The sequence below is a fragment of the Cataglyphis hispanica genome, chromosome 2 (assembly GCF_021464435.1).
Source record: "Cataglyphis hispanica isolate Lineage 1 chromosome 2, ULB_Chis1_1.0, whole genome shotgun sequence".
Classification (NCBI taxonomy): domain Eukaryota; kingdom Metazoa; phylum Arthropoda; class Insecta; order Hymenoptera; family Formicidae; genus Cataglyphis; species Cataglyphis hispanica.
In genome coordinates, this window is record NC_065955.1 from 15,192,771 (window position 1) to 15,307,699 (window position 114,929).

The window sequence follows — 114,929 nt, forward strand, 5'->3', positions numbered from 1 at the left end:
GTACAAATTTTCCGTCGTACTTTTCAAGCCATACTAATCTATCGGCGCTACTATCGACGATATTTAAGGCAGATTGCGAACAAAATGTCGCCAAATATGCATACATTAAGATCGTTCCAGTTTCATACAATAATGTATAAGCAAGACGGATCAAGCTCTGATAACGTATCGTTGAAATGGGTCGCGGTAAAAGAGCTCGTCAACCATCAATTACACACACACACACACACACTTACGGACATCGTGTAGATTCTGTTACTGATTTTTCAAGTTTACTGTCGTCACGTCGGTCGTCAATCTGAATAAAAACATATACGCCCACTTCTCTATCGACCATACAATTTTTACACATCTATTCTGCCCGAGAATAAATGTGTTAATGAGAATTTGAGTCCTACTTTTAGTAATCCTTAGACGTTTAACATTTCTTCGTATGTGCATAAAATCTATTATTTAATACACCTTTTAAAAATATCGGACATCTTTAATAAACCGTGATAAGTCATTCATCGAGCTTACAAGTTAAATTTTTTAATACAGAAATATACTTTCAACCACAACTGTACTGCAAAATATATTTACGATTTAATTATGCAAGTAGCTTGCTACTCTCTATTCATGGTTAAATCCAATTGCATCATGCATGCTTTACGATCGGTGCAACATGTTGCAAAAGCACAGAATATAGGATATAAATGAGTTAACGCTCCCACAGCATGCACAATTTCGGGAATTAAAATTTCAACTGCAAAGCGTCTAATCCATCATAAATCTCATTATATCCTTCAGCCCGTGTACGTTAGCGGACGTATCTCTTTACTGATTTATATACTGTGGCGTTTGAGTTACAATGTTTTTTCCAAGCTGACGAAGTAATCTCACTAAGTCACGCCTGAGGGCCTTCATTGAGCGCCTCGTGCGAGATGCGTTAATTCGATCGCGAAATATTTTCGCGTCGCACGATGACGACGACGAGATGCCGTGCTCCACTTAACAAAGTATCCGCGTGAAGGCGTCCGTCTGACAACACGTAATAAAATTCGTGTCGCTTATATCCGCCGTCCGTTGACAGATACCGGAGCTAAGACCGATTCTGAATTAATGCGGCGATAAATCACGCCAACTTTAAGAGGGAACGCGTTTAGAGAAGCTGCACGCGCTCAGTGCCCGCCTAAATTTATCGGCGTACCGTATTTACCGAACGCCCGCATCCCTCTGTCTCTCGCTTCATATCACGTCGGCAACGAGACGACGACGACGACGGAAGCTTTATCTCTCTTACCCGCAAACTGCCACATGGAATTCGCATATATCATCGGTAATAATGTCTCCGCCAGTGGAGCTCCGTCTGGCCTTCCTACGTTGCGACACCCTCGCTCGGTGAGGCGCCAACTCCTCGAGAACGTTGTTATTCTCGAGGAGAACACGCGGGGAGAGTCATATTATTACAGACACGCGCCGTCGAACAAACCTATTTAAGCATCGACCTCGCCGATGGTGACATCCTTTCAGATATACCTACCGACGAATATCTACCGTGTGAGTGAATTTTTACGATTTTCTCTCCCTTTCCCCTCCCGGTAAAATCCAGACCGCGTTTCTCGAACGATCGGTTTCCTTCCTGTCAGCTCGTTGCTACTTTTACAAAATCTATGTCACCCACCGTTTTTATACTATTGAAAAATTCACCCTTCTTTTTGACACTATTCCAAGTCGTATTTCACTGTCTTATTGTTATATGTAGCTACGTTTTCCTCGGTTCGTTGCGATCAACAAATTATACGTAAAGATAGGTCAGGTCCTGCAGTGAGAAGTAGATAGGACACAATATTATCTCAAAGACGATTTTATTGAATTTTAAAATGTTATTTATAAATATATAACTTTAAACTAAAATATATAATTTAATATATAATATAATTTAAAATATATAATTTTTCAAATCACTTAACTATAAATATATAAACATTTTTAAAAAATAGTAAAACACACATAAAATATTTTTATAAAAGATCTAAGAATATTAAGAGTAAAAATATTATATAAAATAAATTGGTTAATGCTCAATCTTAAAAAAAATCAAATGTTTAAATTATAATTAATTAATATTATTATAGTTTAATAAAATTAAGAAAAACATAAAAGTGTTTATTCGAAATTTTCGAGCTGCGGAATTATATTTTTTATTTTACACCGCGTTTATTTACTCAACTATCATTCCTCCAGAATTATTTATACTTAAGTTACAATCATATCATGTTACTCCTTCGTTATCCATTTTATTCTCGACAAAAAGTTTAAAAAAATCTTTTGCGTGAGCAACGCTTGACGTAAAATACAGATATTAAGAGCTCGATCAAGACCTAAATCTACAAATGCGCAGTAAGTATTCTACTAAATTATACGCGCGCCATAAACTTTAATAAGAACATATGAGCACGCGACATGAATGCTTACATTGTAACACAAAAAAAAAAAAAAGAACTGAGAAACGCAGCTTTTGTGATTCGTTGGATATCTGCAAGCATGCGCCTGCCATCCGCGAAAACGAGAGGGAGAGAGAAAGAGAGAGAGAGAAAATACAGAGAGAGGGTTGATCGCGAATAAGCAGCACGTGCGTAGCAGTCATCCTGGCGCATTCGCCAGGACCGCTTGCACCACGGAAGTTATCTCTCCATCATCGGATGTTACAGATCATTATCTCGTGCAATTTACAATCACACATCGACACTCTCATACTCACGCCACTCGCGAAAACTTTTAATCAACGGCTATATTACTTCATTATATTTTTCGTCGCAAACATTAAATTTAAAAAAAAATTGAATTCTTGTCTTAATGAAATAAAAATAGCTGAAACAAATATTCAAAAGATCTTAAAAGAATTTATCTGCTATCGCGCACAATTACTTTGGTCTATTATTAAGCGCATCGTAGTGGACGTATATAGTGAACGTCGTAAACGTCAGTGACATTTATAAAACATGCACTACGAAGAATATACGTGTGTGCGCGCTCTGCGCGTATATTGCATCGAGAATGCAATTCACTCGCAAATTATATTTAAATATTCACGACGGATCTTTTTATCGATTATACTTCCTGTTGTTCTTGCACGAATACAAACTTTAACAGCCACTTTAACAAGGCGGATCGCCGTATCCTCATCATACTCGAGAATAAGAATTATTTGTCCGCTAGAGAATTACATTGGAAAGAATTACACTGGATGCAACGCGCTCGTCTGAGTGACCTAAATAGAAGCTGCAAAAATTTCTGGCGTAGCCAGAATGATGATAAGCAGACGGAACAAAATGATGCATAGCAGTTCCTGGCCCGATCGAGCACCGCAAACAGTAAAGGTGCGCATCGATCCTTTATCTCGTGCCTTCACTATTATCCCAACGAGTCGCGAAACGGTATATCGATTGGAACAAACTGCGCCGCGATCCGATTGCCTGGAAGAAGTCATCCTCTTAGATCGATGCGATCCTAAAGGAATCGCATCCGTGATGATAAAGCGAAGGTTAATCGACGGGAGGCCGTCTATAAATAAAAAACCCACGAGTACTACTGAAAATTTATCAGACGTAAATAACGAGACGAGGAGCAGAAAAAATTCCAATCAATATTTCATGCCGCGCAGTCTTTCGTCGATCGAGACCACTGCAACTCACCAAAACGCTGTCATTGTGTTAGAAGAAAATGTTTTCCGAGATCAATCGAGATGTAAATCAGATTTTTTCGCAAGAATTGATAAAACGAAGAAAATACAAGACATTGCAAAAACATCTTCATTAAGAACGACGTCGGATTCGACGGATACGGATTTTGCAAAGTTATTTCCGAAAAATTCACACGCCGAAGAGGAAACCGTAAATGCAGCCGCACTAACAAACAAATCTCCCTCATTCGCGGAAAATAACGCCTTTGATGTAATAGTAAACATTGCAGATGAAAGATTGCACGCAGTCAGCATCGTGCAAATAGATAATTCACAAAGGCGAGAAATGGATGGGGTGAGAAAGGAATGTCAGATTGCCATTTCGCCCGCATCTTCGCCGAGGCACGCTACGTCATCACCGCCGCACATCAAGGTGGACGACTACGACGATTATGCGACATCCGTTTCATTCTCGTCGAAAGGGAACCATCACGCCTGTCTAAAGTGCACGTCCGAACGTCTCTTTCGCTCGCAAATCGATCCTTTCCGTTCCTCATCGCGTTGCAAAAAAAACGACCTGCTAACGGCGGTGAAAGCGCACGGTTTTCGACGCGATGATTCGATCAAACGCGAAAAAAAGGAAGCGCGCGACAACCGTCAGGATAAAGATATCTGGTACGCGGGATGCTTAATCGGAGAGACGAAAAATGTGAACGGTAAAAAATTGGATCGGCAAAGCAAAGACGATGGTTTATTGCCGGAACGTCCGCCTATAGACTTTAGAAAGGAGGCTACTCTCGGGCGACATTATTATCCCGAGGGAGGTTGGGGATACGTCATTGTCACGTGTTCGGTGCTGGTGCATTTTATCGGGGTGGGTCTGCAACTCGCCGCGCCCGGATGCTTGCATTTCACCGCCCAGCAAAAGTTTCGGCATCCTCCGCTACATAGCGCAGGTAAGAGGTCAAATATTCTTAACGCATTACATATTGTTTAATTTCATAAAAGCCCCAAGATTTGCAATAATATGATAAATCCCTATTCAAGTTTATTTATATGCCTCTGCGTCAATATAATCAGCAAACATCATGACAAACATATGCATACATACATTTAATGTATTAATTGTGAACTATAAATGCAATTATATTATAATAAATATATTATGATAAACATATATATATATATCTTTTATTATATATAATTTCCAATAAAATTAATAAAAAAATATTCTTTCTGAATACAAATTTTTATAGAATACCATTTATAAAAGAGTAAAATTTTTTTCTCTAATTTTTGTTAAAATCATCTAAATAAACAAATCCACTCGGCCAAAAAGGCGTATAAATCGATATTTGCAAATATTGTCGTTTCTCTTTCGCGATGCTGATTGATTATCTTAACACTGTACTGTTCATTATTTCATATCAATAAAGACCTGTCATGACTGACAATGACAGTTCAAATATTAAATACCTATGTATAATTTTAATTCAATTGATTTTGAAAAAACAAATAACTAAAATTAAAGTGTAAGTAATTTTATAAATATATACGTGTGTATGTAAAAAAATTAATTAATATTGTTATAATTAAAACTTTAAAAAAAATAAAATATTACTACTAAATCTATAGAAAAATTATAATATGACAGACTTCTGTTTCTCAAAAATCGATTTTTTGTATGTCGTATCAAGATATATCTAACTTCCGAGGAGGATATAAAAATATTTTGAAGCCCCTTTTTTCTATCTTTTTTTGCGTTTATTTTATTCAAAAATATTAATAAATATATATATATATATATATATATATATATATATATATATAATTTTGATATCTCTCTCTGACTCTTCCCCTTCGATCTTTCCGACATGGGTGACCTCGGTAGCTACTAACGTTTTTAAATGAAGCAGGTTTAATCGCTTTGAGAGCGATTAAATTCAATTTGCCATGAGTAATTTGCTTAACCAAAAATAGATTTTGAGAAAATCTAATATAAATATGTAATACATTAATATAAATAATATAAGATACACGTGTCTCGTTTCTATTTTGGTTTTAAAATACAAGATTTTTTTTAACCTTATTAATCAAACGCTTGCTCAAAATATTTATTGATTAATAATTCAAGTAACCCAAGACGGAGTATGTGACGTCATTAATCGAGCTTAAAACTATCAAACTTGCCTTATTCGAAAACGCTACATGCTTCTGCCGGCATAGTCCTCAAGTTCATTAGAATACTCAACCCTCCTCACCTGGCAAAATGCCTTCGTTAAGGTGAAGATATCATCGACAAAGAAAAATTATTATTTCCATTTTTTTCAATATAAGTTTTACAAATTTATCAAATAAAATATATAATACACAAGAATTATATTATATAAAATGTATATAATGTATAATTACAAAATGTATAATTACAAAACATATTATAAAAAATTAAAAAATATATTATATATAAATATATATATTAATTAATTCTATATATCTAATATAAAGGGTTAATTATATTACAAATATATAAAAGTTTACTATCAAATATAATTTAAAATGTAATATATCAGAATTTTTATTACACAGAATTAAACATAAATATCCAAAATATTCATATAATGCAGAATTCATTAAAAAAATTAAATCAGATATAGCTGATAAGCAACGATTAATACGATATTTATAAATTAATAATTAATATGCAATTATAAAACTTATTAAGCTTTATATAATTTAAATAATTATGATTAAAAAAATCGTTAATAAAGTTATCGATCTTTTTTCAATTATAAAAAATAATATATGAACTATTAACGTCTAGATTTTCAAAAAAAAAATAACCAAGAAAAGATAGACGAAGCTTCGATGTAAATTAATGATTAAATTAAAAGATAAGCCGTGATTTTCACTTTGCAAAAAGAACGCGACAAATAAATAAATCGACGATAGCCGTAATACTCGACTCCAATATACATGTAATTTTTGGAATACATCGGAGGAATAATATAATTACTACATATTTATATAAAAATGTTGCAACGGACATTTTAGAACATTTGTGAATATAGAACCTAATGCCCGATAAAATAAAAATAAAATAAAATAATATCAAACATAAATAATTATAAACTATAATTAATGTTTTTTGTTTAAATAAATCAATTTACCATTTCCTTCACTGATATTGGAATACTCATTCGATTTGTCTTGAAGTTTTAAAGTATACGCACATTTTACATGTTACATTCATATATAATATTTTGTAACATAATATTTAAAAATCGTTCAACAGTTTTTTAAAAATAATATATTAACTTGTGCATGTATTTTATTATATATATATATATATATATATATATATATATATATATATATATATAGAATGATAGTCTAAAAACTGTCCAGAACGCTCCTAGAATAATGGGATGTCCAATACCTATAAATGATTTTTTAAAAGAAACTAAAAAATAATTTTAATATTCTCAATACCTAGAAATATTTTCTTAAAAAAGATCAATGATTGAAAATTAAAAATTAATTACTAAAATATATTCGTTCGTAACCAAACTAGTCGTCGCGGATAGATCTTACAAGAATCGATAAGAAATAATTCTCCACGATGAAGATTATTTCGACTCCTCGCCGGCACGAAACTTTACTAACGTTTATCTGACGAGAGGGACAACGACAAGATCTCTTAGTTAAGACAGCGATCGCGTCCAAGAACATGGAAAGAACGCGATGTTTTTGCAACGTAGCTAATTAATTAATTTAGCAAATATTTAATTCCGACACAAAATTCATAAATATCAATCAAGTCAAAATTATATCATGAAATTCGAAGTAATTTTGCGATTCTGCAATGTCGAAAACAATCGTCAAATTTCGTGAACGAAAAACTAATATTTAATCGTTAACTTAACATCGAATCTTTACTTTTATTCAATAATTTTTCTATTAAATACTAGAAGAATTAACAATATTTATAAAATTTGAAATATTATTTTCCGGATTAACAATTGTTTAGCATAAAAACACAAAGCTCTTATGTTTATAAATATTTTTAAAATAAATAATATTAAAACTAATATTTAACAAATATGTTAATTTAAAAATTTAATTAAAATTTTAATTATATACATGTTCTTTTGATAACTTTTCGTGTAATTTCCAAAAAGGAGAAAATTATAATTTATATAATATTAATAATATAATTATATATACTATATATACAGTTATAATATGTATACAATAATTATATAAATTACAATCATAACATAATTATAATTACAATTAAATATTGTACAATTATAGCAAGAGAATAGAATTTACAATTAATGCTATCAGTATCAGATATCTGATATACCCTATACACTGATGCAGATACTTTGATACTGATAGCATTTATTTTAATATTATAAATGTGAATAACAATATAATAAATATATATATATATATATATATATATATATATATAAGTTTAAATTTATATAAAATAAAATGTAATATACATGTATACTTTATTTTGTACATAATAAATATATTTACGCAATTTATGATTTATTAAAAGAAGTATAGATGCCATTTTTTACATTTTTTATTATTAATTTTCACTCTTTTAATTTTTTTAAAAATAAATTTTATTTTATTATCCCTAAAAGTAATTTCAATTTTATTTTTAAAATTTATCTGATATACAAATAAATTTAAATTTAATATTATTTATATTTTATTTTTTTTTTTGCTTATATGTCTAATATTTTAATAGTTTTAATATTCTTTTAATTCCTAGCAAGCATTTAACCCTAATACCTCCAACGTTTTTTTCTCAACTTAATCCCTCCAACCATGCCCTTTCGTGTCCCACGCGTTTTTCAGTATAGTATTTAATAGCTTTAAAAAATTCCACAAAAATTATTATAATATCTTTATACCTTCGACTAAAAATCAATGTAAAGAAAATTTGGAAATTATTTATTTAAATATTATTTTACAACAATTATATGTTGAAAAACGCACGTTACAACTTGTTTTATTTAAAACGCGTGGAAGGATTAGGGTTAATTCGACAAGAATTTTAAGGAATTAAATTCTTAAGAAATTCAATAACTAATATAATAATATTTTATAAAATTAAAATAGTTCTAATAATCTCAACAACCCTACTTTTGCTGTCTAAGCCAGCGAGAATCCAGGATCAACAAAATTTTGGGAAGCGTGTGCTTTAACCGCGTGTCCTAATTGCGTATCCTAAACTTACTTTATGTACTTCTTGCTACGCATTTTAGACAGTATTGCCGCCTATTTTGCGTAATCTATATCCATTTTTCGGGTCAGTTGGACCTACCTTTCGTTGCTCCTGACCATTTTTTGAATTGATCTCTGACTAGAGATCAACAAAGGAGATATATACTCCTTTTATCGCTGGCTATTTATTAGCCGGCAAATAACTGCAAGATTTTTCTTGCGTTTGTAAGGAGATAAACTCCTTTTGGCGGCTAGCAGATAATTGTCGCCGCCAGATAAGCGCAAATATTTTACGCTCGTTGACGATCGTATGATTTTACAATCGTTCGTTGAATATTTATTTTAATATAACTTTATTTTAACTGAGACAAAGCCAAATTATCAATCAAAATTTTGATTAAAAAATTATAATAAATTATAAATATATAAATAGAATTAAAATTTATATATTGATATAAAACTTATATAATAATAATTTATAATGTATAAAATGTAATATATAAAATTAACTTATATAATAATATATAATTTATAATAAAATAAGATTAATTTACACAACATTTATGCTATTTATTATTATATTACAAGTAATTTAATTGAGTAAGCATTTGGCTTTGGTCAATTAAAACAAAATTTAAGAACAAACTACAAGTAAATTCTACGCTATGGATGAGTTATAAGAAATTAGGATAAGAGCGCATTATAAGAATAAGTTATGTATATAATTGATAAAATTATTAGCGCTCTTTATTAAATAAATTAGATATAATGTGACAAATTGATAAAAAAATCCTCTAGTTTTTCTTTTTTAATTTTGACTTTAATTAACTTTTGCAATAGCTGTAATGTATATTAAAAGAACTTATTAAAAGTTATTCAACTTAACCCGTTTTAGCTCATCCATTTAAAAGCAACGGATTTATCTATCTGTAATCTATAATGTACATCTACAATTTTTACAAATCCGTTACTTAAAAATTAAATAAAAATTTGTCACTCACTGGCACTGATGCGCAACAGCGGAGATTTGGTCTTGAGGCTACGTTGTCTGCAACACACAAATATAAAATCCAAATTATAGCAACGCTTAAAATAATTAATATTTTAAGAAATTATTATTGTACGCACCAAATTTTATATCTGATGCGTAATAATAAGAAGGTATATAAATATGGAATAATTTTATAAATTCTAAAAAAAACTATTCTTTTAAATAAAAACTTTTATAGTATGAGTCTCTCTTGTTTAAACTATTCAAATAATGATCAAATTGATTTAATGTATGTACGGAATTTATAATAATTAATATAGAAATAATAATACTTACCCTTGGGTTGCTCCGCTGGTGCAGGATACCTCTCCTAGGCCTCCTCCTCCTCTCAGGATGTTAGGGACGCCACGTTGATCTATAACATAAATAAGAAATGCAAATTGTAGTGACGCTTAAAATAATTAATATGTCAAAAAATTTATTGTAAGCATTGAATTTTATATTCGATGCATAATAATAAACAGATTAATAAAACAATTTTATAAATTTTGAAAAAAGACACTAATAAATAATAATTTCATATAAAAACTATAATTTAAAAATGGAAACTTTTACAAGATTATAGCTTTTATATAACAATCTTTTTCTCTTTAATTCTCTCTTGTTTCAATCATATAAATAAAAAATTAAATTATGTAATTAATTGCTCAATTTAAATTGCGCATAATTATATAATTAATATGCAAATAACAATTTATTTACCACAGGGTTGCTCCACCGACGCCCGATGCCTCTCCTAAGCTTCCTCCTCTTCTCAGATTGATTCACACGCGCGATACTTTAAACGACACTTCCGCACTTTTATTAAAAGATATTTCCGCACTTGTACGCGCGATACTTTCAACGACACTCCCGTACTTTCCCGAATTTCGCGACGCGAAAACCGTCCGCGGCACGATGACAGCATTAATGATACGACGAGCCATCCGCGGCACGATGACAGCAACGACGGCGTTGGGTGCTTGGTTTTCCCCTTTTCAGTAAACCTTTAGAGACCTTAAGGCCCTTAAGGCACCGTTCAGGTACTAAGCCCTCCCACCACGCCAAGGTTACACCCTAGGAGGGTATTATATGTATATAATTTTGTAATATGATATAGCATATTACAAAATTATATACATATAACGTGAGATTATATTTGAGAATAAGAAATGTAGATAAAAATCATTAAAAAAATTTTGTTAATAATTTTCAACTTCTATCGTTTGATTTCGAATAAATAAATTGCGTGAAATATTTACTTTGATATGTGTTGTTAGAAAAATAATTGTTAATTCAAAATAAATTACAAGACATATAAATTGTAAAATTGTACAATATAAATATAAATATTCATATACATGAAATGATAAGGAGGGTTATATATAATTTTGTATTATAAATTAAAAAAGAAGTTAGGGAGAGAAAAGATGGGAAGAGAAATGAACAGAAAAAGATGTAGATATGTTTTTAAAAAACAAACAATATATACGTTATATTACACGATAATTTAGATTGGATCTCATACATTATTGAAGAAACCAAAAAAAGACAAGCAATGTGCATATTTTAAAATTGATGGTAAATAGAAATAAATTATTTACCGCACATACCTTTGCTCCGTCCATCATCAGATGCTTATCCGAAGTTCTTTTTCCTCTTTCGTTCCTTTACTGTATCCACGTAGCACTTACACTTACTTGCGAAAATACATTAATTAGTCGAATACATGATGATCGCGAGACACTTTGCACGATTCTCCCAACCGCGAAACAATCACATGCACAGCTCTTCGATAAAGATTTATTATCACGATTTATTATCACAATTTTGTGTTGTTTACCAAAAGTTAATTGATCGTTAATTTTGTAATAATTGTAGCGAATTATGCTTCAATATTAGTCATGATCGCGTTTAGAGGAAGAATTCGATACTATATGAAGCGTTTCACATCACTTTTTCTGTGTTCAAGTGTCGTTGTGCGAATGATAACAAGACCATAACATGTAAACAATAACACACTACACGTCGCCAAAGCTGAACACTTTGTTATTGATAATACATTACTGAAATATTTTATGTGCTATATTATACGAGATATATTATATATGTACGCGGAATGTTAATTTATATAAGTATTTTAAATTATAGATTAATTATTTATTAATCGATAGATGTGTATTTCAAAGCCTTTCATTAAGTTAATTACTCGATCTTCGATTATTTAATTACGCGTTCCCAAAGTGAATTATATTTAGATCGTCCAAGAGTCGAACAATAAAGTACTAAAAAATAATAATTTAGCTTTATAATATTTAATTTAAATCTAATTTAAATTTAAATTACAAATAAATAAATATTATTAAAAAAATAATTATTGCTCACAAAGAGAGGTAGTAACAAAACGATAACTTAGTATTTTGGATTTTTATTATAACGTTTTTCTCATTTAAATAAATAAAATAAAATTTAATTAAAAAAATAAATTATGCGAAATACACGTTTCGAATATTAATCATCACGATATAATTAACGTATGATATCACGAATATAAAGGATAATTAATTATTAATCATTAATTATTAATCCTATCAAATTATTCTCCGCTAATTGACGCGATCGCATTTGAAAAACGAATTTAACAGAGTGTCTCTCATCACTTTTCTGTTCGAGTGTCGTCGCGTGAATGATAATAATTATAAGTGTTGTAAGAAAGGAATTGACGACGTAACGTCTCCCACCATTACAATATTATTCAAGACGCCGTGAGAATGATAACAAAGCTGTAAAATGTAAAAAATAGCGCGCTAATGTTTACCAAGGCCGCATACCATGTTATTGATAATTCGCAGCCAAAATTATTTTACGTATTATGATGTATATGTAGAAGCCGAATATTAAATTATACAAGTATTTTAAAATTACAAGTATTTATAGATCACTTATTTAATAAATGATTAATATCACGGAACTTACTATGATGTTAATTACTCGGATCTGCGATTCGATTATTTTATTGCGCTCAATTTGAATCATATTTAAATCGTCGAAAAAGAAACAATAAAGCATTGGACGAAATATAATTGCACTTTAAATATTTTTAAAGAAATAATTTTCGCTGATAAAAGGAGAGAAAAATCGCGACAAACTAATAATTTACAATTTTGATTTTTGTCATTTTAATTTTTGATTATATATATATATATATATATATATATATATATATATATATATATATATCACGTGTGAAATATGCGCCTCGAGATTTATGGTTGCGATATTATTTAAGATAAACGATAATTAATTATTTATCGTATTAAATTACTTCTCGATATATATCGCGATCACGTTTAAAAATAGAATTTGACGGAGTGTCTTATGCTCTACTACTTTACTCGAGGATCGCAACGCGAATGATAAGCCATAAGTAATACGTTAACAATACCGCGCCAATGTTTACCTCGCCAAGACCGAAAACCATGTTATTCAAATTTTGTTGTTGAAACATTTTACATACGATACACACATACACACACACACACGTGTCTATATATATATAAATTATCATTTTTAGATGCTGCGTTTTAAGAAAGCATTTTTCGACTCATATTTATAGGAAACTTTTTATTGAAAATTAAATTTTCTATAAAATCTCAAAGTCTATCCGGAAGGTTTTAAAAAGTTAGCACCTAAAAGCCTTTAAAATCATTTTACATATTTTTACAAATATCAGGAAAAATATGCATTTTATAACAAGAAGTATTGAAACAAAAGATGTAGAAAAAATATAATTATCTTTCAAATAAGATCAAAATCATAGTAGTATGTTTCATTAGATTTTCAGATAACCAGTTTCAAATGTAAATTTTTTCATATTTTCGATTTTTTATTTGGAATTCTGGGTAGCACAAGATATAAAAGAAACTTTTAACATTTTTATCAAACAAATATTGCAAAAGATATCGCGATTTTTGTATTATTTTTGTCTATTATTATTTATAAAAACTAAATTTTTTAATATTTTATATAACACACACGTACACACACGCGTTCATTCTAATAATGTGTGCAGCCTTTATTGAGATATCCACTTTTAATAATAAATCGATACTGACAGTATTGTTACCTCTTTTTCATGATGCTAATTGGTTATCTCGACGCTGCACTGAACACTACTTTATTCAAAAGCTTGTCATAATTAAACGACACATTTGATAGTTTAAATATTAAGTATGTGTGTGTAATTTTTATTTAATTTATTTTGAAAAATTGGAAAACTAAAATTAATATATAAGTAATTATATACACATACACATAAAATGTATGGCGCGTGCGTAGCGCTCCTTTATAGTAGTCTGGTTGCTTATAAAAAAAGAGAAAAGTTGCAACAAAACAATAATTTACAATTAATTATTAATCTTAAAAAATTATTACTCGATATTTATCGTGATTGCGTTTAGGAATGGAATTTTACGCAGCGTCTCGCGCTGCTACTTTATTACTTGAGTATCGCCGAGCAAATAATAATAGGAAAGGAATTTGAGCACCTCGCCCCACTACAGTTCTATTCAAGTGTCTTCGTATGAATGACAACAAGGGCGTAAACAGATACGTAAACAATGTTTACGCGCGTCAAAGCCAAATATCATGTTAGGTATTGTTCTAATTTACTACCGAAATATTTCACAGTATTATAAAATATATGTAAAATATTAAATTATATAAGTAATATAAGTATTTTAAATTATAGATCAATCATTTATTAAATGATTAATATATCACCAGGATTATCGTTAATAATTATTCGATTTTGCAATTCGATCGTTTTACAGTATATATTCTTAATTCAAGTTATATATAAATCATCGAAAAACGAAATTATATAGCATCGCGGACAAAATATATTTGATTCTGTGTTGCTAAAAAAATAATTATTATTCGTAAAGATGGCAACGAAACGATAATTTAGAATTTAATTTCCCATTACTTTAATTCTTATTTAATTAAATAAATTACGAAATGTGTGATTCGAGATCTATCGTCGTGATATATGTATATATAATTATATATTATTTATAAATGTTAATTATTAATTATATTATAAGAACAATAATTTCCCGATACTAGTCGCGATCGTGTTTAGAAAAGGAATTTGAAGCGTTTTGCATAACTACTTTCCTGCTCGAGTGTTGGCGCACAAATGATAATCAAATGATAATAAAGTCGAGTTGAGATTCGAGATACGTAAATGATAGCTCCAATATTTATGCCGCCAAAGCCGAATATTATGTTATTTATAATTCGCTGCCAAAATGGTTACGTACTATGACACACACATACATACATACATACATACATATATATATTCTATTATAATAATTATATTATAATTATTAAATTTTTCTATAATTTTAACCGTGTTCTTTCGAATTTGAAGGAATTTTAATCTTTAAGAGCTAATTCATTCTTTCACGTTCATATAATCATCAATAATAGACAAAAAATTTATCTTTAAAATATTTAAAATTAATTTAAAACATACTTGTATTTTAAATTATATATAATATATATATATATATATATATATATATATATATATATATATTAAATTTATAATACAAATTATTAAAATTAAATAAAATTTATAATACAAGTATATTTTAAATATTTTAAAGATAAATTTTTTGTCTATTATTGATGATTATACGTAAAAGAATGAATTAGCTATTAAAGATTAAAATTCCTTCAAATTTGAAAGAACACGGTTAAAATTATAGAAAAATTTAATAATTATAATATAATAATTATAATAGATAATTAAAATAAAGACCTCTGCGTTTCGGAAATCACAATTTTTCATAAGTTTATAACATATAAATATATCCAAGTATTAAGAGAAATTTTACGCATTTCCGACTTTTTATTTAAAGTTTTGGGTAGCAGTCCACGAGATATAAAAGAAACTCTAACTAATCAGTTTTTACTGATACACTATAAGTGAGAAACCTAATTAGGATTTAACAGACTTGAAGTGGAAAATATTCTTATAGACTGTCAGATCGTAATTTTAATTGAAACAATATTTAACATACAAATTCCGGATAATTCGATATATGATAAATATATTGTATATAATACACAACTGCAGTGTGTGTATCACACGCTTTTTATAAATAAAATTTATATATTTTATTACACATGCATTGTGTCACACATACATAATACTAATTTATATAATGTTTGCTGAAAAATAATTATGTATACTATTTATCACCATAGAAGAAAAATTTCGATGATAGCATCCTAATTCTGACCTAGATATGTCTTCTTGAAGATTTTGATCACGTTTTATGTAACTACACATACACTCTACCTTTCTCGAATCCGGTCATGTCATAAATAATGTGATGACGGTATCTAGAGATATGGTGGTCGCAGAATCGAAGAGATGAAAAACCGAAAAATCCGGATCTTCAATCAACATGCAGGCTTGGCATTCTATTTATCATATCTGTCATCTGTGTTCCGTAATTTTTAATAAAAGTAAAATAAAATTCCATTAAAATAAAATATCGGTTATTTATTATCTATTATATTTTCCACAAATAAATAATGATAATAATAAAGGACTATTTTAATAATATAATATTTTAATAATATAAGTTCTAAGTAAATTTTATTCTATTAGAATATTTTATATGTTTTCTTTATATTAATAAAAGTTAACATATTAAAAAAGAAAAAATATTGTTATCATTACTCATATACATATACCATATATGTCAACTAATTATTAATTATTTAACATAAACGGATTCTTAGTAAATAAGTATAATAGTCTTCTACGTAAAAATGTTCATTAAAAATGTCTAACGAAAAAAACCATTTTATATAGATAAGTTGTATATACAATACAAATATTTTTCAGAAATTATTCAATAATAATTTTTAAGATAAATTATAAAATAGATGACAATTTTAGATGAATTGTAAAATACAAACTTTTTAAAATACAAGTTTATAAACACTTTATTAGCAATACAATAATGAAAATCTTGTCTTGAATAAAATCTGTTAAGTTACGTCAGAGAGAAATCATGTTTACGATTTCTAAAGCAACTCGACCATTGTAATGAAAATTGGGGTCGAACTTTCAACTTAGTACTTTGAATATACATTGATTTTCTTAATGCTCCCCCAACTTTTTACAAACCAAGTTTTTATAAATTGTAAATTATTTGTTTTGTTATATTTCAAATTTACAGAATTTGTATAATTTTTTATCTTTCTCTTGTTTGATTTGTAATAAACATAAATTTTTTTTTTAATGCAGATTTTATATATATGGAGAGAGAATTGGGTAAATTCAAAATAATAGAAAAGAAGAAAACTGTCACTGTGAATTTCAACTGTCAAGAGTGCATAAGAAATAATTTTTTACATAAGTCGAAAAGCAATATAAGTCTGCAGATAAGGAGATAAACTTCAAAACATCAAAACTTTTGTCGACTAATATTTTTCATTTAATAGCAAAAAAATGTAATAATTGTCCAATAATAGGTTATTTGCATTTTTCCTGCCATTATCAGTTATTCCGAAGAGGTAGAGACACATTTTTCGCGTTCGCCTTCTATTTTAAAAATTAATGCATATGAGCGGTGAATTTTGACCGTGTAACATCGTAGAAACGTACGTGCGAGAAAAATTGGGACAAAGTATCGACAGTCGGGACGCGTCTCGCCACTCACGTTCGGCTTCACGCGTGCGAAGCATCGCGACGTACAACGCAAACAACAATGGATATCACATGATAAACGACAGTCCACGTTGGAAATCCATCGATGTTGTTAGTGTAACTTAATACCTAGTTCAATTTCTGGCTATATGTATTCTCTTGTACATAAAATCCGATAAATTCAATTACAAAAGTAAATGCGCGATTAAATAACAAGTTTAACATGAAAAATGTCGACCTATTGAATTGAAAAAATACTTGTTAGTTCTAATAGTAAAAGTAAGTGTTGTAAGTGACATGTTATCTTATATTGAAGGTATCTATAAATACATGAATTAAATTTAATTCTGGAAACAGATGAGAATAGAAGATATACAACTGCCTATATAGATAACTGGATATTTTGTCATAAAACAAAAACAAATGTAAGTACATGATAAATGTCGCATTGTTCACGATTCTTTTAATTATCGTGATAAATAATACAACAGTGGGTGACTATAAAATGAGTTGGTCGCAAACCTAGTATAAAGATTCGATTCAGCTGAGACATCCGCTTCGATTATACAAGTGTGAGAAACGAACCGCGAAATGGATGAACGAGTTGATTCGACGAGCTTGCCGTACGAGGAAGCTTCTTATCGCAAACGTCGCTGTTCTTATAGCGCGGCTATGAGCGAGGAGAATTCGCTTGACGAAGATGACGACGACGAAGCGGAGGAGGAAGAAGAAGAATCCTACCCTCATCGTGACGGTGCAACGCGAGCGAGCTGCTGCCGGCGACGCGAATGTAGCGCGCGAAAAATATCTAATGCGGAATCCGAGAGCGGCTGGTCGACCGAGAGTTTCGTATCGAAGCGAGAAACGAGGAAATTCTCCGGCGACATGGCGAAATCATGGAGCGAGATGGAGATGCCGGAGTTACTGTTGGCGCATCCGGAGATCCTATCGCGTATGATGCGATGTCGTTGCTTCGTGACACAATTCTCCACGTGTCGTTGCGCTCACTGTCAGTATCAACGCCGAAAGATTTCGTCCACATCGTCCTGCTTCGCCAAGGAGTCCGCTCTTCTCTTTCAGGGAGCTGGCGCGAAGCGGAAGGACTCCGGCAACTCTGTATCCACCTGTCAGACCTTCCTACCGCCGTCCTCCGGCAGGAATTCGGTTGGCAGTCTTTATCACTGCAACGATACCGGGGACAACGGGACGATGACGATGACAACGACGATTCCGCGTCGGCATTCGATTGCCGCTGGTTCGATCCCGTATCGTCGACACTTGGATCAGATGTGCTCGCTTCGCAATTGCAAGATCGACCGCGCGGATAATCGCCAACTCTTTGAGCAATCGCTCGCCCAAGATACGATCAGAAATTGCGAAAGCGTTACCGGTATTGCCACGAGTATTGCGGAACCAATCATCGCGGGCAAGACTCGTTCGCGAGCGTCTCTAAAGACGACAACAGCCCGCGCGACGCAATCATTTGCCACGTTTCACCGCGATAGTTCCGCACCCACCGATGTTAAAGCGCAAAAGGATAAAGAATCTCGAATCGCTGGCAAATCCTCCGCGCGTTTCACTACCAGCGGAAAAAATGCTGAAGCGAACGCTGACGCTGCGTTTACTGCCCGTAAAAACAGTACCGTTCCAATTACGCCTAAGATGATGAGAAGACGATTCTCCGAGCAACTAATCCTCGAGGGAGGCCTCGGTAGCACCGGTGAATCTGAAAATTTAGTCGATCAACCCGAGGACGTCGACGATTCCTTGACCGCTCGAAACGCTCGCAAGAAAATTACACTTAAGAAACATTATTATCCAGAAGGTGGCTGGGGATGCGTCATTATCATAGTAACGATTCTTGTGCATATAATCTCTCATGGCCTGCAATTGGCGTCTAGCTTGCTGATAAGTTCGACGATGACACAGTTTCAACAGACGGTTGAAAACGCAGGTATGACGTACAAAATATTATTCGACCATTTAAAGATTAATTTTTAAGCTGAATATATGACGTAAATGTTTTTTTATAAAATTAATCATTCTTCAAAATTTAAAATCTCCCTTTGTATCGTACGCGACATCTTTTATAAAACTAGACTTTATAATAAAAAGGAATTTACAAAGAGCCTGTGACACATATGTTAGTATATTGTAAAATAACACACATACATATGTATTATTTATAATAATAAGCAAACTTGTAAAGAAACATAGTTTGAAAATCATAGTGTCTATAGTGTGATCGCGCACATTTATCGCTTAATGTACTTGTTTTCCTTTAACCTTCCATGTTGACATTAAACGCATTAAGGAAGCTATCATCAGAATCAGGACGTGCCATACTTATCGTTAGCGTCAAATGCGCCGTGAGAATGTACATCATAAATTATGCATAAGGATTATTTCCTGTCGCGTGCCCCAATCGCAAAAAAATTATTAATGACTATACTTGACATCGGATTTTAACGACGCATCCTAAAAAAAATTCACGCCCGTAAATCATAATATGATAAGACAAGAGTGTCGTCGACGCATTTTTCGTTCCGTCATAATTAGTAAATCTAGTCAAGGTAACGTGCGTTCGCGAGAAGAACTGATCTCTTCCCCACAAAAATTAATCAATCACAATCGAATGAGTAATCGAGATGCGTGATAATACGTCACATTACGATATATTCATTAATATGTAAATATGCGAGATTGGTTACCTGTGTTAATTAATATCCAGTCAAAAGACACATTGTTCGCGTACTGATGGAACTTCGTGAAACTTTCAGCGATCTTTAGAAAAGTTGCCTCAGGCCAAGATATGCGCCGTGTAACTGATTCGATATACTTGCAGCAACTATCTAAGACAATATTCGCCAACTGTAAATTGAATAATATGAAGCACGCGTCTGCACACACGGAAGTAAACATGTCATGAATACAGTTATGTCACTAATTAAATTAGCGATTATTAAAAAAATTTGTTAATATATTTTTATTATTAAAAAAATCTGTTAAATCTGTAAAAATCTGTTTTTATCGTTTTAAAAAAGTATTCATTTTTCTACGTGTAAAGAAATATAAAATGCAACTCATAAAATTATTGATTAATTTAGTCTAGAAATATGTTAATATAATCTATAAACCTTCTTCTAAACTTCAAATACATTGTAGTACAATTTACTACAAATGCATTGTAGTAAATTATGACACAATTGTTAATGCTTCAAATTCATCAATAATAAATGCATGATTCATAATTAATCAAAAATAAAATATTTGTTGAAAGAAACATTAAATTATATGAAAATTTGAATATTATAATGAAGAGCGAATTTTAATTTAATCGAATAATAAATTATTGGAAAACATTTCATCAAAATAAATATTCATCAAAAATTCATCTAGAAGGAAATTATTTAAAGGGAGAAATTAAATAGAAAATTTGACTTTTTACCTGATCTATCCTAATTTGACTTGTTTTGCCGTAAATAGGTCATTATTTTTCTTTCGACGAGTTTTTTATAAAATCAAAAAAAAAACATAGATTTTTTTGTTCTATTAATTTCTTTCAATACATTTTTTGTTTGAGAGAAAATGCTTGTTTAATTTTTATTTAAATTGATTTGTGTGTTTGAATTTGTATTTCAATAAATCATTGATGATTATCTTTTCATAGAACAATAAATATATCTTCAATAAATTCTCATTTGATAACTTGACATTTCGTTGTATTTCGCTTTCTCAAAAATTTTATACGCCAACTATAATGTGGTAAATAATTACAAGCATAAGAGACGATAAATATTTCGCTACATACGAAGATCCACTACGAAAAAACTGGCAAGTTTGGTCGTACATAAAAACTCTTGCAGGATCCTGAGAATATATCGTGCTTAATGCATGCTCGATCGACTGTGATAAATCTAGCGGCATAAAATAAATGGTAGTGAATTAATTTTAGCTTCCTGAATTAATTCTGACAATCCAAAACTTTTAATCCGCCTTCATACAAATACAATCGTTTGCGCTCCAATAATGTTTACGCTCCAATAATATTTGCAGAAATACAATTCTGAATGAACAATTCGCAACTAGTTGTATTATACAGTAAATATCCAAATACACATAATCTTATCAGTTTGATATTTAATTATTCCTTTAGATTAATATTTATAAAACATAAATGTACAATAATTTATTGCTAAATAATAAATTATACCGCAAATTTGCTTTATGAAAATCAGATTTTATGTACACAATATTGAAGAGAAAGATAATCCTGATATTGTATCAATAATTTTTTAATAAAGTAGATAAGATTTATGCTTGATCATGTAAATCAGACCGTTTTACCAGCTTATACTAACTTACCGACAACTCGATGCTTATGTGTGTTTACCAAAAGCTGATTTATTTTCTGCGAAAAATTTTACTTTGTACAAGTATTTGCAAAAAAAAAAACAAATTGTATATCAGCTATTCTCTCTCTTTTTCTATCACTTGTCTAAACTTTTTTTTGAATAAAATATAAATTTATTTATATATGCATATATAAAATTAAATCATTTTATACGATTATTCAATATTACCACATCTTATGCAATTTATCACATCCTGATTGAATAAGTTATATTCTCGATGATAGTTTATGATATTATATGCATAAAATGCATATTAAAATTTTAATCATTACAAAAAAGATTAAATAACTTTATGAAAGTTAATAAATATTCATATTAGTAGCATCTCTTTCTCTCTCTCTCTCTCTCTCTCTATCTTTCTCTCTCTCTCTCCTAATAACAATATTTATAAAATTATTAAATAAAAAAATAATACAATATCCAAATAAATATAATAGTAGTTTGAAAAAAATCTGATCGTTACAAAAATTATCGAAAAATATAATTAAGTATATGCAATTTGACTTTTTGCTAATCAATCAATAAATTTTATTGTTATTTGTTAAGCATCATAAAATGATAAAATGCAGGAAATCTATACCAAATTTATATATATTATAATTTTATTATTTATTAAGTCATATGATCAATATTACTTTGGAAGAGGATATTTTTATTTTACTCAAGTTTGATTTATTTATAAAATTTTACATCATGTTAGAGACTTTGACATTGTGTGCGCTGTAATTTAAACGAGCAATAAAAGAGATACCAGTGGTTTCATTATGATCTCCATTCTGCTTTTAAATCTGTCTGGGGAGCAAAGATAATTTCACGTAAGAACGAAAGTCTCTCGTATGGGCACGAAACATACTTGTTTTTCATGTTAGTACGCAGTAATGCTACATAGATTCTCAAATGATTATAGTCTCTATACTGACAGTAAAATACTTTGTTTTTAAGCTATATAAAGATAAGGATAATGATTAAGATAATGATAATGCTTTTAAAATTAATAATCTAAATTTCTATCATAACAGACAGTTGCATTCACAAGAATTATTTTAATGTTTATAATAGGTGTATAGTGTATATATATATATATATATATATTTGGATCAATAAAAATATTACTGATTGCAGCAGTAACAAGATTTTACTGAAGATCAGCAAATATTCTACTGATCTTTATTTTCATTGAAGATAAACACATTTTATTCCTCCATCTTATATTTCACCAATTATGGTAATAAGATTTCAAAAAACAACTATTACCTGATTCTTTTTGGCGAGATTTCAGTCAGTTTAAAGTGTTACAACTGATGCGTCACTATTTGTCAGTAATAATACACTGATTCCATTCAAGAAAAAATAAAATAAAAATATATATATATATATATATATATATATATATATATATATATATATATATATATATTACTTGGGTAGCATCTGTCAAGGCTTTAAATTTATCACGGTTAACGATGTCTGACTCGAATGCTTTTCGACGCACAACGAAAAGAAATTGCGAGAATAAGCGAGAAGCTTGTTGCGAGCGTGACTAATGATCTAAGAGACACAGCCGTCGAACAAATCGATATACATACATCGCTTCACTATGCCGAATCGCGCGAGTGAGCAGTGATAAATGTGTCTCGGCCGTCGTGAATGTAAAGTACTTCAGATTAGCAGATAACAGTAGTTTGCCGTTTCCAATCACACCCACGTCTGTTTTTTAAAATCACTTCGACTGGACTCCGAACGGAAGGGAATTGACATGGTAAAATCTAAGATAAAGATGAAATATTTTCTAGCAACGTAGCAGCTAATTGTACGTGCAAAATGTAAAAATTTACATTTGTAAATGTATATTGTGGAGATCATATAATGCTATTACTATATGATGTTACAGAAATCTCGTGCGTCATGAAATAAATAGCTGCACAAAATTTTTATTAAATATACATTTATTAAAAATAAAATATTAAGTTCACATAGATAAAATAATAGCTCTTTTTAAAATATATGGAAGTTGAGAAAATTGAAACAAAATTTCGTATTTACGTTACATGAAATAATAAAAACTAAAACAAAAAAAGTTTTATATATTGAAATTTTATATATATATATATATTTAAATATTATATTTTTTTATATTTTTATAGATAAATCTCAATAAATTTAATTAATTTTATAATTCTCGTTAAAAAAAAAATTGTTTTTAGAAATAATTTATTGTATACTATTTCTCTCTTTTTATTTATCTAATTATTGCATAATTAAACAGTATTCGCGTTTATTTTCATATTACATGCAAGATGCGTCTAAATATACGCGAAATATAAATCGTAGCCACTTGACACGCATTAAAGGTGATAAATTCATCATAATTAAGTTATTGAATTGCTAATTTCATCGATACATATTTCAGCGGGAGACATTTGCATAATTATGCAACACATAATTATCTGAACCGCACTACGCTGAGCGAGAAAACGGGAGACCTCGAGTAACGTGTCCAAAAATGTTCACAGATGATGCAAGTTAATAAAAAGCATAAAACCGGATGCGTTTGTATCGAGATAAAGTCCACGAGAACGTGCAACCAGCGACTGGAAAATCGTAAATGTAAAAGATGTAAAATAATAAATGTGTAAAAAAACGGGGACAATATGCTTGCAAAAAGCAACGAGTACGAAGAAGCAAAACAGTCAGCTAAAATTAAAATGTCTCTAGTAGTCACGGATGACTATAAACAGACTACAATTCGAGAGAACCAGCTGTTATGTCTATACATTTAACATACATCATGTCTGTTGCTTTATGAAGAGATCGCAAAAATTTAAAAAGCCACGTGAAACAATTTGAAGAATTTCTCAAATATATTCGAATGCAACCCAATGTATTTGTTTTTATTTCTAAAATGTTTCGAATGCAATAACATCGAACGTAATATATTAATTATTTTGTATATAAATATAGATAGCAAAAAATGGATAATTTTTATTCAAAAATATTTTATGAAAGCATGTGTCAAAAGCTGTATTTAAACTATAATATAATGATTAATCCAAACTACACTCTAAGAATTGATTTGAGAAAAGTAAAAGGTTCAGAGACAATAACATTTATATCGACAATAATACATATAAATTACGAGATTATTTTAGATAGATACTAAATCGACAAACTCGCAACCATGTCGCTCAGCTATCGAACAAAAATATACGAAGCAAACGAGCACGCATCGCTTGTCCGTCACAAAAACACGCATATACACATAAATTTGAGCATCTCGCGAAACGGCGATGCAGCTTGTAAGATTGCGAATGCTGTCGATTCATTTCACCACGGATACGTTCCTTCTTCTCGAATACAGTAGTGACTTTTCCCCCCTCGTTCTCGTAAAACTTTATCGGAGCTAGTGACTCTCTTCTACGTAGCAAAGTTTATAGTTCGTGAATATGCCGGCCATACGCGAGACGACAAATGAAATGGAATCGGCGAGGTTGGTTAATGACATCCGAAAGCATGGCCGCGATGACAATCGCCGCAATGCTCGCTCGACCGCGCCTGCCGAATCAAGTTTTACTTTCATTCGGTGAAAGTGGTACCCCCCCGGCTAGTCCCCTTACTCGCAACGAGTTTATCGAATGCGTGCACTTTTTTCCTCGTTCCCTTTTTCCTCTGCCAGTGCCCCTCTTGTAATAAACGTTTCTTTCTCGGTGTCCTCCCGGACAATATCGTCTTTTTCTACGAATGCGAATAACACACTGGTACCATATCAATTCTTTTGCAAATCTCGCAAGCGCGATAATCAATAATAATAATTGTTTATTTTTATGATATCAAATACTTTATGATAAATCTGATCATTTCAACAATTTTCTTTAGTTTAATTAATTTTATCAATTAATTTTATCTTCTCACGTAAAAGAGAATAGAAATTAAATTTTTAATTTACTGTATAAATTTTAAATACCCGGAAATTCAAAAATTAAATTAAAATTTTTAATTACGCTAAGTAAAATATAATTTTTGCAACTACGAAAATAACAGATTATTTAATTGACATTTAATTCACATTTTTATTTAATCCACATTTTTATTGTAGCAACAATAAAACATAAAATAATATATGTATAAATTCTCAATTGTATAACAATTATGATTGACAGGATGTCCTCCGACGCTAGAAAAAACAATGCATCCGACAGAATGTACTCTTTTTTCCATGAACGTAATTGAAATCGTTACAATGAAACGAGGAAGCGGAACGTGAACGATGTAAATCGTGTAAATCGATGATTTTGCAGTATGCACATATAGGTATACACGTAGGATACTATTGTTCTGCGATGCGAACACTTCGTTTAATCCCGGTCTCATTTGATTTTAGATGAACTCTGTCCGAGGAATTCCTCCGAGAGAAATTCCATTCTATTCAACTGCCTCTATATACTTGTCCTACACATACGCACATCGAAAGTATCCGCAGTTCTTGTACGCATTTCCGCTGATCCGGGCTGGAAAAGAAAAAGCCACCGGATCAAAGCTCACTACGAACCTTCCTTCTTCAGATTTGAAACTCGAAAGCTTCACGTTTCAAAAGCGACTATAATAATTGCCAGCAAAAAGATAACTAACAGCAATTGTTTAGCATTAGGATTCTTAAATATTTATTGTACAGTTATTAAATATTTATTATTTTTATATTGTTCATTACCGACTCGTTTAAACTTACCATTTCATATTTTTTAAGAAAAGTATATTAATATATATCATTCAAAAAATAAAAAAAATATTAGAGAAGTATATCTTATTTCTATATTGCATCCGCATAATTAGTTAAATTCTTCTATATGTCCATAGTTATATATATATATAGTCATCTGAAAGTTATTCTTGCAATGAATGCTTCTTTTCAATAATTTTATTTTTGGAGAGCAAAATGTTTTTTTTTATAAAAAAAACCTATATATTTTTAGTTTGTAAAAATAAGCACAAATCTGTATTTTTGCAAAACAGGCGTATCTTTCTTGATGTCGGTTCCTAAATCCTACCTATAAAACAGTATTTATATTTTTAGTATGTCGCTCGAGGATGTCGCGCGATAAGATATGAGAAAATACAACTCGTATATGGATGCTTTAGCAATATCAGTATATCCTCGAGCAATCTGTCTAGGATCGTCGGAATATAAAATTTAACAAAACAAGCATTCCTACATTCCTACATAAAGAAAGTTCCATAAGTCTCTTAAAAATATGCAACTTATATGATATAAACTAGAGATATTATTTTTATCGGTCTTATTTCTTTTAATTTTTGTCTACTTATAGTGATTAAAAAAAATTATGCCGGCAAAATAGAAACAAAACATGTATTGTAAGAATATAAAAATTCTATGATTTTAATTAGGAGCAAAATATTTATTAATTTAATATTAGACTTCCGACAAAAATAACTGACAATGAGTAAAAGTAACAATTCTTTTATTTACGAAATTCAGTTAATTCGTTGCTTCATCTTTGCGCCGTCAAAAATCCAAACATTCGACATAAATTTTATTAATCCAATCGCCAAATTAGTGACGATCGACTCACCGATCGCACGTGCGATCACGGAATCAGTCCATGCCGGTAGCATTTTGAAATTTAATCAGGATATTTTATACGAACACTTATTGGCAGTGATGTACGTTTATACCGAGGGCAAACGGTCTGCTGCAACAACAAAAAACGAACTGACGTACGTCACCTGGTATACAGGCAAAGGTATAATTACGCCTCGTAATTTATGTACACCATTCGTACCGCACGTCCGTGATACACGCGTCAGGCAAAGAAGCCCGCGAGCTGAAAGAAGAACATATGATACACGAATGAAACTTCGGAGGATTCGCTTTTTTCGTCTTTACTTTCGCAAAGTCGTCCCGAGCATCCATAAAACCCCAAATCTTAAGACCTTTACTGCTGCGGAGAAGAGCGGATGTCTCCAGGATTTGTCGACCTAAACTCGCGGACGTACGACGCCGGTGACGCGTGACAGACGCATTTCTTTTATTGTTTTTCGCATTTTTTGCGATTGCCACGTTTTGCTCGACGTCCACCGATTACTGTCAAAGTCATGAAGACGAAAATAGCATAGACGAAGCAGATATGTATGATAAATTAAAAATTGTATGATAATTTAAAAATTCATATAGATTTGCTTCTTAAGATTAAAAATATATTGCTAAATAATTTTATTTCATAATTTATTAAATTATTTATCATTATTTATTTTATTATTTTTATTTTAAAATTTATTTAAATAACTAAAAATTTAATAAGTTTGGTATTTTGCAATGATCTAGTAAAAAATTTATACAATATATTAATCTAATTCAAATTCTTGTTTATATATAATATCGGAAGTTTACTAAATTATCTGAAATTATATAAGTTTTCACCTCTTAATTTTATATAATCTTCAAGTCATGATTATTTGTATCTTTTAAATCGGGTGTGCGTCACAGATCATCGATTTACAATCCGAAAATATCAAATCTAATTAAATCTAAAACTGATTTACACTAAAATTTACGATCTAAATTTTTTGAAAATTTCTTTTTTTTCTTTCTTGATCTTTATTAGCTCGATTATCTTTATTAGCTTGAGTTGTTTTCATTTTCTTCATTTTTATTAGATGCTCCAAAGATACAATTTTACTTAAAGCATCCGGCCTCTTGACAGCGGAAGTCGCGAGTCAGCGAGTCGCTATTACGAGCACGTGTCTCTCGTTTTCGCGTTTCTCGCGGAATGATAGGAATTTCAGAAAAATATTTTAGAGTTGTACATCTTTCATGCTTTCTGTCACATTGTTGCCATCCATATGTTTGTTAGCTGTAAAAATTTTTTTACGCATCTGCTATTTCTTTTTTACGTGATTCGTAAAATTCACCGAAAATCTGTGACAAATTCAATAAATACTTTATACGACAAAAAATAATCAAAGAATCGATCGAAAAAAAATTATAATAAACTTATAAAGATTTAAATAACTTATAAAGAATTAAATTTGAAATGTCACTTTTATCTTCAGTTATTTTTAGAAACCTGTACGCAATGAAATGAATCTGTGCTTGACACAGAAATTCATATATTATGGTCTGAGAGCAAATTTTATTATGCAATGTTATCAATAACAATATCGCCTGCACATATATATTCTTCTAAGGAAATGCAGAAGTGCATATGCAAGGACAGTGAGGATTTGCAAGGCGGTGCAACAACATCAGCAATGACGATGTAGTCTTCGTCAAGTGGTGATGGTGGCGGTGGTAATGGTTTTGATGGTAGTGGTGGTCGCCCGAAAGGCGACGCAGGGGAATACGAACGAGGGTACAGAGGGGATAAGACAGGAGATAGAGGGAAAGAGCCTGTCTCTCGTCGGAGCGCGGCATCAGTCGACGATACCGCGCGAAACTCTACGCTCCACAAATCCGCCGCTCTTATTTCACAACAACAATCATCTTAATATCGCTTAGTCCGTTACTTTATCCCAATCGCAGGGCTATTTCTATTGTAATTGCGATTTGCAAAGCCGATTCGCACGACGTTAATTTTCTCGACGTTTGTTGTTTCTACGATTTTCATACAATCACATTCCATACGTTTAACTCTTTCCGCGTATACTTCAATTTATTTATTTTTTTTTTTTTTTTTCATGTTTGTAATCGATCGATCGAGAAGCTCGCTCTCACTGTGGATTTACGTGATTACATGAGATCGTAATTTAGTCGCGGGAAATAAATCTATTAATTGACTTTGGTAATCATTTTATAGCGCATTCGTTACTCTCGCGCTCGAAATTGAACGCAACCAAGCGTTATCCGATATACGCATAGTCCGTCATCTGACCAGTTATATGTATATTATCTTGGCACAATATTATCTCCGATTACTCTTACAATCGCGTGAAATTTTATACATTTTATTTCCGGTTAGAAACAATTAAGCCCACAATCGGCGCAAGACTTGTTTTTTTAATGATGCTGGTATTATTTTTCTTTTGTTCGTTTGTTCATTGTAATGTCTTTAAAAATTATGTGATTAAAAAATTGACGGTAAACATAAATTCTTTTATCTTATATGAGATATTTATTCAGCGCTTGTCCCCTTCTAAATATTAATGTCTTTTATAAATACACGTGTAAATAAAAATTAAAATTAATTAGAGCTCGATTGACAATAATCGTATATTTTTAAATCTAAACATTTTTTTCGTTAATATTTTCGTAATAAAAATTGTAAAATTTCATATTAATTGTATTGATAAATAAAGAATCGTCACGCATTACGTTTTATATATAAAATTATTGCTTATTATATAAAATAATATTAAAACACTAATTGATATAATTATAATATATTTTAAATTTGCATCTATATATATATATATATATATATATATATATATATATATATATATGATAATTTAATTTAATTTAATTGAATATTTAATTAAATCATGTAAGATCAAATTTTTTAGATCGTGAGATGTCAAATCTCATATTATATGTGTGTATCTATCTGAATTTATCCAATAATATTCCAAATATTTCAAAGATATCATAAATTCTTAAATCATAATAAAATTATAATTTATATTAATATATAAAATTATAATTTATATAATTTATATTAATTTATATTAATTTAATTATATAAAGTTTAATTATATAAAAATACATAAAAATTCAAACTTATTTTAAACCAGATTAAAAAAATTAATCAAATAAAACAGATTTCATATTATTAAAAAAGGCTTTTTTTTAATTGATAACATTGATTTCGCGATTAAAAATTAATTCATTTATCATAAAATAATAATAAATTACAGCATAAAATATGTCTTAAATTTGAAAAAAATTTAATGTATGTTTCAAACATTATTTGCAAAAAATATACATTGCATCTCTATTTTTGCTTATTATATCACTAAATTATAATAAATCATAGAATTATAATTTTTTTTAATCTCTGTTTATTCCATTATTATGATAAATAGGAAAAAAGGGAATGGTTGTTTTTGCGAAAAGTTTAGCACGATAATTCGTTCTCCGTTCGGTAAACGACGAAAGCTTTTAAAGAACGGCGGCGAAACGTGCGCGCGGAGATTGTCGAGCGGTGCATTTATAGACGTAATAAATCGCGATGCTGCACAATGAGAGGAGCCCGCGTGCTGAGAATTTATTAAAATCAAGCGTTTAGAGAGCCCTCGTCGACGCGCATTAATCGGAACGAAGCCGCCGATGGATCGATCTCGTGATACAAAAGCCCGCACGTAGCTAATAATTTATAATAGTTGATTCGGCAGATTCGCTAAATTCATTCATTACAACAACTCATGGGAAAAGTATTTCAGTCATATTTTACATGATACTACTCCCGGACGTATCGCGAACAAAAACTATATAATTAATCTTGTCTGTCAAACTTCCAAAATCGACAGTAGCATTATCCGCAAGACACGTTTCATTATTCTTCATTTTGATAACGCGATCAAACTTGAATTAATAGGCGAACAAGAAAAATATTGAAGAGGAGGTTTTATTATCAAAAAATAAAGTAGCTCTAAAAATATTGATTTTTTTTACAAGTGATATTAAAAACGTTTCAATCATTCTGTTATTCAAGATCGACGTTTTATGTCAAAGCAACGAGCTAGTGGAGATCTAAGCATCCATTCGTTAGCAGAAATTTTGATGTAGCTGAGTAAGTGACGTGATAAGGATAAATAAATAACAATTTATGAAATATCGTATCTTTTCAATTTAGTCAATAATAAATTAAGAATGAAGTTTTTATAGTAATCCTCTTAAAAACGCGTATATATATTTGTATTATATTAAGTTTTCCTCATCTAATCATTTTTTAGCACAGATATAAAGCAAAAATAATCATTAGACGAATAAAAGGGGACAACGGAAAAAAAAATATCATTTTCTCGACTTTTCAAAATACTGCGGTATCGAGCGTATAATCGGTGCGCTCCATACATCATCGGATCGGCAAACGTTAGCGCGCAGCTGTCATCACGTGGAAGAAACGCATGAGAGAAACGTGCACTGTCGTCTGGACGATCGGCAGCAGCATGCTTTTGACAGCACGCGCGCGGCCGCACGCAACATCGATGCGTGCGACGGAATATACGCATACGAACGTCGTGTGCACGAGCGGCAACGATACGGGCACCTAGCTACCAAGGGAGTCATTCTCCCTTTTACGATGTCGATATCCCGTGCGCGATCCTGGCCGCTGTTGAACACAGCGAGAAGAGGCATTTACACCGCCGCCTCCATCGACGACTCTTTCCTGAAAGAGAAGAGTCATCCGACGGAAATCGACGACAACGGGGATAAAAGCAACGTCACGGCTGTTCAGCTCGACGACAGTCACCAGGTGCAAGCGAGACGACTACTATGTCGCCACTATTATCCTGAGGGAGGATGGGGTTGGGTAGTCACCTTCGTCGGAGCTCTAGTGCACCTCCTGGCATCGGGTCTACAATTCTCGATTCCGGCCACCGTAGCATTACCCGCTAAAGTCAAATTCTATCATCATCCGTGGCATACAGCCGGTGAGTTTGAAATTTTTCGAACGTTTTCGTGAGCATAATTTGAGACAACTTGACTCTAACACGTAAGAGAAAGTAATCGAAGTCATACACATGTCAATATATTTTTTAATTTCTCTTTTTCTCTCATTATATATATATATATATATATATATATATATATATATATATATATTTAATAATTAATCTAAAATTCAACCGTGACAAATGGAAATTTTTTAATTTTTATTTTTGATTCTTTTCATCTCCTTCATATTGCAGTAATAATTCATACAAATAAATTTAATTTTTATTTAAAGTTATGTTTAAATACTTTTTTTAAATAAGTTAATATTTTCTTTAACAATTGAAATACTGAGAGGAATAATAAAAATAATCCTGAGAAATTTTAGCTACAATTACTATAAAATTAAATGCCGACATCACCGTTTCACTTCTACTAATTAATTGTACATCGCTAATTGCGTGAAATTAATTGGGAAAAGAAAATATTAAAAGGAAAGTTAACTCTAAATCTTTCTTTTAATAGCATATCAAGACACCGACTTCCTATTCAAGCGCTTTAATGAGCAAGTCGAATCACTATCTTAGCCGCAAGACCTTATTTAGAGCATTGGACTAGAGTAAAGTCTCGTTACCGGCGAAGCCGAAAGCTAGCATAATTGCAGACCATAATTACACGAAATTAAGCGCAAAATGAGCAATCAAAAATAAACGCTATATATATATATATATATATATATATATAAAGATTATCGCTAGATTTATTATTCAAACAAATAATTAAATATTATCAATAACAAATCATAATAATTTATTCCAATCCAGCGTTCACAATTTATGTTATTAATATTGCAAAATGATAAATTTTTTTCATAATAAATTGTACATGTCTATAAAACTTTGCGCGTATTTTTTTATATTCTATCATTTGTCAATGAACTAAAATTTTATTACTATCTAGCACATGAAAATTTTCTGTAATAATATACGAGTTAAGTGACAACTTGAACGTCCACAATAAAGAAATTTTTTTGTAATTTTAACATAAAACGACAAATTGTTTCTTCTACAATATTCTATCAATAAAAATATATTTCAGAATAAACAATTTGGTCGTTTCACATTAAAGTAACATTTAAAAAAAATTTTTAATTTTAATTAAACAAGATATATGTGTGTGTGTATGTACACATGTACATATATTCTGAAACAGTGTGTTATTTTATTATTATATGCAAACATACCTCAAATCTCACAAACTGTTCGATAATATTTGAACTTAAGATTTGGATAAAAATTTATTCAAATAGAAATTTATCGAATTTATCTGACATAAAATTACAAAAAAGTTTAGTTCATGCAGAGAAAATGAATGTCTGTCACTGCTGATCTTTCCAAACAAAAAATTACTTTTTCTTATCTGGATATAATATGTAGACTGCATTAATTTATCATTATGATATTATATAACAAGGAGATTATTATATAAAAAGATGAAGATAAATTAAAGTTTCATAAAAATTTCTGCAACTTGCTCGGCTACTTTAACATTTGATCTATCTTTCGGCACGTTGACCCAATATAAGTATTCTACCAACCGTTAATAAAATTTATCTTTTCTCGTTTGCCATCTTATATTCCTTCTTCCCTGAGCACGCGTCGCGATGTGAGAAACAAGTTTCTCGCACGATGAAAGTTGCGGTGGAATCTTTAACACTTATGAAACATATATATTAAAGTTTTCTGAACTTGCCACTTTGCTATATGGAACGTGATATTCTCGGTCGATCTGATAAATGAGCGAATGATGCTTTCAATATTTTTGTTTATTATACTCGTTTGACTCGCTGAACGTAGAGTAAATTGGAAAAAGCAGAGCTCTTAATTTTGCGGATCTAATAATGTTCTTTAAATTGGATGTACGATGATAAATTCAATATGAGAAAACATTTTTTATATCCTAATACTAATAGATAGCTTCCATAAGATATTTATAAGTTAGTTTTTTCTACCGCATAAATTATCGTTTATTATATCTTTTTGTACCCCATATACTTTTCATTGAAAATTAATCACAGGCATTCCTATTGTACAAATATATTAACTCTAAAATTCTTAAAATAGATAAAATTGAATTTTTTTATGATAAAGTTATAATGCTGTTTTTCCTTCTCTTAAAAGTAAAATTTACCGCATAGACATTTTTTATCATTTTTAAAATGTCATATTACAACATTGATACGCGAAATAAAAAAATGCAATGCAAAAGATGCAAAAAATGCAAAGAATTATATATTAAATAAAAATAATATATTTTTTTATTAAAATTAAAAATTGTATTTATGTTATATAGTCAATTATTAAAGTCTATAAACAATTTAAATTAAGAAATGTAATCTTACAACTACAATTTTATTAATTAATTTAAAATAGATACGATTTTGTACTACAAATAAAAAATAAAAGATTTTAAATTAATTATTTTTATAATAAATATATAATAATTTAATGAGAGATAATTATATGATGACTAAATTTACTCAAAAATTTCTCAATTTGTAAAATCTAGAAAAGATTAATTTATATAGTAAAGTTATAATGATATCTCACCGATAAATATCTAATCAAAATATATAATCTTAATAAATTATATTCGCCATATAAAAAATACATTTTACAGGATAAATCAGTATTTATCAAGTTACCGACGTTGAGAAGATAACATAACTTTCTGTTTTACGAATAAAAGCTAACAACAGACTGAAGCAGAGTGCATCGCTAGAATGCCGATTGAGTAATCTCGCGTAAAAATCAATAAAAATTCGATATTAAAAATTATCTCTAATATATTTCTTTTTAAAATATTATTAAAAAATATTTTCGTTTTATGTATAAATTAGTTTTGTATATTGCCATATTATATATTGCTATTTAATATGTATGCAATTTCTATTTTTAATTAATAATTTTAATAATTTTAATTTACTTTTAATTTCCATTTTTAGTTTTAATTTTTTTTTTTTTTTGCAATTTTAATAATTTTTAATTTTTTTCAACAAAGTTTTTCAGAATAAAAAATATATTTATTATAGGAGTATATAATAATAATATTAATTAAAATAAATTATTATTATAATAAAGCATTGAAAAAATAAATTGTAGCTATTTAAATTTGTATTAATTATACCTTAAAATACAATCAGGAAAATAAAAAATAATATGATGACAGATAAAAAAATAATATTTGACAGATAAAAAAAAACATTTACAGATTTTTATGAAAAACATATAATAAAATTGTTTTCACTCAGCAAGAAGTTGGCTAAGCTAGAAGTTCAAGCTAATCTAATTGAAAGTCCAAGTGCTCCATATGCGGTTTATTTAATTGCGTTTAATGTTATATAATGTTACATTAGGTGTCTGTATCTCCATGAATCATTATTAATATAAATTATATTACAAATTTAAAGATCCTTGCATTTTTGCGTAATTAATTTCATAAATAAGTAAAACTGCGAAAATACTTATTTGCGGTTGAAAATTATCAGCAGGATTAAAATGTAATAATCATTATTTATACTCAAAAATATTATAAAAATTTGACAGTCCTTACTTTAATTAAAATCTGTAAATTAAATTTTGTAATAAAAATATGTACTTGATTAAACAAATTTATAATATTTAAAAAATCTCAAGTTGCCAAAAAATCTCAAAATAAATTTAAAATTTTAATCGCAAATTTTTATTGTACTTTAAACTTTTATATATTGAAATTATTATAACTCAAATACATTTTATTCTATTTTATAATAGACAATAACAATTAATAAATATATATTCTAAGTAAATTTATAATTTCCTTATTTCTCCACAAATGCTTTACAAAAAAATTTGGGTATAACATTTCCACATAAACAAATATTTGGGAAATATGACAGTTTTGAATGTAAAATATCAATTTTTTTAAATAATAATAATTAATTTATAAAGAATATATTAATTGATAAAAGCAGCATATACTGATTAAAACAAATTTATATCATTTAATTAGATACCCGAAATTGCAAAAATAAAGAATAGAAATGTTCAATTCAATTATCTCGATGTTCCTCGCGACGAGGGTGCCGGGAGTCGTTTGGACAAAAAGCAACGAAATGACTTCAATGCAAGAATCCGCGACAAACTTATGTTCGTCGTCCTCTAACAATAATCTGGGGGGCTTACTAAGAGTAGCTTTCAGCTGTTGGGTTACCGAGAAAAAAAAAGTATTTCTCAGATATTCCTAGCCGACGGTTATTTCTGAGATTTCTATTCTTTTCGATGTCATTCAGATCTCTGTTAATTTATCCATTTTTTATCACGAGAAACGATTTGGACTTAATTAAATACTAATACATTGCCAATTTATTGATCTAATCTCGAATTTATTACTTTTACCAATTAGTAGAAAATTGATATTAATTTGATATTAAATTTGACAGTGCTAACTTAATGTTACGCTAGCATTTCTTTCTTTCTGAAATATACTCATAGCAAATTGTAAACAAAAAACAAATATTATAGAATTAATTACTTAAAGATATTACAAATAAATTTCAAAAATAATAAATTTTTTTAATGTACCAACACAGAATATATTCTATCTATATAACAGTAAAGTAATTAAAAATAAAGAGATAATATAAGTTTGATATTCGAATTATTCATTAGTTAATTACTACTAAAATATCCTATATTCTGAAATTATTATTTAGAAAATAAATTAACGAGAGCAAATTATAAATATTTAATACAATCAATTAATTCTTTAATTTTGATATTAAACTATTTTCAAATTTTTGAGATCTACCAATAAAATTATTTCTTATCTTTTAATTTTAAAAATGCGTAGTGATGTTACTTGTCGTACGAGAGTAAAGAACAAAAAAAAATTAATTGTTCTATCGATTTTTTAGTATCAAAACGTTTTCTGAGTTTACTGCTCTTACACATACGCACAATATCCTACTTTCAAATTTATTAATAGATTTAAACAATTTTTGCACGTGTATTATATGTATATTACATTATAATTTAAGTCAGTTATTTATGCAAAAATATACGAACAATTAATTTTACAAATATGAGAAGTAATAAATTAACAAACTTATAAATTATTTACCTTATAATTATTCTGTCGTTCAATAGCCTTTGCAAATCTTCTCTTCCGCCCTTTGCAATCTCTTATCCTTTGTTGCTCTTTTATTACACTCATATGAAAACTCACTTGCAAAGACACTGTTAATTAATAGATCGCTCGTACACTAATTATCTGAATATAACAAACAGCATTTATCGCATTGGACATTTTATATAGATATTTTATATGAATTGTGCGCACTTTATTTTATATTGTGAAATAGAACGCGAAAATCACAAAGCAAAAATCTGCTCAACATCAGAAACGTGACAATTACAAAAATTAATTGTAACTTGTATCGTCCAAAAATCTTTAATTATTTATAAAAATTGATTGTTTGATATTTTTTAGCACTTATAATCGTATTTCGAGAGATAATACAATGATTTATAAAATTTATTGCGCTACTACGTATAATTCTAGCAATAAAAAATTATTATCTAGCGCGTATAAGAAAAATTAGTTTTACGATAGGATTTGAAATCACTATCGAAGGCTACCAAGTTAGAAGAACTTTGGGTACACTCCGTTTCGAAGCAAAAATGAGGTCAAGAGGAGCGTACCTTTTATTGATGAATATATAACATCTCTGTTAATGTATGTCTTTCTACCACGAACGTTGACAGAATAGTAATAAATAATAAATCTTTTCGTCTATCTGCGCACTTGTCCTTGTCCTTTTCCCCTTCTCGAGTCTTTGTTGTGTAGTGGAACCCACCTTATTACATCGCACTTTGACATACCATAAAGTATGTAAACAAAAACGCGCTGCTATACGCAAATAATTTAGTTTCACGATTATCGCATTTTAACTAGTAATTAAATCGCGTACTATGACAGTTTTGTGCAATATTAGAAAATATTAAAATTACTGTCATTTTCAAATTTTTTATTTATTAAAAAATAACACAGATATAAAACAAATTGATTCAAGCACGCTGCGTTTAATTAATTAATTTAATTAATAAGTACAGTTATTAATAATTTTTAAATTTAATGTTTATCAGTCGCGCAACATAAATTTAACGCTTATACATCGGTTTGCATATCGATGCGATTTTCGCGTTCTCTTATTACAGTACCAAATAATATTTCACCTCGTGTACGATAACATCGAAAGTACTATGTATAAAATGCCGCGCAATGGTCAATGGTATTCTGGTATTTAGTGCACAAGCGATTGTAATTAATATAACATGATTTGGCGAGTGTCATATGAGTTCCGTGAAAATACAATAAAAGATAAACAAAAAAAAAGATCAGATGACAGAGGAATAATCATCTGAAGAACAATTTATAATGTTATCAATTTATTTATTACTTGTTATTTGTAAAATTAATTATTTGCTTTACGGTAATGATTTAATTTATATAATTGTTAATATGTGATACATATTAAATATTCTAAGTTTTATTAATATATCCTTGTAAACAATTAATTCGACGTACGTTGGAATGCTAAAATTTAACGATAAATAACAATAAAATCTCGATGAAAAGCATTAAATTTATCATTTATACTTATAAATAGATATTTATAATATATTTAAAATACATATTTAATTCACTTTAGTCAACTAACGATTTGTAAAAATAGTGATAATATCAGAATAAGATTAATTAAATGATTTAAAATATCTGCACATTGCAAATATATGTAGAAAAATATTGGAATAATATTAATTAAAAAAAAAAAAATTTTAATGCAAGATTTTACAATATGCGAGAATCGTGATTAAAATGTAAATTTTAACTATAATCCTTTTCAAATTAACAATGTATGCAACAAATATTTACATATGCAGAAAATATGAAATGTTTTACGTGACGTCACTTCAAAGGCAACCAATATCAAATAAGAAACGTTACGCGGAACGCGCAAGAAATGAGGATTATAACTTCATAAGGTCAACGATTAATCGCGATGAGTAGGTATAAAATAATTTGGAAAGGAACACCCCGATGGCACAAAACTTATCAAGAAACGTCATGGTAGGGCAATTTGTAGACGCATTAGTCATATTCAACTTTTCATTTCGATAATTTATGATCATTTCATTCTAACAGATTACTGTTCATTTTCTTTTTTGTATTATATATAATGTATTATATAAAAAAAATATAAGGTAATATATATAATTATATATATATATATATATATATATATATATATATATATATATATATAATGTATTATATATAAATAATGCAATATGCAGAATAATATGTTAACGTTATATTTTACATGATATCCATAAATTTATAATTTTGTAAATTAAAGAATTTATGTTTTGTGCTTACAATCTTTTTTAAGCAATATACATATAATTAGCAATACGTGTATATAACATTTTATTTTATACTATTTTATTTAATCAATTTTATATCTCAGAAGAAAAAAAGAATATTGTCAAAAGTTGTATCTATCTTACTCGAAAATACATATATTTAGTTTAATAAAATACAAACTAAAATATCGGCAATAATTTTTTTGTTACTTGTCTGCCAAAAAAATATACTTTACGTGCAAATTAAATAATATTAATATAATAATACCAATATAATATTATAATAATGTTAAAAGTCGGGAGAAATGATTAAGTCTGAGAGAATGAAGGTCTAGAAGTTCTATGGCAGACTGGATGCTTCAATTCATAAGTGGTATTGTCTCATAAACTGCCCTCCGGTCAAACATGACGTTTCGACCAAGTAATAGCTGCTCGACAGTTCCTTTGTCCGTCTATCACTGAGGAGGACACTGTTCTCTGTCAGTAGTATTATACCATTCGCATCTTCCATAAGCAGCCATATCGAATCGATAACGGGTATGTAATAACGGGTTGAAACATGACACGCGGAATGAGTGTTGACGAAGTCTTAGCGGAATGACACACGAACAATACAATGCTAGAGCATGACACAAGCATTTGGTTAAAGCAGACCGAAGCCTTTAACAAAGTAATTCTTAATCCCTTATAAATTGTGAATCATTTTCGTGACGGGGGTCTTTAGTTTAGATCTCGTATTCTTAGACTCTCGTTCGACAATATGATTTTGATGACTCACACATTTCTAATTTTTAGAATTGTTTAATTCATGTATTTTTATTTAAATATAATTTTACAAATTTTTCTGATAACGAAAAATGTTTTGTATATTGAAGCATACACTATGCTTCGTATAATATATTTTATTATAAATAAAAAGATAAAAATTGCAATATATAATTAAAATATATAAAATGTTATCGTAATTAAACAAAATCAATAAAATGGCGAAAAATTCCGTTGAAACCTTTTCTTCGAAGTAAGATTGAAACTTCTATAATTCATTTTCAGCGGATATTTATCGATCTCCGTCTAATAAAATATTAATCCATACATATATATATATAACTACAATAACAGCTGCGCATCTCTCAATTCATATATTCCGGATAACGAGAGAATAATGTTCACAAAAAGGAGAGGAATGAATGAGCAGGGATTTACGGAGGAGAAATCGTCAAAGGAACCGTTCGCGAAGGGATCTTTCGGTGCGAAAATGGAAAAGTTAAGATTATCGCGGCAATTTAGATTTTTATTTCTCGCGTAATAAAATGACTCAGACTATCATAAAAACGTTGGTGTACAAGCGCGACTTATATTAAACCAAAGATGAACCAAAGTCGGGGAAGATTAAAACTTATTGCGAGATACTTCCGAAAAGTTTATTTACCTCTCACTCAAAGGGAACCTTTTGTGCCGACATTATCTTAATGCGAGTCTATCGGAGAAAGTGTTAAATCATGCACGCAAGGCGATTTCATTGCGCGATTTGCATACCTTCGGTCTTTCGCACGCACAGCTTATGCGGGACGAATGTAATTCGACTGGCTAATTGTTTATTTGATAGCAATGGTCACGAAATCGGTCCGACATCAACCTTCAACGAGAGAAGACAAAATGATATCTTTGATTTATCTTGCGTGGATGAATTATGGAGTGAATTGTGGAGTACTTGTCCATTTATCATTTAGCGAACGATCGAGAGAAAAGTTTCGAAATTAAAGTTTCATGAGCTCAAAATTTTATTTTGAATCGTAAGTTTTCTGTGTTCAAATTCTGTGAGAAATGATATAATGCATATTGTGGTGCAAGAATATAATGATAAAATCTTATTTATACATCAAATAAATGTCACAACTCTACAATAATTATTATTAAATGCAAATAAAGTTTTAGCTGCAATTGATAGAATGAAGCAAATATATATTGTATTTAATCAATGTAAATAAAATTGTTGTTAAAACAATAAATAAAAGTACAATTTTATTTTGTGTAGTAACATGTTTAACACTAATTCGTCATAGTTAGAGACCACAGCTTATATATAAGATTTAATGAAGAAGAAGATTAAGAAACAAAATTACGTTCACAATTTTATCGCTCATGATGATTGATATCATAAAAAATGTACCGATCAAGACTTTGCACGAACAATCATAGATTGGAGAGTTATCCTCGAAGAAATAAAACGGGAGAACGTATTTAGACGGATTACTTCTGTAATACTGATCATTTTCACAGAGATACGCATAGACAGGTACCGAGATAATACGATTTATTACAGTCCAAGATAAATACTCAAGATCATTCCGGCAAGTCTGGCGCGTAATAGCCACACTGATCAACATAAAAAGCAAACAGAGAAAGTAACTACACTCCTGATGAACGATAGTCGAGTCAACGAACTAAGGAAGAAAGGAGACGGAAAAGGCAGGAAAAATACCGATATCTGCCACCAAAAAGAAGACCGCCGACGCGGCTGTAAGAACTAGAAACAGCCATCGACACGACGTATTTACGGCTACTGATGAATGACGCACGGCGCATCACTACGGTGGGAAGGAAAGTAGAGTAGTATCAGATAGAGTAGAACAGATGATCCGAGATGAAATCACGCGAGAGTGAGCAGGGACGGGGAAGGAAGAAAGGAACGACGACGCGATCGCGTCAGACACAGCCTGTCAATTCGCGACGACTCCACTGAAGCGGAGAGACGCCGCCGCGGCCGCAGCCGCAGAGACCGGCACTCGCGTTCGCTCGCATGCCGAGATGAGCGCTCAGTTTGCGCGCTGAGCGTGTCGAGCCTGGTCGACACGACCGTTGTTCCCCCGTCGTTGTTCACAACTAGAGTATCCTGCGACAGGGGACTCATTCGACTCGATTAATTCGCGATCGTTATCAGGAGATTACTCCGCGGCATTTTCCACCTATCGAGATCCAGGCTACTGAGAGATGAAACTGTGCAAAAGTTTCGACTGACATAATCGCGGTTCGTTATGACGATCTTGGCGCATCCCTCGTCTCAAGAAAGTTTATTCCATCTTCAGGAATTGTTTTCCAAAGTTTTACGAGATTTTTCAATTAAATGATAATCACTGTAAAGCGTGAGAATTATGATTGTATTTACGAAGGCTTTGTCGCTTTTTGTAGCTGTAATAAATTAGAACTCGCGTGACGGTGGCGTTAATTTGAATTTAGATCGTTTACGTGCAAAATGAAAATTCAATTTTTATTTTAAAATTTAAACGATGATTGATAGTCGTATACATTATTAGTTTAATGACAAAAAGAGGCAGAAAAGAAAAATTGACAGATTTCAAATTAAATTTGATAAAAATTTCTCTAAGACAATGCTATATAAATATTTTCTATAATATAAATTAATGACTTTATATTTTTATTTATATCAAAAAATGGATCGTAAATTAATCATGTTTATGTTGAGTAATAGTAATATTATTAAAATATATACATTTATAAAAAATTTGAATTATTTTTTCATGCTACAAAAATAATGCACCAAGAATTTTGTCGCGACTCAATCTTCCGTTTCGATTGCAAAATTCAGATCTCGAGACGAACGCTTTTCAAGCCTCGGATTTCTGATCAGGAAGGAGATGGAAGAAACCGAGGAAGAGGAGCAACGACGAAGGCGACGACGAAGACGGCGACGTCGGTGAAGAGAACGAAAACGACGAAAACCAGAAGCCGTGTGACACCTTAAAGTCAGAGAAAGAGAAATTCGGATAATGGCAGCCTCCTGTGCAAGTTTTGAAGTTGACGAATACCAAGTGACGTCTGCAACAGCTGCGGAACCGTCAAAATCTTCGAGTGAAGCTCATATAATTGTCAAATCTTGGACCGACTATAATAATCACTGCGTCGATTATGTCGAAGAGCCTATGAGTGGATCAAAAATTTGCGAAAATTCGAATCAGGCATCAAAATATTTGAAAAATGGCAATGATATTACTGGGAACCATTGCGATGATGAAGAATGGTCGAAGCAAGAAGAATCATTTTTTGAAAATAAAATTCAAATTGCCAACGAATCGGACGTTAATGAGGATAAGATGAATAACGATATTCACAATAATATCAGCGATGGTAAAGTAATTATATGTGAAAAAGAAAACGAGAGGTTTAAAAACCTAAACGGTAAGCTTCAAGTTTCCTGCTTATTCCCGGCTACTGATGAAATCGAGAAAAATCAAAAGATATTAAAAACATATAATCAATCGAACGAAACTATCCTCGATAATGAATACTGCGAGAAGAACAAGCGCGATATTAATGAAACAAAAGTTGCACCAATAAACTCATCTCGTCTCCCAAATGCTGATAAAACAATCGGCTCGAACAAATCCGAACCCATCGAAAACATCGAGCGCCTTAAGAATGACTGCGACAAAGAGAAAATGGAAATCAGTTCGAAGCAAAGTCGCGCGCATTCTCAGGGGGACGATGTCATTATATCCATGCCGAATACAAAAGTTCCCCGAGGTGAAGCGACTCGCAAGGTCGTTCACATCTCTGTCAAAGACACTCGCGCACGATCGCCTAGAAGAACACGACAATTCGGGTCCGCGAGGAACGCTATCAGGAACCGACGAGAATCGAGGGATCGAGAAACGGATATCGTCGCCCCTTGCACGAAGGGTGGCGCGAGAAGATGCGAAAACTACGGCGAGACGCATTCTTCTTACGATCGACAATTTCATATGCAAAAATATTCAGGTTATTTGAATCGCGATGATGTCGCAACCACCGCCGCCGCCGCCGCCGTCGTCTATGAGACGATGAACCAAGACGCGACCAAGATCGTCGCCAATCGGAGAAACGATTCGACGAAGCTGACGGCGCCGATCGCCACCGCATTACTTTATCGCAGCCGATCGCTGCCACGGCTGTCACTCCATGACAGCGGAATCGCTTGCAGCGATCATGTCCCGGTGGCACCGGAACAGACGCATGTAGTATCGCGCCAATTGGTCGCCGACCTAAGACAATTCCTAACGTTAAAACAACACTACTATCCGGAGGGTGGCTGGGGCTGGGTGATTCTCCTCGTGAGTCTGCTAGTACAAATACTATCGCATGGCGCGCACGGTGCCGTCGGCGTTTTTCTTCAGCAAGTGACGGTCAAATTTGGCTCCCACGTGCATCTACAGGCAGGTTAGTCAAACGAGCAAGAATCGGAACTAATCATTACCGGTTACCGCTAAATTACAAATAACCAATTGTTTCAAATTTTGATGAGCATTTTTATTTTTATTTGTTCCATCTTTTACCTTTTTTATTATTTTTTATTAAAGATATCAATCTTTAAGAATCAAAGATATAAAATAAATTTTGTAAATTTTTTAATGCACATAAATGTAAATATCTCGAGCGTTATAGAAATTTTTTAGTCATTATTAATTTTATTATTTTGTGCATAAGAATAAAAATAAAAATTGATATTATTCCTTGATGTCTTTATCCTTGGATTGTAGATTATGACACGATCTTTGTCTACTTTTCTATTTTTAGTTATTTTTAGAAATCACGATTTAATTTTGTAAATTTAATAATTAATTGTTATATTTGTAGATAATGCGCAATGAAAGCAAGAAATTTAAATCTTATTTTTGACAAGCAGTGTAGAATGGCTTAATGTAAACACTTTTACTTTTGTTAATACGTAGATGGTATTGATCGACGGTCGATGAATTTTTATTAGCTACGTGTTTACGTAATGAATCAAGTACTTTCAAACGAAAACATTAATTGAGTCAAGAATTCCTCCGATTTAAATCTCTCTTATACAAAGATACTTAAGATCTTCCATAAATAATATGGAAGCCGGAAATAACAACGATAAGAGTGATGAAAAAAAGCGCAATCATTCACAAATAATAGAAAATTTCGAAATATAAAATCTATTGGCCGAAATCTTTTTAGAGCAAAATATTAGGACGATAGTTTTAAATTAGATCAGAAAAGAAAAAGTTAAGCGATTACCGAAATTGGTCGCGAAATGGGAACGTGTCAACTGACATTACTACTATTATCTGGAACGGTAGTAAAATCGCAGTGCATTTTTAACATCGCTGCTTTAACTTCGGACACTTTGTGATATTTCTCTGTAAAAATTGCATGCGTGCAAGTCGCTTTACTGGCAAACGGCCAAAAATAAAATTCGCTTTTACAACTGCATATAATAATCGGCGTTTTTGTCGCACTTAATACTACTTATCCGAAGAAGATAAAACTGAAAAATTATCGCGCCTTTAAATCTCTATTTAAACGTAAGATAATATGTTTCTCGTATGAGTCACTTATATATCGTCAAATGTTAAAATCAAATAAAACATCATTTCAAAATATATAAAATATTATAAATATTAAGAAAAACTGATAATATATTTTATTTTATGATATATTATTTTTATAATATATTACAAGTTTTTTAACTAAAAAAGATTTTTAAAAGAATCGATAATATATATGCTTGAAATGAAAATAACTTCTACCTATGACATTTTTTTCCAACATTATCTTAAAAAACATATAATGGATCTATATTTTACAATTTTCATTTCTTATCGAATTAGAGACACTTTGTTTAATTATATCAATAAGCAATTCGACAAAACGTTACGAATTGATGATCTTAATCTCGATTATTGATGAATGTATCGACATATCTCTCCATTTTCATGCGAAAGAAATAATCCAGATAAACAGACGGGCGGCATTTCTAACAGCTGTTCGCGCTGAACGTAATAATCCTTCCTTATAAGGTATTTCGCGAATCGGAATGACGGGGACACATGGTCTCTCCTCCGAGTTTGCGTTGGCCCAGATATTTCGCGAGACGGAAGCTTTCGCATCGCGACATAAAGGGCAAAATTACGGTATCGCAAACGATGATGCTTAACAAAAACTAGTATACTAACCGGCCGCTTTATGGTCGCGCCAAAGGAACTCTCTCTTGTTGAATAATTGATGTATAATTGTAATTAAATATAATAGAGATTCGTGTAAAACAATGCGTCAAACAATTAAAAAAACAAAGATATGAATAGAATGCTTTGACAGACTGCCTAAAATAATTTTCAAACAAGAGATATATATGTCTGTTTCTGATTTTAATATGATCTCCAAACATGTTGTATAAGAATTAAAAAGAACAAGTTTGCCCGTGTTTCTTTATTCGCACTGTCTCGTGAATTTTAAGATATAATTTGAGATATTAAATTGTCTTTGAAATGCGAATTTGAAAAATAGATATATAAGATTCATCAATTCACAGAGGAGAAATTGGTTTTTAATTTTTCTATACAAACCAAAAAGAATACTAGAAAACTGACATCATCGAAATAGACTCGTGATCAGAGCGTTGATCCCGTTCACGTTCGAAACAAGTCACGAGAAAGCGCTCTTTGCACGTACACATACGCACGTGACATACATATGATGTCCTTGAAGTAGTTTAATAGTTCTCACTTTAGATATAATCCAGTGAATCCTATTCTTCTACTTAATTATACTAATTATTTTTTTATTGTTTTTTTAGTTATAATTGTAAAAATAGCAAAGAGTAAAAATAGAATCTCGAATGTAAAATGTTGTGTAAAAAGAAAAATATAAATTACGGGAAAAACGTGCAGGAAATTATTTTTATATTTGTTATAGATATTATTTTCATGGAATTGTCTGTATTATATAAAGAATTTTGAACAAATGCAACATTTATCGTCAATTATAAATTACGCAGAAATATCACAGAATCAAGTATGAACACTTTGAGTTCTTTTCACTTCACGGACCAGAGACTGTCAGACAGATGACGAACTGACACATATGATAACATTCATAAATCCAGACAAGAGCAAAAAATTTGAAAATGCGTCAAAAAAGCGACAGATCAATTTTTTGTTGACGTACTTAAATACCTGCTTCGGGCTTCTCCCGAAAACGTTAGCCTAGGGCAATAAAGTCCCATCATCGTCAAAAACCATATCTGTCACCTGTCTTCTATACGATTCATTAACATGTCTTCCCGTTTATAATTATTGCTTATTCTGTACTGCATTTAAATATTTTAAAATTATATGATGGTGCATTAAATGGTGAATTACATTTTTTTACATTTTATTGTATGAAAGTTAATCGCGCGCCTTCCTTGACATTTTATTTTGCATATTGTATTATTTATATATATATATATATATATATATATATATATATATAACTATTAAACAATTTAATGTTTTTGTGTAATGGTTTTTCATATTTTCTTAAAAATTCTGATTTTTCTTAACAAAATTTAATAGAGTTTTTGATGTAAAATAATTATATAATATAAATTAAGTTAAAAATATATATATATATATTTTTTTTAACTTAATTTATATTATATAATTATTTTATATCAAAAACTCTATTAAATTTGTTAAGAAAAATCAGAATTTTTTAAGAAAATATGAAAACCAATACACAAAAAATTAAATTGTTTAATAATTTCAAAATACATATATATATATATATATATATATATATATATATATATATAAGATAGAAGTAAATGAAATAATAATATGTAAATGAATACAAACACAAATATGATACATATGTCTGATGTAAAATCTCTTTGAAGATTTATGAGAGTTTCGTGACGCGCAAGTTATAAATCTAAAGAATAGTCTAGATCTAAAAAAAACTTCAGGCGACATTTTTATTTATTTTAGAAAACATACTTCTTTAAATTATTTTTAAATTACTTTATTTAAAATATATATATATATATATATATATATATATATATATAAATATTGAAATTTAAATATAAAATATTTAAAAATTAATCGCTTATATAAATAATATTTTTCTTCAATTTTTAATTTGTTTAAAAAGATAACTAATTTTAAAATATATGCATCCATTAGTTGTTTCAAAAATTGGTTCATAATTTTTAAAAGCGTTTAAATAACTTTTAAAAATAATTAATGATAGCGTGAAAAAGTAATTAAATAATTAATTTTTCACACTTGTTCGTTGATATTTGATGATCGTTCATACTTTTCTTTAATCTGAATTTAATCCTTGATAATTTTGATCGGCAGTATACTCTCTATTCATTATGAAACAGAAAAAAAACAAAGATAACTATACAATGCATACGAAACTTCCCTCAGAAATTGTACCGTGTGCTGAGAAAGCGCAAATAGAAGAGTTTTTCACTGATCTGAATCTAAGCTACGTTCCTGGGTTTATCCCTAGATTCGCTCGGAAAAGAAGGAAAAATCCAGAGATTAAAATTCCATCGGATTAAAATCCAAAGTTGCCCGCATTTTCTCGCGGCGTCTCCTGTCTGATCTAGCCAGCATTTTTGATAAGTAATGTAAAATATGCGTCATACCGAAGCAGTGCGGAATCGTTGCGCGTTAATGTTGAATATAAGTGAAACACCTCAAGGCGGAATCATCGACGTGTCCGGCTCTAAGACAACGCAGATGAGAGAGGTGCGATAAAAATTGCCGGACTTAAAAAGTTTTTTTTTCGCCCCCCGCGGCGAATGCTTTCAACGCGCAAAGTCGACGCGTAAGTTCATCAAGATAAAGTCCATTTAAAATGCCTATTGTCGTGCAGACGCCTTTCTGTCTGCCTCTCTTGAGAGAAAGAGAAAGGAGAGGGAGAGCAAAATTCCGCTTTGTCACTTTTCATTAAAATAATTACATTAAAAATATCTCAAAAAAAATTTTATTAATTAATAAGATATTTATCAATAATATTTTGTCAATATAGAGCTTGACTGCCAACATATATTGACTAATCACAAATTTGAAAGAACCGATAAACGTTTATAAATTAATAATTTATTTATTCAATATTATTATTATTTACGATTTCTTATGCTTTTTATTATGACACAAAAATTTAATGATGAAAATTATATGCCTGCTCAAAATCTCAAAACAGTTATCTAAATTACTACGAGTTTCATTCTGCCGAATGGATTAACCGCACAAAATATAATCGAGATATAATCCTCGATACGAAAACGCAAGACCGCTCCGACGTCTAAGAGGATTCGGTTATCTCCGGAGATCGTTTTCTCGGTGAGCGTCGTTACCGCAATTGTAATCGAGAAACGCTTTACTCTTTTCGCGTAAGACGTCGCCTGAAATTGTCCACTGCGACGATTCGCGACGAGTCTCGTAAAAAAGACGTCGACCTTTCGTATTTCTTGTTTTTCTCTTTCTCTCTCTTTCTTTCTCTAAATACGTCCGTCAGTCTATCTGTCTGTCGCAAATATTCCTGTTACTGGAAATGCATACCAGACATGCAGCGGAAACCGTATCTGTAAATCCTTCGGTTTGCAATGAATTTAACGACTTGCACGTTGCTCGCCAAAAAATATTGTTCCCAGACGAATTCATCAGCCATAAATGTCAACACCCGACGATATTCGTCATATTTATGCATACGGCAAAAGAAAAATTTGCCTCTTTATTACATCATTATTATTATCATTAATAATTTTATCATTGATTTGCTATTGTTAAATGTATCTCAAATATTATACCTCAATAAAAAAAAACTATCATTTAAATAAAATTAATTTTTTTGTATATTATTGTGTATCTCTAATTTTTACAAGTTTGATTGAATTTATAATGCTATGAATAAATACTTTGCAACAATTTTTAAAACGCAATTTAGCAACAAGAATATTAGAGAAAAGTGGAGTAAAATACATTTTTTTATAGCTCGTTCTTACTTAGAGCAAAGGCTTGATTACGCCGACACTTAACCAGACGGCAGCGGCCATCGCTGCAATTATCATGTAATTGATTTTAAACTAATTGTGTACGCTCACGCTTCAAACCATTCCGCACAATCTAATTGAGTTTACAAACAGAATTTAATCACAAATTTAAATTTGTCGGACTAGTAAAAATTTAATCTTTTCATGCATATATTGCCAGCGGCAATTTGTCGATGTTCACTACTATCGCCTATCATTGTTATACTATCTCGCTGTGTACATCTGCGGATAAAATATTTTACATGTGTATAAAATATTTTAGATAAATAATATATCTCGATATTTTTTGTGCTTACTCTCATTAACATTTTTAAATAACTATATATTCACGTCTAGATGTTTCAATAACCAATATTTAACAATACTACTCACAGAAACAATCTGTTCTTTCGCAGGACTAATGAGGATTTATTAGTCGCTCGAAAATATATCCGTCGGTGCACTGTTGTTGCGTGGAAGTTTTTTTTATAGACGTGTTTATTTAAAGTGTGTTTAAAATAAGAGAATGAGAAAGTGGATACAAAAAAGATAAAAAAGTTTTTACAAAATATGAATAATATTTTGAAGAGAATATGATACAATAACAACATTAAATTTGCTCTAAAAATATTTTTCTGTTGATTAATAATATTATAATCTTTACCGTAAAAATAAATTATTTAAATAAACATGTCGCACTTAGATATTATTTATAGATTTAAACAAGGCAAACATTTTTTGGGGATTAATTTCTTGTCCTAAAATATTTTTCCAGAATTAATATATTAATGTATAGAAAAAAATTTTTTTATTGGATGAGAAGAACAGAAAATATTTACAAAATTCAAGGAAAAAATTAGTTCTACAGTGAGCTGTTTTATTTTATATATATATGATCGCAAAATAATCCTCCTTCTATTCATATTAAATGTTTTAAAAGCATTTTCTAATATCACACTAAAGATGAAAAATAATAAATACATTTTAATAAACAAACAATATAGATTTTTTAAAAAGTTGATTTAATTATTCGCAAATTAATTGTGTTTGAATTTATGATTATAGTTGGGAAAACACTAAAAACAACGTATGCTATTCATTTTACATCTCAATCGACACTACAATATTATAGTCATATTATAGTATAATCTAATTTTCTAAAATCTAAAATCTAATTTTCTATCGACAGCCAAGAAACGAGTTTTCATATGAAAAATTGAGCATTTATTTCATTGCATTCTCCGATAAAATTCAATTATCCCGATCAACCTCATACATCGATCTCCTCACAAGCTTCCCTAATACTAACAATATTCTTAATTTGAAAAAAATTAGTTAATTTTTGAATACATCATGTATCATTAGGTTTATCTATTTATAACAGCCGAAGAATTTTATTAAAAAGTAATATCAAGGCAAAGCATGCAAGACAATATAATTACAAATCTTGTTAATTTTAGCGTAGATACACGTTATTGTAAGCTTTTAGCAAATTTATTCGGTCAATTTTCTCGTTTGGAATTGATTAATTTAAAAATGGTGTACCCATAGAAGAAATTACGCTATAATAATTAAATGCAATAATTTTTTATTACAAAATTAAATGTAATAATTATGAGTCATATTATATAAATTATAAAATTTACAAGATATTTTGCGATAAATGAATAAAAAGCGCATGAGAGAAGAGATAATACGATTACGTATAGTTGACATTTGAATTATCGATCCGATGAGCATGAGCGCAACAAGTCGATTGCAATCCTTGTGCAATACTTCTCAAGGTACAGAATGCGAGCTCTATATGTATTTATAACTACACATATAATGAAATGACTCGCGTTAAATTGATGAGAAGCAGTTCCTTTAAATCCTATACAATATCGATCACGATAAAAAAAAACTGACAACGAATATGGATGGCTTTCTATATGCTGATAAGTCTAAATAAAGAACTGAGTAGTCACGAGGACAATGTACTCAATTTACATAATAAATGATTTTAATCAATATAAATATGCGTGCCATAATAATTGAGATTTAAAAATGCTTTTAAAATTGTTATAAAAATTTTTTATAAGATGAATAGAACTAAATATAATTAAGTATTATTGATACAATAATATTTTTTTATGCTCTAAGATAAATTCAACCGTATCGTTAACAATTTTTTCGAAGTTATTAAATTTTCGTGATAAGATTTGCAAAATATTCCGATTCTTATTAAGATATTTGCAAGCACGAATTTATGACTAGGCCGATGTATTTGATGTTTTATCAGAAAGACTATAAGTCAGTATTTTGATATTAATATCGAGGGTATCGTACAATGATTTTTTGTATCGAAAGGACGACCGTATCTCCCGAGGGTTCCGATGGATTCTAATCCCCTCCATCATCAAGTGAATAAATCCGAACCTTCTGTCAGAAGCATCGCCTGTTTTAGAAAGAGAAAGGGACCAAAAGAGAAAACCTTGGGTAGAAAAACCTTCCATTATTCGCGGATGTAAAGATGTGCGTACAAAAAGAGATAGAGATTCGTTATCATCCTGTCATCGACAGAGATCAAAAACTTATCACGCCGGTACCAATGCTTCCCACTTTTCAAAGCGATTAGAGCTTCGTAAAATTAGGTCGCTGTATTTCACATCGCTCAAAAGAACCAGGAGAAACTCTGATCGGAATTGATTGCAAATTTCTTGTTTTTTCGCCTATCAGTATTATATTCAGTATTATATTATGATTACGTATTGCATTAAAATTATCTTGCAACAAACTATATATTAACTTTGTAACAATAATTCAGAGTTATAAGACAATATTTAAAAGTATTAAACATTGTTTGCAAATTTAATATATGCTAAATAATAGTAATAGCATGTATTAAAAACGCACACAACGTATATTATATGCATATTATATATACCTAGCTTCCAATTGATGTAATATATACGTTAATAATATAATAGTTTAATTAATATATAAGTTTATCTGGATCAGATAACCACATATGTCTCAGAAGAAATCTTGAAGGAAAACTGCCTTGCCGGTCACAGATTTGTATGTCATATAATACCACCATTCTCTAGAATATACTATAGTTACACGATGGTTACCATGAATGAAGCAGAAATATCTACCAACAAATGGTAGCTCTCATTAGGAGATTTTAACATTATTATAATGATGTTAAAGTCATCTATGAATAAAAAATCACAATGCCAGATTCTTTTTCAAGATAAAATTAAATTAAAAAATTAAATATTATATTTTATAGAATAAAAAGATTTATTAAACGCATCTTTCATCTGTAAATATTTTTTTTCAACCTTAATAAATAGAATATATAATGTATTTATTGCATTTTCTCAATTACTTTAAATAATGAGCAAAAGATCGCAGTATTTTTAAAAATTAGTCTTTAAAAAAAGCGAGTAAATAAAATTTTGTTTTTCAAATAATTTTAAATTTATGAAATTTAGATTAACAAAATTTTGCGTGGATTAATCACAAAAATAAAAACCAATAAACAGAAGCAAAAAAAAAACAAGTTCTCGGCAAGAAAATACCAATTTTAAGTTAATGAACTTGCAACATTTAATTGATACTTTCAATCTATTATCAGAATTAATATATAAAATACCGAATTATTATAAAATGGACCTATTTATTAATTAATTGCGATTTAAATTTATTTTGATAACTCAAATATCATAGTTTATCAGCTGATTATTCGCTATAATAAAAAATTTGTGCAATTTTTTATCTCGCAATCAATGAAGACAGATTGCCTATAGGTTGTTAAAATTATGTGGACATAGACATAATCAAATATTTCGTAGAAGTATAATATATGACTTTGAATAAATCAATGCTCAATTCATTCCTTCGTAACTTTATATCATTCCAGTGTCACACATATACGCACATTTTATATATGTAAGCGCCCAAAATTTTGTTAAACTAAATAAATTAAAAATATTGAGAAAGAAATAAGCTTCTCGGAAAAATTTTTTAGAAAATGATATTAAATATTATTCTTGCGATTATTTAAAGAACATAATTACAGTCCCCAATAAATTCTATGAGCTTTTGATCAAGTATATCGTGTGTCTCAATGATTCGTATCGACGTTTTCGTTCGTTACACACGTTGATCGTGGACGAGAAGTTTGGCAAGTGGATGACAAAACCTCGAAAGTTACTTCAACTATCTCCTTCTCTTTATGCAATGAAGAGAAGGACTTAACGACTCGGCAATCTTATTGATTGTGAGTGTTTCATGTCCCTTCTCTCAAGAATTACATCGAATTATATTCGCAATTTTTCCATTCCTCTTTCTGTTTGCTTTTAATTATTTATAGATTATGTGATAAATATACTTTCAACTTATTTAATTTTTACTCTATTTTTTTTTAATATAAAACAAAACCGATAATAAAAATATATCGATAAATATTGTATTATTCTCTCTGAATCGATAATAATTTATACACAAAGAAACAATATAAAGTGAATAATTATTATTTGTTTGAAATAATCAACGCATGTATCAAGCGTTCGATTAAATATGTATATTTACATTTGATATTATATATACATATATATATATATATATATATATATATATATATATATATATAAAATAAATTCTATATTCCGTCAACTTTATATTTTATAGTTAGTTATAAAATCAATTATGCATCTCTTATTCTCTCTCTGCAAAAGTTTATAATTACTAGAAGCATATAAAAAAATTAATGAATAATTGTTTCTGATTTCAGCCTTACAATTTTTGCATTTTGTTCTTTCGGATAGAATCTTGTATTAATACATACAATCTTTCTTGCTTATAATCAGAAACATCAATTTATGAAAATCTCGGAACTTTCGCTCCGAGAAGTTAATAGCGAATTATCATGGACTTGGCTTACTATGTCATCGTACGATTTATCCTACTTCATCTCTACTTATTCTCTTCAAGAACCTTGACACTGAGATTTTTTGCGTTACACTATAACCATTTACATGAACGAATTTTTTTCATTCACGTTTGCGAAACACTATTAATGTTACCGTCTTAATTCGACGAGATTGGTTAGCAAATTCGAAGAAAATAAGATAAGACAAACTACCATTTAGAGACTAAGAGTAATTAATCACGAGAAACAATGACTTTTGGTAACTCGATCTCTTCCCTTTGTCGCCACTGTTCCCATAATTTAGCCGCGTAGAATAATAATAATATTCTAAATACGTGCAAGGAAAAGAGTTTAATGGATTATTACCCTTTGTTTCGCCGCTTGTCACCCCACTTTACTTCACTATCGAAATTTTATCAAGCAATATGGTATTCTAATGCACAGTCATGTGACAATCTGTATCATTATTATTACATCTTTGTTATATTTATTATATTTATTACATCATTATTATTACATTTTGATTACATTTATTATTTTATTATTGATTTTCCTAATTTTTTACTATTCAAGACATATCGAGTCACGCTTTAAAATAGTTTAATTTTTGGACATCTCCTTTTTTGATCGCAGATTTGAAAGCATAAAACCGGCAACATCAAAAAATAATTAAAAAATTTTGCTTTTTATGTATTTGATGGGTGCTACCGCATTTCTTGACTTAATGACTGTGGCCAAAATTTTTATACAAAAATTAATCACGACGCTTAATTTATTTTACGATCGATAATTTAGATTATATCAATCAAATCATTTACGAATTCCGTGCGCGATAAAATTTCAATTTTGCCAAACTCGAGCACCCGCTCATAGAGGAGAAGTAATCTACAAACACGAACAATCTCGCCTTTTAGACGCGGCGATTTTATCTGTATTATTCACCGCTACCCAGGACATTCAGATTTATACTTTAGCCATCGGGAAATCTGACACAATTCAGTCTTATCGAAATTAAAAAGCAAAAATAGAACGCTTGAAACAAGAGATACATTTTATATATCAATGTGATTAAGCCAGTCCTTTCGGGAGGAAATGTTTAAGACGAGCTGTTACGAGATATATAATAACCTGTAATTCGACAGCTGCAACATGGATCCGCGATAAAAATAGGCGTCGTCGACGACATCTTAATGATACAACGATTGAAAACAATCTGCGAGAACCGTGCGCATGATATTTATGCACTTCGACTGACAATTCTGATCTCTTCTTTAGCATTTTATTCCGTTGCGACGATATAAGAAAATATTATCGAGCGACGCTTGTAGCATATCGAGTGTTCGTTTCATTTTCTTCGTGTTCATTTGAACAGAAGAAGGTTAAAATGATTTTGATTTATGATACTTTGTTCAACTATTCGATTATCACATCAGTACAAAAGCTTGTCGAAATACATTACACGCAAAAGTGTATTTAGAATATGATGTAGTTGATATTAAATTCATAATGAAATTCATCATTCTGTCATGTCTCTGGCAATGTACAGTATTGATTAGATATAATCACCATCTTGTAATCATTGATAAGGTGCATCTTGTAGAGAGAATTAATGACTTTATAACAATAATTAATTTAATCAAAGAAAAATCTTATATTCTCATGATTATTTCTCCGCATTCATCACACACACGCACACACACACACACACACACGTATATATATATAGAATTTCATCTCTAGAAATAATCTCATCTCTAAAAATAAAAAAATTCTATCCCAACAGAAATCTTCCATGAAAAATCAGAAACTTTATCTTGCCAAATACTTTTTGTTAATTTTTTCAATTTCTTTACAGCAAATTTATCCAAATTTTTTATTTTATTTTTTAATATAATTTGCCAATTTTTTATCATATCGTACAATTAAAAATTTAAAAGTGAGATGATTCTGACATATTAAATTATCATCATCATGTAGTCGTTACAAAAAAAAAATGATTAAATTCGATTCTATTATATATTGTATAAAAAGCATAGGGAATAGGATATACAATGTCGCGACGGAAGGAATCGCAGTGATCTCTCAGACGATCGACGCTTACTCAAGCGTGCAGCAAAAGGTGCTCTGTGAAATCATCGAAACTTTTTCCTATACGTCGCATTTATTTTACGACCTTCGCTACGGCGATGATAGTGTCTCCAACACCGATTTATCGCTGCTGAAACTTGAATTATTACATTCGATACACTTTTTCGCGGTTTTTCTGTCTCATCATTTTCCATATATTATAAAAAATGCAGATAGCGATAACAATTTTGTCAGATTTAAATTATTCTTTTATATTTTGCAATTCGAATTATGTACAGAATAAAATTTTAATATAAAATTTTAAAGATATACTTTCTGACAGCATAAATTTGTCTTTTATAAAAACATATCGGGACATCAATATATAATTATAATTGATTAAGAAAATAAATTCTTGTTAAAAAAATTGCCTTTGAATTTATCAAAAAATGTATTATTGAAATGTGCTATGTTGATAATGAGTTATTTTGTACTTTTTATTAAAGCTATAATAATGTAAAATACATCTATAAATCATCTACAATTGTTTTTATTTTAACTTTTACGGTAAACGAATAAATGTGTGAGAAATCCTTTATTAGCGTTCATTAAATATTACTATTAATGAGCAATCAATTAAGACATCTGAAATAATTCGCCGTGGAACATAAATTATTCGTAAATTATTTTACAAATTATTTTACAATTACAACGGAATGAAGAATGAAATTGTAAAATAGCTCAACAGTTTTTATCAAGTGGATAGCAAATAATCTCGAAGTGAGCAAATCGATATGTGTTTCAATTGAAAGTATCCCGCTGTATAATCGGCGCGTGATTTATGGTTAATGTCACTCACTTTTTAAACTTTCGTTGAAATCAATAAATAATAATTCAATCGTGATTTTCTATTAGAAATTTTGTGAGACTCGACAAATTAGCATACTTAATTAGCCTTCTTCGCGTGAAAAAATTCTTTAACTTATCTCCTATTTCTATTTTAATCGCATGCTATTCGAGAAATTCTGATTGTACAACTAATTTAACCGAGGAACTTACTTATCTCCCAAAATATATTTTGGCAGGCTAATTTTAATTTATTTTACTATTATTGTCTGCCATGCTTCAAGGGAATCCTACGATGACTCAACTCCATTTAAATGGAGCTATCACATTGCAGACAGACATAACAATGATAATATCGCGCCGATAGTCGACAAACAACATCGTTAGACACATAAAGGTTTCACCTCCCGATTGGTCTCGTCGCAAACCTATCGCCCACAAAAGCACGTGGTGAACTCGAGAGAACAAGGATATTGAATCACTCGCTTCCTCTACGCAAACTCGGCTCGCCAAGCGCGCGTCTCTTCTGATCCACCTCGGCGAACCCAGTCGACGTTTGGCAACGCGTCTCTCATCTGACGTTCCGTCGACCCCTCCGATCGGAACACGCGATATACGCGCGCAAAACGTGCCAATAAATTAATATCGTTTCCGAAAAACTCGATGCGTTCACTGTGTATCATTCGTCATAATTTCGTACGCGATACAATATATCATCATTATCATCAATATCGAATCACGGGTAAAATTGGAGGCACTCATCGCATTCGATAATCAAATATAATTCGAGATCCGACAAGATGTGACAATCGAGCAAAATAAAATCTTAAGGTAGAACATTGGTGTTTAACAACTAGTGAGATAAAAAGGAAGTTATTTCGAAAAAATAGTAAAGTGATCATATTAGATGTTATGCATATTTTTGATATCATTGTTTCAACAAGATTTCGCTGTAAAAAAAAAATTTGGGTATCCGCCGTACATTAAAATTTTTATCATTGCAACGTGACTGACACGCGAATTATAGAGTCGAGCTTTTTTATTTGTGGTGGCGGGAAATTAAATTGAATTCTTTCGATTGTAATATAAATGATCCCGAATAAGAGAAAATCAAATCTATATTTTTCAAATTTTTTAGAATAACATGCTGCCCGAAATTATTAACCTTTCAATTTTAATTTATAATCTTATAATTAATTTATGCTATCTTATAATTAATTTACAAAAATTAATCTTAAAAATCTTTATTTAATTCAATTATAAATTAAACTTAAAATTGATATAAATAATTTAAAAGTTCGTAATAAAAATGGAAGAAAATAATATTTCACAAAAATTTTTTTCTTTTAAAAAAGTACATCCTTGTACAAAAAAGTTGTTCTTTATAAATGACAATGTTTTATATTATTACATTTAAACTTAAATGTAATCAAATTATTTAATGTTTAATGTTGTGTTCATTTTTGTTAATATATCCCAAAATTAATAATACTTGGCAACAATTTTTTATGTAAAGTAGCATGCAATCACATTCTATTAAAATTCACTCCATGTTAAGCCACCGATCAAATCAAGAAAACATCGAAGTATATAATTTCGGAATTCGGAAAGGTAATTTCGAGAAAGATTCTGATCGTAACACAACAATCTTTCTCGAATTTCACATTAAATGTGAGATAAATGTATAACGCATACGTCGTTTCAAGCACAGCGAAGTCACGGGTCGTTTAGCCTCTCTTAAAATTACACAATTGTTGAATTAGCAAGTGTGATAAAAGCACGACATGCTCCGATGTCTCTCGTTCCTTTTCTCCTCAATTCTTCCCTTCCTGCTCGGTTATATTGAATTCCGCCTTTCACTCACCACTCTGCAACTCCCCATCCCTAGATTCCTTTACAGATTCTGTTTGCCTAGCTTTTAGCATAATGCACTTACACGTGTATAAATCCACCGAACATGCCACCGAACGCCACAATAACGATGAAAATCCCGACTAGAAACATGCATTATCTCACTGGTTCTGGTTAACTTACTTTGGTTTTGATCGCCTTTTACAACTGTCTTATTATTTTCCTCTTTAGTATGTTAAATATCATACAGAGCATAATAAATTATACCATGAATTAATTTAAAAATAATAATTATTAATTTAATAAGTTGTTTTGCTTTTTTCTCTCTCTGTTTAACTCTCTATACATCATCAACAGATAAATAATGAAATAAATAGCAAAACGTTGTATATATAATTTAAAATCAATCTTTTATTATTTTCATCTGCAATTTGTTAGAGAAAAATTTAAAATACTTAAGTTTGATTTTATATTGGAATTTACGATTATAATTCAATGTTTAATTCAATTTTTAGTGTGTCATAAAAGAGCATTATTTCTGCACAATAAATGATGATATTATCGCGAACGATCAGTGACGCCGGCGGCTTGTAAAGTCGTACCATGACGTATGAGCAGCCTCTGACGAGAATACGCATCATATCGGAAAAGGTAATTAAAATTGAGTATCATCGTCGGTGCCAAAGAGGATAGTTATTCTAAATCGCGGAATGAAGAATCGAATTGTTCAAAGTCCCGTTTATGAAGACAGTGGAGTCGCGATTTCCGGCGAACTCGGCGAGCCTTCCTTTTCCGGAGAATGTGAAGGAATAGTGTCCCTTCAAGCGCCAAAGGAAATCGAGGAAGATGCAAATCCTGATCCTAGGTTCGAATATATAAAGTATTGCAATAAAGTGCTGAACGATCGAAATGTTCTTCAATTTCGCGTCAAAATAAAATTAATTAAACTATATCTAAAATATCTGTCTTGAATTTAGTTGAATCTGTCTTTTTTATTAATATTATTTTAATATTATTACGCAATATTTAAAAATAATATCTGAAAATATTTTCAATATCTTATCTTTTGACAGCTTCTATTTTTCTAAACCAAACATCGCGCACGTTGTAAAACTAAATATTTATAATATAGATATGTAATTATATGTCTCCGATGTAATTATGCGATCGGGGTTGGACGTGATCTTCGAATTTTATGTCAGATATGCTGCGCAATGCACCATAAGACAACATTATTACCCTGAGAACGGTTGGGGTTGGGTCATCGTCGTGACGGGTGTCATGGTACAGATTCTCGCCACGGGAATTCAAGGGGCTGCCGGAGCTTGGTTATTACTTGATGGAACAAAGCGATATCGTCAGACTCTCCTCAACGTAGGTACGTGATGCAGTAAGTGCGCAAACATTATTAACAATATCTTATCCAATATCTTCAGCAAAGGTAATGTTTTAAACTAACTACACGATATACAAAAGAAGGAAACTATACTTGTGGCTTATTAAATATCAGTTTCGCGCAATATAATTTAAATAATATTTATATAAAAAAATTTGATAAATTTATCTAATTATTATATTTAGATAGAAGTATGTATCTGCATTTTTTTAAATTATTATTTTTTTTTTGCTATTAATAAAGACAAAATAAAAATAAATTAAGAAATATAATATAACAAAATAAGGAAAGAGAAAAGTGACAAATTTATAGAAATATATAAGTTTTAATTTTTATAAGATTGATACTTATGTCTTGCAATATATGAGATGGTATTATTTCCAATTACGAAAGAGAGAGTTGTCGAGAGTATACTTTCAACATTTTATGAGAAAAAAAACAAAACACAAAATCGTATTCTCAAGTGATTTCCAATACTTCTAAGCATAACGTCGGCAATACTTTCATGTCTATACGAGCTCTCTTCCTTATTATTATTTGCGAAAGATTGTACCACGATAAAACTATAAAAGTGAATTTCCAAACTATAATTCATTCATTTTTAACTATTTTGCTACTATTTTTAAGTTTAAATAAATTGTGATGATTCTGCAACATGAAATCTATCCCAAAAAACCCTGAAACTTTATGAGAAGTTAATTCAATCCGAGCGACTTAGCGAGAATTCGGAAGGGACAGGCGGAAATGAATGGATCGTGTTATCTGACAAGAATCCTAAGCATTTGAAGAGCGGAAAACGCTCTAATTGATTGTTTTGTTGATGATAAAAGATATTGCTAAATCTTTATATATGTTTGAAATGTTTACACATTTTTTATTATTATATTAAGAACTAAACTCTGAATTTTATCAGCTTGATATTATTTGATATTCTTTGATGTTTTATGTCTTTAATTGTTTTGTTATTTCGCTCCAATCTTTAATTAAACATTTTTTAAAAATACTATAATCAATTTAAATTAATTTAAGTTAGTTATATTGACACATTTCATTCTTTAAAAATATTTATATAAAAAGTTAAACATTCTATTTATTCGCGTAATTATTGTAATTATTCTTTTATTTAAATGTACATATATTCTTCAATTTTATATTGAATAATATTAACACAAAAAAAATTTAATTCTAATGTTTAATCTATTATATATTAAAACACTTTCACATCTAAGTAAATTCGCTATTATCAAATAAAAATTAAAAATTAGAAAGCATGCATTTTTTGCTTATTGTGCAATGTGAATATTTAATATTATATAAAATTACTGTGAAAAAATAAATACTTTTATTTTATAAGAGCAAAACAATTATAATATAAATTATGCTATAAAATTATATTCTCATCCCGCAAAATGTAATAAAATCATTCTTTTCTAAAAAAAAAAAAATCTTAACGTTTGTTTTAATCCGATGTTGCTTAGATCATGCATATAGAATCTATTTAATAAGTTAAAACTATTTGACTCCAAATTATATATATATATATATTAACAAGACATTTTTTATATTATTCAGAAAAATACGCATGAAATATATTCCCATTAAAATTATGCAAAAATTCGAAAACTTTGAACAAATAATTTTTTTTATATCTGTATGACTGCATAAAAGATCGAAACACAAATACAAGCAATGCACCCTCGCTCCTTAAACAACTTGGCGAGAAAACTCTCGCGAATGGAGCCTCCACGTTCTTCGCGAGGACACTTGCTATGTAAAACCCGACCAGTTCACCAGTCGTTGACCCTGATGGCAGCTCTCGCTCGCCAATTCACTCTCACTATCGTTTCACCCATTCCATCGACGGAGACTATCTCGGGGGTGAGAAGAGTACTCGCACGATTCTCGATAAAGAACCTGACCGAGAAAAGTAGAGAAAAGAAAAACGCGAAAAATGACAAAGCATAGAGTGTTAGGATAAACATCTTCCTAGGACTTTACGAAGTTAGAAATTGTTTTATTTTCTATATATTTTTCCATACGTTATCAAAAACTGTAGACCACAATTCGTTATTATTATGTACAAATTAAAAAAATGACAAAAAGATTTAAAATCTGCTTGTTGTGTGCAATGAATATTTTTATACAAAAAGTTATTTTCGTAAAAAAAAATAGATTCTTGTGTTTAAAAATTAATAGAAACAAAACGTTACTAATTCGACAATCGATAAAGCAAGTAATATAAAGATATTGCACGCGCGCATACAAATTTCATATTTGGATCTTATAGATATTACAAATTTATGAACTTTATCATGTTATCGGGAAGGCACTTCAACCTAATGTATTCTGAAATAACTCTCTGCATACAAATCTTTTTCCTGAACTTTTACATTCTTTCCCCCTCAACGTCAACGTCCTAAACGATAATAACAGAAACAGCCTGTGTGTATCCCAAGCTGAATCCAGACGTATATATTTATTCCCGCGTGTAGGAGGGGATCCCGAGACAGTTGCAGGCTCTCAGGAATCCCGTCTGTATCCAGAAGGAGAAAAAAAGCCGAGGGAGGAGATCTTGCGAAAGGCGCCGGTCTTAAACGACGCTTCCACGTGGATAAGTCACCATCGTTGGCGAGCGATATTTAACGCGTATCCATCGCATTCCCTTGTAGCAACAAGGAGATTAATAACCGCTTTTTCCCGCGCACGACAAACGCGGCGCCCGTTTGTCTCCGTAACCGGCAGCCCGTTACTTATTGCCGCAATAAACCGCGGACTCGTCGCGATCAATGAGCTCGCGTATCGATGCGACCGGTGAAAATTAATTAAACGATTCTCCGCCTAATCGCGACCGCTTAATAGCCCGATGTCGTAATTAAAACGGTCTTAGTGACGCAATCGAGTGCTCGTTCAGTATCTATCGTATTAATTGACGTCTTAACGAGTAACGAATAATTATATATATATATATATATATATATATATATATATATATATAGTTTTTTATTTAAGAGAAAGTACTTATACGCGATTCATGATAGATTACAGAGATATAAGCTATCGTTGTTTGCACGTGAACTTCCGGTTACTTAAGCGTTAAGTAGATGCAAGAGATATCCGCGGCTTTATCCCACCCTCAGACGTGATTTATCGATAAGATTTCATGGCTGCGATAGACGTACTAAACACATCGTGGCAAGAATAAAACGAAAAAAAGGAAGAAGCATGAAAGAGGATACGTATTCGTTAGCGCGTCAATGTGCTTTCCGAAGATTCTTTGGATACTGCGACTATCATAAATCATTTAAGAAACGATGGATGACAGCGCGTAAACCTTATTGGCTCCGACTTGCCGCGTATCTAGAGTATGACAATAGCGTACTTATGTTAGACGATACATATCGCGAGTCTTATAAGGAAGTATATACAAAACCGCTGGATATTTAATCCATTTCCGCAGGCTGGAAATGTACTAAACCAAAGTTATGACTCACTCAATTTATGCTGACGAAGGAGATAGTATGAAAAGTAAATAAAATTAAAGAAAGAAGAGAAGTATTCCATGGAAAACAATAGATATATAATAGAGAAAAGTTTGATAAATTTAATGCTCAAAAAAAAATGTTTATGAAATATATATATTAAATATATATTACACACTCCAAGATGTATATCTATTATTTTCAAATACTAACGATAAACGATGTAGCCGAAATAAGTAGTGAGCCAATCGATGCGGTAAGCAAACAACCGTGATCACATTGCCAATCGCGGTTTATTCTCCGATCGTAAAGTATCGGAGAAGATTTGTTGGATTCTATTGCCACGATACACACAGAGTCCGCAAAGCGAATTCGTTTTACTGTTGACAGGTCTCCTGAAAATCCACGCGGAAAATGTGATATCACGCAACTTCATCAATTCTCGTTTGACGTTCGTCAAATAAATGACGAAAACAGATGATCTGTGTCGATTTTAAATAGACAAACGAATAAGAGAATGGAATGAAATTGATAATTGGCATAACAGTAGCGACATAATCGAGGACAATATGTCAGACAAAACATCATGATAAAATCAAAAATGAGTGCTAGTTGTGGCAATGTGTTATCTATAATGCGTGACAAAGATCGAAACTCTCTTTTAAAATTGCCATGCGTGATTTGATTTATATTACGAAGCCGATTACAGGCGATTTACGAGAGAGACAAATCTCCTTCGGGATTATAAATCAAATACGCCGCTGGCGCATAAGAAGTTAATAATAACTCCGTGAAGAGACTTTCAGATATCTCTCCGGAGCGAAATTAATTTCGTTGCGTTACGGATAAATACACTACTTAAAAAAATAGAGAATAATTTTTATATTCTAAAAATCGAGCTATTTTTAAACCGTTGAAATTCGACGAAAAATCCTAGACAAAAAATTCAAAAAACATTTTGAAGCTTGAAGTTCCAAATTTACCACGTTATCAGTGGTTTAAAAAATTTTTTTATCTTCCTTGTTTTGTGCTTTAAAAAAGAACATATTGTTTTGTTGCTTAAAATCATTTTTGACCTTCTGCAGCTTTATAAAAAAAGGTCTCTCAAAAATTCAACTCTTGTTTCATAAACTACGACATTTTGCCTACAAAATGCTTTCTTTTTAATTTTCCTTCGATTTTTTTTTTTTAACGGATTTTGAAATTAAACCTGTATTTTCTAGAAATGAGAAAATAAAAAATTTTTTAAAATCATCAATATCATGAATTGAAACTTCAAGCTTCAAATTTTTCTAATTCTTTGTCTACGATGATACGCTACGCGTATCTTATAATATTAATATAATATTATTATAACATAAATATTAAATCTTATATTATTATTTATTATTATTATTATTATATTATTATATATTATTATTATTATTATTATTATTATTATTATTATTATTATTATTATAAATATTATCGTCAATTATTCATATGACACATAAATATTTCATTAATTTTATTTTATATAATTTTATAATTTTATTTAATTTTAATTAATTAATATTAAATATTATTACTTCAATCAATTATTAAAGTTGATTTATTTAAAATCGCATGCCCTACTCGGTTGTTCCCTAATCGCCCGTCTTATTCGCGTTCTCTAACCGCGTGCCCTATTCGCGTGCCCTAATCGCGTAATCCTAAACTTACTTTATGTACCTCTCGCTACGCATTTTAGCCAATATTGGCCGCCTATTTTGCGTAACTTATATCCAGTCTTCATCCATTCTTATATCCATTCAGGCCAGTTAGACCTACCTTTCGTTGTTCCTGGCTATTTTCTGAATTGATCTTTAACCAGAGATCGAAAAAGGAGATACATGCTCCTTTTATCGCTGGCTATTTATTAGCTAGCGAATATTTGCAAGATTTTTTTTGCATTTGTAAGGAGATAAAGTCCTTTTGGCGACTAATTATTGTCGCCGCCAGATAAGCGCAAATATTTCACGCTCGTTGACGATCGTACGATTTTACGATCATTCGTTGAATATTTATTTTAATATAACTTTATTTTAACTGAGACAAAGCCAAATTATTAATCAAAATTTTTTGATTAAAAAATTATTATAAATTATGATAAATATATAAATTGGATTAAAATTTATATATTAATATAAAATTTATATAATAATAATAATGTATAAAATATAATATATAAAATTAATTTGTATAATAATATATAATTTATAATAAAATAAGATTCATTTACACAAAATTTATGCCATTTATTATTATATTACAGGTAATTTAATTGAGCATTTGGCTTTATGTCAATTAAAACAAAATTTAAGAAACTACAAGCAAATTCTACGATATGGATGAGTTATAAGAAATTAGGATAATAGCGCGTTATAAGAATAAATTACCATCATGTATATAATTGATAAAAATACTAGCGTTCTTTATTAAATAAATTAGATAAAATTTAACTAATTGAAAAAAAATTCTATATTTTTTTTTTAATTTTGACTTTAATTTACTTTTGCAATAGATGTAATGTACAAAAGTATTAAAACAACTTATTAAAGGTTATTCAACTTAATCCGTTTAAACTCATCCATTTAAAAGTAACGGATTTATCTATATTCTGTAATCTACAATGTATATCTACAATTTCTACAAATCCGTTACTTAAAAATTAAATAAAAATTTGTCACTCACCGGCACTGATGCGCAACAGCGGAGATTTGGTCTTGAGGCTACGTTGTCTGCAACACACAAATATAAAATTCAAATTATAGCAGCAAAATATAATTAATATTTTGTGCGGAATATCTTATCCGATGCGTATAATACTAAGAAGCTCTATATAAATATGAAACAATTTTATAAAAAATTATAAAAAGACTTTTTTTTCAAATAAAGACTTTTATAGGATTTATATAAAACTCTTTCTTTTTAATTTCTTCTTGTTTGTGAGACTGAATTAATGCGTACGTAATTTTTAAAAATTGATATAAATAATTGTAATTGATATAAATACTCACCCTAGGGTTGCTCCGCCGTTGCAAGATGCCTTTCCTAGGTCTCCTCCTCCTCTCAGGATATCAGGGTCGTTACGTTGATCTGTAACATATAAATAAAAAAGCCAAATTGTAGCAGCGCTCAAAATAATTATTTAAAAAAATGTATTATACACATTTTATATCAAATGCATATAATAATAAGTAGATTAACAAAATAATTTTATAAATTTTGAAAAAAAACATTGCTAATAATTCTAATAATTTAATATAAGGTAATCTAAAAGTAGAAACTTTTATAAGATTATAGATTTTATATAAAATCTTTTTTTCTAATTCTCTTTTAAATTATATAAATATAAATATATAAAAAGTCAAATTACGTGATTAAGTGCTTGAAATTGTACACAATTAATAAACAATTAATAATAAATAACAAGTTACTTACCACAGGGCTGTTTCACCGATGCCCGATGCCTCTCCTAGGTCTCTCCTCCTCTCAGATAGATTCACACGCGCGATACTTTAAACGGCACACCCGCACTTTTATTAAAAGATACTTCCGTCCTTGTACGCGCGATACTTTCAACGACACTCCCGCACTTTCGAATTTCGGCACGATCGAACCCCGTTTCTCACGAGAATCATACTGCGAGTCGACAAGTCGGGAATTCACGATTACTCCGAGCAAAAGTTAAGCGAGCAAAGGAAGAAGACGAAATCGATTGATGGAATCGACGCTCAATTCTTGTCCGCGCTTGTCCTCATGGAGGGCTGACTCGTACTTCATTAGGAACGATCACATACGAACCACCAATTTCTATCATACAGACTGAAACTGGCTTATCATAAGGCTGGGAGACGGGTCGAGAATGAAGATACTCATGTACTAAGTGCTCACAATTTAGATTACTTAGAAAATGAGAGATCAGCTTCTCTAGCGAGCGAAAATCGAACCTAATAAAGCACAGCCAACTGTCCTTAATGCGGTACAGTACAGCTGGTAGACGGTACAAGATAAGAGAACGACAATTCAAAAATCGATCGAATTCTAACCGATTCAGGCCGAACCGTTTGTCGAAGCAGAGCGTGCCCCCAACAGCCAATTCTCGAACCGAAGTTCGAGATTAACCGCGCGATCATCGCATCTATACTATGCACGATCATACGTTGCTACGTAGCCGGCATTCACCTCAGCCGCGATACTGAGGCGTTTTAACGTTGCCTCTCCATTAATATATTAAATTTATTAATACATAAATATTTATATAATATATATAACATTAATATAGTATTAACGTTATCTAATATCATATAAAATTAATTATATTAATAGGGTATTAATATATTACCGATTGCAACGCTGAGAGATATCCCATTTAACCGGCAACGAAGTACGACCCTCGAATCGTGAAAACGGGATAGAAGTCTAACGCGAAGATGCGGCGACGCGAAAACGCGACTACGCGACCCTTTCGTTGCTCGTACGACACGATGACGGCAACGAGGTAACGCACTAATGTCCTAACGTGCGTTCCATATGAGCCATTGTACGACTCGTGGCAATGCTATGTTGACACGCGACGCGACGCGAAAACCGTCCGCGGCACTATGACGGGACCGACGACGCGATAAGCCGTCCGCGACACGATGACAGCACTAATGATACGACGAGCCGTCCGCGACACGATGACAGCAACGACGGCGTTGGGTACTTGGTTTTCCCCTTCACAGTAAACCTTTAGAGACCTTGAGGCCCTTAAGGCACCGTCCAGGTACTAAGCCCTCCCACCGCGGCAAGGTTACACTCTAGGAGGGTATTATACGTATATAATTTTGTAATATTTTATATATATATATATATATATATATATATATTATATATATTACAAAACTATGTACATATAACGTGAGATTAAGATTGGAGAATAAGAAATGTAGATAAAAGTCATTAAAAAAATTTTGTTAATAATTTTCAACTTTTATCGTTATGATTTCAAATAAATAAATTGTGTGAAATATTTTCTTTGATATGTATTGTTAAAAAAATAATTATTGTCTGTTAATTTGAAATAAATTATAAGACATAAACCTTAAAAAATTGTACAATATAAATGTCCTATACATAAAATGATAAACGCAGCAGAGATTAATTATTAGTCATTCAATTAATTGTTACGCGTGATATGCGAGATTATATTTGAATATAGAATATAGAAAACGTAAATGAGAACCGTTAAAAAAATTTTATTAATAATTTTCAACTTCTACAGATTTGATTTCAAATGAATAAATTACCTGAAATATTTAGTTCAATAAATAGCTACCGCTTTGATATGTTTATAAATCTTTAATTATGAAGTTAATTTTACTTTCGGGCCTTTTTTGCTAATTGTTCATAATGATTGCAAGAGACCACACAGAGCGCCTCAATCAGCTTAATCAAGCATCAAGATCGTATACTAATCGATTTATCGTCAGCAATAATTTAGATTAGAAAGCACACATTATCAAAATGAAAAAAAAAATGAATGTGAACAAAATGTGTATATTTTAAGAATAATATAAATGAGGTAAATAAAAGAGAATATACAATAAATTACTCACTGCATACTGTTGCTCCGTGTATCGCTCGATATCTTTCTAAGTCCTTTTTTCCACTCTTATTTATCCTTTGCTGTTTAATCAGAACACTCACAGTCACTCGCAAAAATACAATTAATTATGATTAATCATATATATAACAATCGCAGAATAATTTGCAAGGCATTTCCGATCGAGGAACAATTACACGAGATATACATTTCATTATATCACGAGAAAGTAATATAGAAGATACGATTCTCATTGACGTTTACACAAGAGCAAGATTATGTATCGTTACAAAAATAATGTAGCAATCTTTTAATTAATAATTATTTTATGCTCGCATTTTAGAAAAAATTATCGGACAAAATATATTTGATTATAAGAATTAATTAAATAAATAATTATTATCCATAAGGATCGATCCAAAGATCGAAATTTATAATTTTTATCCTTGTTAATTTAATTTTTATTCACAATAATGGATGATCGCAATTGAGAATTTGGAAAAGATTTATATTTACAATTACTTATATTTGCAATACAGTTCCGTATCTTTTATTAAAAGTAAATTAATCATTAATTGTAATAATCATAGTGATTTTTATTTTAATACTAATCGCAATTGCAATCGCAATCATTTAGGAAAAGTATTTAAGAATATGCGCAGCGCTTCGCATCACTACGTTACTCTTTGAGTGTCGCCGTACGAATGATACGACCATATATGTAAAGATAAACAATAGAGTTGCGAAGACCGAACACTATGTTATTGAAAAGTTGTTGCCGAAATTTTATGTACTATCATATATGTATGTATAGGCAGAGTATTAAAGTATAAAATATATTTGAAATTATGATTATATATTAATTGAACGATTGATGTATCACGAAGCCTTTCGTTAATTACTCAATTTTACGATTTAATTATTTAATTGCGCGATAATCTTAATCCGAATCGTGCCGTCGAAGAATAAAGCATCGAACGAAATATATTTAATTTTAAATATTTTTGAAGAAATAATTATTGCTTATAAGGATCGCAACAAAACAATAATTTATAATATTGATTCCGGTTTTGATTAAATGTGTATATACATCACTCGAAATACGTGCTAAAAGTTCTATCGTAGCAATATAATTACGTTTAATTAATATTAAATTATAATTATTATTTAAGATAAATTATTATAAAAGATAACTAATTATTAATCTTATCAAACTATGTTACGATACTTGTCACGATCGCGTTTAGGATATGAATTTAACGGAGCGTCTCGCACTGCTACTTTACTGTTTGAGTGTGTCGTGTGAATGATAACACGTAGGAAAGGAATTCGAGCGTCTCACCCCACTACAATTCTATTCAAGTGTCGCCGTATGAATGATAACAAAGCCGTGATACGTAAACAGTAGCGAATGTTTACGTTGCCAAGGCCAAATATCATATTATTGTTAATTCGCTGCCGAAATATTTTCCATGCTGTGACGTATATATAAACGAAATTATATTAAATTACACAGGAATTTTAAATTATAGATCAATTATTAAATTAACAATTAATACATTATGTAATGCATGAATGGAACATTGTGTTATTAATACATGAATTCCTTTCTTATAAGAGAACCACGCGAACTAAAAAATTCTAAAAAGCGACGGAGCGTGATATGCATCGATCACGCATATCGAGATACGCGGTTAATTGCAATTAATTGCGAGATCACACAAGCCAATTAATGCTGAGATGATTACCTGTCATTAAAATCGACATCCTCGATGTTCGTCCGGATACGAAATTCGTCCGGGACGAATTAAAAAGATGCGAAGAGACGGAGCGATCGCAATTCAACTGCACACCGGCGACGCACGGCTTCAAGTAATGGTTTGGTTCAAAATTCAGTCACGTGACCGCGGCTAATTTCACACCATTACGCGAAACATAACTCCCTAGCGGTTACATAATTGTACATATATATATATATATATATATATATATATATATATATATATATATTATAATATTTTAAATACTTTATTAATTGGATGTTATATACATTATATTATCTACATATATTATAATTTCTTTCTATAATGTATGTACGTACACTGTGGCCATGTTTATTCTCCTGCATGTTTTCTTAAACAAAATTGAAAATATTTGAAACATACTCGCACATCTAGATATTTGTGCACCATGACTGTTGATTAAAAATTTAAAATTATAGATCAATTATTAAATTAATGATTAATACATCAGGGAGCGTATCATTAATTATTTGGATCTGCGTTTTGACTATTTTATTGCTCATTCTCAATTCGAATTATGTTTAAATCATTGAAAAGTCGAATGGTAAAACATTGAACAAAATATATTTAATTTTAAATATTTTTAAAGAAATAACTGTTATTTAGAGAAAAAGAAACAAAGAGAGAGAGAGGGGGGAGGAGATAGATAGATAGATAGAGAGAAAAAGAGAGAATTAATTATTAATTATATCAAATTAAATTATTTTCCGATCCTTGTCGCGATTGCGTTTAGATCTGGGTAGTCATATACCATGATGTAAAAGAAACTTTTAACATTTTTATGCTCAAGCCAATATTGCAAAAGATATCGCAATTTTTTTATTATTTTTGTCTATTATTATTTATAAAAACTAAATTTTGTAATATTTTATATAACACACACATACACACACGCGTATAATATTTTAATAATGTGCAGCCCTCATTGAGATATCTACTTTTAAAAAGGGATATTAAATCTATACTGACAATATTGTTACCTCTTTTTCGCGATGCTGATTGGTTATCTCGACGATGCACTAAACATTATTTTATATATTTCAATAAAAGCTTGTCATAACTGAGCGACACATTTGATAGTTTAAATATCAAGGGGGTCTGTAATTTTTCATTTAATTTATTTTGAAAAAATAGAAAACTAGAATTGATATGTAAGTAATTATATACACACAAAATAAATAGCGCGCGCGTTTATAATATTCTAGTAACAATAAAAATCTGCAATATTGCATTATTAGGCGATATGGAAAAGGATTGTATGAAACAATTATAATTGTTATCCTTTCTTCTCGTAGTCATGCTCGTTTATTTTTATCTAGAAGCCGTCGTCTACTCAGCAGTTAAGTAAAGTTCGTACAGTACCTGTACACGATGTTTTCTCGTTACAGGATGGCTGGGGGCAATGTCAACGGGTGTTGCTCTACTAGTGTCGCCAGTGACGATAGCGTTTTGCCGAAGAAAAAGTACAAGAGTCACGGCTGTTTTAGGCGGCCTCGTTACCGCGCTCGGCTGCCTCTTCACTTCTTTCGCCTCGCAGTTCCACCAATTGTTCTTCAGCTATGGCACCGTGGTCGGTGAGTAAAAATCATAATGGTAACGAGACTCGGGAGAACTACTTGTGATAATGCAGCCGTAGTTATGTTTTTCTATAATGTGAGAGCAATATAAATATAATGAAATTCTTGGATAAACGAAACTATCACCTATAAACTTTTTTTTAATCTACTTGTTATCGTCTGATATCTGTATCGTTAATTTTGATTATTTTTAATTTTAATGATAAAATAGTAGATTATGTAATATGACATCTTCTAATATTTATGGGAAAAACATATGTATATATCGTAATTTACGGTCTTGCATTGCCGAATAATTATTATTGTAGCTGTATATGTCATCCTTTTTTTTCGTCTACTAGTTGTTAATAATATTAATATTAGTTTTACTTATTTTTATCCTAACTTTTCCTCTTATATGAAAATTTATGCGAGTGATGAATATAAGTAATAATTTGAAAATAGTACAAAATAGTCGACCAAAGGGACAAAATTTTTATTGGATTTACAAAAAATTAGGAATAGCTCCAAATATTTAAGCTATCGATTTTTTTTTCATCCATGCAGGGATAGGAGTTGGAATGACACGAGACTGCAGTACACTGATGGTGGCACAGTATTTCAAGAGGAAGAGGGAGCTGGTCGAAATTTTCATCGTGTCGGGAAGTGGCTTGGGTATAGCGGTCATGTCTGCTTTTATAAAAGGAGCGATCGCGTAAGTTAAATCGTAGCAAAACAGCGGAAAAGGCTTGTTTTAATAAACTCAACAACATAAGCGAACGGATAAAACTAAACGCAAAATATATTAAATCTTTTAATTATATAATCTTTAAATAATTTTATATATTAGTGAAACGTTATTCCTAAAGTATTCTCTATTAATAAGAATGATTAAATATTAATAATATTTAACAATAAACGATTAAATAATTGAATTATATATTCTTTAATAAGAACAGTAGAAAAATTTATGTATAAATATATAGTTATACCATTAATATTTTTATTAAGAATCGATGTCCATGCATTTTTTCTCATCTTTGAAATATTATGATTAATTATCACATAATATTATTATTCAAGGAATATCAAGAAATCAAGAAATCAACGAAATTTTACATGCAAAGATCTTTTTTATTGCAGTAAATATGATTGGCGAATCGGTCTTCAAGCTGTCACGGGAGTGGTTTTTCTCACTTTCATCCTTGGCACTTTTTATCGTAGCGCTTCGCTGTACCATCCTCAACGGAGAGCAATCTTACATTTAAAGAATCAAAAGCGCAAAATAAAGGATAAAAACAAGGCCGACGACAGACCACCATTTTTCGATTTTAGCATTTTGAAGAGTAAAACAGTGAGGATTCTCTTAGTGTCCACTGGAATTTCGGCGTTTGGTATCAACACACCGATATTTTATCTGGTAACGACAAGAAGTGAATTTTAAAAAAACTGATGCAGCACATACTGCATCCATTTTCATGCTTATTTTTGATTCAATAATAAATTGCATAAAATACAATTTTTCACAAAAATATGTCTTATAAGTTAATACAGATTTTACAATATTATATGTAAATACATATATATATATATATATATATATATATATATATATATATTATTCTATTAAATTATATACAGATCTATACAGAATTCCATTAAAATCACGCAGAATTAATCTCTTATATAATTAAAACAAGATTTGATTATAACCATTATTTTCTTCTAATACTTATATTTTTAATTATTTAAAATTAATACACGATTGATTTATAATCATGATGATTTATAATCATAGTTTAAATAACAATTTATAATCAAATTATTATTTAAAATACGTAAAGAAATTTATAATTGATTTTTGTATATATATATATATATATATATATATATATATATATATATGTTTTTATTTACTTTTCTTAAATCTTTTTACTCTTACATATTTTAAATAATAATATGTATTTATCATTTTTTTTAATTATATTTTTTAACATAGCCGCAAAAAATAAATGTTAATATTTCTCTCCTCGTCCGATATGTGTATATTTTAACTTTGAAGATACATAAAATAAATGACTTTTTTTATGTAGGCGCATCAAGTCGAGGAGGAAGGTCTCGGGGATGCAGTCGTCTTGCTACAAGCTTATCTTGGACTCGCTTGGACTCTCGGTTGCGTAGCGTTCGGTCTTTTGGTTGTTCAACGCAGCGTCGAATGCAGGATAGCCCGCCAATATCTCACACAAGCGGCCGTCTTCGTATGCGGACTCTGCATTCTCGCTCTCACCGCCGTTCAAGGAAATTACCACGGATACGTTATGTTTGCGTGGATTTACGGTAAAATGAGACTTTCATTTGTAAAAAATTAATAAAAAGTTTTCTCTATCTTTTTGAAAAAGATAAGAAATGTTGAATTGACAAAAAATTGTTAGATAATTCTTGATATGACAATAGGAAAGATGAATTTTCAATTTAATATATACGATATAATAAATAAAGTTGTGATAATTTTTTTGAATTGATCAAACATTGCTTCGTTCTTTGTTCAAAGTAACAAAGATCATAAAACATCGATGATTCAAAGCGCGGAAACTATCAAAGTTATTATAATGAAAAAAGATAATAGAGATTTAATAGCGCGATTCATCCGCTTTTTTTTTCTTTATCTCATGACATAAAAGACTTTCGAGATCATATTACGAGCAATAAAAAAAAACGCTGGTTTTTTTGTAGGTATCTTCTGCGGCGGCTATCATTATAGCCTCAAGATGTATACGTACGAAAGAGTAAGGGCGAGGAATTTTGCCAGAACGTGGGGTTTCGTCCAATGCTCTCAAGCGATACCAATTGCGATCGGAGTGCCAATATCGGGTAATAAGAAAAGATAACGTAACGATTCATGCATTTCTACGAGCACAAATATTCCATCATATATTTTTTCACTCATTGCGATCACTTGAATATTTCACTTGCAAACAAAATTGATAAAAGTTGACAAAACTTTACACAGCACGGATGTTTACTTTCATATTTATTGTAAAAATAATAATCCTAAAACGTATTGACAATGACATAATAATGAGCTCATGTCAAAAAAAGAAAACACACATGTAGGACGAAAAGATGATAAGTATAGATAAATAGGTAAAAAAATTATATTTTAAAATCGCATATTCCAGGAATCAAAAGACACCGCCATAAAATTTAAAACGTAATTAGGAATGTATCCTCTACATCTACAACATATATTAAAAAAATTATTCCTGCTGTGTAAGTTTTTGTCAATTTTTACCACGAAATTTTTCAAAAAAAGTTTTGGAAATATTTGGACGTATTATAAATTAAGCTCTACACATAATATGAATTTTCTTTTCAATGTGATTCGTAGGATATATAAATGTGGGATGCGGTGGTAAAGCTGGCTACTACTTTAGCTCAACGTGCGTCTTGGTTGGCAGTTTTACCCTCTTCTTCATCGATTTACATAGAAGAAATTTATCCAAGCATAAGCATAGAGTTAATGGCACAAAACACGCATGCGCCTCGGACAATTGTCCTCAACGACGAAAACCATCATTTAGTCAAGAGCCCGAGAACGAAGGACCTCACGTGGCTGCTGCTGGAGCGGCCGGAGCGACAGCCGCAGCGGTCGTTCTAGGAGCTGACATTGTTCCAATCCAAGGTATATATATCTTGTATTTTCTTTTTTAATTTTGATGAATACAAAAAGAGGAACATATGGAAAGAATTCTCTTTAAATGACACTATATATTTTATGCGTTATAATGTAATTTATGACAAATCTTAATTAAGCTCAAGTTCTAATCATATTGCGCTATTACACTCGATTCTTATTTCTTTAATCATTATCATGATTTAATTTACATTGTTAATAAAAAAAAATATAAAAATAATTTATGTATTTGTAGCTGCTATCTCATACACACACACACACATGCTATTATCATTGTAATAATTTTACTAGCTAATTTTTTCTCTCTCACTGTTCTTATATATAATATTTATAATCTTTTAAATAAATAAAAATTAATATTTTGTTTTCGGTTATCAAATAGACTAGAATCTATTAAAATCTATATAGTTATATATGTAAACTTTAATAAATTCTAGTCTCACTATATTGTATATTGTATAACAAGTGATTTATATTATGAATAATTTGAATCTATTTTATATAAACTAATGTAACAAATAGATAACATATCAATTTATTTTATCACCACATTAAAATTTGGGGGATGTTTCTGGAGTAAGAATTTAAAAAAAAAATACTTTTATAATTAACTGATATTTAATTATTCTCTTATATAGATGGATAATTGTAATAATTGTATATACAGGATGGCCCCGAACGTTCCAGCCAGACTTTAAGATCTTATAGGAAATTTAATTCTGAACAAAAAATTTCTTATAAACACCTCTGAAATCGTGATTATTTTACACATTTTTCCAAATATCATAGAAAATGTGCGTTTTTAAACAAAAAGTACCAAAACAAAAGTTGTAGAAAATTAAATTATCTTTCAAATGAGATCAAAATGATTGTTGTACGTTCCATAGATTTTGATATAACCAGTTTCAGACGTACAAAAGGTGTTTTTGTTACTTATTGTTACATGCGCATACGTAATTTTCTTTTCCTTTTCTTTTCACCTTTTGCTCTTCCTTTTAAGTTTCATTTTCTTTTTATTTCATTTTCTTTTCCCTTTTTACTCTTCCTTTATTAGAGGTTTTTGAACGATAATTTCTTCAGAAAACATTTTTCGACTCATGTTTATAAAAAATTTTTTGTTCAAAATTAAATTTCCTATAAGATCTCAAAGTCTGGCTGGAATGTTCGGGGCCACCCTGTATATATATATCATTTGATATATTATGATACTACTTATTTCGACAAATAATTTTAATACGGAGTTACTTGTTCTGCTATGTGTTTACTTGAGATTTATCACACGAATGACGATCTCACAAAGGGTATAAATATACTACTGTATGTCATAAAATCCCTATAGTAAATACTAATACATAATCGGAATGATAAGTGCCAAATTTTGTTGTTTATATATCATGATATTGTTGTTATCTGCGCGGCGAGACTTGAGAGGATCTTTTTTTGATTGTATTATTTATGGTGAAAAGTACTGGATAAGACGAAAATGAAATATAAATCTTCCAAATCCATATATAATATTAACATATTATAAAAAAATTATATAGAGATTATTATAGACTAGTCTATGTATAATATTTGAAGAAAATTATAAAGTGCAAAAAGAATTTTGCGTAACAGTTATATCATAGATATTATTCATAATACATTCATCAGAATTATTATGCGCTGTTTTTTCAGGTGAAGCAGTAGACGTCTTAGGAACAAACAAACCGGAGCTCACATGCATTTCGGAGGAAGGTATCGCCGACATGGATTTACCCGATAATCTACTGGAGGATCTCGATTATATAGGAGACTGTATAACCTCGTGTAACAAGGTCGAGAACTACCTCATGCTCTCAGAATTCGAGAATAATTTAATCGCCGAGATGCCGATTATTATGGATCGCCGTGGACGCAGATGGTCTTTGGCGCGATCCAAGACAAATCAATCTAATTGTGGTCAGACTAGCGGCGTGCAATCGACAGCTGACGAGGAGGAAGTTAAATCGAAGTGGCGTATCACGAATGCATCGCCTAATGCTAATGCAAGAATGATTACTGTCATCGACGAGGCCAGTGCATAATTCCGAGTACGAATAATGCAACGTTATTGATCTTACACTTGAAAAGATTGAAAAAATAAATCTAAAATAATAAATGTAAAAAAAATATGATAGAATTTACAAATAGAAGGAAACATGCATAATTTATAGCATATTTTTAAAATCATAATCTTTTTGTAAAATACGCAATCTACAAAACTGAAATTAACACAAGAATGAAATAAAAAAGATATATGTATGTATAAATCTAATTTACACAAATTTTAAGAACGTGAAAACGCGTTTTATTTATAAATAAAAAATTGCAAACCTATGTGAAACAAAAATATATTTTATACGAAACATTGCCAAGAGATATATAATTAGAGAAAATTCATTTCTAACATGTCAAACTTCTAGGCATATGTTTGTCTCCATTTATATTTAAAAAATGTTAATGTAAATTTAAAAATTGTTGCAAACATGATTAAATTATTGTTCTTGCGTTACAAAGAAATGAAATAAAACGCGATTTTTACATACATATATCAGATTTATCAAATATCAAATTTTTAAAACCGCAATTTTATTGTTATTAAACGCAAATTTTTATATAATCCGAAAAAAAATTGTGAAATCTTGAAAAATTAACGAGATACAAATTATTCCGACCGATGTACGTAATCTATTAATATTTAAAGTTATTAATTATTTTTGTTTGTTCCTTTCTATTTAAGTACTTGTAAAAGTTAGTCATAAATAATAAGTAGTGACATGCTAACTTGAATGATTTTGCTGAAAATGTTATCACTCCGATAACACGGATTATTTAATTCGCGATGCAAAAAGGACAATAACGTCGGCTTTCGACAAGAGGAAAATTATGGAAACTCTCCGTCCACACAAAAACAATTTTTTATTCGTACTAATGTTTTTTTTTAACTTACTGTCATTTCATTATCTAGGGTAAAAAAATTATCTACTGTTGTACGCTATAATTAACTTATTAATGATATTATATTTTAAGCCTTAAAGCACTTCAGAGATTGAAAGATATATTGTTAATTATACAAACGAAATAGCAAGCTCAGGCTCTTGGTACAAATAATTCACAAATGATTGCAATCGAGAAACTGAAAATGCAATCGTAATGAACATGGCATTGATAACAAAATATATTATAAATTATGTTTCATAATATTTTTAGAACACTGGAAAAAGATTTAATTTTATACAGATTATCTAATTTTATATATAAAATTATTTTCTCTCTAATAAATTATTTCTCAAACTATAATACAATTTAATAAAATCAAATAAAAAAAATATATATATATATATATACATATATAAGAGCATATTTAACTAAAACATTTATTTTATTATTTTGATATTAGTTGTCAATTTTTATAGTTTCTTTAATAATGTACTTTTCGTTATGATTGTAAATAATAATTGACTGTGCAAATAAAAATTAACTATGTGTAGACGCATTAATTTAAAATATAAAAATTAACGTCCGATCGCATTTTAGTAACGATAATACTTGTGAAAATATGGAAATGCAAGAGGCATTACATATATATTATTCATGATTTTCTTCGAAACTCCATAATAAAACCCGATGTTCGACTTCAGTTTAACAGTGCACATCTATTTATTTATCAAACTATTTATATTATAATGTAAATATTCAACATTAAGCCATATGTATATATACTTATTTTTCAAACATATGCAATTATTAGCAATATTATTATAACATTTGCAACAGCAATCACATTTTTTTCTATTTGAAAATTTAATAAATTAATAAATTAATCTTAACAAATTAATTTAATAAATTGTATAAACTATATAAATTAAGATTTTATTGAAACAATATTACATCTTTACCGAGCAAAGCTTATAAACAAAAAACATTGCTTATATCAACTAAATGATGGATGTAATCTGCATCTGAGAATAAATTTCATAAATATTTGCATTTATTTCAACCGTTTGATTGAAATGCAAACAATTCATTCAATCAATACAAATAATTGATATTTAAAATACACTTTCCTGTGCACAAGATGTGTATTCTTTCATAATTATACATATAATTTATATAAAAGTTAATAACGTATTGACTGCCATTTAAAAGATGAAAACTTGCCAAAAAAACATATCTTGCGTCCAATATTAATAACTGCTTTTTACTAAAACTCTTTCAAGTTACTTCCAGAGTTAAGAAAATACTGCCATGTTAAGGAACACATTCTGCGACAAGAAATGTTCACTTAAAAATGTTCAAAAAATAATAAAAGTAAAACAAATTAATTAAAAACGTAAAACCGAAATAAATTATGAATATTTCTGATTTTAATGTATACTGTTGTGCATACTTTGATGTATACTGTTAAGTTACATGTACAAGAATGCTACATTAAGTTTTTCTAAAAGAGTTCTGTTTATACAACAAATGTATGTAGATATAGTAATCGTCCAAGAAACAATAATCATTACCAAATTATTTCATAAATAAAACAAACTGTTAAATGTACCATAGCGATAAGATAACATAACATCAAACAAAAATTGCTGAACGTATTATATTGTCGTAATATTGTTGATATAAAAATGTGATTCAAATATGTAAGTTGCGTATGTGATTTTTTTACAATATCCCGATTATAGGATATTTCCTCTACATTTTTTCCTAAACGAAAAGTCTCCCAATTTCAAACAAATGTTCGTTATCATGGAATGGTTACGGTGTTCAGCAGTAAAAACAATCTGAAATTGGGTCGAGTTAGAAATAGCATTTCCAAACGGCCCCATTACCATTCCAATAAACGTAGTATCGATAGCGTCGCGTTAATTGCGAATTCCTGATGCACCTACTAGTTTCAAGTGCATTACGTCGCGCGTGACCATTCGTACGTTTAATTTGATGACACTCAAAGATTTATATTCCTGAATCATCTATTGATTGATGACTCAATTCTGCTCTTTAAAACTAAAATGCTAATTTGAAAATGAGAAACATTAATTCACGTTGCCTTAAGAGAAAATATTAAGCTTATGTATTAAAAATTAATGTTATAAATATTGCAAAAACAAAATTAAATAAAATTAAATTTTTTATATTAATTTCAAGACACATAAAATTTATATGTAATTTTATTTATTTTACACTTTTTCTATATATTTTGTTTCTATATTTTCAAGATTATATATTCTAAATTTTTCTTTTTCTATAATTATCTTAAAAATTAATGATCATAACTAATTATAAATATATATATTTGTATATACGTAACAGTTATTAAATAACTCAATACTAGTTTAATCAAAATAATTAATAGTTAAAATAATTTAAGAAATTATCTTTCTTATTTCGTTAATGGTTTCGATTATAAATAATTTTAGTCAAAAATTATCTTTATTCAATTTTATTCATAAGATCAAGCATATCAAGATCAAGTGCGTTCTCAAATATTATCTTTATTTCTCATTTTTAATCAAAATATTCTTATAAAAATGTAAAAAATAAATTTTAAAAATAAATTAAATATCGAATGTATATGTATCATATTGTCTCTCATCACATGTTAATTAGCACGTAATTGTGTGCGTGGCGATCGGTATGTACGATAAAAGGTAGCACAATAGTGGACAGTCGCTTCAAAGCGCTTCACGATAAAGTGCTCTCGTGGCATGAGTCGCGATAGTATATTCTTAGTAGAAAAGTTGCAAAACTTGACAAGGTTCGCAGAGTGAGTATCGATTTTTGAGTAGCAATCTTTTTTTAGTAGCATTCGATTGTCGCGAGTTATCAAATTTTCACTCTATGATTTTCTTTCTTATTTTTCTTTTTGCAATAAAAAAATCTTATTTCTTATTTTATTAAACAAAAGTTTATATAATAATATGTTCCCTCTTTTGCATTTTTTTTCTTTATAATGAACCAAGTTTTTCCGAATGACATCTTGAATATCTTGCTATTATAAGAGAGAGGGAGGGAGAAAGCGATTTAATGTAATAAATTTTTGATGCTTCATATAATCATGATCCTACAGCATTGATTGATAATAAGATAAATCTCTATATTTGTTCATATTTATTATTTTTTATATTTATTACATATTATTTACATATTTCCTCTTAGATGTATGTATGTGTATTTACTTTAATATAACAAGAGATTTATTAAAACTGCGATATAATTGGGAAAAAAAGATATAATTTTTTATCTCCGACACCACCCTTGATATCATGGAATGAACATTATAAATCACGCCGACAATCTTCCAGCGGTCTCTTAGGTCATTTTGGCCGGATCTCTTATATGAATTCAACTAAAATATGTGTCACTTTAACCCCACCTTCAATCAGTCCAATCTTCTCGTTGTCCTTCTCAATCCATCGATCATACCGAGCTATCGCATCGCCACCAATCTTGATCATCCCGATGAAGAATGTATACAGGTGCGGGTATAGGACGCACCGAACAGCGCACGATAACAACGTGTGATAAGAATGACGTATCTTGCAGCACCGAGGGTGACAAAGCGGGAATGGCGTACGGGAAACTACACGTATTACCATTGAGTCTCTTCATCTTGATTCCCGTGACATTCGTAATTACGTAAGTCCGCAATTTTTGAATGAAAAATGATAGAGGTCAAGCATACAGAAGAACAAATATATTTTTCAGTATAAATCATATTATAGTTTCCGAAACAATTTTCTTTAGTCATTCAATTAGCTTAATTAATTTTCTAATTGCTATTTGTATTGTTCATCTTTCTAACAAGTTTTAACTAATTTATATTTCGTTAGCATTGTCAATTAATAATTTCTTTCCAAAATTAGATGCTAAATGTGGTAAGAAATCAATACCAAATTTATAATCAAATCAAATTTAATTATACCAATCACTATATATATATATAATACTTGATCGACATAACTTGATGAAAAAGACAATCAATATGCTTTTTTCATTTCTCAGAATTTTGAAAACATGAAAATATAACCACAAAAATAAATCACAGATAAATTATTAATTCCTAATGATATGCTTATAGAATATGCTTATAAAATAACCTATTTTCAAGATTGTGTTTTTCATTGAAAATAATATTATGACTGAAAGAATCCTATATTATATCAAAATTGCCGTATCAGAAACAACAGATCTTTTTACGTCGATATAACACATATAGTATTCTTTTGGAAAAAAATTAATTAATGTAAATTTTATCTTCTCTATTATTCTATTATTTTGTTCTACTTAATTTATATTATACAAATAATTTTTAAAAGTTTATAAATAGTATAATTTTTTAAAATAAAGATAAATAAAATTCTAAAGAAATAAATTTCTAGATCTGTACATAATTTTATTAATTCGAAATAAAAGATAAATTGTTTACAGATTACACTGTATTTTAAAATATCTGTTCAAATAGCAAATGCAGAATTATTAACGATGAAGAGCTAATCGTAAAAGAGCTTTGCAAGCGGTCGAGAAAGTCGAAGAAACATGAGGCGAGCGTTTTATATACTCGTTCACGCTATGTGTTTATAGTTTATGAATGGTTCATGTTTCAGATACACCATATCAGTGCAATGGGACCACGTGGTACCTGGATTCCCTTATATATCAGAGACCGGCACATTATCACCGGAATCCTGCATATTTGCGCAATGCCTAAACATTGCAGCTCTTTTACGTATGTATATACTATTCAAAATTCTTCAGAGATTAAATTAAATATTTATCTTACATTTTAAGGTCTAGATTTTTTTCCAAAATAGTTAAATAAATAAAAAAATTAAGAAAAGAATCTAAATAAGATTCATTATTAAATACGCACAAACATAAGAAAAACTCCGCAAATAATAGAAAATTTAAAAACAAAGATAATTTAAATAGCAATAAAATAAAAAAAATGAATAATACAACAAACATAATAATAACATGATAAAAAGATAAAGAAACAAGGAGAGAGCTAGAGAAGTGACTTTAAATAAATTTTGAATAGACATAATAAAAAAATTCTCGATCTGCATCTTCCACAGTCGGATGCTGTGTCTACATTAGGCATCGACAAGTACTGCAATGGCAGATAGAGAGAGGTCGTGATCTTGTAAGCAGAAGAATTATTACGGTGACCGCGTGCTGCGGCATCCTCGCTTGTTTCGGTCTAGACATACTCGCCAATTTTCAAGAGGCTCGCGTAATCGCCGCTCATATGGTGGGAGCGATGACTTGCTTCTCTGCTGGCACTCTCTATTTCTGTTTTCAGGTACATCGTAATGTAGATCATTATGTTTTACCGTGGATATTTTCGTGAAAGACATTAACTTATCAACAATGTTGCAGCCACTCTATGACGCAATGCCGATTAAACATTTATCCTTAAAGCAGTATCAAAATAGTTGGAAATGATGGAATGAATAATCTTTATATAAAAAAAAATAATATTTTTATTGTCACAAGAAATAATTATTTTAATACTAATTGTTTTAGACATATTTAAGTTATAAGATGGTACCAGCTATGAACGGCACGATTGTTGTTTATGTGCGCGCAATTCTCTCGGCTCTCACATTGATATTAACGATTGCTACTATCATTCCTGGCTACATCTCGATGTCTGAATTTCAAGGTAAGCAGATGTATGTTATAAGTTATGACTTTATTATTGTATATGTCTAACAAATATTTAACGAGATTCCGTAGTTATTTATATATACAAAACGGCTAGATTCTCATTTATCGAAAGTTGCAAACAAACAAATAAATATATTCATACATAAGATTTTTAACTCCTTTATATATATATATATATATATATATATATATATTTATTTATTTATTTATTTATTTATTATATATATATATATATATATATGTAATATTTATTTATATATATATATATATTTATTTATTTATTTATTTATTTTATTTATTTCTATTAATTTAAATAAAAATTTTAAATAAAAAATTTTTCTTACCATTAAATAAAATTAAAATAAGGCTTAAATATTTTTAATTATAAGATATTTTTATAGTAAATAAGTAATAAAAAATAAAATACAAATTTAATTTTTTATACAGGTAATGATTACAAAAAGTGGCTACCGGCAGACGGTGGTTGGGGATGGCACGTCGCGAGTACTACGTGCGAGTGGATTCTTGCAATAGTTTATTGCGCATTTCTTCTGACATTTGTTTTGGAATTTCGATTAATTAACTTTGAAGACCCCGTAGTTACGGTACCAATTAGTTATTAATGTAGTAGCAACTTTTGTTGTTTAAAAAGTTATGCTAGAATATCGACTCTTCGCGTTTATTAAATTCTTTCCCGAAGTTCATAAAATTCTTATATATATATATATGATATTCTACTGCTGCTATGTATGTTTTTTTGTTATAAACTTTTTGATTAAATTCTTTAAAAATTTTAGAAAATTTCAGAAAATAAAAAATTATTTTCTATTAGAATTTTTAATATTTATCATTAAATATTGTTATTATTACTTGTAAAATATAATTAAATTAAAATTTAATTTAATTTAATGATAAAAAATAAGATTTTGTTATACATTTACAGTCAGAAATTTTTACAATCAATAATGTTTTTTATAATTGTTTTCAAATATAAAACTATATACGTGAAGATATTCAAAAATAATCAAAATTTGTATACAAAAAATTAACAACTTACCCAAACAATTAGTGGCCTTCATCATTCTCATGAGATAGTAATAGAGCATCTAGTATATACACGTATATTTTTATTTTGATCTCGATCAACAAATTATAATTATAATTATAATATTCTATAATTATAATTATAATTATATAAAATGACCAACAAATTAAAATTATTATAATAAAATGATCAACACATTATAATTATAGATAATAAAATTTACGACGATAATATATTTCACATAATAATTTTATAAATAATTTTGTTTCAGTTAATGTATTTGGATAAAATAGAGAACACAGCGACGCCGCACAAAACGGAAGTGACAATGCCACAAGATACGTAATTTCTTTTCTACAACAATTCGTCAAGCTTCCATTAGATATATAGTACTAGCTATATTTAGTCTTGCACATTCCAATCTCTCCATATAATATATATTATATCTCTGACAGTTATTACACATTAACGCAAAGAAAAAGAACGAGAGACTAACAAGGAGAATGTAACATATACATATGCATGTATATTGCAAAGAATTGTAAAAAAAAAAACCGGTAATTGAGTCTGTCACGACGGAAAGCCAAGAGTCGAAATATGAATTTCTTACATCCGTCGAAAACAAAATAGAAAAGAAATATTAATTAAGAATGCAAGCTGTATATAATACTAGCGAATAAGAAGAAAATCGTTATACGTTATACTGGCTTTTTCTTCCTTAACACTTTATTACTTTGACAATGTCATTAATTTAAATGCAGTTGTAAGACATATTATAATTACGTAGCCAGTGATAAATATGCCATTATCAAGAATTGACATCTCCGAACAGCGCAAGATTAGATTGCAGGCATTATGAGTGCAGACAAAGAAATTTAAGACTCATACCATCAATTATGATCAATTGTGCGGCTTAACTATGACAGCCAATTCCTGTTTTTGTAGCGGTTATTATATGATGTGTGCGCGCGCGATTACATTCATAATAATAAAACATATTTTAACATATTTTATAAAATAATCTGAAAATAAATCAAATAAGAGATAGAGATAAAAATTATCTTTTTCCATCAATTCTGTATTCAATACCCCCCCTATAATAACTTTAGTTATCAATTTCTTAAAATAAATATTTATTAAATAAGTAAAATATATTTTAAGAGCAAATTATTTTTATTTTATATATATATATATATATATATATATATATATATAAAATTCTATATAATGTGAGTATTGTATTTGTGTGATTACAGTATATATGGAAAATTAAACCGTGTATTAATTAATTGCAATTTAAAACTGCTTGAAAAAAAATTATATACAATAAAACTATGTACAGTAGCTATGTCCATCAATCCATTATTAACAATAAATCTTTTTAGCATTAAACAATAATAATATTAATAATGATACCAGAACATTTTTAACAAAAAGAAAGAAATACATTTTCCCTTTAAATATATTACTATTTAAATTAATTTCCTGATCCGACTTGAAAAAGATGCATTGGCAGTCGTCGTTGAGTTATTACTAAAACCATCACTTTCAGAAATTCGTTAGGAAACTCTGGGTTTAATTCCAATTCTGCAACGAACATCTCCAATTTTTAACAGAGCATCAAACTAGATGTCACGGATAGACCTTACAAGAACCGAGAAGAAATAATTCTTCACTATGAAGATTATTTCCACTCCTCGCCGATACAATCCACGCAACTTAACGTTTATCTGACAACGATGAAACCTCTTAGTTAAGACAGCGATCGCGCCCAAGAAAGAACGCGCTGTGTTTGCGACGTAGCTAATTAATTAATTTAGCAATTATTTAATTCCGACACGAAATTCATAAATATCAATTCAATCAATTCAAAATTATATTATGAAATTCGGAGTAATTTACTCGCGATTCTGCAATGTCAAAAACAATCGTCAAATTTCGTAAACAAAAAATTAATATTTAATCGTTAGCTTAATATTGAATATTTATTCAATAATTTTTCTATCAAATACTAGAAGAATTAGCGATATTCGTGATATATATAAAATTTGAAATATAATTTCCCGGATTAATTAACAATTATTTGATATAAAAACACAAAGGTTTTATATTTATTAATATTTTTAAAATAAATAATATTAAAACTAATATTCAAATATGTTAATTTAAAAATCTAACTAAAATCTAACTAAAAATTTTAATATTATACATGTTTTTTTGATAAATTTTCGTGTAATTTCCAAAAAGGAGCAAATCATAATTTATATAATATTAACATAATTATATATACTATATATACAATTATAATATGTATACAATAATTATACAAATTACAATTATAACATAATTATAATTCCAATTAAATATTGTACAATTATAGCAAGAGAATATAACTTACTTTATGTACTTCTCTCTCTACGCATTTTGGTCAGTATTGGCCGCCTATTTTGCGTAATCTATGTCCACCTTCAGTTGGATATAGGACCATTTCGGTACCAAAAACATATATATATATATATATATATATATATATATATATATATATATATATATATATATATATATGTGTGTGTGTGTGTATGTTGTGAAAAAATTTAGATTAATTAAATATTAAATTTGTTTAATATTTTGACAACAATAATTCTAATTACTGAAGAAGGTAAGTTTAAAATGCTTTTGCATATATATATATATATATATATATATATATATATATATATGTATATATATATATATATATGTATAATCTTAATTATTATACAATATTAAATTTTGAGAAAAAACGAAGAAAATTAAATTAAATAATTAATTTTTTTGACACATTAATTAATGTCTACATACATATGTCGCTTCAAAAAAAATTCGCTTAATAAAAAAAATTATATTGTATAATGTATGCAAAAAACTACTTATAAAAGAATCGAAATACTACTCAAATATATAATTCATCAAAGATATTCTCTAATTTTAATAATCGAAAAACCAGCGTCAATGATAAATGAAATAGAAATATGCTATGTGTTAACTTATCATGTGATAATATCTCCTTTCGTAAAAATAGGAATTGTATCTATCGAATGAAAGTAAATTAACGACAACAAATATTATATCTGTTAAAATTCTTGACAGTATCTTTACTCATTAGATACAACTGAATAACAGTATCAATATTATTTGTCATAAGTAATTTTCATATTTGTATACTATATGTAACTTCTTTTCTGTTATTACATCTACTCTTTATCTTTCAATTCTCTAAGCTTCTCAAATGTTAGAAAAAAATAACTTTTATCTTACTTATTTTAATTTTACAATTATTTTTTGCATTCTAATAATAAGAATAATAATTGCATAAATATTTAATAAAAAATTCAAATCCAGAAATAAAAATTATATTTTTTTTATTTTATTTTCAATAATGATACGAGTTTAAAAAATTCCAGGAGAATGATGATCTTGAGATTATTTATATTAACTTAAATTTTATAAACAATATATTAAAATTAAAAAATTTAAGACATTTCTTTATAGTTGGTTTAATTTATATATTTTGAAAAAGAATAGAATAGAAAAGAAATAATAAAATTGAAGCCCGAATGGATTCTTATCGAATTTTTATCAGTACCAAAATCAAAATCAATTAAGTTTAACAATAATTCTCCAACTTTCTCTTTCATATAACCATCGCTATTAATTCCAAGAAGGCAAACGACGAACACACGATAGCGACAAGAAACGTTCAGAGTATGGTAGGAGAAATAGTCCTTGGCAAATGTGTTGGTCAGACAGTAACGACGCCGACAGCGCCGGCGACGACGGCGACGTTCCGGCGCGGCGCAAGCTGTCGAGAGTGTCGTTTTCGTTGACGCAACATCGATCGCGCACCTCCACGGTTCGTAGCCTTCGCATTTCCCGGCGAGTTTCAACGCAATCAAGTTTTTATCCTCCGAGAAAATTTCGAAAAAGGAACGAGACAGCTGACAAGTAGACTTCCTGTCTATATCTCCAATTGCGCGTGATATTCGCCGCGACTTCCGATGTATGCACCGCAAAGTGACGATTACGAAGAGCTCCGACAAGTCTCAGCAACCCTACAAATGAAAGAGTAGAGGAGGAACGGGAGGAACCATCGTTTACAGGGTGCAAATTCTTTGTGCGTCGTCCAATGTGTTGTCAAGTGCGTTTTATAGCAATATTAATTTTAATTTTAAATAACACGGAAAGAGTAATAGAAAACTAATTAATGCGAAATCTTTTGCCAATAAGCCATCCGCGTATCGTAAAAGTAAACACGAATGTAAATTATTACTTTCACTTATACGCTGTATTATGAATATCATCGATCATGTCATTCAGCGATTTTATTTTTAGCTCATAACGAGCGGATAACGGCAACGGGAAAATGTTATTTAACTGGAGATTTCTAGTTTGTCATATCCGCTTGGATCTCGTATGTGTGGCTTTTTACTTAACCGCACGCCTCACTCTTTCAAGCAGACAACGCCCGTGTGACAGTTCGCACGTTCATTAAACGTGACGTATCGCATAAGCGCTATTATCAGCACGGCATTATTATTTACATAATGTAGTCGTTCTTGCTACATCTCTCAACTGGTTCAATATAAATTTCTGATGCACAATAGATTAAATGAATGTCATTATTATGGAATTCATTGAGATGTTCATTAGTATATGTTTTGTAAAGTCCACAATGTATAAACTCTTTTTTATTGTCACACATGTGTTATATCGACAATTTTATTCCTATATCTAAGAATTTTTTTCTTTTGTCATTTTCTGAAATATATATACGCGCGCTTTAATGTCGTTTCATTCGCCGTTTATCAATAATTTAAAATTTTTATCTTTTCAAGCTCTTATTTATTATTATAATAATTTACAAAATTTTTATTATTGACTCATATTTTATTATCTCTACTAAATAACTATTTTAGAATATCTCAATTAAAATTATAAAATTAATTGCATATAAAGAAGCTTGATTATAAATTTTAATCTTAAAAATAGAAGAAGCAAGAATTTATGTAACGTAAATAATTATTGTTTAAATTATTGTTTAATTAACAATCATATACATAATATCTACAACAATTAATCTGCTCGTGATCTGTTAAGAGATAAAAGCAAATATGTATCATTAGTAAAAATTAAATTAAAAAATTAAAACTTGAAAAGATAACAATTTCAAATGGTAATTAATTAATTTTAATATTTAAAATATTTTGTAAGTATTTTATAAAGAAATTAAGTTCTTGAAGAAATTCATGAACAAAGTATCGATGTATTTAATGTATGAGTAACTGACTAAAAATAAACTTATAAATTATGAACGTTATAGCTGTTAGATGCTGTTAGAGAATAAAATAATGTTTCTTACCTTTCAAAACTTAATAACTTATTACAAATTAAACAAAAAATTAATCATATTTTTATTTAAAAATATAGCGTATAATGTTATGTTGTAAATTAAACTACTGAATGTATTGCACAAAATTATTCTCATATGAGAGACATAAAATTGTACATAATTCATATAGTTATATTTTATAATTATAATTATTCAAATAACATATGAGAGTATACATATAAAAAAAATGTAAACATATATATAAAAAATGTTATATACTCTTTATAAAACAATCGTTATATAAAAAATTATTAAAAACCTTATTTTTTTTTCGCGTTTGCAGCGAAAATAATTGTTATCGATTATCACAGAATTAACGTTTATCTCTGTCACACCGATCAAACAAATTGTGATATATTATATAAGATAATGTGTATTGTTCGCAAAAAAATAATGACAACAATTTCTCTTGCAGAATTCATCGAGGAAATATTAATGGCAATTGAATCGCGTCGCTGTTGTAGGTTTAGATGTTATAGAGATTGATATTTAACGAAGAGAGGAATAAAAGGCCCTATGAATAGCTATCAAGGAATATGAATGATCGTAATTCGTCGGCGGCTGCATCGATGCAAGACTCTTTCCGATAACGGCGTCGATCGCAGACGTCGATGATTAACATCATCATCATCGGCTTTAACATTGACAACGACTATACATCGAAATCATGGACAAACAGGAGTTCTTTGCTAATCTACATTATCTGCCAATTGCCGTTTTTATCTCATTGCCGACGATCTTCATTTTAACGTAAATATAATCATATTTATTATAAATCATTAAGGATTATATGTATATATAAATTTATCATATTTCTTTTTTTTAAGACAAACTTTCTACTATCTACTATTGTATCTATTTATTAGTATTTTCGTAACATTCATTATTATTCTCGCGATAAGTATGATCTATTAAAAATTTGCTGAAATCTGCGCATCAAAAATAGACTTTTCAAATATTACTATTTAAATTTAACAAACTAATTTATAAGTACGAGTATGTATATGTAATCATATACTATACTCATATTGAGAAACATTACATATATATAAAAATATATATGTATATATATTTATTTTTTTATTTCTTTAATCTTTTATATTATTATTATTATTATTATTATTATTATTATCTCATTGTTACTTTCAATTTAATGACACTAATACAAAAAAACATTAAAATAATCTTTAAATTTATCTTTTATATTTTTATCTTCAATTTTGTTAGTAAAATTTAATAATAAATAATAATTCAAATTTTTTAAAGAGTGTTTTACAATTCCGCAATTTGCAGATATGTAATCGCTGTTTTACTAGGACATGTAGAAGCTGGTTTTCCTTACATCTCCGATGCAGCAACTTATGCACCAGAGAGTTGCATTTTCTCTCAAACTGTCAATCTGATTGCTATTCTCAGTAAGTAGAACATATAGCATTTTCTTCAAAAGCTGCACCATTGATGCGTATATACATATATTTTATATCATGCTAACTATATTGCCGAGAGACATTTGAATAGTCGTGCAATATCGATTATATCGCTATTTATGTCAAAAACTAAAAGATCACAATGTGCAAGTGTTAAAAAATGATAATATTATGAGAAAAATTAGGAATTTTACAATAATATCATTACAAAAAAAAAACTATTATTAATAAACATTCATATTATATATAAATATTATATATTGATATGTATCCGTGTTGTTTCTATTGCAGTGTTCCTTATGATCTATATAAGATATTCCCAAGTTAAAGAGTGCACCAGCACCTACGGTTCACCAGCCTCCTTGCCAAAATGGAATCATTGGGCCTTAATATTCGGCCTCGCATCAACCGCCGGTTTATCAATTGTCGCGAATTTTCAAGAAACTTCAGTAATCGTAGTTCATCTCATCGGCGCAGTGCTCTGCTTTGGAGGTGGTACCGCATATTTTTGGACTCAGGTACATATTATAAAATCACTGTTCAAAGTAATAATTGTCAAAGTAAAATTTCATTAAATCAAAAAACTTATTGATATCAAAGTTTAATTTAACTACACATAAATAGATAATATTTGAAGAATATGACAATATTATAATTTATAAAACTATTGTAATTATATAAGAATAAAATCGCCGAAGAAATTTGTTGATACAAATTAAATAAATAAAATATTATAAAGATGTAAAATAAGATTTAAAATTGACGAAAATTTTATAACAGTTTTATGATGATTTTTGTTCTTTCCTGAAAAATTCTTAAAATTACTTTGTTTGCGTTAAACATGCATAAAGTTTTATTCTCATAAAAAATATGCATATAAATCACAATAAATTTTTTTTACAGGCCATATGTTCATTTTACTTGTACCCGTCAGGATGCTCATTACGACTCGCGCATCTTCGCACGGCATTATCGACCTTCTGTACAGTGTGCTTCTTCGTGATTCTCATCACAGGCGTGTTGGCCCATCTCGCTTATAAGGGTTAGTCCATTTATTTTTAATTTTATATCTTATTATATTAACATTTAAATTTTATCCTATACTAGGAACGAATCCTCGAAAATGGTACAAAGAGGACGGTGGCTGGGAATTGCATGTGGCTAGTACGGTAACCGAATGGCTTTGCGCGATGGCATTTTGTGCTTATATCCTGACGTTCACGGAAGAATTTAAGGACATTAGGATAAGTCCCCCAAAGGTAATAATACATTTTAATAAAGTAGCTAGTTTTTATGTGCTTTTTAGAAAAAAGCTCAATTCTTTTAAAGACGGAAGATAGAGGACGAATATAATATATATAAATCCGTATTGAAAAACCTCTCCAAAAGTATTTGATAATATATATTATGTTCTGATTTATAATTATTAAAACGCGTATTGCGGTGTCGTAAAAATTTTTGTTTTCTCTTTTAGTAACAATTAAATATTATCATAACCATTTTTTTATTACAAATTATTATGCAAGAGATTATACTTCTATAATAATGCATAGAGATTCACAGCAAATATTCAAATCCTTTTTTTGCGTTTTCTCAGAAATAAGATATATTTTGGTTTATTATCTTTTTTTATACCAAGCACCGAAGAATCATTCATGAACAATTTCATTTTTTACTTACTACGTGTTACAGGTAATATGTAACGCGTACCGTCTAAGATCGAGTAACGAAGCGCTGAACGAGAGCCAAGACTCCGCTGTGATTCACGATCAGATAAATCCATCGATCAGTACCTGATCGCTTGTAGGCAGAGGCGCCGGTAACTACGTCAATCTTCTCTCGCATTCACCAGTCGACACACCCTGTCCCGGCTATCGATACCGCGGATCCAGAGACAATCTATTAGACGAAGCAGCGCCGTTGGTGACAACGACACCGCCAGAGCTGTGCGACAACGCCGAGGGAAATCCCGATGTCCTCTGCCCGGTACAAATACATGTACACGATCCTACAATACGTGAACGACGACGACATCCCGAAGGCAATCGCTTTGAAAAGCGACGTCGAAGAGCCGTCGAAGATCGTTCCAAGAAATGGATCGATCTCGACGAAAATGTGCTAGACGGTTACATTCTAATCGATGACAGGAATCTCGGCCCTTCAGTTCCCGAGACTGACGATGAAGAATTATCCTATCCCGAGGACGCTATTGACTACGATGACAATGACGATGATAATGATGGCGATGACTGTGACAAAGAAACTGGTAGTCATGGTAAACACAGATGGTCGCTATACAAACAATTGGAGAGAAGTGATTCGAGACGACATCGATCTGATTTTGACTTTGGAGCGACATATCCGCTCGCGAATAGTCACGGAAATGCCCATCAGGACTCGAGCAGCCATAGCAAGTATACGGAGTTGTATTCGGGATGCCAGAGCGCCAAAAATAATCTCAACGCGACTCGCGATCTTGATGCAACGTATGCGGTAGCGAACAGCCATGGCAAGAATGGCGATCTTGCAACGGACATGCAAAATCGAGGTTACAGGGAAAACATGGAAAGCGATAATCTAGCCTGGGATATTAGAACGGAGGACATGAATTACGAAATAGCCAACAGCCATAGCAACTATCGCGTATTCTACGACAGTCAGACGCAACATCAAGCCTCCCTGATGCCACCCTGGGCCTCAGAAATGTGGTCGGAAAATCATCGTGAAGAACCTCAAGTCACGTCGACAGATCCCAAGGACGATATCGCGACGAAACGGAACAACGAAGGATGCGAGACGAACAATGCCAGTCAATCAGGAAAGAATGATCAAAATTCAGAGACAAGCTGCGATATCGAACAATGTTTGGTACAGATTGAGGAAAGTCTCTTGAATATCGAACAGAATCTTCTTCACGTTCAGGATTTGGACATACCGGAGCTGAGAAACTTATTGTACAAGAGTCCGAGCATCGAGCGAAGTCTTTACGAGGATCTCCTCTACGCCGATGGCATCGTGCCGGCCATCACCAAGAACAAATCTATGTCTCTCGATTCAGATGAAGAAGAAGAGGAAGAGGAAGATGAAGAAGATGAAGTTGAAGAGGAAGAAGTATGGGTAGGGCAAAATATAACAATCAAAGATAATGACGATGAAGACGGAAATGCGAGCGCACCTTTGCTAAATGGCTCGAATGAAGATTCTTCGGATACAGCCAACGTATGTAACGAATCTAATCCCTCGAGATCGATCGATGATCACCACGTCGACTGGAATGACGGATCAAACGTTTTACGAGAAGAAGCGAAAAATTCCCAGATATGTTCGGAAAAAACGATGAACTTTATACCTAATAGTCTTGGCAAAACTTTACCCAGAAGAATCGTTCTGGATGAAGTTAAGGAAAATATTAGATTATGTACGTCAGAATCAGAAGATTCTACGATTACGATCGATTACAATCTGAATAGCGCGTACGCCGAGAAGAAATCTCTCTTCCGCGACAAATGGCATAGCAGGACAAATTCGTTAGACGAGAATTCGATTTTCCAGAATACGGAACTTGGCGACAAGCAGGAGAAAAAGAAATTCTCGTTGCAAGATATTTTCCTCGAGGCTACAGGAACTCGTCGCTTGACAATTAATGCGAAAACACGGTCGGAAGGCACGTTACAAACAGACCGAGAAAAACGACGTGACAGAAGAGGTTCTCACGAGGAAAAACTTCTGCAGGCCGTTGAAGCGACAGCGGAGGATTTTCGGAAGAAGCTCGAAAGTTTCGCGTCACAGCGACGATCCATTCTGGACAGGCAAAGGAGAACGACTCCGTCAAAATTAACCAAGGAAATACCGAATAGCACGGTATCGCGATCGCGAGAGAAGCGCGCAACAACTGCGGCTAAGATGCAGGATAAAGACAGCAGCGTTGGAAAGAACAGTGGTTGTGATAAGCGGAAGAGAAAGAAAACGTCAGGGAAAAATCAAAGTGTCTCGGAAAACGCTCTAGTACCCAGTAAATTGATTTCGCTCTCGCTATCGCTGCTTCTCGCGGCCCTATTACAGGCGGTCAGATGCTTGACGGACCTCGTCGAGGATGCCTTCCGATCGGTCAGCTACGACAAAAACGGATTGCTACAATAAGTTTCAAAAATTTTCCAAGAAAAAATATTCAAGTGTCGACGATGCGGCGAATATCTTATATCTCAAACCCATCGACGGATACATAATGAATGTGTCATAGACGATCAACAATCAATTACGTCAACAATCAATCTCGCAATCGTCCGAGAGTTACACCCGATATCTGTGATAAACTCTATGCTTAGGATTTTCGATGAAATTGCGTTACTCCTTGCTTCCAAAATATCGAAGGCAACCAATCTTGAAATTTATCTCACTAACATTTTCTTAAAAATCGAAATCAATTTAAAAAAAAGAAAAAAACTTTAAAACTTAAGAAAAGATTATATTTGCTGTGAACGTGATTGTCTGACGAGCAAATTAATCTCGACAATGGCAGTACGACGATCTTCCGTAAGAATTGTAACGGTTACTTGACAGATACGAGGCAAAGCGAATTACGATAGTGCGCGATAACTCATTGATGGTGCTGAATACGGGCTAATATATGAACGATGTTTAGTATTATGTATATACGTTCAAAAGTGCCTAAAAGAAACCATCGCGTATCACATACGAGGTGTAGTACACGACATACTATAAATATTAATAATGCTATTTATGTCTACCTACGTAAATCTCCTTTTTCAAGATGTAAGAGCATTGAAAGAAAATAAAGCAAGAGAGACGAGAAGACGAGATGCTTGAAACGTAAAAGCATTCTCACGCGTAAGTCACTATTCCTTTCTGCAACCATCCTCTTTACGATTCAAAGAACATAAATCTGAAAATGCTAATATTGTACTTTTCAAGTGCTCGAACTTGAGAGAAACCTCTTCTTAAAGCAAGCGCAGTTGAATCAATAAAATTTTCTATATAATAAATTCAACATTTATCAGATAATGAGATAAGATGATGATAATCCACGCAAATTATATTTTTTTATCTAAAATTCAATCAAAATATTCACATAATATTGGCTCAAGTTTTAAGATAGCATGAATAATATTTCAAAAAAAATTAATCATTATTTTCAATTTGCTGTCACTTTGATAGAAAAGCAGATACCTTCCTCTTGATTTGTTTCAAAATTAAGGAATAATAGGTTTCTATTTATTAAAATAATAAATCATATTACAATCATATAAATAACGCGATAAATCAACATTTTTATATGGTTATTTATTATATGTATTATTATTATATTAATTTATGAATTATGAATGGCTATCGATTTATTATTATTACTCGTACGTTGCTCCACAAATTTCTTTTTGACGGTCTATTTGCCATCCTGCTCGTTATTGATTTTCTACCTGATCATAAATCAGTATAAGATAACTCGTGTTACGTGTGCACATTTTACACGTGAAATAGTATGTGAGGAATGGGGGCAAAATTCGGATCGATGTTCCGTGCTTGTCACGCATCAAAAGAGCGACATTGAGTAATGTGACACCGAATTATTCTGAAATGTTCGTTCGTTTCGAATTTCTCATCTTACAATCAGTTTAACAAAGTCTCGAGTTTCCCAAGTCAATGTTGTCGTTCGTAGAGCTTGCTCCAAAGATATTTACTTCCTTGTTTCTTCACATACTATCGACTGCAATGACACAATTGCATTGACATTTTGCTGTTAATACGAAGAACTAACATACATAAATAACGATATTCTTTTACAAGATCAAGGATTTTTTTTAAAGCAAATAAAAAAAAATTGAAAAGTTGTTCGTAATAGTTTAACATTTTGTTATTTGTGTAAATAAATAAATATTAAATTGAGAGTATTTTACAAATCTCGCGTGTCGAAGGATATTTTGAATAAAAATAAGAGTAAAATTAACGCTTAAGAATGTATGTATCATATCGAAACATTGACAAAAACATTAAAATTTCGTAGATTATTTCTTTTGAATATCTGTGCAAGACTTGAGCACTGTTTTTTCAACAATTTGGAAATTATTTAAGTTTAAAGTTTCTTTTGATTCGTATGGAAAATCATATTGTAACACTTATTGACAAATTTGACAAGGAAAAAACATTGCCAACGAAATAAAAATTTACATGTATATTAAGAAAACTCTAATAAATATTTGTGCAAAACTTGATTTAGACGCATTAACTCGTTTAAAAGTTATTTATTAAAAATTGTAGAAAAATATTATTTCTCTCTCTCTCTCTCTCTCTCTCTCTCTCTCTCTCTTTCTGTAAATTACTCATTTTTTTTTGTTTTTTTAGTTGATTTCAAAGGTATTCAATCAAAAGTGTTTGTAATAAATTAAGAAAAATATTAATTACAATTAGTTTCTTTTACGAAGACGTCAAAAATCATGTTATTTTGTAATACTTTAATTGTTTTTATAATCCAGATTTATTTATTTGATTTTTCAATATAAACGTAATATAATATAAATATAACCGTAACATAATATAAACGTAAAAAATATGTTTCTTTTTTAAATTTTGACAGTTTCTTGCTATTATTGTACAGCCAAAATCCTTAAGAAAAATCGCGAAACGATATTATTATTACGACATTTATCACCATATAATAAATGCGAATAGATAGTGCGGTCGAGTAAGTACACTTTCCAGTACATCAATCGTTTACGAACGACATCGCTCGTATTCTTCTCTGTTCGTCCAGCTAGCCAATGCTAGCTAACATAAAAACCCCATTACGAAGATAGAGAGATAGACATCGAGTGGGTCTTCAGAGACTTAATACTGAAATGTACTCTCATGTGAAAACGAAATCCAATGCTCGGTTAAATCGTGCCTCCGCCAAAGGAAAATATTCTCGTCCCTTGAAGAGAGACTCGAATTTCACGGATATCCTTCGGCACTTTCCATGGAATGCATCTTCCTTGAAGATACCGCTCATTCCTTGTAGATTAATCCCCATCACGCTTTACGTGAATAGGTACTATAAAGGACAAACGCATACCGGTATGTAAAACATTTTGCTATTGTTATGGTAACGCAGAATGCGCTTCAATCTCTCCATAATTCTGACCAACATACGCCATGTCGTTATATTTATACATTCCTAACAGCAGGTAACTAATACAACTATTTCTCAACACAACACATGCATGCATAAATTTCATGCTATGGACAAAATGCGGAGCACTTCCTTAAAGTTTGGAGTCTTCTTAGAACGAAATTTACAATTTGAAAATATTGCACGTGCCTGAAAAATAATTTTATATACATATAAATTGATAAAATTATGATAAAAATACAAAATAAATAAAAAAAAAAATACAAAATAATTATTAATAGAAGACTCAAATAATATCCATCAATTAATAATTGGAAAAAAATAGATGTATTGGAAAAAATCAAAAAATTGCAATCTCAATATTCTATAAAAAATCAATGTTATCTGCTGATTCTCTGATCTGATAATGTTTAATTTTCTTTTTGTTTATTTATCAAATTTATATTTTTTATTATATCCTATTATAATTTTTAGATAAATATATAGATATTTTTATGTAAATCTGTTTAGTATTAACAAATTTTAAATTTTTGATAACGAAAATAGCTCCCATAAAATAAAAGTAAAAAATTAATCAATGGGTAAAAAGCAAATAGCAAATGTACGTGCAATGTATTCAAGTCATCTAATATTTTGTTTCAAAAACTCTAAATTTCAACGAACTAGTAAAGCTAGTAATAAACAGAAATTTTTAGATTAGTGTAAATAAATATGAATAAATTGCTTGATTATAAAATAAAGTTAATAATAAATCCAGTTCTACTAAAAAATATTTCCTGAGTGTTTTCTTTTATAGCCACTGTCCAAATAATATGTATAATTATTCAACATTTTCATTTCTATATTAAACAACAAGTATACTAATGAATTTAATATATTATATTAAATTGTAAAGTTGACAAATAGAGAATCGCTTTGCTCTTAGCTCTCTCTCTCTCTCCTCTCTCTCTCTCTCTATAGAATATATTTATTTTAGAACTTAGATCCACATTATACTTAATATTTTAACTTAAAAGCGTCTTTCAACTTTCACAATTTTTTGAAATGCATAAAACTGATAATCTTGTTTATCTAATTCTATGCTTTGTTACTTGCGATACAAAAGACTGAAAAAATATAGCAACGCATCATATTACCTTGGAAAGATGCGCGTATATATTTTTTTATGCATCGTGTATTTTATAATATTTTGTCAAGAGAGTAAATAACTTTTTAATAGAATATTCGCAATCATATAAAATCTATTAAAAATTTTTTTCTATTTTTTAACATCAACGAACTAATTCTACGCCTAATTCTAATCTCAATCTCTGGATTTATACAAATAAATTTAAGACAAAACGCTAAAGAAATTTTACAGAAGCAGTCAAATAAAAAATTAGCTTAACTATATAATTTAATCAGCATTCTACATTTTACTTGTTAGATAATAGAATGTAATTATATTACTAATTACTTAGTAGATAATAGAATGTAGTTATATATGATAAACTACTTATAAATAATTATTTAGTAGACAATAGAACATAGTTATATATAATAAAAGAAATTCGAAAAATTAAAATTATAAAACATTTATTTTGCACTTCCGTAGCTTTCAATAAATGTGTAGAAAATTGTGTATAACTGCATGAAAAGCCCGAGAAAGTTCGCATAATTTCCGCAATTTATGAATGTGTTCGACGAATCGTGGACGAATAGCGGAAGCTTTAAAACTTGCGACTGAGATAAAATATTTCAAATTCAGTTTTTTTTTTTTTTTTGTAAAAATAATGACTAAAATTTCCTTCTATTGTCTTCAATTTCAAAAAATTTTGGTGATTGAAACATAGTTTCAAAAAAGAGAGCTTTGCGTGAAAATAGATTATTATACAATTATATACTCGCTTGTCTCAGTGAAATCTTTGAAGAAAAAAAAGAGATATAATTAAAATAAAAAGATTTTCTGAATGTACATTTGAAGTAAGGTAATTGTTTTAATAAAGAAAATTAATATGCTTAATATCTTACCCAAATTATCATTAAATATATGCACATGCTTGCAAATTGCTATTCATTTTGTAATTATGTCTTTCATATGTTCCAGTAAATTAAAGTTAACGATATTACGCAATTTCTAGGAAATCAAATTACAGCAGTTTCTCGACGAAATTCGCTCGAAGTTAATAGTGAGAAAAATTGTCGAAGAGCAAAGTTTAAACTGTACCACGAGCGGTAACCGTAACCCGTGATAATCCTCGGTAGATTGTGGTAGATCACGATAAACGACGGTAGAAATTCATTCTTGATGATTTTATTTTCCTCGTTTTATTTTCCTCCTCCCGCCGAGAAGCGCCGTCTAATTTTTATCAGGCTATAAATTTTTCAGTTCATTTTTAACGCGCCCGACTATCCGCTCGTGACGTAATATTGAAAATCTTCCAACAAATTTTCATCGATTGCTATAGAAGCAAAGTTTCCCTTTTGTAAATACGTTACTAGATTGGAAACGTGTTCGCGATTCGAAATAAACATGTGGCGTACATCAAGTTGATGTCACCGCCTGCAATTTAACTTCGATCAATCAATAAATTCATTTTTTGCAATATTATATCATTCAATATTGTAAATAGTTTTTAATATTTTTTTTTAAGATAAATTTTTATATTTAAAGAGACACGTCTCTCAAGATTATTAATATAAGAACTGTTTAAATAAGATTATTTATTGATTTTATAATATAATTTTAAAATATAAAATCTATTAGAAAGATAAATGCAGCCAAATAAAAAGGTTGATTCAATTCTCATCACCACAATTAGAGATAAAAATTTTATATTGAAGAGAATGGGTGGCGATAAAGACCTCAATCAATTTCAATTGCATTTTTATTTTTTTTGTATGTAAATTGATAGTATTATTAGTAACATTAATAAATATATAAATTGTATTAAAAAATATTTACTTTATTTACAACAATAAAAACATGATTTAGACATTTTTATATCCTTTAATAACTATAATAAGACTGTATTATAATAAAATATTGTTGATACATCAACAAAACAAATAAATAATAACGTCCAAATAAATAAGATAGCCTTTCTGTGCCCATCTTATGCTAAGAGTATTATATGTTTAAGTTTATTTTTTACTATCTACGCATTAGTGTACTGTACTATTTTGTACCAATTTTAAATATATTGTGCCTTATATAATCATACAAATTATATTATATGTGAAAATCTTTGTGGTACACAAACGCGACCTATAAAAAAATTCCGACTAAATACTAAAAAAATATGATTTTTCATGATTTTTGACGATCAGACCTAAGTTTGACATATTTCTTAATGAATGGTATTAAAATAAAAAAAATATTTTTGTATTTCCTAAGACTCCATATCTTCTATATTTATTAAGATATGAAAGAAAATTAATTATCCGCATATTGAAAAAAAAAAAAATACGGTATTTTGGAACTGATTAGAGATCTTATCGCCACTCATCCTTTATTTAAAAAGAACGCTACACATATATACATGTCATATGTACTTATAAAAGAAAGCAAGACATATATATGGTACAACTGATAATATAATTTTTACTACGTAATAAACTATTAAATTTAACAATTAAAGTGTTGCAGCAGCCATGGTTGCAGAAAATTTCAATTTTCTGCACAGCCGCATAAATCAATTTACCGGTTAAAGTCGTCGCTAAATTTTAATTACTATATAAATTCTCGAAAGTAGATGCGAGGGAGGAGAACACGGCGATTAAAATAAATATTCGAGGGATGTGTAATCCCATTTTCCAAGCTCAACGTTCAATCACGGCAACAATTACTCGATTAATGAATCTCCAAAACTTTTTCCAATTATCTGTTCCAATTACCGCAAGCGTGACGAATAGGGCCGCCACTTTGCGCCAAGCATGATATGTGCATTACTCCTGGGACACTCTCGGTATGCTCGTGAACATTCATGCATATTGCGACGCCGACTGTGGCAATAATGAATACACGTCCGTACGCATGTAGATATGCATAGTGCTCTTGCAAAAGACAAATCTCATTTATAATAAAATTCTGCCCAGCAGCTGTTCCATGTTCAACAATACATTCAAAAATTCCGTTTAATTAAAGCACAACTCCGGCTTGAATAGAAGAATGAAAAAAATTAATTAATAATCTTTTATAACTAATTGATGGCTAAAAACGCAATAATCAACATATACATAAATAAAATACATTATTTTTAGTTAAATTTTTAATGCAACAAATTGTTATTTTTGTGAAATTTAATTGCCATTCCATTTTCAGCTACAATATTGTTTTTATGCTTTTTGTATATAATTCTTGATTTTTAGCCCAATATTTATTTCGTATTTTTATAAGCTAATTTTATTTCAACAAATTCCTTTCAATAGCAAACATTTTGCTACAAAAAATATTATTATTTTTAATAGATATTTAAATTAAAATCGTTAAAATATAACAATATTAATTTATATTGATATATTATATTAATATTGATATATTATATTAATATTGATATTCTACATATTTAATAACAAAGAGTTTGATTTCTACTTCTTATTTAAAAAAAAAACCGTTTATTTTTGAAAAAAATTATCTACTTTATAAAACAGAGTTATATTCGGTTGATTTATATTGCCATTCGCGATTAAACATATACGAAGTACTTAAAATATTAATGTCATCTCTGGAAAACTTTTAGAAATAAAATCGATTCGTGCATTCGCGGTTTAAGAACGAGGCTAAACTAAACATAAATAAACTTTTAAGAACGTACCAATCGATAAATAAATTATAGTCCAGTTAAGTCCAGAATAATTTGAATTTCATTAAATATAATTGATTTCTTGCCTCTCTTCATATACATACATACATAAATATATATATATATATATATATATATATATATATATATATAATTTTACATAAAATTCTGTTTTGTTTAAAAAGTTACTAATTTGAAAATTTTAAAAAACATATGCATATAATAAGGATAAGATTAAAAAATAAGAAACTTTAATTTCTGATCTTCCCTTAATTATTTCTAATTTATTCCCTAAATTATCTATATTTTAATAAAAAAATTAGTACAACTATTTAAAATTAAACATTATACATATACATGCAGAGAAAAAAATTTAATTAATCAAAACTAGCTCTAACAATAATATTAGCATACTTTAATTTTAACATTTATATTTAAAAAAAAAAATTAAAAAAAGATTTTAATATATGAAATAAAATATTATGTCTAGATGAATTTAAACCTGATTTTATAATTTACAAACAAGACTAACATAGAAGATAAACATCACAATATATCTCAATGAAATACACCGTCATGATGCAAACGATAAATCTTACATTTGCGTCACATTACGAAACTTCGAAAGAGAGATGTTATATGTATATCAGTAAACGCGTATATGTATGCCAACCTATAATCACATATATGCGTAAACAGGTCGGGGAAGCATATTTGAGCGAAATTTAATATGGAATGTATATTGGAAATCGCATGCATCTTGTCGGCATTTTGTTCGATCCTCAAAAATATATTCGAGATGTACATAATCGAAACGACAAGAGTTCCTGAAAATTTATTAAATTCTTCCTGAATATTGGGCGAATTTTGAATTTGTCGATGGAATATGGAAACATGAAGCTCAGCGGAAATTGAAACTAACTTGCGCAAGGAGAAATAATGCGACCTCGGTAGGACAGAATCGGCTTTATACAAAGCGACCCATTAAAACTCAACTACGCGTAACGGAAATGAGAGATGGATGAAATGTGAAACGCAGTTCAAAATTGGAGCTATGATAAATTTTGTCGAGTCAATAAGATAGAAATTTTATCTAATATTGATAAAAAAGTTATATTTATATAAAAATAAATTATATTTATATATCAACGCCTTAAATCCATTGATAAAAATAAAATAAAATTACCGAATTTCTAGTGACAATCAAATTAAATGGAAAATCGAGATACTAAAAATTATTCTCGCTCAGGAAATCATGTCGACCTGCTACATTAATATTCACGAAGTCGCAAGTTTCTTGCCAACTATTTTGTTGAAACTTCTCACTCTTGACTACGGCAAAAGTAAACTTTTCCGTGATAGATGTCCGGCGAAGTGGAATATTTCACGATAGTTTGAAGAATGAGAGTTAGCACGAGTTCGATAACGGATCGATTCGATAACAAAAAAAAAAAGATGTATCAGGAGGTTAGATCGTGGAGAATAAAAATGGGATAAGCACAGAATCCTTAATGAAAATGAATCCATAAAAGACACTGACGCAATCGTCAGATGTTAAAGTGAGACTACGTTTCATCAAAGAACTGCTTGAATTTTGCAATTTTTTATATCGGACTTCTTACTTAATTTAAAATATCCTACCTTGCTTAATAATTAGCAGCGAACATAAGTGTTTCTTATTGTGAATGTATATCCGAAAGTTTACTTTGAACTTGTTTAATTATATTACCCCACGTATAGACGCAAATAATTTGGTTATCATCGAGGTAAATGAATAATTAATAAAACAAAACTCAAGATTGAAAGCGATGAAATTGCGATAATATTTACCACATTTTATTAAAGAGTTTATCTCGCAAATGCATAATGCTTTAGCAATTAGCATCAGACAAAGAGATATTCAATCTCAAATTTATTTTACACTCTATTCAACTCTCATAATATATTTTCCATAACAGATTTCATCGATTTGAAAGTAATTGCTTGTAAATTTTAGTCAACAAATGATATTTTAAGATTATGTAATAGATGCAGTATAACTATCATCAAATGAACATTCATTTCTTTACGATTGTATGTATTTTAATTGTAATTACTTTATCAATATCATTTTACGGAACGATAGTACAACAGAAACTTAAGAAACTTTACTGTCATGTAAAATCTATAATTTTTACAAAAAAATTTTACAATTAATGTGTTTTTCATAATAATATTAATTAGAAATAATATTAGAAAAATAATATTAAAAATAATGTAGTATTTTATATATAACTATAGTCGATATTATATAATCGAGATGATATAATAATTTCTAAACAAAAAGGCTTTGTATAAGGTAATTCTATATAATACTGACAATATTATGTATAGAGTTATACTATACGTATATAACTATATATATACATTTTTTTATAATATATATATATATATATATATATATATATTTTATATATATATATATATATATATATATATATATATATATATGTATACATATAGTCTTTAAATTTTATTTAATTACTTGAATCTAATTTATTTTATAGCAAGTAATTAAATTTGATAGAAATATTTAAAGTTGTCATACAATATTATCTTATAATAGAAATGAATGAATGGCTAGTTAATGTCTATTTTTTAGATTTGTAACCAATAGAAATTTTTAGAAGTTTACATCTATGCAAATGAATTATTTATAATTTAATTTCTTGAACAACTTCAAAATATGCGAGACCTAATTATTAGTTTGTTGCATTATATATATATGTATTCATCTTACGCAGAAACACACATGCATAAATATGTATACATACACGTACATTAGATATAATCTTACGAATGTAAAAGATAGACACATAATCTCGGAATATATGTACGTTTATATTCCCACTTCAGTTCTTCAAATTCCATCTACCAAATTCAGTTTCTTCGTGTCTATTGTCGCAAATCTTTCCACTTATTTCGCTCTATCTTTTAATAGTTCTTTTTAATGGTCTTTCTTTTGTTATCGATGTTCGTAAAATGCATATTGCATCCCTCTTTCTGACGTAAAAGAAGCCTTTAGGATAGTATCAATAAATTTACGATAAAAATACGCGTAAAATAAGAAAATGAAATTTTTGACCTATCAGAAATGAGGTTGAAAAAGAAGATCGATATGTAAACGAAGAAAAAAACTTTTCCGAGATAGCTGCGTAACTTTACTAATTAAGCTTTCCATCATTTTTATTGCTCTTAGGTCTATCTTCACATATTTTTTTTTATTATTACGCTTCATTAGTATACTGCAAATAGTTGTAAAACTTGATGACGTACAAATTCAATATTTTAATATTTTTCATTTGTCCTGCTTTTGCATTTCCTTTATCAGCATTTATATATATATAATTCAGACAGTAATATTAAACCCTTCTAAAATTTTAATAACAATAATAAAAATACTTCACAGAGTTGTTAAATATGTACATTAAAGTAATAATCATATAAATAATTTTTTTTTAATTGTTTTTGAAAATTTGCTACACCTCTTCTTTCCTTCTTCCTTTACATTTACTTTAATATTTTTATTTATACATCAAGTTTAAATTATATATATACACATTTACAATTTGATAATTCTGGTTTTTTAGCTATTCGTTAGTGCAGTTTTATTTAAATTATTTATTTTATCTAACTGTGTGTGCTGCAAGTGATAACTTTCATAATTTATTTGCCAAAGTTTTAATTACTGAGTATTAAGAGATGCCAGCGCATAATTAAATTTTAGCGTTACGTATTATCAATACGTGTATTAAAGCATGCATAAGAAAAGAGATACCAAAAATCTCTTTTAAATATTTTCTAAATATTATTTATCTTAATATAATAAGGTTTTAACTAATCATCTTTTACATATCTTTTACATAAAAATTTGTAATGTATACATATAACTTGAATGTTAACCAAAATTTAAAAAAATAATATTTGTTACAACTTTATGAATAATTTTTGTCTATAATCATGCAATTTTCTCTCTTACTTTATTTATGTCAAAAAACAAATATTTAAACATTGTTGTTTAAATAGCCGAAGGCGATTGTCTATAGGAAAATTGATGAATCTTGCATCGGTGATTACTTAAAATTGGTTGTATTGTAAAGGAACGTTCTGCTGCAGACAGTTCCAACGCAATGCCGGTATTGTTCTATTACCGCCCATGCATTACTCTCTTTGTGCCGCGAGCCTTGTTTCTTCACATGCTTTTATTTGTCATTGCCTCGGTTGGGGAAGTAAACGCGCACAATCGATTGTGCAACATAAAAAAGAAATTTCTTGCTACTAAATTTTAGGAATTTTGGGAAACGCGATTTAATGTAGTCTAGCAGGTGAACGATGTTTTCTGGTAGCGGAGCCCACGGTCTAATAAGTATTTCAGGAAATGCACCCGTTTACAAAAAGCAGGGAAATGGGAACGAGGGAAGAACGAATGTGTCTCGCACAATACATGCTGTGAGCGAATGTATTCGGAAAATAATGCACGAAACGGCATTCTTTACATTTTACATTGCTGGACGTGACCGCCTATGCGGTGAGTTTCCGTTTTTCTTACACGATTCGAGGGAAGTTGTAGATAAATAACAGCATAATGGCAGTCGCAAAACGCCGAAGCTCTTCTCTGTATTTTATCTTGGTATGCATAGAATGCGAAATTAGTAATTCTGTAAGCGGCTAAACATGAAAGAGTAAAAAAGTATGATATACGAAATAACCGACAGAATTATAATTGAGTTTCGGTATAACATTTGATTTAGAGCAATATAGATTTTAATTAATCAAAAAATTTTAAGCCACATTTTGTTTTAACAAAAACATTAATGAAAAATTATTCATATTTACTGATTTATAATTTTTCTTACAATATAAAAATCGTTGATATTAATGTGATAAATACGTAAAATAATTTGATATTTCATGAAGGCGGAATTTTGAAAGTATAGTATATATTTTTATCTTATTATAAAAATTTTCTTGAATTTATATGCTATATTATTTCTAGCTGTATTTGTAACTTGACGTAGAGATATAAAATAAGTAATTAAATGTGATGTTTGTGAATAATTTATCTAGTATACATACAATTAAATAAATAAAAATTATATGTATACACAAATCTGTTATTAATATGAGTAAAGCATAGAAATTGTAAAACAAATTGTTAAGTGTGAAAAAAATCTAAAGTAAAAAGATAGTAATATTATATATATTATATATAATACTAAAATAATAATATACCTCAATAATGCGTAAATTCTAATGTTGAGAACTACGAACGATGCAGACCTAATAGGCACTAAACAGCCGAAAAACTATACGTCAACAATACTCACGAGCGAGACATTGAACAATGAAATATCAACAATAAACGATATTCTAATATCGCAAATACACTCCCCTTCGCGTTTATTTTATTTCTCTCTCTTTCTCGATACTTTTCCTAGCGTATTTACTCAGGATTTGCGACTTCTGCGATGTTATTTGAGCACTCGCTTTTTAGCGACTGATCATATTATTCGCATAATATGTATATATATATCTTATGTATATGTTTTTTCCCTTCTTCGCCAACACGAGATAACATGCGTAAACAAGGACATAATGTTCTGATTTAATTTTTATTCAAGAGTATCAAAACAAACTAAACATTTCAGGAGTTAAATATTTCGAGACTCCATGCAAATCAAAGAACAGGTTTTACAATAAAATTTTAATTTATGGCTTATTTATCAGATGATTTATTATATGATATTTAAAAAATCTATGAGTGAAAAATGTTAATAAAGTTTAAACGAATTTTTAAAAATATTGATTTCTTAAAAATTAATAAATTTGCAAATGAAATTTGAAAAATAAATTTGCAATAATGTTTTATTCAAAATTACTCTATATAGAAATTTTATATAATTTTATTTTGAATCTTCTACACCTCTTCAAGACTAAATGTCACGTACGAAACTCTCAGCGCATAATGATATTATTTCATTATCTCAATTTGTACGTGAATTAATTGCATATAAGATGAAAGAGAGATAGATCTCCCATAGAGACAGGTCTCCCATAACTTGGTTATTTTTAAAGGATTTTTTTCACAATTAACAATTTGTTTTACAATTTCTATGCTTTACTCATATTAATAACAGATTATCTCTGATATCTTTTTGCTTTAAATTATATTAAAAATTAGTACGGAGCAATAGACGTATACAATAACACAGATTTAACTTCGTTATTACTTTGCATCATAAAGTTTCATACGTTGACGCATTTGCAAATACTCTCTCCCTTCCCTCTCAAAAGAAAATGATAATATATCATTAAAAAGATATTCTCTCTTTCTCTCTCTCTCTCTGAATTACACAGGATTTACGCACACACTTGATGTCATTGCAATGGAAGCATTGCATTAATTATCTGCTCTACGTTCTACGTCAGCCATCTATCAAATCCTTCTCCAGTTCATTCTGTGAAATATCGTACAATCGCACGTAATAAATCACACCGATATTAACTATTTGTAAAAAGATAATGTAAAATTTCATAAGTATAACTTATATTGGTTTTAAATAGTATTCAAATAAAATTATTTTTTATCTTCGATAATTTTTATCATTTTTTTTCTTCCTTTGCTTTTCAATAAAATTCTTATTAAATTATTAATTCTACAAATTATAATTTTTATTTTATTATGACATAAAGAATATAATTATTGAATAATTCTAATAATATCTAACATTATCTTCGCGAGAAATAAAAAAATGATAAAATAATTGAACTGATAAAGAAACTGTAAAGATTCATTATCTCAGATATCACTCTCTTCTTATTATAACTTTTAAAGAATACTTTTTGATCATCATATTTCCATAAATCCTGGAATCTTCTGCATCCTTTCAAAAGTTATTGATTAATATAGACCATAAGAAGAAAGCATGTTTCCGAATATATTAAAGGTAATTGGAAAATGTATCTCGCATTCGCGAATGCTTCATAAACTAAAGTAGGTCATCACAAACGCTTGCTTTTAAAAGTTCCTACTATTTTTTTTCTCTATGTGTGCGTAAAAGAATACCACGACCCACACAATGCCGTTTTCGCATTTGCTAAGAATGCGAAGCACGTACGTATTGACTAAAATACAATAGATCGCACATCGCTATATGATCGTGAATGCACTATCAGCGTTTGCTTATATAAAACTATGTAAAAATCGATCGTATTTCATATTTACATTGATTTTTACAAGTCCAGCATTTTTGCTCCGACCGTTTTATCGACGATTAAATGTTCTTTTACAAACAACTTGTAACGAGTGTCGCTTTAAAGCAAACGAGAAGATAATGGATATTACTTTTGCACGTAATTACTCTAAAATTGATTTTTTCACCGGTGCGTGCTTGTTCCCGTCAGGATATTCACACATTAAATTATCTCTGCTTTCATCATCTATTTATTATTAAATAACATAAATAAAAATTTTAAACGTTAACGGTCAAAAACTTCAACATACTCTTATTAAAATTTGTAAATATTTATATAAATTATTTATTGTTATAATTATATTTTACTTTATAAATAGCCAGTTTAAAAAAAAAAAGATTATATTAAAAGAAATTTAAAAACTTTAAATTATTTGTTATGCGTGTGCTTATTTTAAATTATATTTTTTATTATAGTTTTTATTATAGTATAATATTAAGATTATGTAATGTCTTTTATCATTATTAGATTTTAAATAATAATACTGTTAATTTTATTTTATAAACGTCACTTAATTTTATTTTATTAGATAATGCGATACTAAAATTCGCTTCATGATCATAAATCAAAGTTGACAAGATAAAAATTAACATTAAAAATAAATTCTGTTTTATTCATTGCGCTTAAATATGTTTATCCATTTTTAAGAAAATCAAAATATATGTTAGGAAAACATTTATGTATCATGTGTGAAACATTAATATGACAGCATTATGCATTATTGATCACGAGACCGCAATGTTTAAAACCATCACTTACCCACAGTATTGCACCGCGCTATATTTTCTGCTTACCGCGTATAATTGCAAAAAAATATCTGATTTAATGTGACACGGACAACATGCAACCATACAAATATAATACACAACGCGTAAAAAAATTCATTTTTCAGATTGAAACAAGAGACACCGACAAGTTTGT

At 29.6% G+C, this 114,929-nt stretch overlaps 3 protein-coding genes across 5 annotated transcripts; all 3 read left to right on the forward strand.

The window, feature by feature from the left end:
- The first annotated feature begins 3,290 nt into the window (after nucleotides 1-3,290).
- LOC126856633 (uncharacterized) lies at nucleotides 3,291-82,849 on the forward strand. The gene is made up of 8 exons (XM_050605326.1): nucleotides 3,291-4,620; nucleotides 74,356-74,541; nucleotides 75,091-75,238; nucleotides 75,667-75,943; nucleotides 76,617-76,860; nucleotides 77,257-77,394; nucleotides 77,912-78,205; nucleotides 79,895-82,849. The coding sequence occupies exons 1-8, from the start codon at nucleotides 3,291-3,293 to the stop codon at nucleotides 80,281-80,283; spliced, it is 3,006 nt and encodes a 1,001-aa protein (XP_050461283.1). The 3' UTR covers nucleotides 80,284-82,849.
- Nucleotides 82,850-83,932: 1,083 nt separating this feature from the next.
- LOC126859123 (DNA damage-regulated autophagy modulator protein 1-like) lies at nucleotides 83,933-88,918 on the forward strand. The gene is made up of 7 exons (XM_050610097.1): nucleotides 83,933-84,002; nucleotides 84,782-84,874; nucleotides 85,843-85,964; nucleotides 86,314-86,540; nucleotides 86,765-86,903; nucleotides 87,356-87,513; nucleotides 88,225-88,918. Exons 1-7 carry the CDS (start codon nucleotides 83,944-83,946, stop codon nucleotides 88,297-88,299), a joined length of 873 nt encoding a protein of 290 aa, XP_050466054.1. The 5' UTR covers nucleotides 83,933-83,943; the 3' UTR covers nucleotides 88,300-88,918.
- A 2,840-nt stretch (nucleotides 88,919-91,758) lies between these two features.
- On the forward strand, nucleotides 91,759-96,648 carry LOC126859124 (DNA damage-regulated autophagy modulator protein 2-like). 3 transcript variants are annotated; one of them, XM_050610098.1, is made up of 7 exons: nucleotides 91,759-92,130; nucleotides 93,797-94,131; nucleotides 94,675-94,796; nucleotides 95,100-95,326; nucleotides 95,712-95,850; nucleotides 95,916-96,067; nucleotides 96,501-96,648. In XM_050610098.1, exons 2-7 carry the CDS (start codon nucleotides 94,049-94,051, stop codon nucleotides 96,603-96,605), a joined length of 828 nt encoding a protein of 275 aa, XP_050466055.1. In that variant the 5' UTR covers nucleotides 91,759-92,130; nucleotides 93,797-94,048; the 3' UTR covers nucleotides 96,606-96,648. The 3 variants fall into 3 exon arrangements, with proteins under 3 accessions (XP_050466055.1, XP_050466057.1, XP_050466056.1); XM_050610100.1 differs by having other exon boundaries at nucleotides 93,846-94,131; XM_050610099.1 differs by having other exon boundaries at nucleotides 91,759-92,093.
- The last annotated feature ends 18,281 nt before the right edge of the window (nucleotides 96,649-114,929 follow it).

Excerpts from the sequence above, each read along its gene's own strand:
- LOC126859124 (XM_050610098.1), top strand. The coding sequence starts at position 94,049 with ATGGACAAACAGGAGTTCTTTGCTAATCTACATTATCTGCCAATTGCC. Across the intron at positions 94,132-94,674 it reads CCGACGATCTTCATTTTAAC|ATATGTAATCGCTGTTTTAC; the intron begins GTAAATATAATC and ends CGCAATTTGCAG. Across the intron at positions 96,068-96,500 it reads TTAGGATAAGTCCCCCAAAG|GTAATATGTAACGCGTACCG; the intron begins GTAATAATACAT and ends TACGTGTTACAG.
- LOC126856633 (XM_050605326.1), top strand. The coding sequence starts at position 3,291 with ATGATGATAAGCAGACGGAACAAAATGATGCATAGCAGTTCCTGGCCC. Across the intron at positions 74,542-75,090 it reads CAGCTATGGCACCGTGGTCG|GGATAGGAGTTGGAATGACA; the intron begins GTGAGTAAAAAT and ends TCATCCATGCAG. Across the intron at positions 78,206-79,894 it reads TGACATTGTTCCAATCCAAG|GTGAAGCAGTAGACGTCTTA; the intron begins GTATATATATCT and ends CTGTTTTTTCAG.
- LOC126859123 (XM_050610097.1), top strand. The coding sequence starts at position 83,944 with ATGAGTCGCGATAGTATATTCTTAGTAGAAAAGTTGCAAAACTTGACA. Across the intron at positions 84,003-84,781 it reads AACTTGACAAGGTTCGCAGA|CACCGAGGGTGACAAAGCGG; the intron begins GTGAGTATCGAT and ends CGTATCTTGCAG. Across the intron at positions 86,541-86,764 it reads CTCTCTATTTCTGTTTTCAG|ACATATTTAAGTTATAAGAT; the intron begins GTACATCGTAAT and ends TAATTGTTTTAG.